This window comes from Eschrichtius robustus, chromosome 10, assembly GCF_028021215.1.
Source record: "Eschrichtius robustus isolate mEscRob2 chromosome 10, mEscRob2.pri, whole genome shotgun sequence".
NCBI lineage: Eukaryota > Metazoa > Chordata > Mammalia > Artiodactyla > Eschrichtiidae > Eschrichtius > Eschrichtius robustus.
Genome location: NC_090833.1, coordinates 1,577,598 through 1,713,090, shown reverse-complemented (window position 1 = coordinate 1,713,090; position 135,493 = coordinate 1,577,598). Strand labels below are relative to the sequence as shown.

Genomic DNA, 135,493 nt, shown 5'->3' with positions numbered 1-135,493 from the left:
CCGCCCGCGCGCTCCCTCGCTGGCCGCCGCCGCCGCCGCCCCGCCCCGGCTCCCGTCGGCCGGCCGGCCGCCACTCGCCGCGACCCGAGCCGTCGCTGCCCCCCACCGCCTAGCCGCCGGGGGCGCGCTGTCGCCGCCGCGCAGGAAGTGCGTCACAGGGTGCGCCCGGAGCACGCCGGGAAATGTGGTTTTCCGGCGGCCGCCTGGCGGCGGCCGCCGCGCCGGAAGTGCGTCACGGGATGCGCCCGGAGCGTGCCGGGAGGTGTAGTTCTCGGGCCGCTTCCTTCGTCCCGCACCTGCGCGCGCTTTGCGGTGCGGGCCGGCAGCCACGCGGGAGCCGGGAGCTTGCGAGTCCGTTTTGAGATGGGCTCTTAGTGTAAAATACACACCGGATCTTGAACAGTTGGGAGGAAAAGAGCATGAAAAATACCTCAACAATGTTTATCTATTGGCTACATGTGGAAATAATAGGATGTATAGGGTTAAATAAAGTATGTTGAAATCGATTTCACCTGTTTCTTTTCCCTTTTTAAAGTTCTGGCTACCAGAAGATTTTAGATTGTCTATGGCTGCTGTTGTGTTTCTTTTGGACTGCATTGCCCTAAAGCAGAATTTCTCTGAGTGTGGTCCCCAGACCAGCAGCACCTGGGAGCTTGTTAGAAATGCGGGGTCTCCCGTCCCACCCCTATTCCCGCTATCAGGGACTCCAGGGTGCGGCCCAGCGCTCAGGCTGCAGAACTGCAGAGGCACACTCAGATGGGCTCGTGAGCACCCACATGGGAGGGAGCTGACCTGTGGACTCAGTACACTCATTTCTGTGGGGTGACAAATATGAACGCTGCAGTTTGGGCCAGACCTAGACCAGGTGACTGACCTGCACATTCATTCAAGAACGTTGGCTGAGCAGAGATGGATACGGCACAGTTCCTGTTCTCGGAGGCTGGTGGTCCCAGCATCTCAGGCCTTCACCATTTTATACACACCTCATTTCCCCTATGACCATTGCGACCATGCCCAAATCCTTCTGTCCAGTTTAGCCTCCATGAGCCAGACCCTCTGCTGCTCCCCGAAAACATAGTCATGATTAAGGCTAGAGACCAGGATATAGCCTGGGAATGGGCGTTCTCACGCAGCAGATACAAGTGCTGGCTGTGGTGCCGACACGGTCTCAAAAGACAGGAGACCATGGGGGCAAGCAGGGCCTGGTGGGGTAGCACCAGGGGAGCTTATGGGACACAATGGCATGTGAGGGCTGAGGAGGAGGAGTGGAGAATAATAGGATGGGCAGCCCGTGGAGCACGCTGGAATGGAAGGGAATGGTGCTGAGGGGAGGAGACGGGAGGACGGGGCGGGGGGCAAGTGGAGCCGGGTCAGAAGAAGCTCTACGGAAGCATCTGGCCTTGGTCGTGAGGCTGTGGGGAGCTGCAGTGTGGATGGTGGTGACCGAGCGAGGTGGGGGTAGGAGGAGGACAGGAGGGGGTCTGGAGGCAGGAGGAAGTCAGAAAGCTCCCACATGCTTGCAGAGGAGTGATGCGGCGTGGGGGTGAGGGTCTGAACGGGGCAGGGAAGACAGTGGCAGGAGGACGCAAGGTGAGCCTTGACGGGGTGGGGGGCAGCTGTAAACAAGAACAGAGTGAAGAACGACAGGAATGCTTCCAGCTTGGGTGACAGGGTGCACGCCGTGCCACCTCCTGGAGGAGGGGGTGCTGCTGAGAAGGGGGTCGAGTGCAGCCCTGCACCTGCTGACCTGGGTGCGCAGGGGGACCTCCAGGTGGAGGTGGCCAGGGGCAGCTGAGTGTGCAGGGCTGGAGTCAAGGGCAGCTGTCAGCTCGAGGGCAGTGGCTGAGACTGTGGTCCCCTCCCCCGCCTCCACTTTACACAGAGTAGCCTGTGGAGAAAACTGAGGGATAAGGATACCTTAAAGCTCTGGTTGTGGCCCCATGGAGTCCAAAGGGGGGATTTCCAGGAGAAAATGAAAGCCTGTGGGAGAACTGGAGATGCCACCCATGGACTCCGAGAGACTGTCTTGGGGGCCAGGTATAGCTCTGACTGCTGGGGCGATGGGGGGGCTCCTCGACAGTGGGGTGTCCCAGCTCTTGTTGGCGTCAGTGGCCTCTTCTCTTCCAAGGTCATCTTTTTGCGTGTGTGGGATGAAGGCCCGGGGAGCCCACTTCCTTTCACTATGTCAGTAATAAACTGCCTGGATCCAAAAGCAGCTCATGGGGCCTTTATCAGCCGAATCGGCCAGGACTTGCGTGCCCAGCACCCTTCATCCATTGAGTCTCCACTGACTTACCAATTCCTGACCTTGCAGCCTGTGCAAACCCAGCCCTTTCCCTAGAACGCAGGACCTCCTCCCTCAGGAAGACCGCCCCGGTTGCACCTCCTCTGGGGCACCACTTAGCATGCTGTGAGTTGCCCACCCCTCTAATGGCTGACCCCGGTGCCAGAGCAGACCCCTGCAGGCTGGACGTCCTTAGTGATGTGTTGACAAAATATTTCTGAGGAGCCTGGATGTAAATAAGTGGTCTCCCATCAGCGGCACCTCCTCCTCCTCCGAGAGGCCAGTCAGTGATGATTCTCCCCTTGGGGGTGCACCGGCGGGCCTGGGGCAGGGCTCCCCTCCCAGGCTGCACTCCCCAGCCCCATCCACTGGGAGCAGTGCAGGGTGATGTCCTAGGACTCCCTGGACATCCTCGGTGGGTTCCTCCCCTCCTGAGCCTCCGTCTCCTCTAGTACGTAAGGATCAGGCTTCCATGTGGACCCGGAGAGGGCCCCCTTCAAGGAAGGACCAGCTGCCCAGCTTCGGGGAGTGGGCAGCAGATGCCGGGCCATCAGCCCCTCCTGCAGTCTCAGCCGCAGAGAGTGGCCTTGTGAGGTCACGGCCCTCCCGGGTGTCTGGGCTAAGTGGCGTGTAAAGACCCAGACACTTCCCGTGAGGGGGGGTGGGACCCGGCCCAGAGCTGGCCTAACCCTGCAGCCTCCCCGCCCCATCCAACAGGTGCTGGTCCCTAAAGCACATCGTGCACCTGAATGCAGCCTTGCTTCCCAAGACCCCACCTGGCGCACTCACCTGGCCGCCCAGCATGTGTTTATTTAGCGCCTGCTATGTGCTGGGTGCCGCTTTAGGGACTTGGGGTGCAGCAGGAATAAGGCAGAGAGAGAGAGAGCGCCCACACCTTCACCCCTTCTGGGATGTTCTCAAGATCACTGTCGCTCTCAGGAACAAGAAAGGCCGGGTGGTCTGAGCGTGTCCGGCCCAGGTCCAGCCGGGAGTCAGCAAGCGCCAAGGGTTTCCCTGCGTGGGGCAGAGCCAGCCCTGGCTGCCAGGCCCGGTTTGAGCTGGCAGGGCCCAGCCCGCTGTCCCAGCCCGGCCCTGGGTCCCGCCCCAGCACTGACAGTCCCCGGGAGTGGCCCGAGCTGCCCTGGCCGGTGGCAGCCAAGCAGATGACCGTCCCTCCCCGGTCTTCCTACCCCTGCCAACTCCTGCCTGGACTCGGCCGCTGGACCCCGAGCAGGCGTGCCTGGGCCACAAAGCCTGGGGAGGGTCTCCCAGCAAAGAGGGCTCCACGTCTGGCCAGGAGTGGCGGCCACCCTGGCTTTCTGCTCACCCCAGGGCCGCCCACCCCTGCGAGGCCCAAACCTGCTGCCTGGGCTGCCCGGCGGTACCGCGAGGCGGCCACTAGAGGGCGGGGTGAGCCGTGGTCCCGCGAGCAGGTGGCCAGCCGGTTCCTGGGGGGCCCCCTCAAGGCCCCTGCAGAGAGCCTGTGGCGGGGGAATGACTTCTGAGGACACAGCGGCTCGGTCACCATCCTCTCCCCCAGTCCCGGGAGGGTTATAGAACGGGGCCGTAAGGGAGGACTAAAAGCTCTCCAGGCAGCAAAAGGGAGGAAGCAGGGGTTGGGGGAGGAAACTGAGGGGCTCCAACAAGAAGAAACAGCCCCCACTGCCCCTGTGGGTGCACGGGGAACCCAGTTTGAAAAGCACAGCTCTGGCCCAGCCCCCTGCAGCGGGAGACCCCAGGCCCAGAGAGAGGAGGGGCCCTGCAGTGACCCGCGGCAAAGGCCACCTCCAGCACCTCCCAACCGGATGCAGATGGGTCAGAGGGCGGCCTTAACAAGTCGGGGGCAGGGGAGTCTCAAACAACAACAGGAATTCAGGAATTTACCGGCTCCCAGCTCCGGAAGCCACAAGTGCGAGCTCCAGGTGCCAGCAGGGCTGGTTCCCTCCAAGGCCGTTTGGGAGGGTGTTCCAGGCCTCTGTCCAGCTTCTGGCATCGCCAGAAAGCCTCGCGGTTCCTTGGCTGGGAGACACCTCCCTCCGGTTGCTGCCCCTGCCTGCACGGGGGCCCCTTGTTCCAAATCTCCCTCTTGTCTTTGTGTCTCTGTGTCTCTCCTCTTCTCAGAGGACACGAGTCCTAAACCCAGGACTGAGGATCCACCCTAAATCCAGGATGACCCTTGACTGACTACATCTGCAAAGACCTGATTTCCAGAGAAAGTCATTCTGAGCTTCCAGGTGGATGTGAGTTTTGGGGGGGACTCAACCCCCAACTGAGAAGTCGCGGGCATTTACTAGCGGGGGGCACGTCCCTAGCCTAGAGCTGCCCACCGACCTTCACCAGCTTTGGCTCCACCTGGAGGTCGGTTCTGCCTGGCGGCACCCGCCCTCGAGGAGTGGAGGCCTCAGCCTCCTGGGAAATGTGAGTGGTCCCAAGGTTAATTAATTAGTACATTAAAAATGCGCCTGTTAAGGGCCCCCGCAAACAGGAAAGTATTCATCACCCGTTTCCTCAGAGTGACAAGTGCATTTCCCTAAATTCCTTAGCTGCTGACTTAACCAAATGATCATCCCCCGGCTGCTATCATTTCCCATGAAGTCACAGCTCATGAATATTCTGGCGGAGCAATTTGCTTTTTGAAAGGACAGACTTATTATTTCATCTTTAAGTTCACTGTCATGAATAGTAATTTTCCGGCCCCTAAAATAATGAAATGGTGGTGACGGTGCTGGTTAGCCAGATACTTCCCGGGGGCAGGTCCCTGTCCCGTGGGGGATAGGGAGGGGGGCGTCAGGCCTTGCTGCCAGTGGCTCCAGATGTGCCGTCAGCCCAGGGGGCCGTCGCTGAATGATGTTAATGGGCTGCACCCTCCGCTCCTCTGCCTGGCACTTCAGAGTTTCTAAGCAGGCCCACCCTTCCGCTCCGTGTCTCTGCGGCCGCTCCGTGTGCTGGGCCGCAGGTGCGTCACCGTCTGTGAGCCAGGTAAGAGGGTGGGAAGCTTAGCTGTGGAGTCAGACACATGCCAGTTCAAATCCTGATGCTGTGCGGTCTTAGGCGAGTTACTTCACCTCTCTGGGCCTCAATTTCCTCATCTGTGAAATGGGAGTCTTGAGCTGGGATTTGGCCCCAGGCTAATGCCAGAGCCTGTGTTCTCCTGCCCCTCTCTACCTCCTCAGGTCTGGAGAGACGGTGACCAGGGAGGGCTGGCCTGAAGTCTGGATCTTCTGTCTGCACATAGCAGAGACAATGACACCCCAGAGATGAACGGGGGGCAGTGCCGCCCAGCAGCTTCCCCGGGAGCGCCCTCGCAGTGCGATTTCTGTCGCTTGATGCAATTATAGGCCATTCCAAGCGCCCAATAAACCGTAGCAATTCACCAAGCACACGTTTAAGTGGAAGATCAGATGTCCTGACTCCCTTCCCTAATTTTTCTGTAGAAGGAACGCCTCTTCAGAGATGGGGTGACAGCCGGCGGGTAGGGCTCTCTTCAGAGCCAGCGCCTCTCCATCGTCAGCCTCCCTGCCCCTGGCCTGTCATCAGACAGACCCCCAGAGGCCCCCACCACAGCCGCCCCTGCCGATTGAGGGGTGCCTCCTCCAGGCTGGCCACCAAGGAGGCACAGTCCTGCACCCCAGGCCCATCTCCTCACCACCCTGGGCTTTCTCACCCTCTGCCCCGCAGAGCCCCCTCCCCAGCTTCTCCGGCCCCCAAGACTCAACTCCAGCATCCTGGCTGACCCCCCACCAGGCTGGGGTTCGGGCCCTGTGGGTGTCCCCCCAGCTCATGTCCTCTGGGATCAGAGCTCAGGTCTCCTGTGTCCCCACATTTACTTCTGCCCCTGTCCCCTGAGGACAGGTCATCTTGCTTCCTGGACCCCAGCCCCTAAATCAGTGCTCCTGTGAGAGCAGGCGGTCACCAAGTTTCTGTTTGTTTTGAATGAAAGAAAGAAAGAAAGAAAGAAAGAAAGAAAGAATGAATGAATGAACTCATATCAGAGGATTCACCCTGACAGAGGTAAATACTGTGGTTTACAAAGTGTGGTCCGCTAATAGAACGCCTGCCTCATGGAGAATTGTGTCACAATCGCTGTTCAGAACAGTGATACAGACAACGGGTAAAGAAGTGGGATTTGACCTCCAGGGACCCATGGTGCCTTCTGCCGGCCGCCAAAGTGTTGCCACGCAGGCCCGGGGGTGGGGCTAACGCATAAGGTCCACACCCTGTGGGTTGGACGCTCCTAAGCGGCTCAGGCGGTGGTCCTCTCACCCTCCCTGTACGAAGCACAGCCCGCTGTGGGCAAGCACAAGCCGATGGGTAGACAGCTGTGCACACAGATGGCATCAATGACGCCCCCGTGAAAGCTATTGAATCAGGACTTTAACTGTCCCTGGGAATCTTGTCACAGAGGATCTGAGTGGCTGAGTCCGCCACACGCCCCGCCCCCGAGGCTCAGTTTCCGGAAGGCTGTGTGCTTTTTGCTGAAACGGCATTTGTGAGACTTGCAGCTGATTTTTCACACGGACACCATCGGCCCTGTAGGGGAGGGGCTGTCCTTCAGGGGGCAGAGCTGGCTCACACGTGTGGTCAATAGCTTACCCCTCGTCCCCTTGTGACAAGAGCAATGAGCTCCCAGGGGGCCTGGGGGCCACACCATCCCTGGCGAGAATGTTGGCGTAAGGAGGTCTCAGGCCAGGCGCACACAAGAAAAGAAACCAGACCTCCCCTCCTCCCTGTCCTGCCCTCGTCACGGGCGGACCCCCCTGGTTCCAGGAAGCCCCAGTGGCCGAGGGTGGAGTCAGGAGGGACAGAGAGGGGCAGGAGGCTTCCCAAGGTCACTGGGGTTGGCGCTGAGCCGGTGGAGCCCGGCTCACTGAGGGCTTTTACAACACCCCTTTCCCCACGAGGAGTTGGAGCCACCCTCCCGAGCGCAGCCTCAGGAAGAGACCCCTCCCCACCTCTTCCCAGGGGAGCCCTGTGGAGCCAGAGGTGCAAAGTCCTGGGGCGTCTCATCCAGCATCGGCCTATCTGCCTATTTCCACCAGAGCAAGGAGCAGGCAGGCTGCCTTCAGAAAGGGCCCAGCACCTCCTGCTCCTGGACGCAGTCCAGACGTTCCCTCCTGGCGGTCCAGGTGCGGTGTCTCTCTCCGAGGTGCTGAAACACTCCCGTGGCCCCGGCCGCCCTCCTGGCCGCCGTGGTCCCTCCGACCACAGGCTGCCTGTCTCACCATCACTCCTTGGACACACGCAGCCTCTTCATCCACACTCTTCACCATCTTTATCTTCTTTTCACTTATTTTTTAAATTGTGGTAAAATACACATAACATAAAATTTACCGTTGTAACCATTTTTAAGTGCACGGTTAAGTGGCATTAAGTTCATTCACCGTCCGCCTCCAGGACTTTCTCGTCTCCCCAGACTGACGCTCTGTCCTCATTAAACGCTCACCCTCCCTCCCCTCACCCGGCCCCTGGGCCCCATCATCTACTTTCTGTCTCTATGGGTTTGACTCCTTTAGGGCCCTCACATGAGTGGAATCACATAGTATTTGTCCTTCCGTGTTGGGCTCATTTCACTGAGCATAACGTCCTCAAGGTTCAGCCATGTTGTAGCCTGTGTCAGGGTTTCCTTCCTTTTCAAGGCTGAATAATTTCCTTTGTATGGATGGACCACATTTTGCTTATCTATTCCTCCTTCAGGGGACACTTGGGTTGTTTCCACTTTTGGCTATTGTGAATAACGCTGCTCTGGACATCAGTGTACAAATATCTCTCCAAGCCCTGCTTTCAAGTCTCTTGGGTACCTACCCAGAGGTGGGATTGCTGGGTCGTGTGGTAACTCTTTGTGCAGTTTTTTGAGGACCTTCCACACTGTTTGCCACAGCGGCTGCACCACTTTCCATTCCCAACAGCAGCGCACGAGGTTGCCAGCTTCTCCACATCTTCACCGGCCTTGCTGTTTTCTGCTTGTTTGACAGAAGCCATCCCAATGGGCACATCCTCATCTTCTCCCCCGCCCGGTGTTTTTTGTTTTGCTTCGTCTCGTGTTTTTGCAACAGGAACTGTTCAGAGGCAGGCAGGAAGATGGCTGAGAGCACCGTTTTGGAGCCAGACAGATCTGGATCCAAATCCTCACCTTGACGCTCGCCAGCTACGGGATCTGAGATGGCGGTCAGGGTGACACGAGAGACTGTCCGTAAGGAGCCCAGCAAAGTGCGAGTGTGAGAGCGTGGTGGCTTCTCTACTGTCGGCATCGCTGAAGGCAGGAGGGCGCGTCCCCGGAGGACGTTAGTGCTGGGCGGCTCACACAGGTGGCCGGGAGCCGGGAAGGCCTGGGGTGGCCAGGCCACCAGAGGCCAGCAGTGCTCAAGGCTCTGCCAGCCACCCGTGTCCTCTGAAGACAGACACGGGGGCCCGGGGGCTGGTCCCTCCACGTGAGCCGGGATCACGGGGGCGGCTGGCGGGAGGCCCGGGAGCCAGAGAGCACGTGGACGTGGCTACGTGGAGGGGGCCGTGGCCGCTGCCCCGGGAGTGCCTCGTTTCCCTCTCCCGGCGTCCACCCCACACTAGGCGATGATCTAACACTTCCCAGTCCAGAGATAATAGCCTCCGAAGACGCACAAAAGAGCTGATGTTTGGGCGCCCCTGATGCAGGAAGCATCCGGCACCGTTTCTGGGAACACGAGACATTTAAGCGACTTCCTTGCTGAATATTTCATGATTTATATTAATGGCTTTCTGGTGTTTTTCATTAACAAAACTGTCCACAGGTTGATGGGTTAAAATGTGGTTATTCCGGTCACTCTCTCTCTGGATGCCCTCCTGAGCGCCAGCCCACTCAGCCCTCCCTCTGCCTGACTCTTCTCCCTGAAGGCCCGAAAGCGCCACGTGTCCTAAACGAGGTTCCCCTCCACCGTGATGGACGCCACCCACTCGTTCACGGTCCTGCGCGCCACAGGGCCTCAGACACGCAGATGGAGGCGTGCGTGACAGCTCTGGGCCAGGGGGAGGATGGTGGGTGGGGAGGCTGCCCTGTCCCCCACCTGCGCAGTGTCCTGGGGTCTGGGGCTGGAGGGACCTGCACAGGCCCTGGTCCAGGCGTCCAGCCTTTGAGGCCACGACTCGCCCAAGGTCACATCTTACCCGAGAGCTGCCTGGCACTCCCCAGGAATACATTTTTTAAAATGAACTGAAGTCCATCCTTTATCAGGTTTCCTTAGTTTTTCCCTAAGTCCCTTTCCTGTCCCAGGACCCACATGGCAGTTGGTCCTCATGTCTCCTGGGGCTCCTCTGGGCTGTGACGGTTTCTCAGACTTCACTGGCTTTTTTTTTTTTCTTTTTTTTTCTTTTTTTTTTTTCTTTTTTTCTTTTTCACTGGCTTTTGATGACCTTGACTGCAGGAGGACTGGGCAGGGATCTCGTAGATTGTCTCTCTGTTAGGCTTTGTCTGATGTTTTGACTGAACTGGGGTGGTGGCTTTGGGGGAGCCCTCAGAGGTGAGGTGCCCTTCTCACGCCATGGGACCGGGGGTGCAGGCCATCACCATGACCTGTCACTGCCGATGGTGACCCTGGTCACTGGCTGAGGTGTAGTCAGGTTTCTCCCTGTACATCGCTCCTTCCCTCCCTCTGCATGTTTTATCCTCTGGAAGGAGACTGCGCACAGCCCCCTCCTGGGGGGGTATCCTGCCCCCCAGCGTGTCTGCGCGTATTATCTGGGGCTCTGCACGGAGGGCTGCCCCTGCTCTCCCCTTTCTGCGTCTATTCAGCCATTTCTCTATGGCCGTGTGCTCATGCGGACGCTTGTTCTGCACTTGGGAGTACACACTGCATTACTTTTTGCTTTACTGTTCCAGCTTTGGCCCCGGGTGGGGGGACGGTGTGGCTTTCAGGGCTCCTGTGTCCTTTAACATACTCCGCCAACGTGGGTCCTTTTCTCTCCCCCGGGAATTTTTTAAATATGTATTTAAAGACTTAAAAATTGTGGTAAAATACACATAACAAGATTTACCATTTTCACCATTTTGAAGGGTCCAGTTCTCTTGCATGAAGCACATTCTCACTGTCGTGCAGCCATCACCACATCCGTCTCCGGAACTTTCTCATCTTCCCAAACTGACACTGTGTCCCCACTAGCCACTCGCTCCCCATCCCCCCCTCCCCAGCCCCGCCCCGCCGTCTACTTTCTGTCTCTGTGGATGTGACTCCTCTAGGGCTCCCTGTGAGTGGATCCTGCAGGATTCATCCTGCTGTGTTGGGCTCGTTTCACTCAGCGCGACATCCTCCAGGTCCATCCATGCTCTATGGTGTCAGGATTCCCTCCCTTTTAATGCGGAATTGTTTGCCTGCACCCTCACTGACCACCACAGGATCCGTCACTTCCCAGGAAGGCAGCCTACCCTTGGGGGAGGGGGCAAGCCCGAGATGCAGGCGGAGGGGGCTGTCCCGGACCCTCTGCTCCCCCAGGAGAGCCTTGGCTGACCTGCTTCCACACGCAGCTGTCATCAGCTCAGCACAGGTGTCGCTGAGGGGGGCTGGGCCTGGGGATGGGGGCCACCGAGGAGACTCCTGCACCCTCATCCGGGGGGGTCGGGGCGGGTGGTGGCGGGCAAAGCCACCTGGCCAGGCCCCAGCTCTCAGGCTCCGGGGGGCCCACACCAGCCTTGGCCCCGTGCCCCCCAGGAGCAGCCCCCAGCCCCCATGGTGCCTTAGAGTGTCTGGAAAGTTTCCAAACTCCTATTGTAACATCGCACAAACCAGAGCTGTTGAGACACTTTGAGAGGCACTATGCAGATACCCCGCCGGCAGGCATGATCTGAACGAAACAAAATTAACTTCTTTCCGGGAATGAACGGCCTCTTCCAGAGGGGTCTCCCCACAGGGGCTCGCCTGCCCGAGAGGTGCCCTGGGTCGCCCCCCGCCTCCGCGGCTGAGACCTCAGAGACCCCAGCCTGGCTCTGCAGCGTCAACGCCACGCACCCCTTGGGAGAAGCTCAGGCTTGGAGGTCTGGCCCGAGGACACGCTGAGGGTGACCAAGAAGAGCCAGCATTCTGCCTCTGCCACCTCGGCTGACACACAGGCGGCCTCAGGCCAAGCTGGGCGTCCCCAGGGGCTCCCGGTCACCAGGTAAGGGACTTGGGCACAGTCCTGGTGCTGGTTCTCCCCTCTCCCCACCCCCCGGGGCCAATGCACACTCAGGGTGGCCCTCCAGGGGTCTGCCCTCCACAGACGGCTCACCTCCGGCAGAGGCGCCTGGACCGGAGGCGGCAGGGGCCAAGCCCCGCCCGGTGATGCTTCTCTCCGCCCAGACTTTTGTCTTCCCACCTTTTAACTAGAGATGAGCCTGGCCCCGCCTCCCCGGCAGGCTGTTGGTGGGGGCGGATCCCAGGAGAAGGATGCAGGTGCGCCTTGTAAAGGGCAGAACGTCTCACAACGTGAAATCAAAACTGAGCGAAGGCCCAGGCCGCCAGCCCTTGTCCCGCACCAGAGCCTTTGGGGTGAGCCGGCACTCAGGCTGGGTGGGGCTTGAAGTGAGGCCGTCCCCGCAGGCGGGGGGCCCTCTGTGACGTGGGGTGCGAGAGTGGAGCAAGTCTGTTCAAGACCAGGGCGCCCCCTGCCACGTCCGTCCGGGTGGGCAGTGAGCTGGAAACTGGGGGCGGGGCGGGCAGAGTGCCGTGACCTCGTGACCTCGGTCCCACACATGCAGCTGCGCCTGCAAATCCCTGCCACTCACGCGGCACCACTCCTGCCTCGGGGGCCAGGCCACTAAGAGGGGAAACTGAGGCACAGAGAGGGGTGGCTCCTTAAAATTAACTGGCTCCCCCCCTCCCACCCCTGCTCGCCCCCTCCCACCCCTGCTCGCCCCCTCCCACCCCTGCTCGCCCCCTATTCCTCCAGCAACACCAGCACTTTCAGGGAGGGGGCGGGTTTCTGAGAGGCCCCACCTCAGTCAGATGATTCTGCCATGAGGGGTGCCCCTGCCCCTCGGAACAGTCATGGACGAGCCCACAGCCGACCCCATTCTCCGCCCCCCGGCATCACTGGACTCTGGCCACGGCGGACCACACGCGCTGCCTTTAGAAGGGTCCCCGCCGCGGAGTCGCTGGGAACACGGCGTTCCCTTGGTGCCCGGCCAGGCAGCCCGCCTGCCCTCCCTCTCCCCACCCCCCGGCAGGGCACTTGCAGCAGCAGCTGCCGAGTCCTCGGGCACTGCCCACCTCCAGACACACGCTGACCGCAGCGCAGGCCCCGAGGACGCCCGGACGCCCGGCCGGCCTGTAAGCCAAGGAGGTGATGGAGGTGGGTCCCACCTGCCCTGGACAGTGGGGTGCCAGGAACCCACCGACCCCCCTGGGCTGGACTGGGCCGTGATTCCAGGTCACCCCTCCTTCCTCTGGGTCTGGCCAGCTCGGGTCTCAGAGCTGACCCCGGTTTGGTGCTGGCTCTGCCCCCTTCCGCACGTCTCGGGTTCTCGCGGGGACACTGGTCATTTTGAATGTCTAGTGCTGGGCAACCGCATGTAACGTCCCCAGGCCGTGCTTGGTAAGCGCTGCGGGGTTGTTCCTCCCGCACGGGGCCCCTCAGGCAGCTGCGGGCCCAGCACAACCCGCGTTCTGAGGTCCCTTCCATCTGCCCCTCCCAGGGCTCCTCTCCATCTTGCTCCCAACCACCCCAGTCCTTGCATCCCCCCTGCAGGCTTGTTCCTTTCCCGGCCCTGGCTCGTGCTGGGCACAGGGCCTTCTCCACAGCACCTCCTCCATGAAGCCTCCCCAGACTGCTCCTCCAGCATCACCTGGCCGAGGTGGGCCTGGCGTGTCCTTCCAGGGCTTAGGGGACAGGGCTCCCGCCCAGAGGCTCACCCTCCCTGCACTCACCAGGACCCGCAGCACCACTGCCAGGACAGAAGGTGGGTGTGGAGGTTGCAGTGTGGGCTTGTCTGAGGTCACCAGACCCTGGCTGGCAGAATGGGGACCTGACCCAAGCCTTACTCGGGCCCTGAATGTGGGGTCAGTCGGCCTGAGGATGTAGGGAGGATTCAGGGGCCGGAGACTGGAGAGCCCCCGGCTGCAGCCAGCCAGGGGGCCCGCAGGCGAGGGCCGCCAGGCCTCCTCATACTTGGGGCGGGCTGGCTGGACAGGAAGGGCCCGGGCGCTGGGGAGAACGGCTGCGGCTGCGCCGTGGCCCGTGAACAGCAGGCAGCATCACGGCCTCAGCACGAGTCCGCTTGCCGTTCCCGCCCGGGCCGTTGAGCAGCCGCCTCGCGACGTCCCCAGAGCCATTTGAACCCCCTTCCAGCCTGGGAGGCCCTTGGAGTCCCCTCAGGCCCCGGCCCAGCCACCACCCCTCCCAGACGCCACCCTGAGCTGGGACAGACCAAGATCTGCACCCCATCCAAGAGCAGACACCCCTCAGGACCCCTAGGAAGGGTCCCTACCATTGTGCTCTTGTCAAAGCCTGAGCAGCCAGAAGCACAGCTGACCATCCCCCGGGGAGCGAACAAGTCTGGGGGGGTGGACGGAGGACACGCGGGGTGGGGGCCAAGGGACCACCACCTCCTACGGCTTCCCGGCAAGGTGACCCTCCCGGCTCCGGCTGGGTCCACGGCAGAGGCTGGGAAAAAAACTTTCCAGCAAGAAATTGCCTGCACTGGTGACCCCAGCCAGTCCGCTCTCACCCATGTCCCTCACCACGGTGGGAGGAGAGGCAAGCTCAGCCCGGGCCACCCAAGAAGGGGGATCGGGCCGGAGCTGGCCCCTCTGCTCCCGAGAGGCCCCACCCTGGCTGTCCCCACCCCTGGGACCAGGGTCCCCCGCTGCAGCTGACCCTTGGCCTGTCTTCCACCTCACGCCCGGGTGGCCTCCGTGGTCTCTTGGGCCCCAAACACTTGCTGGGAGCTGCCCGGGGCCGACGCCTCTCCCGGAGCCCCCGAGACACCCCCCAGCTTCCTGCCAGCCCTCAGCATGGGCCGAAAGGGCCCTCCTGGCCCAGCTGACGCCTGCAAGTGACACCGGAATAGTAATTCCCGATTAAATAGGCACAAAACTGAGGACTGCGGAGCGATTACCCAAACTGACTGGATATTGAAGAACAAATATCCTGTTAGCGCCACTTCTGCCGGGTACACATGGCCATAAACGGGGACAGAGGGGTTCTGGGCCATGAATATGGAAACCTGCTTCCTTGGGGTTGCAGGCTCTTAAACGAGGCTGCGTCTCAGAGAGCCAGCAGAGGGGGGATGACTGCTCCATGCCTGATTTATCGGCAAGAACGCTTTGCAGTCCTTCAGATTAATAAAAATATTTAATGAAGAATCAAGATGGTTTATCTGTAATGCAAAGAGAATCACATTGCCTATATTTTTATTACTGAAACCTTGGAAGCAGGAAGAAATAATGATATAACCTACTGTATAAATGACAAAAATACCCATGCTGGTTACGTGCTTCGCTTCACAGTCTCCCTCTGCCCTATAAACATGATCTATTCGCTTGCCTCTTTCGGCTGATTCTAGAGTCTGCTCCGCATTGTAGAGTTTAATATCACCCTCCTCTCAACAGCACAGGGAAGTGATTAAATAAGAAATAAATTTGGCTGTCATTGCATTTAAAATCAAATCAAGGATCATTTGTTACCCCAAATGAACCAGTTCTCCTTCCCTGCCCATAAGTAGGCTGCTGTTTGCCGAACCATTTAGAAAAGTATATATAGTCAACTCGGCGCATAACGGCTTGTACTATAATATGATCTTTGTGGGGCTGCCTCGCTGAGCTGCTGGGAGAGCCCATAAACAGCACATGGCTTTTTTAATGTAAAGTTATAGGCATGGGACTTTGTAGGCTCACCTCAGATCCATCTGAGTCTCGTTGGGAGAAGCCCGTGGCAAGTCCTGGGGGCCCCCGGGACCCCCTCTCCACCCGTACCACCCGCCCTGGGAGGGAGGAGGGGCCGAAGCAGGTCCTGGGTGTGCACCGCCTCACCCGAACCCACCCTAGTGGGGAGGAGGGGCCTGGGTGCTGCTTCGGGAAGCAGGGCCTGGACGGGGGAGCTTGCCTCAGGGCTCCAGACGGGAAGTGCCAGAGATGTGAGGCGAAGGGCCGGCCCACACCCGAGAGACTTTCTCAGGCTGAGTTAGGTCTCTGGCTTGGGCGCCCACCCATGGCTGAGGAACAGAGGGGGCTACAGGACACAGATGGAGGGACTGAGGAGCTGGAACTTGGGCCTGCCCCATGGTGACCTGTCCACGGTGCTCAACGGGCCCTCCTGCGCAGGCAGGGCACCAGGAGGTGGCTTTTAGAAGGGCTTCCAACAAAAACAGTTTCACAGGGTCTAGTATTTAAAGGGGCCGAGTTTCAGGAAATGCACTAACCCCTAATGCTGGCCCCCCGCAACCCGACGATGCCAGATAAGAACCGTGTGAGGGTGATTGCGGCGCTCACCTCGGGTGGTGGGCATCCCTCCCACCTAGGCCCAGAGAACTTGTCCAAAGGCCAAGAAACCCGGCCAGGAGCAGGCCTGTCCCCCAGCCCGGACCACGAGCCCCGGGCTGCCCTCTTGGTTAAGCTGTGCCTCATCCTCAACTCAAGGCCGTCTCCTGCTCAGGCGTCAGGCTCTCAGATACCATCACTCGTGAGGCCACAAGACGCTCACCCACACCCCTTTTCCCGCCACCCCGGCCCCCTCCGAGGGAAAGCCGGGCACAGAGCCTGCGGAGGGAGCACCGGGTGTACCTCGAGGGGGGCGAGGCTAGGGAAAGTCCCATGCGGCCCCCACCTTGGCCCCCGGGGCTCCCCGAACTGTAGTTGGTGTAGCGTCCCTGCCCCGGCCGATGCCAGCAGCAGGTAAAGGTGGGAGAGGATCCCCAGGTGGAGGGGGGGTACTGAGGCCCAGAGACAGGCGGGAGTGCTGGCCCTGCCCCGTGACCTTGAGCCCAGCACAGCACCGGGAAGGCGGGGTGATGGGGGTGGGGGGAGGAGGCATTCCAAGTGCTCCCCCCTCCCTCCCGCACCAGGACGTTAGCTGTGCAGGTCCCGGGGCCTGGAGCCGGGCGGTGTCCCAGCGGCCAGGGCGCTGCGGCTCCCGGTCAACAGGTCGGCGACAGGGCCCTGGCAGGGGCCCGCCAGCCCGCCTCTGACCTCCGACCTGACTTCTGACCCCTCCCCAGACTGAGCCCTGCATCCCACTGGACCCTCGCCTGTGTCTATCGAGCTGCCGGACATGCAGTGACAGGAAGGTCTGGGCAGCCCACCCAACGCCGTCCTCTGCCTCCCGGGGCTCAGGGACCCGCAGGCCAGGCCAGGTGCCGGGCGGAGTCTGGTGCTGGGCCCGTCTGGAGAGTGTCCGCGGCTGTTTGCCAAGTACAGGAAGGTTAATGCCTCCACCTGGTTAACGGCTCGCTGTGCTATAATGTTCAGCATAAACTTAAAAATTAATTGCCTCACCTTCCGAGGCATCTTTAACTGCTCCTGAAAGGAAATATGGCTAATAACAATCACTTTAAAGTCAATTCTTGTTAGAAGATGATGTTGGACCAAATTTCTTTTGCTAACTCATTATTTCACACTATCCCCTCCCTCGCAAAAATCTCTGTATGTGCATTTTGGCCTAATTTTTTAAATGCTCAAAGGAAAACAGCCAAGCCCTGGGCCTGGGGCTGGATCTGCGGGTGTGGGACGGGCCGTGGGCTCAGAGCCCTGCCGGCCTCGGCCTGGGCGAGAGCGTCGGGGGCAGACTGACTAATGTCAGCCCCCAGCGGTCCTCCTCCTTTCCGGGGTCCCTTGGAATCCGTGAGGACGTTGAGGCATGACCCCTAGGTCACGGGACGAGCAGCCCCGTCCCCTGGCCTTGGTGCCCAGGCAGGGTCCACCTGTCCCCACCCCCCCAGGACCTGAGCGCCATGTCCAGCTCCTCTGGGCCGCACTGTCCTCACCAACACCTGCAAAAACTAACGGGCACATCCTCTGCTGGTTGGGAGCGGGGGGCTCTGCAATCGTCTTGTGCTGGACACACAGGAGGCGTGGGCCTCAGTGGACCCTGCAGGGTGGCTCCCCGGTGACCTGGCTCGCAAACCAGGGGCCCCAGGAGGCGGGCGCCCAGACACACTCAGGGAGGGACTGCAGGGGCAGGCGAGGTGGCCCTGGCCCCGCGTGCCCAGCCAGTGGCTGGAGGTGCTACAAGGTCCACTGTGTGGGGGCGGGGCACATCGCTGGCTCCTCCCACCGTTGGGCAGAACCCCCTCTGTCCCTCCCACCCAGGAGACGGGATAGGGTGGAGATCGTCACCCCATTTCTGATGGTGGAGAAACTGAGGCCCAAGTGGGGCCCCTGATGGAAGAGCCAAGACTAACAGACCCAAGACCCCCATCTGCACCCCACCTGCAGCACCTCCCCCAGCCCCAAAAGCCACCCTTCTGTCTTTTTTTTTTTTTTTTAGTTTTTTCAAATTATTTTTTGCAAAAAAAAAAAAAAAAAAAAAATTATTTTTTGCGCCACGCGGCATGTAGGATCTTAGCTCCCTGACCAGGGATCAAACCCGTGCCCCCTGCAGTGGAAGCGTGGAGTCCTAACCACTGGACCGCCAGGGAAGTCCCTGCCTTTCCGTCTTAATATGACCTGTTCCCACGCGTGTGCACAATCGGGGCACACCTGGAGCCACCCACACTCTCTCGTTGAACCCTGAGCCCCTGCAGTTCCCCACCCTCTGCCCCCAAATGTCATCTCGGAGCCAAGGCTGAGGGTCCCCCAGCCAGAGAGGTGGGCACCGGCCCCTCCTCTGGGCTCCTGGCTGCAGCTGGGGGTGGGGGTACCGGCTTCCCCAGGCTCCTGCCTAAAGCAGGTTGATTTTTATTGCCCAGAGAGCAACAAATCACTCTCTGACAATAATCGGGATGAACAGACACTTAATTACGAGGCCACGAGACAGCACGATTATTAATTTTAAATTGTGCAACTCACTTCTGAAGACTGAGCCTGAGAGCTGCCGCGGGGCTCCTGGGGGCCTGGGAGCAGCTCGGAGGCTGGGGGCTCCAGTGGGGCCCCAAAGCTCCTGCCAGCAGAGGGTCTGGGGAGACGGGGTCTGCAGGACCAGGTGTGGTCTGGGCACCAGGGGAGCCAGTGGGGCCCGGGCTCTGGGCCCCCAGAGTCTGCCCTGCCAGCAAGCGCCTGGGTCCAACTCGGGCATGGAGGCCGCACCTTTCCCAAAAGGATGGGGAAAGCCCCTTCAGTACAGGAGTGGTCGGCCTGGGCACCCGATGAGAAGGGTCCCGGGACTGCACCCCTTCCTCTGGCCAAAGTGGGGCCTGGTATCAGTGTCTGCACAGGGAAAGGGACACCCCAGAGAACCCCAGGTGCTTGTGACCCTGATCGCCCACCAGGGGCCAGTGGAGGGGACCCGAGAGCAGACCAGGGCTGCTGGAGGGACTGGGGCCCTGGCGCAGGGCTGACCTCAAGAGGCAGCCTGTCCTCAAGGCTCGGTGACACCTGCTCCTTGGCGCTCCCCAGATTTACCGTCTCCCCGTAGTTCTGGAATTCCTCCTATGCTGTCTCCCAGTGAGGGGGGTGGTCCCGGATTCCTCCTGGGCCTGTGGGGCCTTAGGGACTGAAGAGGCCCCTGGGGGGACACGGGGGGCTGGAGCTCCGTCGTGAGGCTGCAGGGCCCCGAGTGCAGTGGGGACAGCCCTCCCCAGCCAGCCCCCCAGGGAGCCCGGCGGGAGCCCGGTGCCAGGCCGGGCAGCTTGCGTGAGCCGACTGTGAGCCAAGCTGGCGGCTGGCGGCGCTTGGCAGGCGGCACGGGGGGGCGGGAAGGGCTGTTTGCAGACTGCGGACGACAGTTTCCCAGCTGAAAGCTCGCTGGTTAAACAGAAGAAGGGAGCAGTGCCCACGGCAGATCCCCAGCAGGCAGAGACCGAGGGCGGGGCCAGCCTGGGCTGCGGGGCCGGGCATCACCGTGGGCACCTGGGAGAGATCTGGGGGCCTTGGATCCCTGTGATGGCGTTCCCCCAGGTGGGCTCCCTGGCGGGGGTGGGCTGACCACCCCGTCCTGGGAAGGAATTAGAGCAGACCCTCTGGGTCCCAGGATCTGCCTTCACCACTCTCCACCACGGCCCCCATGGCACTGCACGGTGGGTGGGTGGGTGCCCGCTGCCCCCCCCCCGCGCTGGGGGGTGCCTGGGGGCCTCAGTCTCCCTGAGTGTTCCAGCCCGTGTGTGTGTGTGTGTGTGTGTGTGTGTGTGTGTGTGTGTGTCCAGGTGTGGAGTGGCTCTGCCGCCCGCAGACTGCCTGGGATCCCGTCCAAGCACTAGCCTCCTTGGCAGTGTTGGAGGGATGGGGGACCCCGGAGGGTGTGGGACTCCAATGTGGGGTGGGGGGTGGAGTGCGGAGCAGAGGAGGAGGGAGAGAAAGACAGAAGGGGAGGCTGGGAGGCCAGACCACAGGGAGTGAAGGGCTAGCAGCACAGAGACGGGCGTTCCTGCCCAGGAGGAGCCAGATAAAATGCAGAATACCCAGTTACATCTGAATTTCAAATAAACAATGATCTTTTAAAGTATAAAGTATAGGTACGTCCCAAAACTGCATAGGACATACTTATACTAAAACAATTATTTCTTGTGAGTGTGAAATTCAGTTTTAACAAGGTGTTATGTATTTTCATTTGATAAATCTGGCCACCCTAGCCAGGGGTGACAGGCGCTCGGGGCGCCCACCTTGCTGCAGGGCAGACCCCCAGCCCACATCTTGCCCCTGCTCAGGGGTCCTGCTTGGTAGACACCAAGGGCAGCTGCCTCCCTCCTGGCTCTCCGGCTTCTTCACCCCACGGTCCTTTCTTGGAGGGACCAAGGGCGAGAGGCAAGCACCGAGCCAATCAGCCCCTTTCACAGAGGAAACACTGGACCTGACTCTGTCCCCGGAAGCCCCGCTCCAGATGTCCGGCGGCCAGCAGTGGCGGCCCCGCTGCAGGCCTCAGGTAGGTCCCGCGTCCCCAGCCTCCCCTCCGGGCCACCCACAGAGGCCGCTCCTGTCCTCCTGAAGCAGGTGATAAATGTTCGCTTTTAGGGCCAACTGATAGATTATTATAGATTATTAATAGCGTGGCTGCCAGTTACAGGAAACGCAGCGCGGGGCGTTAACCTGGGGGAGGTCAGAGAGCTGGTTTCCTCCAGTGTGGAGACCAGAGGGCCCTCCCCTCTGTCTCAGGAGGGACGAAGTGACCAGATTTATTGCGGCCACAAGAGATCATCGGGCACTTAGCAGCTTCCAGCCCCTGGTTTGAGGGGCAGTGGGGGGCTCTGGGGGCTGAGGTGGGAGAGTACTCCCGGAATTGCCCCTTCCTCTCCCACGGAGGGGGCAGGATAGTGGGGAGGGGGAGGGAGAGCCGGGGGAGGTAGGTGCTGGGGGTGTCCTTCTCCCCCCAGTGGCCCGTGCTCAGCAAAGCTTCGCTCACCAGGCTCCGTATCCACCCAGCCAACCCCCCGCAGGTCCCCTCCCAGGGCCATCTCCTCCTGGCCACTGCGTGTCCCTCCCGCCCCTCCCCGCCCCGCCCCCTGCCCCCCGCCCCCGGGTCCCAGCCAGCCACGCAGAGGGGCCTGAACCCAGTCCCTTTCCCTCTCTGAGCCTCAGTCTCCTTTCCTGCAAAACGAACTAAGTGAGAGCTGCTTCTGGAGGATTCCATGGCATCCGCCAGGCCCGCCCAAGGCTGGCAACTGCCGCTCGTGGGGCTCAAGCATGGGAGCTGTGCTCAGCTCTGGAGTGAGGACAGGGGGACAGGGCTTCGGGAACTGAGGCCCATGCAGAGTGGGGGCCATGGGGTGCCCGGATGGGAAAGCCACCCCCGGTCCCTACACGCCCTCCTGAGATTCCCCGCAATTAACGCGGTAAGTGATTGGACGTGGTACGGCCGCCCCTCAATACTCTGAGAATAATCAATGGGTCTTTAATTTCCAAACAATAGCTGTCTTATTAAATCTAAATGTAATGTGCTTCTGGAATCCTTAATTTAAAGTGCTGCTGCCCCACTGTCTGCTCCGCTCTCTCAGTACAAACGCAGGGAGCACGCGACTCAGAGCAGCAACGTGAACCAAGGTGCTGCGATTGACAGCACAATTGCCACTCCTGGGGGCGGGCCCTCCTCCCGCCCAGGCTGGCCCGCGGGTGGCACGGCGCCCCCCGAGCCAGCTGAGGAGTCTGCCGGGAGAGACGGATGTCGCAGGCCCAGCATTCAAGGCCGCAGGAGCCTCCCGTCTCTCCAGGGCTGAGGTTCACTCGGCCACCGACCCAGAGCGGCTGGATCTGGGCCCCATCTTTGTTCAGGCCGTGCCTTTGCCCTCACCTCCTTCGGAGTAGCTCTGGGGCACTGCCAGCAGGAAGCCTTTCCCGACCCACGGCCACTGTCCAGGTCGCCCACGGACCCTCTGCCCCTCCCTCACAGGTGCCAGGGTGTCTCTGGGACTTGTTATGGGTGTCCGTGGGCGCTGGACTCAGAGCCCTGGGTCGGGTCTTGGCTTCTCCTCCAAACATCCATGTGGCTTAGACCCCTCCATAAAGGGGACAAGACACTCACGTCCCGGGTGGCTGAGGGGCTTGGGGGGATGGGAGCCGCTTCCTCTCGCAGTTTGGGGGCCTGAGGTTCACGGGTGGACGTGGGCTTGGGGGGTGGGCCCACTGAGGACTCTGCAGTCCCTCCTCCCCTTCCCCTGCTGCCTGGCTGCCCTGCCTGCCCCCTCACGTTTCTAGAAGTTGCCCTGGAAGCCCCCCAACTGCGTCCCAGTCACCCCTGGTCTGGAAGGGGGTCAGGTAGCCCCCTCCTGGGATCAGAGCGCCCTGGGCCAGCCCCGGACTGCAGCACACGTCCCCTTCCTGGCTCCTCCCGTGATAACAGTGTCCCCCTGCGTGGGCCAGTCACCTTCAGCCCTTTGTTTTGACCCTGAAGCTCTGGCAGAGCAGACTTCTCATCAGACACGAGCTCAATTAGTGCAGAAGCACATCCCACCTCCACTGGGCTGCCCGCCTGGGAAGCAAAGTAACCCACTGTCCCCCTGGTCACAGCGTCCCCTGGGGTCGACAGGACCCCCACCTGCACTCGTGAGGCGCCCCACCTGCGAGGTGGGCCCCTACTCCGGGGTGTGTTGGGTGGAGGGTGATACCTGGGCCAGCCTGACTCAGTTTCCCATCTCAGCTCCGTCACTCACTGGCCATGAGGATTTTTTTTTTAATTGTGATAAATAAAATACACAAAACATAAAATTTACCATTTTTAACCATAGTAAACTGAACAATTCAGTGGCATTAAGTACATTCCTTATGATGTTGTGCAATCAACACCACTATCTAGTTTCAGAACTTTTCCCCCCAGAATGAGACCCTGTACCCATCAAGCAGTCACTCGCATCCTTCCCTCCCTCCCTTGGCGCCTGGCAACCACTGATCGGCTTTGCCTAATCCTGGGCATTTCATACAAATGGAATCATACAATATTGTGCCCAGCTTCCTTGACTCAGCATCATGTGTTCAAGGTTCATCCACGGGGTAGCGTGAATCAGCCCTTTGTTCTTTTTTATGGTTGAATACTATTCCATCGTGTGGAGGGACCACATTTTGTTCATCCTTCATCTGTTGATGGACAGGTGGCTTGTTTCTACTTTTGGTTACTGTGAACATGCTGCAGTGAACAACGGTGTGCAATTTTGTTTAAACATCTGTCTTCAAGTCTTTGGGGTGTAAGCCTTGGAGCGGAATTCCTGGGTCACATGGCGATTCTATGTTCGGCGTTTTGAGGAACTGCCAGGCTGTTTTCCACTTTGGCTGCACCTCTTCCGCGTCACCAGCCGTGAGACTGGAGCCAGGCTCTGGCAGCCTTGGATTCTCCCATCTGTTAAAGGGAAGCCATCACCTCTCTCTCTCGGGCGTGTGAGGAAGAGTGAGGAGGGGGTGGTGTCCGCCGTGTGGAAGGCCCTCCGCACGTGGCCCTGACGCGGGGGCCACAGTCCCTGTGTGCCTGCAGAGCGCTAGCCTCTTGTTCTTGAACGTGCCGGGCTGGTGCCCCCAGTGGACCCTGCGTCCCCCTTGGCCAGCGAAACCGTGAACACTGGAGCTCCTGTCTGGGGGCAACTGCCAGGCACCAGCCATTGAGTTTGGTGCACCGAGTAGATGCTCTATACATACTGAGTGGAGGGGTGATTTCTAATTTCCACGACACCCCAGCAAGGTAGAAACTGTTCTCTCTATTTTACAAAACCTCACACAAGTGACTTAGAAAAGTCCCCCAGCCAGAGGATGGAGCTGGGACCCTGTCACAGGCCCATCTGGCTCCCGAGTGCAGGGCCGAAGTGTACCTGCCTTCAGGTTGTTCACTGCACGAGGACGTCCGGCCGGGGGGGGTGGACGGAGCAAATCTCCTGTCCCCATTCTGTCCCCTCCATCAGGCACCTTGAGATCAGCACAGAGGCACTGCAAGGTCTGGTGGAGGCCTGGGCAGGTCCTGGGGGCGCCCACACCTTGCCAGGCCTACCCGGGGAGCTCCGGGCCACCCCCGACACAGGCACAGCTCATGTCTGACACAGGAGTAAGTGGAGGCCAGACACAGGCCCGAGAGGGCCTGGACCCCAGAATAGCCCAGACCCTGCCTCTGCGGGGGGCTGGCTCTCCCTGGATTCTTGGTACAGAATCACCAGCTGAAACCCCTCAGGGCTCTGAGCGTGTGTGTGCTGGGAGCTGAATTTCTGCTTTGCCCTCACAGAACCCCCCGGGCCAGCATTCACTGCACATACACCGTGCACCAGGCACCGATGTGCACCCTGTGGGCATGGCCCTTTGAGGCCCCCAAACCCTGAGAGGCGGCATCAGCACGATCCCATTTTACGGAGGAGAAAACCGAGTGCTGACCAAGGCCAAGCAGGGAGTGAGCTCGGGACCCCTCCACCCCTCCCAACCCGGGGTGCTGGGCGGGGCTGGGGTGCCCCCGGGGAGGCCAGCCCTGCCCCCACCCCGCCCCCTCCCTCCTGGAGCCCCCCTGCCCCGTGGGCATTTCCTCGGAGAGTTCCCCGTGCTTTGCCGAGCTGGATGGCAGCCTCGTCCTCACGGTAATTGACTGCTCTCTAATCAAATTGATTTCCATTCCAGGGAGGCCTGCCGGGCCCCTCCATTCCAGGAACAGTATTTTGAGCACCGATGTATAATCAAACAGCAAAAAGCAGAGGGCACCGTGGGCCTCGATGCCAATCGTATAAAAGCTAAATGGCCCGAGCTTTTAGGCCTAATCACTTCTGTGCTCCCGCTTGGAGTGGGTCTGCAGCAACGCCCCGGCCTATCTGAATTTCAGCACGGTCGGGCGGGGTCCGGTCGGGTGGGGTCCGAGTGATCCACTGTGTCCGCCCCTCAGCCAGGCTGCCTTGCCGAGGCCAGTCCCCGCTCTGCTCTGCCCATTGCTCGTGACTCCCCTCCCCTCCGGAGGGGCTCTGCCACTCGGTCTTGGAGGAACCTCTGGGGCCCAGCACTGGGGAGGCCGCAGAGCCGGGCGCCGAGTCAGCTCCAGCTCAGACTGCCTCTGGGTCTGCAGGAGGGGCAGGTGGAGGTCCTGACGCGAGTGACTGCCCAGGGCCCGGGTGGAGGCAGAGCCCAGCGCCGAGCTCCACGGCCCTCTGTAGCTCCTGGGAGCCCCGCAGCCAGTCCCTGAGCCCAGAGGGGCCCTTACCAGCCCCGACCTCCCCATCCTGCTCCCTCACCCCGCCCCTCAGCGGGCTTCATTTCTCCCCAACTTGGGTGGGCCAGTCCAAGGCCCGGAGCCCCTCCCCGAGGGTTAGAGTCTGTTTTGGCCCAGGGCCACCCTTCCCACCCAGCTCCCCACCCCGTGTCCCTCGTCAGGGATGGGGTGCCTTGTGGCACAGGTGCCCTGAGGCAGCCCCTTCGCTCGCCCCCCCCTGCTAACAGACCTCGGGGTTGGACGCCTGGTGTGGCCGGCAGGGGCTCTGTGGGCTTCCACGGGGCAGGGCAGGGGTCAAGGGCATGGGCCTCCTTCCCACACAGCTGGCCAGCTGTGTGCTACGGCCACGCCCCTCTGCAGGCCTCAGGCTCCAGTCTGCTAGGTGTAACGGGGAGTGTGAGCGTAGGTGATCGTTTCCTTGTCAGGGACGGGGTGACTTGTGGATTTGGGGACCCCATGGAACTGATGGGGGCCCTGGGGGCTGAGTGGCAGCCCTCAGGGCCCCCACCAGAGGGAGTGCTCAGGGTCCAGAGTTCTGTAACAGATGCAGGGTTGCCCTCAAAGCATCCCTGCTGACCCTCAGCTGAGGCCCCAGGCTCCCTTCCGGGACTTCAGCTCCGATCCCAGAAACTGAAAGCAGAATATGGGTGCAGGCGTCTGTGCAGGGTCCCAGCTGAGACGGAGCTGCCCCACACCCTGGGGCAGAGGGGCGCCATGTCCCTCTGAGTCAAGGTCCAGACGCCCTCCCTGGCCCTCGACCCTGATCCTGTGGTCTCGTCGGGCCTGTCCTGCAGGAGGGGAGGGCTCATGCCTCCCGAGGTCCCTGCAAAGCCCCCACCGGTGGATCAGCCTGTGGTGACACTAAGATGGGTCTGGAGCAGCCCCTCCCCGGGACCAGCCGGCCCTCCACTCACCTCCGGCAGGCAGCTCCGGGTCTACGGAACCAGCTCTAGTGCAGCCACGTAAGTAAGGCGGTGGGGCCCCAGCCCTGCAGTAAATCCTGCTGCCGTAGTCAGCAGCCCGGTGGGAAGACCCTTCCCCAGAGGATGGGCCTTGGGGTGCCTGGTCCTCCCTCCCACCTGAAGGGCCCCCAGCTCAGCAGACTGGGATGGCCGGAATCTGAGTCTGGGAGGAAGCCGCCCGGCACGTTTCTGCCGTCCTGGGTCGGGGAGAACCCCAAGGCGAGTGGATATAAAAGTTCAGAGCCTCTGTTTGGCCATCACCCGCCCCCCGCCCCCAAGAGAACACAGCTGGCTGGGGGCGGGCCAGCAGGCCTTTACACGAGGGCTCCTCGGATGCACAAGGACAAGGTAACCCCCCCTTCAGAAAATGGGCAGAAGGGTGGGAGACACCTCACCAAAGTCGGGGGTCGGTCGGTGGCCAGCAGACGTGAACGGGGCCGACACCCGAGAGTTTCAGAGCGAGCAGAGTGTGGTTTGCAGCTTAACCGATCTGGCGAAAGTTGAAACCCCCCGTCGAGCCCCGGTGTTGGTGAGAGGGGTGCACCACCCCCCGCCCGCGCCGGGGGCTCCCGGGAGCCCAGCCTAGAGGAGCGGGCAAGGATGTGTGGCCTGCAGCAAAAGTCTGGGACCACTGCTGGGGACCCTGCCCCTCCCCTGCTCCCACCAGCCCCAGGTGGGCGGGCGTCCAGGGCAGGGGACTTCAGCTCTGGGCCCTCACCCCCCACAGGTGTCCCAAGTGGGCCGGGCCGCGAGCCGGCTCCTGTCCCCGTGGCGCTCCTCTTTCTCAAGAGCCCTTAGTCACCTCAGAGGGAGGGCCGAGGACCCCCCTTGTGGTGGGGCCGAGGCTCGGGCCGTGCACGCCGTGGTCTGACTGGAGAGGCGGATGGACAGGTGGCACCTGGTGGTGGGAGGAGCCGGACCACCCTCTGCTGGTCCCGGCTGAGCCCATCCAACCTGCCAGCCTGGGGACACTTCCTCCCCTCAGCCAGGGGGTGCTGCCCAGGGGCATGGTCAGTGAGGTCAGCCCAGGCAGGGGCCTGGTTCAAACACTGGCTTTTCCCCCTTCCAGCTATGTCCAGGTGACTTCATAAACTTCTCTGAGCCTCAGTTTCCCCATCTGAAAAATGGGGCTATAGTTGGATCACCTCACAGGACTGTGGTGGGACTCCAATGAGGCCCTGTACGGGCGGTGGGCGGGCAGAGGTCAGCCGGGGTCAAGCTCCCTCCACCCCTGTGAGGCCCGAGGCATGCTGGTCAGAGACAGCTCAGGAAGGAGACCCAGACCGCAGGTCCTTTGGAGGTCAAGTTCCCCACTCCTGCCTCAGGGGCTGTCCCCAGGGGGACTGCCTAGGAAATCCTGCCCGGGGGCCAGCTTTGAACACCTGCCATTAGGAGTGACTTCCCCTCCCCCCTTCCCGAGTGCAGCCCCCCGGCTGGGCGCCATGACCTCTGCCTCTGCCCCTGTCCCTGCTCCAGGGGAAGGGAGGCCAAGGGCCTGAGTGGAGTGAGGGCCAGAGAGGCGATGGCTTACCAGCAGCCGGGGCCTGTCTGGGGTACCGGTGCGGGGCGCCCTGGAACTTCCTGGGCCAGGAGAGCTGCCTGCTGGTGTGGCGCCCTAGCTGCCCTGCGCAAGGGGCCCTGTGCTACCAGGAACCAGCCCAACCGCGGGGAGGCCACGGGGCAAACCTGGCTGGCTCCTCCCCAGGGCCACTCTGTCCTTACCTGATGGAACCAGGACAGAGCCACACACCTGGGCCAGCCCCGCCCTCAGGCAGGAGGGGAAACTGAGGCCCGGAGCCCAGGGCAGGTGGGCTCTGCCCCGGCCTGGTCAAGTCCTCTCCCCTCCCTACCCCTGACCGCCCTCCCTGGAGAATCAGGCTGCCTTTCCTGGAAACTGGGGCCTCCGCGCCCCTCCCCGCGAGGCAATGCGCCATCCATCTCCCAGCCCCACTTGTCTGTCTGGAGCTGTTAGTAAATTACGGTCCCAGGAGGCTGGGACCAGCTTCCCCTCGGCTGCTTCTCTGCTCAGCGAGGCCCGCTTCCCGAGGGCGGGGTGGGCTTTGCGTCGCGACGGGACCCCCAGCACCACCCCAGGACAGACCCCTCAGGCCCCCTCCCAGCTCCAGGCCTGGCCACTGGCCACAGACACCCCAGGGAAGCCCAAGCAGCCGGGCCCGAGGGGGGAGATGGCCTCGTGGTCTGAACCCCGCACTCTGTCACAGCAGGAGTCCTGTTGACACAACGTCAGTCACCGAATCCACCTTCTGCTTCTCTCCCACCTCCCGTGTGCCCTGACCTGTGTGTGGGGGGCCCAGGTGGCCGAAAGTTCTCAGAGCTGGGCGCCCCGGGGCAGCACAGAGAGGCAGGCGCCATCCCTCCTGCCCTGCCCGCCCACCCTTCCTGACGCGGGGCCCTAACCTGCTCCCGCCTCCTTCCCTTGACAGGTGAAGACCCCCCAGTGGTGCCTTGACAAACGTCTGTGTCTACTTCCGAGTAGACCCTCTTGGCTGGCCTCCTGATGGGCTGGACATAGCCCAGAACCATAACTGACCTCCCAAGCCTCCCCGGCAACAGGCCAGGATGCCCTCCAAGCTGGGCTGCTGCCAGCATGGCATGGGGTGCCTCAGTCTCCCCATCTAGGGAGCGCCGGTGCCCATCCAGGGGGTCGTGAAGGACACACCACTCAGTTTGTCCATCAGGGTCAGGCGTGGGCATGTCGGTGGTCACCCCTGCGCTGGCCAGGCCCTCACCGGGCCTCTGGCTCAGACTCTCAGGGCGTGGACGGGGGCGCCCCTCCCCCGCGGGCTCAGGACCCCACCCCCACCGGGCTCTGACCCTTTGTTCCCGAGGACAAAGGGCTCCCGGCAGGGCAGAGCCTCCGGGTCCTGCTGACTCCGCACCCCTTCCCAGAGCAGGACAAAGGAGTGGGATGCAAAGGTTCTGATGCCTCAGCCAGTTTCTGTGGAGGCTACAAGGGCAGGGAGGCCGGCTGAAGGACGGAGGCTGGAGGGGACAGAGCCAGGCTGGCAGGTGCCCGAATCCCCTCCTCTCCTCCTAGGACACCGGGAGGCTCGAACGGGGAAAGGGGCTGGGCTGGGCTGGGCTGGGCGCCTGGAGCCAGAAGAACCCGGCAGGACTCCTGGGTTCAGAGTGGAGCCCTTCCTCACGATACCCACCTCCCCACCCCCACCCCAGGCCCTAGGTTTTCCCGCCGCCGGGGGCTCGGGGCCCGCCTGAGTGGGGGCATTTGGAGGCTTATGATGGCGTTTGGGGGCCTTCCAGGGGTGCAGCCTGTGGCCCCAAGGTTGGGTGTCTCCACCAGCCCAGGTGGGTGACCTGGAATCCACCGATCTAACAGCTCTGAGGTCCCGGGCAGGAAGGGGGAGGGGCTTGTACAGGCCGAGCTGGCGGGTGAGCTGGGCTCCGGGCATCAGGGCACAGCTCTGAAAACAGGACCTGAAGCGCTCACCCATCGGGGCTCGGCACTGGGGTCGGCGGGCGCGCCTGGCTCTCCCCAGGCTGGCCCCTGTGTGTGATGTGGCCCCTGAAGGAGGGGGCGGCTCAGGGCGACCCCAAACCAGCAGACCCACTGCCGCAGGGGCCCATCTGGAAACCACGCCCACCCATTTTAGACTCTGTCTGCTCCATGCTGGCCACGGCTCCAGGGGACCCCCTTCTGGGAAAGTCACACGAAGCAGACCTACAGACCCCTGCCCCTGGGGGAGGCAAGATAAACCAGTGAGCAAATAAATCCATCCCTAGCTTGGGCAGAGCCGCTGCTACAAAGCCTGAGAAAGCGGGAGAGGCCGGGGGTGCTTTTAGAAGCGGGTCAGAGGTGAGCCTTCTGGACAAGACCTCGCAGGACAGAGATGAGGAGCCCCCCACCCAGGTGTCCGAGCGTCGGAATCGCGCGTGAGGGCCCGAGACCTGACCCGTGTCTGTGGGACACACTGATGCAAGGCCTCGCCCACCGGGGCCCAGGGGAGCCCAGAAAGGTCCTGTGGGTACAGCAGAGGAGCGCAGGGGGGACGGAGCTGCCAGGCTTGAATCAGAGAACCCCAGCCCTGGGCTGGCCCGGAGGGACGGTTCCAGAGATGGTCAGGGGATGGGGTGGCCTGGCCTGGCCCCGGGGGCCCCCAGTCAAGCCAGGTGACCTGCTCCGCCCATGTGCAATTCCCCCTCCATCCACCTGGGGGCAGACCTAGCCCAGGAGCAGGGGAGGGAAGGGGAGGGAGGCAGCCGCACACCTGGAGTGGCAGGCAGGTGAGCCAGGTGAGGTGGAGGCCCCAGTTTGCAGACAAGAAAAAGAAAAGGAGAGCCTCGCCAGTTCACCCGGAGCTCAGGGCCCTCCCCCAGGCACTGGACCTGAAGGACACCCTACCCACCAGCCCCCTTCCCTTGTAAGATCCTGGGGGGAGGGGGAGGTAAGTGGGTCAGGTGTGGGCGAGCCTGGGGATGGCCTTGCCCCCGCCCAGGGCTCCTGGGTCCCGAGGGTAACCCTGCTCTCAACAGCCCACCCCCTCCCTGGCTTCTCAGCGTCGCCCCCCCCCCCCAACGCCACTGGGCTAGCAAGATGCCGGCAACCTGGGTTTGAACTGACTTTATTATTCGGTAAATGTGAATTTTACAAAGCGCTTTACAATGAACGATCACATCCTTTTGTTTGTTTGTAACGGATTTCACCTCCTGAAACGGCTCTGAGCACACTGCAAGCCCTCGGTTTCCTGGTCGCTGGCGGACGATGTGTCTTCTGAGTTACGATACGGTGTCAGCCGTGGCGAAAAAGCAACAGTCTAGACTCTGCCAACTAGCAGCACGGAAGAGAGGGAGGTGCAGGAGGAGCAAACAGAGGTTTCCTCCTTCTTCTCCAAAAAACAAAAAAAAAAAAAAAAAAGAAAAGAAAGAAAAAGAAAGAAAAAAAAAAAAAAAAGCCAGCCTCTTCTGCGGCTGAAATGGAACTCAGTGTTACTGTGAAACAGGCCTCCTTTATACAGCACAGGACAATTTACTGATTTATTTTTAACAGTCGTGAGTTACAGTACTACATAACCCCTCCATGGACTCTTCACAGCAACCGTCTCCTTTTTAAAAGTCTCTTTTTTCCCAAACATTCCGTCCAAAGGATGAATGGTCTATTTGCACCCAGTGCCATCCAAATGTTCAAGTCAAAAATATTTATACATTTTATATTTAGTTCTTTTATTTCTTTGTCTGCTAAAAATAGTATTGCAAGTTTTGGCTTCTTTTGACATAAAAATTACAATCATGTGCAAAACACTAACAATGAAGCATTGATCAGAATTCAAGCAGGTTGTCCAGTCTGAATGCTTTAGATGCTGCGTCATTTTCCTTTCCGTTTTTCTCAGATAAACAAAACAAACAAACAAACAAAACCCAGAAGCCCTTGCTATGTTAGAAACACCTTGTGCCGAGCCCCCCATGGTCTCCGGCCACCGGCGGGTGACACGCCCGGAGCTGGCTGGATGACATAATGACAAATTTATGCAGCAGCAACATTTGGAAACAGTAGTTAAAGCTCAAGACGGCTCTGAACTCTCAATTCTGTGTTTAGGATTTACTGCTGGCAGAGGCAAACAGAGGTTTTCTCTGAGTTTTCAGTTGGTTCATGGGCCACAGGCCTTTTTCTACTTGCAGCAAGATATTTCCATAAAGACAAACCCACTGGAGGGGCATCTAAGCCGTCAACGGCTAGGGTGGCACGCACGGGGCCAGTGCTGGAGGGTTCCGGCCGTCAAACGGGGACAGGTCAGGGCCGGGCACACAGCAGACCCCTCCCAGGCCGAGCCTCTCTCTGCCTTCCTCCTTCCTCTAAGGCCACCGAGGAATGCATTTTCACGGAGGAGGAACAGGCCCGGCTCCGGGGCAGCGGGCAGGGGCCAAGGGCTGCACCTCAGAGACCTCTCCCCTCGCCTCTCGTCCACATTCAGGGGCAAGGAAAGCCGATCGAATCAAGTGCAAGGTTAAGCAACCACAGAGGACTCTGGGCGAGACCAGACACAGTGCGGAAAGCAAGATGGGATTCAAGTACCGAGGCCGCCGGCCAGGCGGGCGGCCCCACCGAGCTCACAGTATGTCGCATCTCCCGGTCGGTCCCTTCTCCTGGACCTTTGCACTCGTCCCAGCTGCTTCCCTGGCACGTCCCGGCCGCTGGGGAGGGCAGGAGAGGGCGGGCGGCCGCTGGAGCCCAGGCCAGCCGCCCACCACAGCCGCTGGGACCGGCCCAGTCCTCCTCTCCTCCAAAGGCGCTGATAGGACTTAGCTCTATATAATAGACTCTATGTAGTTATATGCGTATTGCTAATAGTCAAGCTTAGGGATAAAGGTGCAGACATCTCATAAATACTGAGTGGCTTGTCTCTCGGTCTACAGGATCTGGGTGAGTCAGGATCACGCTCAAAGGACAGGAATTAGTCGTCTTGTAAACAGAGGAGGGGGAGGGTCCGGTTCTCTCAATTGGTTTTCCTTGGGAAAAATGATCAAAAGATGCTAAGGCACTCTGGAAGGCCCCTCCGAGCCCAGGCCCGCCGCCGCCCACCCCGAGGAACATTCAGGACGCAGAGGGAGCGCCCTGGCAGATACAATCATCAGCCACGCCCGTCTGCAACGCTCTCGACCCACGTCCACCGCGGGACACATTAGTGCAAAACGCTCGGCCTGGCCCGCCCGGGGCGCAGGGAGAGCTCAGAACCCATTCACATTTGATTATTATTAAAGTTTCACCTGTAGCTCTTGCCTTCCTTACCCAGAACAACAAAACAGACGGCGATTATAAACAATTAAAGGACAGAGATCACGGGACATTGTGCTGGCCTGAGCGGCGGTGAGGCCATCTCTGGGAGGCCCCCGCCTCCCCCGCTGGACCAGCGGCACCCCTCCTTGTCCTGGCCTCGGGTGAGGGCCGTGCCCACCTTGGAGTGGAGGAGAGGGGAAGAGCGAGCCCTTCTGTCAACAGCCAGGACGGGCAGCCAGCCCCCGAAGGTCCCCAGGATGGTGGAATGAAAGTGCAAACGTGGGGCAGGGACAGATGAAGGGACCTCGTCTGGAGAGGGGACGGTGGGGTCTGCCTCACCCACCACGCCCCGCCCCGCAGCCTCCTGACAGCTAAGGGGGTGTGGCCTCCTCCCAACTCCAGGAGGACTTGGTCCTGGCCCCTGGTGGGCTGTGGGCCTGGGGGGTGCCCTGCCAGCTCCAACCCCACCTGGGCCTGAGACAGAGGAGGCCCGCCTCTGGGCCAGGTGGTTGGTCCAAAGCCCCAGCAGGAAGGAGCTGCAGCCCCTCGGGGCCGGGACCACAGGGCTCGGCCCTCCCTGTGCCACGTGCCCACCCAGGGTCCCCCGACGCCGGCCTGGAGCCATCAGCGCTCTCTGGAGGGCAGGCACCTGTCTGGCCTGGCTGGAAGGCATCCCCGCCCCCCCCCCCCCGCCCAAGGTCTCCCCCAAGGGCCCTCCACAAGGGAGGGCCGCAGTCAGCAGGACTAGGAGCCCGGGTGGGAGAGTGCCTAAGCCCCCTGCCCTGCCCCCCCAGGCTGCCCCCCGCTGGGACCCACTAGGACAGCTCAACTTTGCGGGTCAGGGGGGTTGAGCCACACCTGCTTGACAGGGGGACGAGAGGGGGGGAAGCAGCAGGCCCGCTCAAGTCTGGGGGTGGGGTGTGCCTCTGGCCAGGCCTGGGGGCTGTCTGGGACTCGAGGGAAGGCAGCCCCTGGACGTCCGGACACGAGCACTTCGGACAGCCTGCGCCCCTCCCCGCAAACAGCAATTAAACTTCACAGTGAGCTTTCCAGCCTCAAACCAACACTTCCACGCCCCCGCCACGCATTCCAGAACCCGTGCACCTGCAAACCGCCCCAGCTCAGGCCTGTGCCCACCACCCACCCACAACGTCAGAGGCGCGCATACCCCAGGGCTCGGAGTGCATACGGGGGAGCCCAGCACCGAGGGGCCTGGCTCCAGCCCCAGCCCGGCCCCCGGCTCCCTTCCTCCGGAACACACCCTGGCTGCACTTCAACAGGAGGTGAGTGGGACCTGGCCGGGGGGCTGGGGGACATGGTATCCAGGTGGACCCACCCCCAAGCCGTAGTGGGTGGGGGCAGGGACCCCAATCCTAATTTTTTTGCTCTTTTGGGTCTGAAAGTTTCCAAACCATACATGAAATAGATCTGAATTAAGACGAAAACAAATAAACAAACAAACATAAAACCAACGTGGCTGCAGACTGCGTGGGCTGCCCCAGGGCAGGGGCCCCACCTCACAGGATGGTGGGCGGGTGGCCGGGCTGGAGCCAGCAGGTGCTGGGGCCGGCGGCCCAGGCCCTGGGCCCCAGGTGGACCGAGGGTCCGTGGAGCCTCAGGGGTCGGGGAGACCCCACGGGCGCGGGGCAGGAGAGCAGACGCAGCCAAGATCGCTTCCACCACCCACAGTGACCAGCACGGCCCGCCACTGTGCCGTCACCACCGCCCCCGCATACGCTCACACATGCTCCGCACACACACCCACACCCCACACGTACGGCGGACCCGGCGGGCCTGAGCCCCGAGTCTCAGGAAGAAGGGAGAACAAGGAGTTTGGCCCCTGGGGGCCCAGCCCTGGCCCGTGGTCCCGGAGGAGTGGGGGGGTCCCCATGGGAAAGGAACGAGGGTCCCGAGACACATGCTCCCGCCCCACAGGCCCCTGGCTTCACCCCAGGCAGAGGGAGCCGTGGGGGCAGGAGGCCGGGCACCAGGGTCTGGCGGCCTCTCGCCCCCTCCCCGCACAGGGGGAGGGAAAGCTACAACGTGGAGACTAACCTCTCGAATATCAAAAAGGAGCCCCGGGACCTTGCTCGCAACTAGGTCACCAGGGGCCTAATCGTTTACAGTATAACGAATGCATTTGTTTCCTTCATGAATTTTAAATACAAGCAGAATAAAAATCACATTTTTTTCAGGCAACAGTAGCAGTTCAGTAGGTAAGTGGCTTGATCACATTTGTCTGTATTAGTAACGCATGCAAGCAGCTTCAGTACCCGCCTCGGCGCCCGGTCCGGCCTTGGGCTCCTACAAGGTCCCCGCGTACGGGCCCTCCGGTCTCCTCCCTGCGGCCGGCGTCGCGGGCCGGCTGCTGCTGGCGCTGCCCTGCTCGAAGGGCTGCGGGGGGCTCTGGCCCTCGGCGGGCAGCGGCTCGGCCGCGGCCACCTCCTGGACGACCGGGCCGGCGCCGTCGGCCTCCGAGCCGGCCTCGAAGGTGGGGTTGGTGGAGGCGCCCAGGTCGACATTCACGGCGTCAGTTCTCAGGGCCACGATGCTGGCGGCATCGCCCCGCCGCTCGGCGTAGATGCGCTGCTCAAACACCTGCGCGGCGGCGGGCGGGAACTCGGGGTCCAGGGGCGCGCTGGCGGCCGAGGAGCCCATGACCGTGCGGTACATCTCCACGCCCTCGGGCAGCATGGACTTGATCTTGGGCAGCCAGCGCTTGCGGACGCGGCGGGCGTTGGTGCACATGTCCGCGGCGATCACGTTCATCTCGCTCTCCTTGAAGCTGGGGGCGAAGTTCTGACAGTACACTGCAAGGACAGAGCGCCGGGAGGTGGCGTGAGCGGCCACCCACCCGCAGGAGTCCCACGATGCCGGCCCTCCGCCTCCTGAGGGGCCGTGGGACTGAGATGCCCTGGACAAGCCAGGGGGCAGAGTGCTCTGGGCTGGAGAGGCCACCGCGGGGCCAGTGGGGCAGGCCAGGGACCTCCAGGGTCTCCTCCACCTTGCTCCCCTCTGGCACGGGAGACCACAGGGCCACCGAGGCCTCTCCTGGGTCAGCCTGAAGACCAGCGGTCACCCTTCTCACTGCTGGAGGCCCCGCCCTGCTCCTCTGGGACAGCCTGGGGGAACCTTCAGGGGAGGGGCAGTCAGAGCAAACAGGACCCCAGCCTGCGGCTCTAGCAGGAGCACAGAGGGCCCAGGGGGCTCTGGCTCCTCCTGACCACTGGCTGGCAGTGTGGCCTTGGGTGGGCCCCCATCTCTGGGCCTCGCTTCCCCACTCTGTCCCACCCACCTTGCATCCTTGGTCAGACAAGCCTGATAGAATCCCTGCCCTGGTGGAGTGGGAATCGGGGCAGGGCCTGGGCACCCACTCAGCTGTGAGGCTCGGGTCTCTCTGGGCCCGATCAAAGGGCTGGCAAGGAGTGAGGCGGGGGCCGGCTGACACCTGTCTTCAGCCCAGTCCCCGGCCCGGAGACCCCAGCCCAGCAGTGGCATCAGCAGCAGCAGTAATAACGGTACGCCCTCTCCCCGCTTCTCCTTCAGGAGACACAAGATCCAGCTCTCCGAACAGCACGGAACCCAGAGGCGGGTCCCGCAGCGTGAGCCCCCTCCACTGTGAGCCCTGCTCTGGGGCAGCGCCAGCTGCACCCCCTCTCGGCATCTTCCCAGAGCCCCTGCCGGCACCCCACCCATGCTTTGGGATGCGATTACTGGCTGCAAAGGCCCCTCTTTGCTCTGAAACAGAATTAGCCTCACAAGAGAGATTTTTTAAGCAAGAAAACTAAGACAGTGTTTCACGTGCCGACAGCTACAGGAGGACGTGCTCTTGGCTGCACTGGCTCGTGCCGGGCACCGGTGGCTTCCTCCTCGTCTGGGGGGTGCGGGGGGGACGGGGGCGGCGGTCTGCCACCGAGATGGACCACACTCCGCCCCCACGGGCCCAGCAGCGGGAGGCAGAAGCGGGCCAAGCAGATGGCAAAGGCTCAAAATAACCCCAAAATGTAAATAAGCGGTTTTGTTCCAAAAGGAAAATTAGATCTATTTCACATATTAAAATAGTTTCGCAGCTGAATTCATCACGCTTGGAAACCTACCAAGAATGTTAACACCTCGAGACCGGGCCCCCGCGAGCTGCTCTTTTCTCCCCCTCGACCCTGCGGCCCGGCTTGCTCCTGGGGAGAAGCCACCTTTCCCAGGCTGACATCCAAGGGCCTGGGGGCTCCTGGAGCTCCTTGAGACGCCTCCCCACCCCCGAGACCCCAGTCCTCCTCTTACGTTTCACAGCGTTCAGGACGCGGCTGTCCAGCGGCTTGCGGCTCGGGTCACTGGTGGACGAGCGGATGCCCGTGCCACAGCTGTTGGCCAGCGTGTTCCTGGCGGGGGGACAGGAAGGGGGACAGCATGAGGCCGCCGGCTGGAGGGGACGCACGGGAACGGGGTCCCCGCCTGCATGCCCCGCCGCCCCTTAGGGGAAGGAGCCCCCCCAACCCAGTGACGTGGAGCCGGTGTGGTTCTTCACTTTGTGGGGGGGTCCACAAGCCCTCCCTAGACCCAGGTCTGGCCGACGGCCTCAGGCTGACACCTGTGAGGTCGGGAAGGTGGGGGACCCTGGACGCACGGCCTTGTCTAGAAAAGATTCTAGAGACCACAGGGCCCGCGGGGGACCTACCTGTCGAAGAAGGTGGCGAGGAGGCGCCGCAGCAGAACCTTGTGCTTCACCCCTGCGCAGAGGTGGCAGTTCATCAGCTGCCCGCGCGTGATGTAGACGCCAGAGCCTGTGGCCGCCAGACACAAAAGGGAGGCCCTCAACCCCAGACCCAGGGCCACGGGCAGCCCAGGGGCTGCTGGGGCCAGGACGGGCGGACCACGGGTGAGGGGGTCGGTGGGGGAGGGTACGGGGCAGCCCCCCTCCAGGCCTGGGACCCCGAGGGGCTGGGGAACAATGCTCCAGGCCTTCCTCGCTGCACTGGGGCCCTGTCACCAGAAGCAGGCAGCCTTGGTCACACGCTTCAAAGGGCTGTCCCCAAACTGCCCTCCCAGCCTCGAGGGGATTTCCTGGAGCTGATGACCTGCGTTTGGGTTTGGGAAACACTCATCTTGCCTCTCAGTCCTCCCTGAACACCAAAGAGCCGCGGGCAGTGACGGGAGCTGGAGTCATGGAGGTCGGGCTGCAGCTCCCCCTGCCCAGCACGGACCTCTCCCGGTGCCGGGAGGGAAGAGTCAGCCCGGGGCAGAGACGGGACCAGTGAGCCCCGCAGTCTGGCCAGGCCAGGCCCCCACCAGGGCTCAGGCCAACCAAGGACAGGGACGACAGGAGCCTCCGTTTCCCCTGGACGCTGCCCGTGGAGAGAGGCGCTTCCGCAAGAGTCAGCCGGCGTGAAGAACACTGAAGGGCAAGGACATGCCGGCCCCGCTCGGGAGCCTGCAGGGCCTCATCTGGGCCTTTGCCTATGATCTGACTTTCTACAGGGCACGTACTGAATCTCCTCATCGGAAAACATGAACAAGGCAGTGTTCCCTTCTGGGCGGCGGCGGGGCAGGGCAGGGATGCGAGGACCCCCTGTGAAAGCTGCCACTCCGGCTTCGGGGGGCCTTCCCCGGCTTAACGTTTTGTCCCCCACGAGCCAGGTCTCCAGAGAAGCCCACAGGCCCCGGTTAAGAAGCACGGGGCTGATTCTGGATGGAGACCACCATCGGGCGTCTCCGGCCACGACACGCCAAGGGTCCCGCGGGGCCTCACCCCACCCAAGGTCTGCAGAGCCTCAAACCCAACAGCAGGGCAGGTCACCCTGTACCACACGGGCCGGACAGCCCACTCGCTGTGGGGAGATCTGTAAAGGAGGGCGCTTAGCAGGAGGCTTGGGGCCAGGTGGGGCCTGGCCAGGGAAGGCAGCCGGCCTGTACCCTTCCCAACCCCAGACTGATAGACAGGCCTCCCTGGGGACCACGCCCATCCCCAGGGCCCTGAGGAGCCTGATACCGGCGCTCCCCGAACAGAGGAGCTGGATGCTGCTTGGAACGGCGCCAGCCCGCAGGGGCGGGGGGCTCGGGGCATGGCCGGGGGGCGTCCCCACCCCACCCAGGCCCACCCAGACCAGCCAACACCGCCCAGCTGCCCTCCTGTCGGCTGAAAGGCGAGACCGCCTGCTGAGGCGTGGTTCCAGAAGTGGGGACGGCTCAGGCAGAAGGAACCCCATGATGTTGCCCGGGAGCGGCAGGCGGGGTGCTGGTCAGGAGTGATGGCCCAGCAGCTCACGGAGGAAGAGGGAAGGCCCCATCAATTCTCATCTTCCCGCCGGACAGCCTTAAAAATCTACAAGGAGGGACTTCCCTGGTGGTCCAGCGGTTAGGACTCTGCGTTCTCACTGCCCGAGGCCCCGGGTTCAATCCCTGGTCGGGGAACTAAGATCCCACAAGCCTCACAGCGCGGACAAAAAAAATCTACAAGGAGCTGTGAGGCTGAATGAATCCCAACACTGAGAAGATAAATATTTCCGACAGGCACGAGCCCTAAGGGGCTTTGGACCCCATTGTATTGTTTGTTTTTACAGAAGAAACAAGTCCATTGCTGCCTGGGAGCTGCCGTCTGGAAGCTCTGGTCATTACCCCTCGAACGAGGCAATTGTACACTTGGGGAGTTGGGGGGGGTGGTGCTAGTAAACTGTACGGGACTTGGTTTTATCCGCGACCTAAATTAAAACACAATCATGATTGCAGCCCCTGCCAATCAGAAGCACGACCAGCCCAGGGGATTCAATTAAAATGCTAAATTAATTCAATTGAATAACTCCTCTTAATGACACTTTCTTCTAAAAGGAAATTAGAGGAAATTTAAGATGTTCTTTTTTTTTTTTTTTTTTTTTTGACTGACTGGTGATGAGTCCGTTGTTCATAGCTCCGAAGAAAAAATACAGGCGGGGCAGCTGCATACAACAGACAGGGTCGGGGGAGGCCTCACCTGCCACCAGCTCCAGCTTCTCGCCGGGGTCCCCCTCGGAGTAGAGCTTGGGGTGGCAGCGGTACCCGATCTGGCTGATGAGGCTGGCGGGCAGGGCCACCAGGTCGCGGCGGATGAGGACGCAGGAACGGCTTTCCAGCGGCACGGGCTCCGGCTTCTCTTGCACTGTGGGCCCAGAGGCCACCCGGTCAGGGACACAGCAGATCTCCCCTCCTGCCCACCCAGGCCCGGGCCAGGCCTGCTGCATGCCCGCCCTCCCCGCCCACCGGGTGCTGCCCCTGCCGGGAGGACCCGAGTGAACCAGAGAGCAGAGAAGGCAGGCGAGGGGCTCCCAGCCGGTCTGGGAGCAAGTCGCTGGGGGCCCGGGAGGCTCCCGGGGGGGGGTGTCCAGCAGGCTGAGGCCTTCGGGGCGAGCAGGAATGAGGGCTCAGGGCTGGGGGTGGGGGCAGGGAGGGAGCGGCCCGCGAAGGGGACCGGGCAGAGGAAGGGCAGAGCGGGGGAGGGGAACAGACCTGTACTGTCAACCGCTCCCCAGCCTGTCTCCTTACAGCAGCCCCGGTCTACAGGTGTGGGGGACACAGCCCCCCCGCGCGTGGGCACCCCGCCCCCAGAGGCTGCACCATGCATTATTCCTGGCCAAGAGCAGCTCCATCAATATTCGCCAACAGTAAAGCCAGGCGGTGGCACAGCCGGGCAGTGCCAACGCTGTCTCCACGCCGGCTCCAGGCCTCCGGGCCGTCTGGGAATGTTCCTGACAAACCACTACTGGGGGTCATCAGGGACCCCCAGGCGCGCCAGCACCTGCAGCTATGATGGGGCGGCGGGGGTGGGGAGTGCGGGAGGCCCCCTCTGATGTCCCCGTGTCACACCCTGAGCGCAAGCACCACGCACAGGACACCAAGCAGAGGACCGTCTCGGCCCCATCCCCACCCCCCCAGCCTCCTAACCACCCACCTACCCATGGGCCCTCTGGAGGGGCTCAAGGCTGGGCTGGGGGTTCCCTCTTGGGCTCATGGTGGGAGGCTAGTCTATTGGGCACTTTCTGGGCACCCAGCACACCCAGGTGCCTCCCCAGGTGCTGGGAGGCCGAGGGCCTGTCCCCTGCTCGCAGGGAGCGCCCAGCCCAGAGGGTTCAGCAGGCAGCCAGGCTGGGTGAGGGCAGCGGCCACGTGGAGGCCCCCATGGTGGGCAGGACCCCACCTCACCAGGCTCAGCGCCCCAAGACCCTACAAGCAGGCCCCCACTTCCTGCCCCGCGCCTGCCCCCCCGCCCCCTCCTCATTTTCCTGCCCGGCGCCAGCAGCCCGGGCAGCACCACATGCCCGGCTCCCACTGCAGGGTCAGCTGGAGGCCCGTACCCGGCCGGGCTCTACCGCAGGCCGGCCTCCCCGTTCAGGCTCACACACGGCCATCCGTCCAGCACTCCTCACCCTGCGGCCCACACTCAAGCCGTCCCGGCCAGACACAGGGCAGGGGCACGGCCTCCCTCCTCTGTGTCCCCAGCACATGGCGATCCTGGGTCACTCCTGGGAAGGCCACCTGCTCCCGGCAGCTGTCGTTGTTGAGAAATCACAGCTGCTCCAGGGCGGGCCCACGCCACACACCTGGCTGAGCAGCAAGGCCTGTAAGTGAAGGCCCCAGGGCCCGTCCCCCCGTCACCCACCCATCACGCGGGCACCCAGAGGCAGGGTCTGCAGGTTGGAAAGGCTCCGGGCCGCTCTGATGGCCACCCGGGGTTGGGTTTTCCTTGCTGAGGACGACGGCTCTCATTAACAGCCTCAGTGACCACTGCTGGGGAGAGGTGTCTTGTAAAACCTCCCAGGGCTCAGACACCCAGAGGGCAAGGCTGGGCTGGAAGCTCTCCTCCAGCAGGCTCAGGGCAGGGGCTCAGTGGCAGAGCCTGTTGGGGAGGTCTCGAGGCCACTCCAAGATGGTCAGAGGCAGCCCCTTGGGCTGGCCGGTGTCCCATCCCCTCTGCACTGTGACACTTCCTTGGGGTCACAGGGAAATTCAGCAGAGGCACCTAAGTCTGGGGGAGGCCAGGCGGGGCTGGGAGAAGGACCTGGAAGCCCTTCAGGAGGGGGAGGTTGGCAAAGAAGGGTGCCCAAGCCCCAGACCTGGCACAGTGTGAGCATGAATTAGCCCCTAGTTATCTCTGCACCAAGCTCTTGTGGGGGAAAGGTCAGGGCTGCCCAGTCCCTGAAGGGCCAGCACCCCCCAAACCACAGGGTGAGTCCCGTGGGAGAAGGCAGGATGGTCAGTTCCAGCCCCGAGGATGGGTTGGGGACCCACCTGCTGCTCTAGCCCACCCCGCCAGGGTCTGGAATCATCCGCTCCGGAGTCAGCCCCAGTCCCCACCAGGGGACCCCCAGGCCACCCCTCCCCCTGTCCCCACAGGGCTCAGCTGTTCCCAGGGAGGCACCTGCCAGCACGCACAGGACGAGGGTGGCACGCGGTGCCTTCGGCCTGGCGGCGGCCAGTTCCAAGTCAAAGGAGGGAGTTTTCCTGAATCAGCCAAGCCCTGGGCGAGGCTGCAGCACAGCTCAGGGCAGAAGTCAGAAGGGTGGCCGCTCGGGGGGGTCGGGCAGCATCTCCCACCTGGCATGTTTGGGGAACGCTGGCAGGGGCTGGGGGCAGATCGGCAGAGAGCCGCCAGAATCTTCCAAACCCGGAATTACCCAGGGGCTCAGGGAGCACAGGAAAAACAACCCGGATGATATTTTAAAACATAATTACCCGGCCCGCCCCGCCCCCCTCCCCCCCCCAAGCCTGCTGTGATTACACTCGCAGACTCGGGAGCAGGGTGCCAACGCTGGCGCCGTGGCATTTACATAAAGAGCACTCACCAGCAGAAATAATCCCCATCTACAACTCCTCGGCCACAATGTTTCTCCAAACAGCAGAAGTTGTCTGCGCTCCGCACGCCCACCCGCCCACCCCCAGCCCCAGCACGGCTCCCCAAGAGCCAGAGGCTGTCAGATCCAGAAGAACCAAAAGAGCCACTTCTATTTCTGCTTTGCCATGTGCCGGATACTGCGCCGGCTAAAAATACCCTCAACAGAGTGGCGGCTCATCTGGAAAGGTGTTCCGAATTGCTTCATGTGCCCCCGTCCCTCCCCATCCCCAAATTACCCACCGGCTGGAGGCCGGAGCTTCCAGCGGCCTCCTTCTAGGGAGGGGTGTCGAGTTACAAGAGGTTCTGGAAACCCAGGAGACTCTGTGCACCAGGGCATAGTGACGGGACCCCTCCAGTCTCCTTGGCGGCCTCTGGCGGGGTCACTCCAGTGCCTGACGGCAAGGGTGATGGGAGACCCCTCGGTGGGCTGTGGGCAGGGGTGTAGCAGCCTGCAGAGATCCCTCGGATCACACCCAGGTCTCCCTGAGCACCGGGGGACCCGGCGGCCTCCTGCTGCCCCAGGACCGGGGCGGCCGCCTGTATCATCAACGGCCCCGGTTATAACCCTTTATAATGTTGGTTTCTAGGATTGTGGGCTCCAAATATTTAGGCCGCGTGAAATTTGAAGAGAAGCACGTGAAAGCAATTAGCTGTTTGTATCGGGGGGTGAGCAATCGCTCTGTGTGTAGGGAAGGTGAGTCACGGTCGTAAAGGTCCCGATGGAACGATCTGGAACAGCAGCTAATCTGGGCAAACGGGCAGCAGGGATAGAGGCATGCAGAAGCTTCCCTCAGACCACAAGAGCCGAAGAAAACACCAGTGTGTTCACAGGGTGCATGGTGGGCCCTGCAGGGTCTCTAACTGGAGAGGAAGAGGGGTCCAGGCTGTGCCTTCAGGGTCCTGCTGCCCCCACCATGACACCTGCCTGAACCCAAACAGGGGAGACATCACGCAAGGGAGGTGAGCCCGACACGGACGGACACAGCCTGCAGGACCCACTCATGTGAGGTCCCTAAAGGAGTCAAACCCATGGAGGCAGGAAGTGGACGGTGGGGCCTGGGGCTGGGGCGGGGGGAGGGGAGCAAGTGTCGAGTGGGGACAGTTTGGGAAGATGAGAAAGTTCTGGAGGTGATGGTGGTGATGGTGGCACAATGTGCATGTACCTGATTCTGTGCACTCAGAAGTGGTCTTAACAGTAAACCTTATATTAGCTACACTCTACCACAATAGAAAAAAATTTTTTTTAAAAGAATGAACGGGGGACTTCCCGGGTGGCACAGTGGTTAAGAATCCACCTGCCAATGCAGGGGGACACGGGTTCGAGCCCTGGTCCGGGAAGATCCCACACGCCGCGGAGCAACTAAGCCCGTGAGCCACAAGTGCTGAGCCCACGTGCCACAACTACTGAAGCCCGTGCGCCTAGAGCCCGTGCTCCGCAACAAGAGAAGCCACCGCAATGAGAAGCCCACGCACCGCAACAAAGAGTATCCCCCGCTTGCTGCAACTAGAGAAAGCCCGCACACAGCAACCAAGACCCAACGTAGTCAAAAAAAAAAAAAAAAAGAATGAATGGAAGGAGGGAAACCGGGAGGGTCACGTTGACCTCAGTCCTGAACTACCTTATCCTCCTGAGGGTCAAAGACTGGGAATCTGAAGAAATCGCTGGACCCTCTCCTTGGGCAACACATACCAAGACGCCCGACCACAGGATGCTGTCATGTCCAGGAAGCCCCAAAGGGCCCCTGTTCCCGTCCCCAAATCCATAGTGTGTCCTAGGGAATCACCATCAGAGACAGCATAAGCAACCCCCGCCCCCGGGAGCCCCGGCAACGTGGGTGACCACCGGCAGGTGCCCGAGCCGCCCTGGTCCAGCCGCAGTGTAGCTTTGCTGAGGTTGGGTGGGGCGGACAGGGGACAAAAAAGGTGATCCCCACTCCACAAAAGTGTATGCCGTTTGTTCAGATGGCAGCATAAGAAACCGAACCCCTAGTTCTTAATTATATAGAAAAATACAACTGAAAACCAAATGGAAAAAAAAATGCTGCACCACACCACCCAACACTGGCTCCCCACAAAGCATAGTGACCAGGCCTGCCAGACACACAGTGCACGGTCCAGAGACAGACCCACACAAGTACGCTTGGCCGATCTGTGATAAAGATGCACACATACCCAAAGAAGGAAGTGACAGTCTCCCAACAAACGGTGCCAAGTCACAGGTCACACACAGGCACAAACCCATGAGCCGAACCTCACACCTTACGCGGAGATGAACACAAGTGGGTCGCAGACCTAAACGTAAAACACAAAACTGCAAAACTTTCACCAGAAAATCTGTGATCTTGGGTTCAGCTAAAAGCCTAGACGTGACTCCAAAAGCGCAATCCCTAAAAGAAATTAAATGAGAAACTAAACTTCATCAAAATGAAAAACTCTTGTCTATGAAAGACGAGAAGACAAGCCAGCTACCACCGACCAAGGAAAGATCTGCAAACCACGTGCCTCCAGGGAGGCCTCTCAACACTCAACAGAAGGAAAACGAAAAACCCAATTTAAAAAATGGGCAAGCAGAAACTAACACACCATTGTAAAGCAATTATACTCCAATAAAGATGCTAAAAAAAAAAAAAATGGGCAAAAGATCTGAACAGACACTTCGCCAGAGAACACATAGATGGCAAAAAAGCAGATGAAAAGATGTTCAACATCCTGAGCCCTTAGAAAAATGGAAATTAAAGCCGTGCTGAGACACCACTGCTCGCGGTTAGGACGGCTCAGCGGGACCTGAGCACAGCACAGGCCGGCAAGGACACGGAGCCACTGGAATGCTCGTCCCGGCGGTGAGGACACTGGAAACCATGCGGCAGTTTGTTATAAAGTTAACCGTATGCACAGCTGAGCCGGCAATTCCACTTTTAGGTATCTACCCAGGAGAAGAAAGAAATGAGGGCTGGACGCAACGAACCCTGTACAGAAATGTCCACACCCGCTCTGCTCACAAGATGCCCCAAACTGGAAACACCCAATGTCTTGCGTCAGGGGAAGGGACAGCCAGGAAGCCGTCCACACGACAGTCACCACAGGGCCGCAAGAAGGAACAAATTACTGACGCACAACTTGGATGGATCCCAGGTTCACTGCGCCCAGCAGAGGGGCCAGTGTCCAGGGTTATCTCCTGGGCAGGTCCATGTGTCGGACACACTCCAAAGACAGAACCACGGGACAGAGAACAGTGGCTGCCAGGGGATGGGGTTGGGGGGTGACTGTCGGAGCAGCACGGTGGAGTCTTGGGGCCCTGGGGGTTGGTTGACGGAGCTGTTCTGGGTGGTGGACACTCAGGCCAGACCACTCCGTGCCCAGGCGGCCGCCCAGCCCTCCCCAGCCCCCTTCCGCTCAGCTCCGGGTGGCCTCCACTCATGACAAACGCACCACGGGTGGGCGATCTAGCCCATCTCTGCAGCTGCCAGCTCAGTGCCAACCAGACTGGCAGTTCTGAAAGGGCCACACCCGTGAAGGGCATCTGCATTGGGCACACCTGTATCAGCATCCCAGGAGCAGGGCAGGTGGCGGCTCCTGCAGGTGCACTTGGGCCCAGGCGGCTGGGGGGGTCACCACGGGCATCATTCTGTCTTTTACGTGACAGCAACGTAACTGTGATACACCACCGGCTGTAAGATGCATCCCATTTCTTGGATCTAAAACGGGGGCACGAAATGCATCCAAGAGCCAATGCGATTTGGCATGTGGGGTAAAAAATCGCAGAAGTCTGGCAGGGAAAGCCAATAAGAAAGAAAAATAAAGGTGGAAACAGAAACATGAGGCCAAGAATCGGGAGGATCCGTGTGTAAACCCCAGCTGCCAGGACACAAAGGGACACGGCGGGTCTCCAGGCCCCGTGGCTCAGGAAGTTACAGGCATAGCTGCTGGGGAAGACGCAGGGCCGAGAGACCAGACCCTGGACGGTGCTCCAGCAGGGCTTTGCGGCCAGTGGAAGCCTGCACCGCGGCCACCAGACCTGGTGACCGGCCCCCCGGGCCATAGCTCGGTACACTTGAAACCCCCTCTGGGCAGCTCCCCCTCCCACTCAGCCCGTCCCGACGAAACCTGGTGCTGCCCCTCCCCAGGCCCAGGGCTCTGGGTATTTTTGTCTCCTGCACCCAAATCTGGCCCTAGGAGACCCCACTGGTCCCCTGCCTGGTCCCCCGCCTGGTCCCCTCACACCCACCACAGTGATGCGCCGGCAGCTCTTCTATCGCCAATCTGACCCTGTCCCGTTTCTGTTCTCCATCCTCCTGCCCAGTGCCGACCTTGAGAAGCTGGCAGTCTCCCTGCCCACCCGTGGATGCCAGGCCAACTGTGGATGCTTCTGGGAACCAGAGTGGGAGGCGGAGGGGCCACGCGGGAGAGCGGCTTTTCACTGTATGATCGTTCTACATTCTTTAAGATAACGAGCACACGTTAGCTACACAAAAATAAATGCACTGAACTTGTAAAATACCCCGGAGACGCCCACTGTGAGTAGGAGGCAGTAGCCAATAGTGGACTGAGCCCCTCAGCAAGAACAACTCTAAAAGCTGCATTCAAAAAAAGTTGCCCAGTAGAGACTATCGTACTAAGTGAAGTAAATCAGACAGAGAAAGTGGTATCATGAGATACCACTTATATGTGGGAACTTAAAAACTGATACAAATGAACTTATTTACAAAACAGAAACAGACTCAACAGACATAGAAAACAAACTAACGGGGACTTCCCTGGTGGCACAGTGGTTAAGAAACCACCTGCCAATGCAGGGGACACGGGTTCGAGCCCTGGTCCGGGAAGATCCGACATGCCGCAGAGCAACTAAGCCTGTGCGCCACAACTACTGAGCCTGTAAGCCACAACTACTGAGCCTGCGCTCTAGAGCCTGTGTGCCACAACTACTGAAGCCCGCGTGCCACAACTACTGAAGCCCACGTGCCACAACTACTGAGCCCACGAGCCACAACTACTAAGCCTGCGCTCTAGAGCCCGTGAGCCACAACTACTGAAGCCCATGCGCCTAGAGCCCATGCTCTGCAACAAGGGAAGCCACCACAATGAGAAGCCAGCGTGCCACAACGAAGAGTACCCCCGGCTCGCCGCAACTAGAGAAAGCCCGCGCGCAGCAACGAAGACCCAACGCAGCCAAAAATAAAATAAATAAATTCAAAAAAGAATGTGGCGTCCCACGTATGGGCTGGACAAACACTGAGATTTGGGGCCTGCCGAGCAGGCAGTGCTCTGGGGAACACCCAGGCTTTCAGCCGAGACCCAGGAACAGCCAGGGCCCAGGAGCAGGGCAACCAGGAGCGCCCAGCCTGACTTACTCCAGGAGGTCACATCACTGCTTGATAAATCCGACGGCCGCTCAGGCAGACCTCTAACAGGTCCCGGACCCTCTTTGGAGCAGCTCTGCTTAGAGCTTCCAAAATGTCTTCACACAATGTGAAGCATTCAATAAAAAATTACCAGCAATACAAGAAAGCAGAGCCAAATGATTAAAAAAAAACCCCACAATTTACAAAGAGACATTAGATCAGACCCATGGGCCATCTGTAACAGGTTAAACAGGCAGACACTGCTTTTCAAATAACGACTCTTAATTTGTGCAAGAAATGTACAAGATGGAGAATTTCACCAGAAAACTAGAATCAATAAAAACAATCAAAGCCTAGAAATATGATTGGTTGAAAAGGAAATTAAACAGAGCAGATGAGAAGATTGGTGAACTGGAAAATAATTCAATCCAAAACTTCCAGGTTAAAGCAGCAGAAGAAAAAAGAAATAGGAAAGTCATAAAACAGAATAAAAGTCACCTGGAATTCCCAGGACGCGGTGAATGCACACCACGCATGTCACGGGAGCCCGGGAAGGAGGGCGGGTGCATGTGGGAAGCTATAATGACCCAGAACTCCAAACTGATTAAAGACATGAAGCCACATGAAGAAAGTGATCCCAGATAAGAGGGCGAGGGTAGGGAATTCCCTGGTGGTCCAATGGTTAGGACTTAGCGCTTTCAGTGCCGAGGGCGCGGGTTCAATCCCTGGTTGGGGAACTAAGATCCTGTAAGCTTTGCGGTGCAGTGCCCCCCAAAAAACAGGGTGAGGGTAAAGCAGGAATATGTGGAAAAAATAAATGTGCAGGTAAGTATAAACACAACTATTTTAAATGACAACAACAAAAGGGCTGGTGCAGCTCAAAACATGCAAACAACCCCAACCAGCACGATAGGGGGCACAAAGAGGCTAAAGTGATGGAGGCCTTTGTGAGGCTCCTTGAAGGAAGGTTGTGAGTCAGGATGAATGTTGAAACCTCCAACCCTTAAGAGACCAGTAGACAAACTTACAACAGGCATGGAAAGGCAAATAGAGCAAAATGCTTGATTAACCTGAAAGAAGGGGAAAAAAATGGAGAAACAACAGAAGATCAGAGGCGACAAAGGGAAAATAGTTAAGATGGTAGATGAAACCCAAAGATACCAGTAATTACATGAAATGTAAGTGGACTAAACACTCCAGTGAAAAACTGTTAAGTCTGGATTAAAAAAACAAAACCCAAGAGACAATCTTAAACAAAAGGACAATCTCAAACAAAAGAAAGTCTGAAAGCGAAAGATGGCGGAAAAGGTGCACCAGGTGAACATCAAAGAGAAGGATACCAGGGCAGCTCTGCTGATTTAAGACCATGCAGACTTCAAAGCAAGAAGCTTTCCTGGTGCTACAGGATATTTCACGATGATAAGAGGACCAGTTCACCAGGAAGATGAAACAAGCCTGCAACTGATAGGCACCCAAATCAAAACTTCATTAATAACCAGCAGAACTAAAAGGAGAAATGGCAAATCTATACGCCTACTTGGAGATTTGAACACCCCCCATCTCTTGAGCCAACATAGGAAGATAAAAACAAATCTGAAAGAGTATGCAAGATTTGATTTAATTATTGGTGCAACATAGTTTTTGTCTAGTGCATATGGAACATTTGCTGGGGCACAGAGTCTCAACAGATGTCAGAGCAATGAAGTGGTCTGAATATATTCTGTGACCACAGGAAATTTAATTCAGAAATTACAACAAATAGATGACCGGAAAATCCAAAACATGTTTGAAAATGTAAGCAACACACCACTACATAACCCAAGGGTCAAGAACAGAAAAATCACGAAAGCACTGGGAAATATTTTTAATTGAATGATAATGGAAATACGACGTATCAAAATGCGTTGGGTAGAATTAAGCCGTGCTGACCAGGAAATGGACAGCCCTAAAGTGCATATATTTTAAAAGGCTGAGAAATCAATCGATCAAAAAACTAGGAAAAGAATAGCTGATTAACTCAGAGGAAGTAGAAATAAATTGAAATTAAAAAAATATATATATATATAAGTACAGTTGACCCTTAGACAATGAGAGGGTTGGTGCGCCAAACCCCTGAGCAGTCGGAAAGCTGCATATAACTTCTGTCTCCCCCTCAAAACTTAACTACTAATCGCTTACTGTTGACCAGAAGCCTTACATATGCAGTCAGTTCACACACATTTTGTATGTTACATGTATTTGTACTGTATTCTTAGTCAGCTAGAGAAAAGATGTTGTTAAGAAAATCATAAGGAAGAGAAAATATATTTACAGTACTAGACTGTATTCACCGAATATCGTAAGCTTACATCATCTGTTTACAAGACGAATCATCTGTCTCTTAGTACCTGCATCGATATTGTCTTATATGATACAGAACACTGTAGGTATTATATGTGTTACCAGCACTAGACATCAAAAAGGAAAAGAAAATGTGAAAAAGAACTGTATATTTATTTACAGCTACTGTATTTATTACAAAAAATCCGTGTATAAGTGGACCCATGCAGTCCCAAGGTCAACTGTATGCATAAGAGGGAAAAATCCAAAAGTCGGTTCTTTGAAAAGACTAGTATGTTGGAAACTCTCTAGCAAGACTGAATGAAGAATAATGAGGCAGGGGCAAAAAGACACAAATTAACAATATTAATTGTTAATATTGTATTAACATGACACAGCAGATTCTACAGAACAGGGGTTGGCAAACTTTTACCGTTAAGGGCCAGAGGTTCAATCTTTTAGGCTGGGTTCTGTTGAATATCCTTCGTTTTTGCTTTTTTTTCCTTTTAAACATCTCTTTAAAAATATAAACAGCATCCTTAGTTTGTGGGCTCTACCAAAACAGGCCATGGGGCAGATGTGCCCCATGTCACAGTTTGCCACTTTCTTCGATAAATGTTAGGAAGATTTTAAGAGGATATAAGTAGTAGATTCACGCCAATAAATCTAAAAATTAGATGAAACCTATAAACTTGAAGAGAAACACAACTTGCCAACACTGACACAAGAAGAAAAAGAAATTTGAACTTGGACCTAATAAAGACATGAATCTAATAAATACCGTCCTGCAAAAAACTCCAGGCCTAAGTGGTTTCATCTGGGCATTACTTCAAATATTTAACAAATGGACTAATGTTATACAAACTCTTCCAGGTCATTTTTAAAAGAGGGGAGGGGTGATAATTCTCGAATCATTTTATGAGGCCAGATAACCTTGCTAGCAAAAAAGGGAGAGATTACCTGAAAGGAAAATTAGAGGGCACTCTCTCTCGTCCACATAGTGGCAAAAATCCTAGAGAAAATATGAGGCAATATGAAAAGCACGGGCTTGTCCCACGCAGCCGGTGGTCCAGGCGCTGGGTCCAAACTCCCGCTCCTCTGATGTGGGTTTGGGGTACCTACACTGGCGCCCACACTGTGTGCCTTGTGTGGGTGGGGGGTATGCATTTAACAGGTTTCCCAATGTTTAGGCTGGAGCTCTGTGGGGGGCAGGGGGGCACCCCCAGCAGAGGCAGGGGCTCCACGCTCAGGGTCTGGCCAGATGGGAGTGGCTCCCTCGATTTAGCAACTGCTGGACACCTGGCAACCCACCTGAGGCCTCCTTCTAGGAGATGAACACTGACTGGGGGTGGTCACAGCTCCAGAGAGCCCCCCCCAAAAAGGGCAAAAAAATTAGGCAGTTGAATCCAGAGGTATGTAAAAAGGATACTACATCACAACTAGGTTGAGCTTATTCCAGAAACACAAGGTTTTTTAATATTCGAAAAAGCAATTTATAACGTCCACAGCAGGAAAGCAAAACTATATGACCATATCAATATTTAAAGAAAAGGCTGGGGCTTCCCTGGTGGCGCAGTGGTTGAGAATCCGCCTGCCAATGCAGGGGACAGGGTCAAGCCCTAGTCCGGGAAGATCCCACATGCCACGGAGCGACTAAGCCCATGCCCCACAACTACTGAAGCCCATGAGCCACAACTACTGAAGCCCGTGCGCCTAGAGCCCGTGCTCCGCAACAAGAGAAGCCACTGCAACGAGAAGCCCTCGCACCGCAACGAAGAGTAGCCCATACTCACTGCAACTAGAGAAAGTCCGCGTACAGCAACGAAGACCCAATGCAGCCAAAAATAAACAAACAAACAAATAAATAAAAGGTCTCATTTAAAAAAAAACAAAGAATCCGCCACCTGCCAATGCAGGGGACACGGGTTTGAGCCCTGGTCCAGGAATATCCCACATGCATGAAGCAACTAAGCCCACGAGCCACAACTACTGAAGCCCGCGCACCTAGAGCCCATGTTCCGCAACAAGAGAAGCCACCACAATGAGAAGACCACACACTGCAACGAAGAGTAGCCCCCGCTCGCCTCAACTAGGGAAAGCCGGCGTGCAGCAATGAAGACCCAACGCGGCAAAAAATAAATATAAATAAATTAAAAAAGGAAAAGAAAAAGCAAAGAGACTTATGGGACTTCCCCGGTGGCACGGTGGTTAAGAATCTGCCTGGCAATGCAGGGGACACGGGTTCGAGTCCTGGTCCAGGAGGATCCCACATGCCGCGAAGCAACTAAGTCCGTGCACCACAACTACTGAACCTGTGCTCTAGAGCCCGCTAGCCACAACTACTGAGCCTGCGTGCCACACTACTGAAGCCTGTGTGCCTAGAGCCCGTGCTCTGCAACAAGAAAAGCAACTGCGATGAGAAGCCCGCGCACCACAACAAAGAGTAGCCCCCACTCGCCACAACTAAAGAAACCCGCACGCAGCAATGAAGACCCAACGCAGCCAAAAATAAATAAATAAATTAATTAATTTTTAAAAAAAAGTAAATCTTTTTTTTTTTTAATTATTATTTATTTATTATTTTTATTTTTGGCTGTGTCGGGTCTTCGTGTCTGTGCGAGGGCTTTCTCTAGTTGCGGCAAGCGGGGGCCACTCTTCATCGCGGTGCGCGGGCCTCTCACTGTCGCGGCCTCTCTTGTTGCGGAGCAGAGGCTCCAGACGCACAGGCTCAGTAGTTGTGGCTCACGGGCCCAGTTGCTCCGCGGCATGTGGGATCTTCCCAGACCAGGGCTCGAACCCGTGTCCCCTGCATTGGCAGGCAGATTCTCAACCACTGCGCCACCAGGGAAGCCCAAAAAAGTAAATCTTGAGCCCCATATCACACCACATTAAAAAAAAAAATCAATTCCAGATATACTACAGAGAGAAAAGCCTTAATAAGAAAGCAGGAGAGTCTGAATCTTGACTGTTAGAGAGGAAAACAGACGTAAGGAAGAGAGGAGGCTGGGAGAAGCCTAGGACATGGAGTTAAATTTGGAGATATCAGTACAAACTCGTGATTTTTAAATATATAAATTCCTAGCTCTGACTACTAAAAGGGTATAAAAACAGCACCCTAGTAGCAATAAGCAAACGTAGCACCCAGATCTTGGTTCCTAAATACCATTCCCCACTCAGAGGGAAAAAAGCTGACTCCAGGGCTGGGGAACAGAAAGCATAAGATGAGCCTGGGATATTTTGCTGAAAAAGACAACATGAAAATGCTTAAAGAAAAAAAAGCAACTTTATACTAACACCAAATAAACAACAACAACAAGTGAAGGAATAAAATAAATAAGTAGGGGGTCTGGAGAAGCTCTTCCCTACAAAAGACCACCAACTAATAAATGTAGGAGTTATGGAGTTTTGATCACCACTTTGCAACCATCAGAGTAGTGATCAATCCAGGCAAGAATCATCAATAAACACTAAAAGGGTTGGGTGAAAGGTTAATGACACACCTTCTCTTCTCACAGTGACTCTACCTGGCAGAGATCACCTTGACCAAATGACCTAAGGGGCCATCACCAACACTGAGCCAGACCAGGGTTGTGGCTGGAGAAGGACACAGCATTGTTCCTGTGGAATTCCAGCAGAAACGCACACCAGGCACCCAATCGTGAGACGAAACCCAGCAAACCCAAACAGAGGGACCTTCTGCAAAACAGCCAGCCCATGGTCTTTCAAAAGGAAAGCCTCATGAAGGATAAAGGCTGAGAATCTATTCCAGAATAAAAGGACAAAAGAGAATAACCAGAAATGCAATGTGTGATTCTTTTTTTAAAAAATTTATTTATTTATTTATTTATGGCTGTGTTGGGTCTTCGTTTCTGTGCTAGGGCTTTCTCCAGTTGCGGCAAGTGGGGGCCACTCTTCATCGCGGCGCGCGGGCCTCTCACTATCGCGGCCTCTCTTGTTGCGGAGCACAGGCTCCAGACGCGCAGGCTCAGTAATTGTGGCTCACGGGCCGAGCTGCTCCGCGGCATGTGGGATCTTCCCAGACCAGGGCTCGAACCCGCGTCCCCTGCATTGGCAGGCAGATTCTCAACCGCTGCGCCACCAGGGAAGCCCTCAATGTGTGATTCTGAACTGAATACTGGATCAGAAAAACCCAACATGACCACAAAGGACAATACTGAGACAACTGGAGAAATTTAAGCATGGAAATTTAAGCATCGTTGATTATATAGTAGTGCTGGGTCAAAACTGAATTTCCTGGGGACTTCCCTGGTGGTCCAGTGGGTAAGACTCCGCGCTCCCAATGCAGGGGGCCCGGGTGCGATCCCTGGTCAGGGAGCTAGATCCTGCACGCATGCCGCAACGAAGATCCCACATGCCGCAGCTAAAGACCCAGCACAGCCAAAAATAAATACATAAAAAAAACAAAACAAAACAAAAGACCCCTGAATTTCCTGAGTTTTGAACACTGTACTGTGTTTATGCAAGAGAACGTCCCGTTTGTAAGCAATGCTCAGTATTCTGGGGTAAAAGAGCATAACATCTGCAACTTGCCTTCAAATGGTTCAGAGAAAGAAAAAAAAAACAACAACCTATACATAAAAAGAGAAAAAGAATGACAAAGCAAAATGTGGCAAATTCCTACCAGCTAGTGAGTCTGAGGGAAAGGTATACAGGAGTTCTTTGTGCTTATCTTGAAACATTTCTGCAAACTTAAAATGATTTCAAATCAAAAAGACAACTTTAAGGTACATAGAAGAACATTACACTGATCTGGAGGTAAAGGAAGATTTCTTTAAACAAGATGTAAGAATAGCTATTGATAAAGAGAAAAAAGTTAATAAACTTACTACATCAAAATTATATTAAGAAGATGACAAGTTGCAGAGTGGGAAAAGATATTTACGACACTTGTCTGACAGAAGAGGTCTATTCAGAGTACTTAGAAGCTCACGAAAAGTTGTGAGAAAAGGACAGACAACTCACTCTACAAAAGTGTGGGAAAGAAGATTTAAATGGGCACTTCACAAAGGAAGACAGACAAGCTGCCAAGAGTATGGAAAAGCGCTCAAAATCATTACTCATTATGGAAATTCCACTTAACTCCACTATGAGAGACTCAGGACAAGACAGCTAGTGCTCAACATCCACGATGCCCAGCACCTGTTACAAAATTAATAGACACGTGAAGAACCACGAAAAGGTGATCCTAAGGAGGAGAAAAATCAGTAGGTAGCAACAGACCAAGAAATAACAAAGTGGGCAGCATTAGCAGGCAAAGGCTTTAAAACCAGCTATAAAATACAATCAGAACTTTTTAAAAAATGTAAAAGCAGGAACTCAATGAGGGCAGAAATGGAACATACAAATAAGAACAAAACGGAACTGCAGAAAAGATCAGCGACCATGAAGAAACAGCAATGGAAACGACTCCATCTAAAGCCTAAACAGAAAAAAAGGCTAAAAACTAATAAATAAACAGAGCCTTGGGACCTCAGGGACAAAAACATGTTTAATTGGAGTTGTGGGGGGAGGGGCACAAGATATTTGAAGGAATAATGGTGTAAGAGCACACGTCCAAAAAGCTCAACAAAATGTAAGCAGAAATAAAAGCAGCCTGAAAAGAAAAGACACAACTCATACAGAGAAACTCAGAGAAGAATGATTATGATTTCCTGAGGAAACAAAATGCATTTCAGAAGACAAGAGAACGTCTACTGAAAGCCGAAAGTAACAGTTAGCCTAGAATTCTACATCCAGCAAAAATACCCTTCAAGAATGAAGGTGACAACTGTACAATGAAAACTGACTAATTTTATTATATATAAATTATACTTCAGGGCTTCCCTGGTTGCGCAGTGGTTGAGACTCTGCCTGCCGACGCAGGGGACACGGGTTCGAGCCCTGGTCTGGGAAGATCCCACATGCCGCGGAGCAGCTGGGCCCGTGAGCCACAACTACTGAGCCTGCGCGTCTGGAGCCTGTGCTCCGCAACAAGAGAGGCCGCGATAATGAGAGGTCTGCGCACCGCGATGAAGAGTGGCCCCCGCTTGCCGCAACTAGAGGAAGCCCTCGCACAGAAACGAAGACCCAACACAGCCATAAATAAATAAATAAATAAATCATTTTTTAAAAAATTAAAAAAAAAATTATACATCAATAAGGCAGATTTTTTTTAAAAGGTGATATAAAGACCTCTTTGTAATTTTTCAGAATTCACTACTAGTCCATCACTAGGTTGAAGGAAATTCTCCAAGCAGAAGGAAAATAACACCAGATGGAAACTCTAATCTATACGAAGTATGACGAACTGGACAAGATAAATATGTGGGTAAACATAATAGGTTTTTTTCATATTTTAAACTTCTTAAAAAAAATTAGACATCCACATGGAAAAAAAATCAGAACCTCGATCCACGTCTCACACCTTATACAAAAATTAACTCAAAATGGACCACAGACTAAATGTAAAACCCAAAGCCATAAAACATCTAGGAGAAAACATAGGGGAAAAAATTCTTATAATCTTGTTAGGTAAAGAATCAAATACAACACCAAAAGCATCATCTGTAAGAGAAATTACTGACCATTTAAACTTCATCAGGGGACTTCCCTGGCGGTCCAGTGGTTAAGAATCCGCCTTCCAGAGGCTTCCCCGGTGGCGCAGTGGTTGAGAGTCTGCCGGCCAATTCAGGGTACACGGGTTCGTGCCCTGATCTGGGAAGATCCCACATGCCGCGGAGCAACTAGGCCTGTGAGCCACAGCTGCTGAGCCTGCGTGTCTGGAGCCTGTGCTCTGCAACAAGAGAGGCCATGATAGTGAGAGGCCCACGCACCGCGATGAAGAGTGGCCCCCACTTGCCCCAACTAGAGAAAGCCCTTGCACAGAAACGAAGACCCAACACAGCCAAAAATAAATAAATAAATAAGTAAGTAAATAAATAAATAAATAAATAAAAAGTGAAATTCTTTAAAAAAAAAAAAAAAAAGAATCCGCCTTCCAATGCAGGGGACGTGGGTTCAATCCCTGGTCAGGGAACTAAGATCCCACATGCCGTGGGGCAACAAAGCCCACGAACCACAACTACTGAGCCCGCACGCCGCAACTAGAGAGAAGCCCGCTTGCTGCAAAGAAGAGCCCGTTGGCCACAACTAAGACCCGACGCAGCCAAAAATAAAATTTAAAAATTTAAAAAATAAACTTCATCAAAATTTTAAAATGTCTATGAAAGACACTAGTAAGAGAAAGAAAAGACAAACTGCAGTCTCGTAGAAAATGTTTACGACTCACATATCCAACACAGGACTTTCACACCTAGAATGTATAAGAAATACACAATATCAACAATACTCAATATTCAAACCACCCAATAAAAAGAGGGCAAAAGACTCGAAGAAGCACTTGACCAGAGCAGATATACACATGGCAAATAAATACACAAAGGGTGTTCCACATCATTAGACATTAGAGAAATACAAATTAACACTGCAGTGTGACACCACTATAGACCATGAGAATGGCTTTTAAAAAAGAGACAAAACCAAGTGCTGACAAGATCATGGAATGACAGGAACCCTCCTGCTTTGCTGGTGGTGATGTAAAGTGACAGAACTATTTTAGACAAGAGTTTGGGCAATTTCTTATAAAGTTAAATATGCACTTACCGTATGACCCACTACCTCATTCCTAGGCCAATTTACCAAATAGAACTGACAATTCAAGGGTGCACAAAAACCTAGATGCCATGTTTGTAGCAGCTCAATCCATTACCACTAAAAACTAGAAATAAACCAAAGGTGCTTTGACTGGCAACTAGATAAACCCATTGTGGGAATACTATTCAGCAGTCCAAAAAGAACCACAAACTCACACAACACGAATGAACCTCAAATGCATTGACTCAAAAGGCCACATACTGTGTGATTCCACTGATGAGACAGAAAACAGACCAGTGGTTGCAGGAGTTGGGGGAGAGGAAGAAAAGACTACAAAGGGGATGCAGGGGGATGATAAAGTGTGGGAGGTGACTGCTCTGTATCTTGATTATGGAGGTGATCACGTGACTATATACATTTGTTTAAACTCAGAGAACAATTTGCCCCAAACAGTAAATTCTACTCTATTTAAATTTTAAAAGTGACTAAAAGTGGAAAAAAGACAACTGTCTGTTTCAAGTAAAAACAATAACATCATCATAAGGCTCATAGCCTATGAAGAAGTAAAATACATGACAACAATTTCACTAAGGACCGGAGAGGGGAAATGAAAACACACTGTTTTGAAAGTCTGAGTTCCACAGGAGGGGGTGATATACCTGAGAAGGTTGATGGGATAAGTCAAAGATTCATGAGTCAGCTCCCAACGACCGAAGCATGGCGGGGGTGTGGGGGGGATGTCTAACCACTAGGTCAACAGCAGAGCTAAAGAGAAACTCTGGAAAAATTCAATCAGAAAGTGGTGGAAAAGAGGAAAAAAAGAAAACATGACTAATAAAAAACTAATAGTGAGATGACAGACCTGAACCTAACCCCCTTGAAAATTACACTAAACGTAAATGGTTGAAAGATTCCCAATAAAAGATGGTCAGACTGGATAAAAAAGCAGATCTCAATCATGTGCTACCTATAAGAATTGAGCTTTACGACACAGGTAGGTTAACAGTAAAAGGATGAAAACAGCCAACACCAGGTAAATAGTAAACATAAGAGAGCTGGCACGGCTATATTAATACCTGCATAGATCAGAAATGGATAAATTCCTTGAAAGACACAAATTACCATGGCTCGAGCAAGATGTGAGAGAAATCTGAACAGTTCTACATCTAAACTAACAGAATGTATAATTGAAAACCTTCCCATAAGGAACAAAAACAACAACAAAACTGCAGGCCCAAGTGGCTTCACTGGTGAATGAATTCTATCAAATGCTTAAGAAAGAAATAACATCAAACTTATACAAACTCTTTCAGAAAGTAAGGAAAAGAGACATAAGGTTAGCATATCCTCCTACAAAACCAGACAAAGATACTACAGGCAAACTACGGATAATTAACCTTCATAAACGTAGATGCAAAATTCCCTAAGAAAACATTAGCAAATTGAATCCAGCAATATATAAAACAATAAAACATAATGACCAAGTGGGAGTTATCCCAGGAGTTCAAGGGTGGCTCAACATTTAAAGATTAACTGATGCAATACACCACATCAGTAAAATTAAGGAGAAAACCCACATAATAATTTCAGTAGATGAACAAAAAAGCAGTCCCACGTGTACGTGGATGTTCACAGCAGCACGACGATAACGGCCACACACGACTGCCACTGGTGGCATGTCCACGGCATGGGAGAATACCATCAACCACGAGGACCAAGGACCCACGCTCAGAACCACAGGGATGAATCGATCTCAAGATACAGTAAATGAAAAAAGTCAAAAATAAAAGACTCCGTTCTGTGTGATCCCACTTAAGGAAAAATGATAGTGATGGAAAGCAACGGGGGCTGCGGTGGTGGGATGGGGTGGGGAGGACGCGGGGAAACATCTGAGGGAAGTAAATTGTTGTGTATCTTGACCGTGGTACTTGACTGATTACAATGGCCAAACTCATCACCTGTACACTTGAAACTGGCCCTTTTTATTGTGTGTAAACGCTTTAATAAATAAAAAAGAGGGGGAGAAAAAGGCAGGCCTGCCCACCCAGCACAGGCACGTCTCAAACTCATTCTGCTGACGAGACAGCCGGACCAGAGTGCAGACAGCCTGACTCTGTTTACGTGGCGGACAAAAGTATCCAGAGGACAGAAAGCAGATCCCAGGCTGCCCACGGCTGGGGGTGGGGGAGGGGATGCCAGCAAAGGGGCGCAAGGGCCCCCAGGGTGACGGACACGTTCTCCATCTGACTGTGCTAATGGCACCACACCCAGATCTCAAATGGGTAATTTCATACCCGTGTCACCGAGGTATGTAAGTTACACCTCAATAAAACTGGTTTAAGAAGAAATCTCAGGGTGCTTGGGGGTGTGAGGGTTAAACGTGACATTGCATGGAAGCTGAGGCCAGGGAGCCAGGGGGGCCACTCCTGGAGGCCCTCAGGGATGAGCCCCAGATGGCGCCTGGGGTGCCCGGCCAGCCCTCAGGGCAGCCTCCAGGGTATACAGTGGGACAGACACGCTGGCGCTGGCACCTCCTTCGCCTGGCCTGAGCTGCCAGGATGCTGCCTTAAAAGAGCGGGAACCCCCCGAGCCTGGGCAGGCCGCCCCCACCTGGGCGCCACTGTAGCCAGGCCAGGGGTTGTGCTGGGCTCTAACGGTGCGGACGCTCCTGGGCCAGGGCAGGAGGCAGTGTGGGTGGCGGGGAGTGGGGCTTGCAGAACCCATGCTGACTGCTCCCTCTCTGTGGGACCCCCAAGCGACAGCTCGTGAGCTCTGAGCTGTGGGTGGGAGCAGCCGCCATCCAGGCTTCCCAGAGGCTCTGCTGGAGGGACGCCCTGCCGTGCGGAGGGGGAACGCTGCAGGCTAAGATGGGCCAGCAGCCGCGCTGACCTCACAGGCCATGCTGGGAAGGCCTGGCCCGGGGCAGGGCTCTATCCTCCCGCGTGCAGGAGCCATTCTGCGGACCCTGCTCAGAGCGGCGGAACCCGGGAACAGACGTGCTGCCGCGTGCCAGGACCCCCTCCCGTGCACCACCAGGGTCCGTCCCGCGTCCAGGCGTGGGGACAGCGGGCAGACCCGGAGGGGAAGGGAGAGCAGGGCCACACAGGGCCACCAGCTCACCGGCCACACCGGCAGGGCACCCCGCGGCGGTCCCCTCCCGGGAAAGCGTGAAGGTGGAAGCTCGGGGCTGGTGCATGAACACCTAGGCGGGCCTGTGGCTCAGAAGCCCATAGGGAACACATCCGCCTGCAGGATTCAACATCTGCCCAGTGAGGGGGCGGGCCCGGAGGCCAGAAGGTGGTCAGAACCGCAGAGAACAGGGGAGGGGGCCCAGGTTGGCGTGGGAACCTCCCCCTCCATGCCCTCTGTCGGCTCATTCCCGCACCCCTCAGCCTCACTCCCGGGCCGAGGGGCAGCCTGCCCTGACGGTGGCCCCCCGCCACGATGAAACACCGCGTCAGGGTCCAGTCTGTGTCTCTGTGTCCACAGCAGGTAAGGGCAGGGACTATGCCCTTCCTGGCCACCACCGCTCGCAGCCTGTGGGTACAGATGTGCCCAAAGAGCGTGAACAAGTAGAGACCATGGAAGCGGACCCCTCACGGCGGAGTGCCCTCTGTGCCCTGCCCACCCCCGGAACCAACACCAACCCCCCCAAGACCCGCGCTGCCTTGACGGGGTGGCCCCTCGCTCCTGCTCCACTCCTGGCTAGAGGCTGATGTGCAGAAAGATGCCCACCGGCTCTGGGCCCTGCAGAGCTGCAGCAGGAGCTGCCCTGGGCCCCGGGTTGGGGGGCTGAGCCCACTGCGATGTGGGGTGAGTCTGATCGGCCCCATCATGGTTAGGGCCTTCCCAGTGGCACCTCTCCTAACCTAACCAATTAGAAACCACCCAATATCCTCCAACAGGGAAGTGGATAAATCAACCACGGCATCTCCACTAACGGACGATGACACAGGACTTGGACAGAATGGAGGAACACACAGGACGGAAACGGGAAACCACGCGGGGGCTGCTGGGGGGAGGGATCAAGAGTCCATCCACTCATCTGTAATATTCAATTCCTCAATTTCCACAACAAGAAGCCCATCACGTGGGAGCTGCTAACAGGTCTTCACGGGGATGAGGGTGGGGACGGGGTCTCCAGTGCAGGGCTCTGCGTCCTTTGCTTTCCTGCACACAGCGTGCTGGAGAGAAGACCCCTGAAGGTCACTCAGGCCACCCTCTCCCTTGGCAGGTGGGGAAAACGAAAGGAGAAGGGACTCCTGAGAACCCTCATGCGCCAGTTCACCTTAGAACATTCCAGATTCCACCAGCTCGATAGCCCTGCCCAATCCTTGTCCAGGCCCCGGCACGGGGCACCTGGCTATTCGGCTGCCCATGGGGGGTGTGAGGATGTCCCCTGGCCAGACCAGGCCAACGCAGAGGGAGCCTGGGGTATGGGAAACCAGCGCCCAAGGAGCAGCCAGCCTTTGGGGACGGGCCCCTCTCTGCCTGCCCGGCCCCCACGGACCCTCCCCCCAACCCTCTTCCCAGCGCGCCCGGTGCCCAGTGATGCCAGCAACGTCACTGCCGATAACCTAGATTTTAACCAAGAAATCACACACCCCCTCCCTGTCCCACTTACGGGCCTAGGGAGGAGAAAACCCAGACCGGAGCCTCCCGAGTCCTGTTGGAGACAGGCTCCCAGGCCACCGCCCCCAGTCTCGCAGCTTCCCTCCACCCCGTCCCACCTCCAGAGCTGCCAGGGTTGTGGGGTGCGGGGCTCACAGGCCTTGGCCGAGCCGTGCCCGGCCCCAGTAGGACGCAGCAGCTGGTCTCAGTGCGGGAGGGGCTGGTGAGAAGACCCAGTCCCAGTCAAGGCAGTGGGGCAGCTCCGTCTCCCAAGCCGCACCCCGGGCTGTCCACGGCCACCTCCCTTGGCTCCTTGGAAAATCCAAGGGCGCAGGTGGGCCACAACTGTTTGGGTGAGGAGAGGGTCCAGGCTCATGCAGCCAGAGGGGCAGGTGTCCTCAGACGGGCTACCGCCCTGTACCCACACCCAGCAATCCCAGCACCTTTGCTGTCTCTCACCGTCTCGGACACACCAAGGCCCGAGGCCACGCTGGCGGGAAGGGGGCCATACAGGGAGGACCCTGGGGCGACACCTGAACTAGGGTCCTCTCCTGGTTCGGCACTGCACCGCCAGGGACCACTGGTGGGCAGCCCCACCCCTGGGCCCTCAGCAGATTCTGTCCTGACCCCTCCGCTGAGCCCCGTCCAGCTGCTGGCACTGGGGGGGGGGGGGGCGGTCCTCAGGGGCTGCGGGGTTGGCCCTGAGCCCGTGTAGCCTGTTTTCCTGGGGAAGGGGCTTGGGAGCCACCCCAGCTCCCTCTGGCCCAGTCTGGGTGCCAGCGGATCTTTCCACCCCCTGGGGGCTGTCAGGGAGATGGCGGGGTCGGGCAGAGGAAACTGCACACGGGTGGTTCCCGGGGTCCCGGCCAGGCCTGACCCACACCAGAGCTTGCGGTTTCTCGGTGTCAGGAACACCAAGCCCCACCCCCTACCACTAAGCGGAAAATACCCAGTCCAGACGGAGGTGGTCTGTGTGCTAGTATCCTGCACGATTCATACAAACATGACAACACGCATTCAGATAAAGTCATGAGTTCTGGGAAAACCAAGGCCCAGAGCCCCTGGGGGGAGCTGCCCAGGGCAGTGCCTCCGCCGCAGCTCTGAGAGGGACGCTGAGAAGGGCCCACGCTGGCCAGACCAGAGACCGAAACCCAGCCGTCCAGTGCCACACGGGGACCGGCTGTCCCAACGGCCCGAGCTGGCCAGTGCACCAGGCATCCTCTGCTCCCGCCCCCCAGGACTGATGGACCAGTGCCCGCCTGGAGGGGGAGGAGCGGAAGGGGGAGGGAGAGGAGGGGCAGCGTCGGCCCCATCAGGGCGCAAGGACGTGGTGGGTCTCAGGGGCGGAAAGAGTCCCCAAACTGCCCTCTGGGGCCCCAGCTCTGGGATGCCACTTCCCACTGGCAGCATGCATCCGGGCCAGTTACTGGACACGGGCCCCGCATGCAAATCAGGACAGGCAGCGGGCCCAGGCACACAGCCAGTTTTCGGGGAACACAGAAGGCAAGGGGACACCTGACCTGGGGCCTCAACTACGCGACCCTTCACGCAGCAAATCCTGAACCATCTCTGGCGACTGTGATGCAGTTTACAGGCAACACCAGGCGTCGCAAATCAGTGCGTGTTGGGTTTATGGATCCCAAATGTGGGAGTCCCCCCCCAGAATAAGTTGAGGGGCAACACGTTCAGCTCAAGAGGCACTCTCTGGCCTGCCGCTTGGTGCTGGCCCCAGGGAGACGGCCGCGACTGGGAGGGGCCCAAGGGACTCTCTGGCCTCCCTGAGTCAGAGGGAAGGCAAAAGCACATGGGTGGGGAAAGGGCTGAGGTCAAAGGTAGCGAAGATGGGCCTGCTGGGGCAGGCACCTCAGCGACAGGGACACTGAGGCCTCAAGCAGGTGAGTGACCAGTCTGGGTCACACACTGCCCTGTGAGCCCTCAGGCAGGTCCCTGGTCCACTGAGGCCCTCAGTCTCTTCATCGGTCCGGTGAAAGCCAGGGCTCCGTCCCACACGCTACGCTGTGGCTGAACTTTCCCGTGGCCTCTCATCTCACCCAGGATCGAGTTTAAAGTCGTTAGCTAAGGCCCTGCAAGACGGACCTGGGTCCTGCTCCTGCCTCAGGTGTCAGCTCCTGCCAGCTCGCCCGGTCTGGGCTGGGGACTGTCCCTGTACACCTGCAGCACAGTGGCCACCCCGAGCTGTGCCCCTGGGGTGCCCTGGCCCCCGGACGTGCCTGTCTTCCTGCCAGGCTGTGAGTGCCACGGAGTAAGGCCAGGTTAGCCTCGGTGCCCACACAGGAGGTGCCCGGAGGTCCGCCCGTGCCCGCAGGCAGGCGGCCGCAGTGGTGGCGTGGGGACAGGCCCCCAGCACGCGTTACCTGCATAGCTGCCCGTGGCCTTGATGTACATCTGGCCGTACTGCTCCTCCACCATGGTGTCGTAGGCCTCGTCGTCCTCTTCGTCCTCCTCGTTGTGGTAGGAGGTGGGGCTGTCGGTGGTGGGCAGGCTGCTGGCCCCCGGGCTGGTCCGCTCCCCCTGGGAGTACTGCGCCTGCTGGATGCTGGGGATGAGGGTGGCCAGGCTGGGCACCCCGTAGTAGGAGACCCGGGGCAGCTTGAGAGGGGCCGTGCCTGCTGCCACCGCGGGGCCCGTCGCCACTGTCGCGCCGTCCCGGGGCCCCGTCTCCAGCGGGCGCTTGGGGGCCAGGCCTGGGCCTGCGGCCAGCGGCAGCTCCATGGTTTCGTGCTTGACGCGGGTTAGCAGCGGGATGGGCACGGAGGGGGACACGACGTAGGGCGGCGCGGCGGCGACCGGCTGCAGCTGGTTGCAGGGGCTCTGGGGCTCGGAGCTCGCGTCCTCGATCATAGCGGTCTGCGAGTCGCAGTGGGGTGAGCTCACCTTGAACATGAGGTCCGTGCCGCGCTCCACGATGTGCTGGATCTGCAGGAAGCCGGCTGTGTACATGACCACGAGCTGCTCGCTGGCCGCCATGGTCAGCCTGCCCGTGTAGCAGAAGGACAGGATCTGCTGGAAGCAGGCGGGCGGCACCGTGCCCGGCAGCTCGAAGGCGCTCTTGCTGTTGCCGCTGAACAGGTCGCGGAAGTAGAGGCTGCTGGCAGCCAGGACGGCCCGATGGGCCTTGAAGGCCTGGCCCTTGACCACAATGGACACATCGCAGTAGAGGCCCAGCAGACGCTGCTCGTTGAGGCAGCCGAGCACGGTGTTCCCGAAGTTGGGGATCTCGATGTGCAGCATCTGCGACATGGCGGGCGGGGGCGGCGGGCGGGCCTCAGACTCTCAGTGCGGGAGCGGCCGAGCGGGGCACATCTGCGGGAGAGAGGGCGCGGGGCGCCGCGGTCAGGGTCAGGCTCCTGGACGTCCGGCGGCCCACCAGCAGGGCCAAGCCCCGCACCACCCCGCTCTGCCCCAGTGCCCGGGCCCCCCTCCAGGGCACCCCCAGACCCTCCAGCCGCAACGAGACAGACCAGGTCTCGCCGCAGACCCGGCCGACGGTGGGACCCTGGCAGGGCCGTCAGTGCCGCCCAGGATGCTAGAATCCCCAGCTGGCCCCCACGCCACCCTGGGACGCTCCCAGAGGCCACCCAGCAGAGCGCGTAAGCCCTCGGGTCCGGGAGACACCCTGTCCTGGCAGAAGACGAGAACAGGCCTGCAGGCGGCGGACAGACGGGAGGACGGGAGGACGGGAGGACGGGACGGGCGGTCCACCCACAGCACTGGAGGGGCGAAGGCGGCAGGCCCGCGTCCGCACAACTCTTCTCCCAGGAAAAAGTTAGCAGCAAAGGAGCCCCTTGCCGCCTGTCCCCTGGGAGGGGCCCGAACCCAGAGCGAGGGGCAGGGCACCGCGGTGTGTGTGGCGGGGGTCTCGTGGGGGGCGGTTTCTCGGAGGCTTTGGTTTCGGTTTGCTTTTCCCCTTTTCCCTAGAGCAGCCGTGCGGAGGGCCCGCCAGGGGGGGCATTCTGCCCCGCCGGCTGAGAAGCCGCCCCTTCGGCCCTCGGGAGAGGCGGGCAGGAGCGGTTGCCCAGGGAAGTGAGCGGAAGCTGGGAGGACTCAGCCTCTCCACCACCTCTGCTTGCCCTCCAGGCAAAGGAGACCTCGGGCCAGAGGGGCTCCGAGCCGCGCCCGGCTCCCCCAGCCCGAGCTGCCTCGGGGACCCGGCTGCCAGCCCAGGAGTTGGGAGCCTGTCGCAGCCCCACCTGCGCGCCCTCCCGGCCCCCCAGCTCCCGACGCCAGCCGATCCCTGCTGGCTCGCTCCCAGCCCAGGTGACTAAAGGGGTCGTGGGGAGACAGGGGAGAGCCGAGCAAGGGATTGGCTGTTGTCGGATGCCGCCAGCCCGCAGGGTCTGGGGATGGGGCTCCCGGGCTGTGGATCTGGTGTCCGACTCAGAGAAGCGGGGCCGGGACGGACGGGCCGGAGAAGGCGCCGGCCCAACTCTGCGCAGTCGGCGCCCGTACAAAGGGCCGCTCGGTCCCGCGGGAGGAAAGTGCGGGCGGCCACAGAGGCGCCGGGCGGCCGGCGGAAGGAGGGCGGAGCGCCGGCCCGGCCGCCGACAGGAGTTGAGCAGGTGGGCGGCCGCTCGGGGGGAGGGCCCGCAGTGCCCCCGCTGCGGAGAAGTTGCCGGCCTGGCGGGTGGCACCGGCGGCAGGGGAGACCTACCTTTGGCCGCTGCCGCCGTGGCCCCGGCACTGCCCGCTCAGCCTGGCAGGGGCAGGCTCGCCCGCACGCCGGCCGCCCGCAGCCGCCAGCTGCTCCGGGAATGCAGCAAACGGAGCGGGAGCCCTTGGGGTGGGGAGGGCGAGAGGAGCTGCGGGGGGAGGGGGACGAGGAGGAGGAGGGGGAGGAGGAGGATGGGGGGAGGAGGGGGACAGAGAGTCTCGGCTGGGCTGGGCCTCGGCTCAGCTGCACCCAGCCCGGCTCTCCGGGGCAGCGCACAGCATCTAAATGAAGAGGCCGGATGCAGACGGACATTCAGGCAGCTCTCGGGAATGAATAGCCGCCTTTGATTTGGGAGCCGAAGTAAATGCCAGCTCCCAGCCCCGGCTTTAAAAACAGTGGAGTGTTGGTGCCAGAGGAATGCAGGGCTCCGGGTGTTGGTACAAGACAGACTTTTGATGACTCACTGCAATGCAAACAAAGATGGCAGAAATACTGTACTGTACGTGGAGAGACGCTTCGTGGTGCCACGGCAACTGAGACAGCCTGGAAATTTATAGTGCAGTTTTGCATATGAATTACCCAGTAAACTGCCACCCTGCCATCCAGTACAGCCCGAGTGTCAAAGCGTTTAAACTATGCCAAACAGTCTGCAGGGCTGGCAGAGCAGCCTAACTCCTGCAGGGCAGGCGGCGGGGTGTCGGGTGGGGGCCGGCGAGGGGGGCAGGGAGGCCAGGGGGTCGGGGCAGACAGGGCAGAAGCTGGGTGAGCAGGGGAGGAAAAGAAGGGAGATGAGAAAATGAGGCAGAAAGAGGTGAGAGCAAGGGGCCAGGGAGGAAGAGACCCAGCCCCCCTTCCCCCAGCGCCCTGCAGGCCCCAGTGCCCGCCTTCCCCCGTTCTTGGGGTCCCACAGCAGCAGGCCCAGCTAGTCTGGCCCCAAAACCCCAGGTATTCACCCTGTCCCCCAACTCCCCAGCCGGGGCAGCTCTCTTAAAGGAGTACAACTTTGTGATTACAACCAGGGGCCAAGCCCGTGGTGGCCATCAGCCAGGAGCCCCCAAAGGACCTGCCCTAGTCCCTGATGGACCTGCCCCGGAGAGGTGGCAGCAAAGGCACTGCCCCCAGGTTACCCGCGTAGCCGGGCCAGCGGTGCGGGGCCCACAGTGTCCGCCGTCTACTGAGCCTCTCCTGGGCAGGGGCGGCCGTGCTGTGTGCACTGCCTGGTTTGCTGCAGAGGATGGCACCTTGTTCCAGGCTCAAGCCCCCACCTGCTGGACCGCGTGGGCCCTGGGGCAAACCACTGGCCTGCCCAGCCTCAGTTTCCCTGCTTGCCACCAACTGTGGCAGCCTGCAAGAAGGGGCAGGGTTGAGGAGAGTGGAGAGGGGCAGGGCTGAGAGTGGAGAGGGGCAGGGCTGAGAGTGGAGAGGGGCAGGGCTGAGAGTGGAGAGGGGCAGGGCTGAGAGTGGAGAGGGGCAGGGCTGAGAGTGGAGAGGGGCAGGGCTGAGAGTGGAGAGGGGCAGGGCTGAGAGTGGAGAGGGGCAGGGTTGAGAGTGGAGAGGGGCAGGGCTGAGAGTGGAGAGGGGCAGGGCTGAGAGTGGAGAGGGGCAGGGCTGAGAGTGGAGAGGGGCAGGTTGAGAGTGGAGAGGGGCAGGGTTGAGAGTGGAGAGGGGCAGGGTTGAGAGTGGAGAGGGGCAGGGTTGAGAGTGGAGAGGGGCAGGTTGAGAGTGGAGAGGGGCAGGGTTGAGAGTGGAGAGGGGCAGGTTGAGAGTGGAGAGGGGCAGGGTTGAGAGTGGAGAGGGGCAGGGTTGAGTGGAGAGGGGCAGGGCTGAAAGTGGAGAGGGGCAGGGCTGAGAGTGGAGAGGGGCAGGGCTGAGAGTGGAGATGGCCAGGGGAGGTCTGTCTCCTGCAGCGCCCAGCATTGCCACCATCAGGTGATGTTGGGGCAAGGCGCGGGGGGGGGGGGGGGCGGGGACAGGCAGCACCCCTCCCACCGTCCCTTCCGAGGCATCCGGAGAGAAAGAAAGAGCCATCTGGCGCCTCCCCATTCACACACCGTGGGCTCAGCTTCCGAGACCAGATAAAAAGCTGCTGAATGGAGAGAGGGAAGAAGTCCAGGTGTAGGGAAGCCGCCCAGCGAGCAGCGGCCAGCAGAGGCGGCTTGGTGCCTCCTGCATGGGGCTGCTGACAACTCGAGGGGTGATGGCAGTACAGGCCCGCACGTGCAGCGTTAACAGAAATGGTCCCCGCGCGGTGCTCTGGGGACCCGGGGGCTGTGTGGGGAGAGAGAGCGGGGCTTGGCTGGGCCTCCTCCTGCTCGAGGCCTACGTGGGGCGACCACCATCTCAGCACCAGCCAGGTTTCACGTCCTGGCTTGGCCTCGGCCACCAGGTGACGGACCGAGGGCCCTTACGCACCGCACTCTCGGGTCCACATGGACGCCCGGATCTGCACACCTCCCCTCACCCCAACTGGGTAGCCTTGCCAGGCCCCCCAGACTGGGCTGTGCCATCCTGGTGGTCCCCCTTTCCTGGGGCCCCGGAGAAGCCCACTAGCCCCAAGATGAGCGACTGGGGCCTTGGGGGGATGGGGGGGGTGCAGGCACAGCCTCGTGTCCCTGCCCAGCCACAAAGGGGGGCACACTGCATACACATGGAGCCAACGTGGAGAAACAGAGGGACACTCAGAGGCCCAAGGACAGTGGGGCCCGTGATGGGTAGGGAAGGGCAGGGGCCAACCCTGGCCTGGGTGCAGGACACCCAGCCTTCCACTGCCCTACACGAGCTCTCCCTTCCGCTGTGCTACACCCAGGCCCTCCCTGGGTGGAGAAGAGCTGCCACCGTCAGGCCCCTGCTTCATTGCCAGCTCTGCAGGGAAGTCCCCCAGGTGCCACACGGGAGCTTGCCGAGGCTGGGAAAGTCTGTCCGATGCCTGATGGGCGTTTCACCCAATGCTGGGCACAGCCAGGGAGGGCCGCAAGAGAGGAGCTGTGCGGCCCAGGGACACACAGCACAGTGGGGAGGGTCCCTTCACCCACCACCGGGAGCCTCCCAGAGAGTGAAGTGGGGCCTCCTGAGCCAGATGGGGGCTCTCGGGCCGTGAGAGGGGAGGGGGTGACCAAGCCTGGCTGGGGTGGGCGGAAGTGGCAAAGGTGCAGAGTGCACTGGCCCCCAGAGGGTCCCAACTGCCCAGGGCTGGGCAGGGAGCAGCCAGGTTCTGAACTGAGAGCAGGGCACAGCGAGGTCTGCGGAGCCGACCCTTCCAAGAGCGGCTCCTGGGTTCCGCTGGGTACCACCCCCCACGCCAGGCCCGGCGCCAGCCACCTCAAATGCAGGTCCTATGGCCTCCAGCAGGGGACTCCACGTCTGGGATGCCCGCCTGGGAGGGGGGGTCACGTTCACCCTCCGATGGTGACCACAGGGTCGAGGCAGACGATGTTATTAGGAAAGCGCTCGGCTAGAGACTGGCACACGGCTAGAGACCGGCGCCCGCCTAGGCCCCGTCTGTGCTTCACGGGCCTGCCCCCCGGGGCTGCGGCCAGACCGTTCACCCAGAGAGGGGACCATCCTCCCCCTGGAAGGTGACGGGGCCGTCTGGCCCCGGGGATGGGGACAACCAGCCCTGTTGTTGCCGTGTCCTCAAGCCACCTGTGTGGGTGAGGCCGCCACCCCACAGCCAGCCCAGGACAGCCCGGCACGAGCTGGTTTCAGGTTGCTTTCTTAGAAGCCTCGGCCGGAGCGAGAACAAAGCTGAACTTCAGGAGAAAAGAATAAAATAAAGGCTTGGCTTACACACCCAGGGCTGTGAAAGCAGGACGTGCCGAGGGCCGATCCGTGGGCAGTGGCCGGAGAGGAGAGGGGCCAGGGGCCTGAGCTGGCCTCCCCTGCCCAGCCCTACACGACCTCCTTCCGCTTCTGTGCCTCTGTTTGCCCACCCCCTGCTACCCAAGCAGCACCACCTCTTCTGTTTCCCGCCACAGCAAGACTCCTGTGCCGTCCACTCACAGAAAGTCCTGAAGAGCCGGGAGGAACATCCGAGACCCTATCTTTGTTCACCCTGGCCATCCTCAAAGCCACTGCACCACGGAACCCTCCCCCTCATAACGCCCTTCAGAATGGAACCTGCTTTGGGACATAACAAAGCCAAAGTCCAGCCCCTGCATCTGTGCCAGCCTCAGGGGAGGCCCGTTCCACACAGACTCTAAGACCTCCCCAGGAACAAGTGGGGGGGGGGGGGCTCTTCTCTGTGGACCCTCCCTTGGGGACAGATGGGATTATGGGGTTGTCCACCAGAATGCCTCCCAGCCCCCGGCGGGCCGCGCACCCACAGGTGGCCGAGAGAAGGATGTGGGGCTATGAGCCCCAAGAGCGGCAGACATGCGTGCACACAGGGGACCAGGGGGCATCAGAGCCCGGCCTCCCCCCGCCACCCCAGATCCTAAAGGGCCTGCTACGGCAGGGGCACGGTGCCGCGCAGGAATGCAGCGTCTAATTTCTGCAGGAGCGCCACCAGCGAGGGAAAGGGAGGCGAGACAAATTAAATTAAATTAAATTATTCTGCAGGATTTAATTTTACCAATCTAATAAGCGGCCTGGACCTCGGCAAACGCACAGCCATTAAACACAGCCACCGCAGGGGAAGAAGAGGGCAGGTGTGCCAGGGAACATTCTGGCAGCAGAAAAAGGAGCCCCCCTCACCCCCAGCACCTAGCCCCCAGCCGGGGGCCCATCCCCGTGGCAGCCCCGCTGCCCGGCCGCCAAGCCCTGCCATCTCAGGACCTCGGGAGAAGCCGGCCGGGCAGCAAGGCCACCTCCTAAAAGGCAGGGCACTCCGGAGTTGGGGCCAGGCCCCAGCGGCCACATCCCCCAGGGCCGTGTCCTGCAGGGAGGTGGGCAGGTTACTGAGTCAGCATGAACACACATGGGCGCGTCGGGGCGGCAGGAATACTGCCCAGGCTGCCCCGCGGAGGCTGTCAGGAGAGCGTGGGCGGGGCGGGGTGTCACTCCGGACAGCAGCCATCAGAGCCACGGCCTTGCTTTCCGATCGCGGTGCAGGCTCGTTACCAGGCTCTCTGGCACCCCCACCTGCAGCCCCCCGTGGATGCTCTGGCTCGGCTGTGAGCTCTGCTCCCCCGAGGGGCAAGGGGGAAGCGGCCTGGGGGCTGACCCTTCGGAGGTCCGGGCGGCTGTTTGAAGCAAGGCTGCCCGGCTCGGGCGTGCCAGGCCCCCTGAAAGCCGGGCGAGGCACCGGCCTGCTTGAGCCTCAGGTTTGCATGAAACTTTTAATACACCACAAAGCAGGGCTGGGCTGTCAGGGGGCCAGGCTGCTAATGGAAGGCCCCGGGCAGGGAACCAGGGCTCCAGGGTCGGGTCTCAGCTGCTCGGAGCCCCTCCCCACGGTCCCGACTTGTGTGCTCGCCTCCCAGCCCCACCCCCTCCAGGTGGGTACAGACGAGGAGGCTGAGGTACCCAGAGGATGAGCTTCCCGGCCAGTCACCACCCTGCCCAGCTGCCTGCTTTCAACACCCATGATCCCGGGCAACCGAGGTCATCAAGAGGGTGGGGACTGACCCTGCTGGACAGAGGGACGCTGAAGCCTGGACTTGCCCCGGGCCTCCAGGCCTCTGCTGCAGAGATGAGAACTCCACCTCGACCTCTGCGCCTGGCTGTCCTGGAGCCCCCTGTGCCCAGGGCAGGGGGCGCACAGGCCTTCGAAACCTCAGGGCCACTCGGGCCCCGGGCTGCGGCCACACCTCCAGTACACCCCGCCCCTCCCAGCTCGCTGAGCCCCAGCCTGACAGGCAGAGGCAACAGGCCTCCTGTGTTCAGCCAGGCACCTGGGCAGCCTCTACCCAAGACCACAGCCTGGACCGGCATCAGGCATAAAAGCCGGTTTTAACTGCACTAACAAATGTTTGCCTAGAAGCTTTTTTTTTTCAACCAGAGAAGGGCAGCCTGCCAGAATCTGCAAATTCAAAAATGTGCTTATCAGTCCGTCCCCTGCCGCCCCAAGGAGAGAGCCACAGATGCAGGGCTGGTCCTCAGAGAGACGGAGCACACACCTAAGTTCCCTGCCGGCCCTCCAGACAGCACCCCCAGCCCCCCGAGGGCCCAGGGCACTGGGTGCGGCACCCACAGCCAAGCCCTATCAGCCCCACTGGCTGCAGGACCACAGGGGCTGGGCGGGGGCTGGGTGGACGCCCTCCCAGATGGGACAGCGGGCCCTGCGTCACACAGCACGTGGCCCATGTGGTGGGCTATGAAGAGGGTCCAGCCTAGGGGTTTGGGTGGCCCAGCTCATCCCATGTGCGGGGAGGACAATGCAGCTGGGGCTCCTTCCGACATGCCACCGCCTACCAGGCATGACTGCCTGCCACCAACACACCAGCCTCTGACCCTCCGCTCAGATATTTCGTGCGGAGAGGGGGTCGGGAGCCAAACAAACAGGGTGTGAACCTAAAGAAACAGCAGCGGCCGGCCCAGAGGGAGGGCAGTGGCCCCCATGAGCCCACCCGCCCACCCTGCACCCACCAAAGTCCATGGACTAGCCATCAAATGGTTCCAGAAGGCTTGAGAAGAATTAAGCAGTGTTTTGAACAGAGCTGACAATCTCTCTCACCCGTATTTGTAACTTAAATACCGTAAGCTTGAAGAGTGTGCCCCTCGGGAATCGTTTAGTAACTTAAAAAGCCAGATACGCGCCGGCAGACAGCACCCTACTCCTCCCTCGTAGGCTGAAGCTGGGTCTCCCCCCCACCCCGCACCCAGGCTGGGGGCACTCGGGGGCCGGCACTGAGAGCAGGGGCTGCCCGGGCTGGGCAGCTGGGCCCCTGGGGCCAGACTCGCCCCCCTCGGCCTTACAGCACCTTGCTGTCCCCTCCGAGGGCTGACGGCGGTACCGGGCGGCAGGTGGAGGGGGCGCGTGCCAGGCCCGGCCGGTCACCCAACTCATTAACGACAGCGCCTCTGCACGCACTCCCATCTTTAATATTCATAGCTCTCCTCATCTGCATATCATGCCATAAATAGTCGAGGTAAGACACAAAGCTCCCCTGCATTTCTAATTATGCTTAAAACTCTAATGTAAATCAGACCGACACAGAAATACTAAATCAGCTGCTGGGGTGAGGGGGGGGCAAACAGGCTGAGACGGGGTCACGGCGCACCAGCTCCCACCTCCACGCTCCCGCCAAGGTGGCTGCTGGCGGGCGCTGGCCCAGGGCCCCACCCCCCCGGGCCTGGCACTGGGCAGCGGTGCCCCAGGCCACTCCCTAGCCAGCCTCACCCCTCGCGGCCCTAAAGAAAGAGACAAGCGTGGGGCAGGGGATACGCCCACCGCACCTCAGGGACCCCGCCGCTCCTCCCCTGGGGCCGGCCAGCCTGTCCCACCTTCTCCCGAGGGGCTCCCACCACCACGCCTCCTTACCCTCCCCACTGGGGGACACCCAGCCACCCACCCCACCTAGGGGCCCAGTTCCTGGGCTTCCCTGCATCCACATTTAATCAGCTCTCCAGAGGGATCTGAGTCCACAGCAGAGGAGAATCAGAGCAGATGTGCCCCCCAGCCCCAGGTAGTGCCCCACTCTGGGGATGGAATTTGGCAGGCAGGAGGCACAGCCAGAGCACCAAGCCACTGAAGGGTGTGGGGACAGGACTGGACGTGACAGTGGGCCCCCTGACCCCCGAGGGGGCTCCAGCCCTGCACGCGCAGGAGAGGCCCACGTGGGCCTCAGCTCTGCCCTCGGGGCCCAGTCCCCCTGTCTGCGGGGAGACACAGCGTAGGGGCTACAGAACTGAAGGCTCCGGGCAACTCAGAGCCCAACACAGCACCAGTCCCCACGGGTGGGCGCCAGAGGGGCATCCGGGGCCCTGGTGGGCGGCACTGACACCAGGTCTCAGGGTCCCTGGGGGCTGAGGTGCAGCTGGGGCACTGAGGGCACCTGGGGGCACAGCTGCTGCCCAGGAGGTGCAGAGCCAACAACAGGTGACCCGGCTGCATCAGAGCACACGTCTGTCTCCCTTCCTTCAAACAGACCCCAGCACCCCCGGCCCCCACGTTCCCGGGCAGCCCCGAGCACCAGCGCTCAGCACACACCCTGCCCAGCCCTGGCCCCGGCCCCCCCAAACGCAGCCTGGAGTCGGGGCCCCTGGGCTGGTGCACCTCTGCCTGTCCTGGGGTGCAGCGGCGGGGCCCCCAGAGGGACCCGCAGGAGACACAGGCCCGAGTGACACGGGGGTTACCCCACTCTGCCTTTACAGAGAGACGCAGAGATGCCTGCTGCCCGCATCTGCCTGGCATCACGCCCAGACCTATTTTTAAGCCCATTTACTAGAAATCCCACAAATTAAGGGAAATACGGATAATGCAGTAAGAATCCTGGGGGCCAAATAAAAGCTACACATAATTGTTCTCGTGCTCCAGCGTGAGAATCTCAACCACAAAACCAGATCTCCCCGAAGCACCCCTGCGACGCGGACGCGTCCTGGGTGAGGAGGGAAGTCCAGCACGCAGGCTGAGGCCGACAGCAGGGCCATAAAAGGCAGTTACCGATATGAAAAATAAAGACCATAAATACAAACACCCGACTTTACAGCCGGGGAATGCCGATCACCGGCAGCTACTGACAGCACGTTGGGTGGCGTGCTCTTTCCTAGAGGTGGGTCCAGGCTGGGGGCAGGACCCCCCTCTCCCCCTCCCGTGGAGGCAGCTCCTCTGCGGGGCAGGCTGGCCCGCACCTGGCCACGGCCACAGCTCTGTCGTTTCCCTGCCTCCCCCCGAGTTTCATGTGGTTCCCAAGACAAGCCAGGAGGTGGGGGCCATGGAGACCCAGATCTCCAGAAACCGAGGCCCAGGGAGGGGACCAGCCAACTGGGTTTGCCCGGGAACGGGGGGGGGCTCCGTGGGCACCCCGGGAAGGGCCAGGCCCCCCAGGACAAGCTGGTTGGCTGAGGTGAGAGGTTGAAAGGCCTCACGTGTGGTCCACCAGGGTCAGGCCCAGGCCTCCTGGCCTCCAAGGTCGAGGGCCGTCCTGTAGGCTCACAGGCTCGCCAAGGCCTCAAAGATGTGATCAGGACAGAGGACAAACAGCCAGATCGCTCCTGGGTAAAAAGCATCAAAGACGCGTCTGGGTGGGCACCAAGCCCCTGCAGACCCTCAGGAGCCCCGGGCGTGTCCTCCCCAGCCCTCCCCTGCTCGTTCCGCCTGCCAGGTATCCAGGTATCCGCTATCCAGCCGCCTTCACCAGAACCTCCCCCTCTGCATCCTGAAGCCCGCCAGCCCCAGACACACCGGGCGCCCTGAGAGACTGTGGGTGTCGGGGAGTGTGCACAGGTGGAAGGGGAGCCCGGGATGGGGAGGTGCGTGTGTGCATCTGTGTGTGTGTGAGAGAAAAAGAGAGAGAGAGAGAGAGAGAGAGAGAGAGATGTCAGTGATCCCTTGGCCAGAGGTCACACGGTTCATCCTGAGCTGTCACTGGGTTGGGACAAGGCCCACCGGTCCCACCACATTCTAGGATGGAACAGACCCTCCCCTGGGGGGCTCGGGAAGAGGAAGCAATGCCAGGTGGGTCAGCTCCGCCCCAGGCCTGCTCCCCTGACCGCCCTGGAGGTGCAGGAAGCCGCAGCCACACACTCATATCCCGCCAGACGCTGGGTGGTCTCCTGCTGCCTGGTGGGGTGGGAGGTGCTCCCGATACGCCAGGCACACTGAAGTGGGTCACAGGTCCCCCCAGCCACTGGGACCACAGTGAGGGCCCTGCGACCGACACCGCTGAGTACTGGGAACGCGCCTCACTCAGATGCTTCCCCCGCTCTACAGAGCACGAGGCTGGTCCTCATGGGGACCCGGCCGTGGAGGCGCCACCTGGGAGCCCAGCCTGCAGGAGAGGCTGGGGGCAGAGAGACGGGCAGAGCCCCTGCAGCACCCGCTCCAGCAAGACCACCCCGGCCCCTGGCCCCGACGCCACCAGGTCGGGAAAGGCCGGATGGAGAGGCTCTACCTGCCCCATGACGGGCAGGCAGCCGGGTGGGGGGCAAGCTCACGGGACAGGCGAACATCAGTTCCAGGTGGGTGGGCGACGGGTCACAGATTATTAAAAACTTGGAAATTAAGCAAACTGTCCACTGCTCGACCCCTCACCATCACAGGGGCTGCCCAGGGGATGATCCGAGGACAAGGACCACCCTCCTGCTCGTGCTCTGCCCAGGCTCCGTCCGGTGACGTGCACACTCATTCAGTTTTTTGTCCAGGAAAGATGCAAAGATATCTCTCCAGGTAGAGAGAGATATCAAAGTATGTTGAAACCGTGTTTCAACATATGGTGCTGGGACAACTGGATAGTCACATGTTAAAGAATGAAGTTGGACCCTTACCTCACACCATACACAGAACCCGTAGATATCTCTACGGATTCTGCCCTGCAGGACATTAGCCAGTTTAGGGTCGGGCCTGGCAGGTTCAGGACATCCCTCCCCCTCCCCAGGGGGCCCGCCCTGCCAGCTCCTTCACATCGACGTAGACACAGCCCTGACATGCACTCTCTCTATATCTGTACGAGGGTCCTGTTTACAACCTTTAAACAACTACACCTGACAGGTAGGCAGGTGGACTCGCCTGCAGGAGCAGTCCGAGCTGGCTGGTGGCAAAGTCTGTCACTCCACCTGTATCCTAACGTGTGGTTCAGGCCACGCCCCTCTTCTGCGGTGAGGACCAGGGATGAGCAGTTACTGGGACCTCTAGGCTGGTCTCAGCCACGCTGTCCAGAGCACCCCAAGGGGGCGGCAGCGAGGGGGGGCTGACTCTGACCATGGGGAGACTCTGTAGGGAGGATGACGGGGTCCTGTCTGTCCCCACCGGTCATCTATTTGTCTATTTGTCCATCAAGGAAATAGCTCATGTCCCCTGCAAAGGAAAACATCTCTCGGAGACATGGAGAAAAGACATTTTCCATGTTTATTTCTGACCCATGGCTGAAGCGGAGGGTTCCCTGTGTCTAGACTCGAAGGAAGCCCTACCTTCACACTGAGGGTGGAATTTTTTCCTCCCTCTGGAGGGTATCCATGAATTACAGACTCTTAAGAGCTGTGTCCTCGCGGGCTAATAGACGAGCAGTTTTATAAGCTAATATTTTCTGAATTCCCAGAACATAAACGTAACTTCTAATATTTTAAATGGGCTAGCATGTAAAGGGGAGGGGACACTTTTCAGAGAAACCACTAGACCAAAAAGCACTTCCATGTAATACCCCAAATTCCTGCAATCAAGGGGAATCCTGGGCAAATCAGACTGCTTTGATAATGGGTTAAAAAGACAACACGATGTCTTTTCCCTGATTTGTAAATCCAGCGCATACTTTATTTTCAAGATCTAGATGTGTTTTCTCATGAGGAAAGGAGTTAATCTGAATTTCCTAAACTCCATATACTGTTTCAACCAGAGAAGCTGGCATCTCTTTTACATGATGCTCAAGATCATGGAAACTATAAAATTATACAGTCAACTATATTGAAGAATTCTGACAAGCTGGTATCAAAATTAATTGTGACTACGTAATACTGGAATACTGCAGTGTTGCTTGAAAACCTCTGTCAGATAAACAACACAAAACAACAACAATACAAACAAAACAAGACAAAAAAAACCTCTGTCAGACGATTCTAACATCTGTCATCTAAAAACGCACAGCACATAAATAACACATAAAAACACTCAGCACCTAAAAAATACTCAACCAGCTAGGAATGGGGGGAACTTCCTCAATCTGATAAAGGACATGTGTGGAAAACCCACAAGTAACATCATAGCCCATGGTGAAAGACTGGATGCTGTCCCACTAACCTCAAGGACAAGGCAAGGAGGTCAACATTGTACAAGTTCTACATTTGAGTGAGGGAAATTAGGCAAGACAATAAAATAAAAGACATATAGTTGGAAAAGAAAAAGAAAAACTATCTCTATTCACAGATGACATGCTCTTGTACAAAGAAAGTTCTAGGGAATCAACCAAAAGACTATTAAAACTAAGAAACAAGTTCAGCAAGGTTGCAGGATGTAAGATCAATAGACAAAAATCAAATGTATTTCTATACACTTACGATGAACAATCTGAAAATGAAATTCAGTAAGAAATCCCATTTATAATGGCAACAAAAAGCACACAATACCTAAGAAAAAATTTAACAAAAGTAGTGTAAAACTTATACTTTGAAAACTATAAAACTTTGTTGAAAGAAACTAAAGATCTAAATAAATAGAAAGGTATCCATGTTCATGGATTAGATCTAATATTGCTAAGATGGGACTACTCCCCAAATTGATCTACAGAGCAAATGCAAACCTAATCAAAATCCCAGCTGACATCTTTGTAGAAATTGACAAGCCAGTTCTAAAATTCATATGGAAATGCAAGGGACCCAGAATAGCCAAAACAATACTGAAAAGGAAGAACAAAGAACACTAGTACCTCCCAATTTCAAAACTTACTACAAAGCTACAGTAATCAAGAGAGTGTGGTATTGGTATGAGGATAGACATATAGATCCATGAAACAGAATTGAGAGTCTAGAAATAAATCCATGTGTCTATGGCAAACAAGGGTGCCAAGACCATCCAGTGGGGGAAAAACTGTGTTTCAACATATGGTGCTGGGACAACTGGATATTCACATGTTAAAGAATGAAGTTGGACCCTTACCTCACACCATACACAGAACTTAAAGTGAATCAAAGACCTTAATGTTAAGAGCTAAAACTGTAAAACACTAAATCTTTGTGACCTTAGACTAGGCAGTAGATTCTTAAACACCAAAAGCACAAGAAAAAAAAAAAAAGATAAATTAGAATTCACAAAAATTAAACATTTTTGTGGTTCAAAGAATACCACAAAGAAAGTGAAAAAACAAAAAATGGGAAGGAATATCTGTAACTCATATCTCTGACCAGAGACTTGTATGTAGAATATATAAAAAAACTCTGACAACTCAACAGTAAGACAAATAACCCAATTTTAAAATGGGTAAGAGACATTTCTCCAAAGAAAATACATAAACGTCCAATATGCATATGAAAAGATACTGAACATTGTTAGCCATTAGGGGAATGCAAATTAAAACCACAATGAAATAGCATTTCACACTCACTAGAATGGCTATAATAAAAAACACATTAAAAATGCAGGTGAAGATCTGGTGGGATTGTAAAATGGTGTAGCCGTTTTTGGAAAACAGTCTGCCAACTCTGCAAACGGTTAAACACAGAGTTACTACATGACCCAGCAATTCCACTCCTAGGTATCTACCCAGGAGAAGTGAATACATATACTCACACAAAAACTTGTGTCTGAATGCTCATAGCACCATTACTCGTAACAGCCAAAAAGTGGAAACAACCCAAATGTCCATCAATGGAAGAATGGATAAACAAAATGTGGTCTATCCATACAATGAAATATTGTTTAGCCCTGAAAAAGAATGAAGTACTGTCATGCTACAACATGGGTGAACCTCAAAAATATGATGCTAAGTGAAAAACACCAGACACAAAAGGCTACATGTTGTATGATTCGATTTATATGAAATGTCCAGAACAGTTTATAGAAACATAAAGTAGACCAGTGATTGCCTAAAACTAGGAGTAGTGAAGTTAGGGAGGGATGGAGGAAATGAGAGTGACTGATGAAAGACAGGGGGTTTCTTTCACAGTGATGAAAACGTTCTAAAACTGATTGTGGTAATGGTTACACAACTCTGAATAGACTAAAAACTACTGACTTGTACACTGTATGGGTAAATTATATGGTATGGAATTATATCTCAATAGAGCTGTTACTTTTAAAAAACACACTCGTGCTTTGTGACCATCTAGAGGGGTGGGATGGGAGGGTGGGAAGGAGACGCCAAGAGAGAGGAGATATAGGGATATATGTATAGCTGATTCACTTTGTTATAAAGCAGAAACTAACACACCATTGTAAAGCAATTATACTCCAATAAAGATGTTTAAAAATAATAATAATAAAATAAAAAACACAGACACAGGGCTTCCCTGGTGGCACAGTGGTTAAGAATCTGCTTGCCAATGCAGGGGACACAGGTTCGAGCCCTGGTCCGGGAAGATCCCACATGCCGCAGAGGAACTAAACCCATGCGCCACAACTACTGAGCCTGTGCTCTACAGCCCATGAGCCACAACTACTGAAGCCTGCACGTCTAGAGCCCATGCTCTGCAGCAAGAGAAGCCACAGCAATGAGAAGCCTGCGCACCACAACGAAGAGTAGCCCCTGCTCACCACAACTAGAGAAAGCCCGCGTGCTGCAATGAAGACCCAATGCAGCCAAAAATAAATAAAATAAATAAATTTTTTTTAAAAAGGAGGACTTGTACCCTTCTTAAAAAAAAAAAAAAAAAAAAACACAGATATATCAAAATAAAAATTTTTTAAATGTTCAAGTGACCCACAGGAAGGCACGGGAAAAAAAAACAGAGAAACAATCAAGAAGAAAAAACAGAATCAAAAAATAAAATGGCAGATTTAAGCCCTGACATATCAATAATTCCATTAAATGTAAATGGCCTAAATGGACCAATTAAAAGACAGAGATTGGCAGAATAGATTTTTTTTTTAAAGACTCAATTATATGCTGTCAACAAGAAACTCACTTCGAATATAATGATAAAGGCAAGTTAAAAAAAATATATATATATACATATATATATGGCTGAATCACTTTGCTGTACACCTGAAACTAACTATACACTTTGCTGTACACCTGAAACTAAGTTGATTTAAATCAACTATATTTAATAAAACTTTGAAAAATTAAAAAAAAAAGGATAGAAAAAGATAAATCATGCAAACTTAAAAGAAAACAAGGGTTTCTATATTAATATCAAATAAAGCAGATTTCATAGCAAAGAAAATTATCAAAGACAGGGACATTTCACAATGGTCAAGGGGTCAATCACCAAGAAGACACAGCAATCTTGTGTATGTACCAGACAACAGAACAGCAAAATATATGAAGCACAAACCAGTAGAAAGAGAAAAGAGAGTTGGGGACTTCAAAACCCTCTCTTGAACAACTGAAAGAACTAGAAAGTTGATCAACAAAGATACAGAGAACTAAACATCAACTAACAGGATCTAATCGACATTTACAGAACCATCCACCACAAAATAGCAGAATACACACTCTTTTCAAGTGCCTATGAAACTTACACCAAGATCCTGGGCCAGGAAACAAACTTCAAGAAATTTAAAAGAACTGAAATCATACAGAATGTGTTCTCCAACCACAGTGGGATCAAACTGGAAATCAATAACAGAAAAGTAACAGGGAAATCTCCAAACACTTGGAAACAAGCAACATTCCTCTAACTCATCCATGTGTCAGAGAGGATGTCTCAAGGAAATCAGATTAAAAGAAAATGAAAATACAATATATCAAAACTTGTGGGACACCACTTAAGAGCTGTGAGGAGAATTTACAGCACTAAGTACATGTACTAGAAAGAAGGAAAAGTTTCAGATCAATAACCTAAGGTCTCATCTCAAGAACCCAGAAAAAGAACAAAATAAACCCAAAACGAGCTGAAGGAAGAAAAATAATAAGAGCAGAAATCAGTAAGACTGAAAACAAAAAATCAACAGAGGGGAAAATCAATGAAATGAAGAGCTGGTTCTCTGAGATCAATCAAATTGACAAGCCTCTAGCAAGACTGAAAAAGAAAAAAGAGAGAAAAGACAAATTAATTACCAATATCAGAAAGGTATTGGGGGTATCACTACAGACCCTGCAGATGTCAAAAGAATAATAAGGCAATAACAGGGACAACTTTAACACATAAACTTATAATCTAAATTAAATGAACCAATTCCTAAGGGGGGGGGGGACTACCACAATGAACAGAGCATTCAAATAGTCTTATAACTATTTTAAAAATTGGATTTTTAATTTCAAAATTCTCAAAAAAGAAATCTCTAAGCACAGATGGTTTCCCTGGAGAACGCTACCAAACATTTAAAGGAGAATTAGCACCACATATATACAATCTTTTCCAGAAAATAGATGAGAAAGGAATACTTTCCAATTCATTTTATGATTTATCCCAATATCAAAACCAAAGATGATACAAAGAAAGAAAACTACCAGGGTCCTTCATGATATAGATGCAAAAATCCTCAGCAAAATATTAACAAACAGATTTTAACAACATTTAACAGGAATTATATACCATGACCAAGTGGGATTTATTCCAGGGATGCAAGCTGGTACAATATCTGAAAATCAGTGAAACCACATGAAAATATCATTCAACGCATAAGAAGGATTTGACAATATTCAACATCCATCCATGATAAAAACTGTCAGAGAATTTCCTCAACTTGATATAGAGCATCTACAAAAATCTTACAGTTAATGCTTTCTCCTCAAGATGGGGAACACAGCAAGGATGTCTGCTCACCACTCGTACTCAACACAGTGTAATGAGGCAAGAAAATGCACACAGATTGGAAGAAGAAATAGAGCTGTCCCCGTTTGCAGATGACAGGGTTGTCTTCGTAGACAACGTCACAGGATATAAGATAAACTGTATTTCTATGAACTAGCAATTACTAAAATTAAGAATACGATACCATCTACAATCACTCAAAAAATATATACCTACATGTAAATCTAACAAAACACGTACAGGACTTACATGCTGAAAACTACAAATTACTATTGAAAGAAATCTAGGTCTAACTAAATGGAGAGACATACCATGTTCATGGATTGAAAGACTCAACAAAGTAAAGATGTCAATTCTCCCCAAATTGATATATAGGTTTAACACAATTCCTTTCAAAAATTCCAGCAAGATTTTGTTGTAACCACAGACAAGACTATTCTAAAATTTATATAGAAGGGCAACAAAACTAGAATAATTAAGACCATTTTGGAAAAGAATTACATGGGAAGAATCAGTCTACCTGATTTCAAGACTTACTATAGGGGCTTCCCTGGTGGCGCAGTGGTTGAGAATCTGCCTGCTAATGCAGGGGAGACGGGTTCGAGCCCTGGTCTGGGAAGATCCCACATGCCGCGGAGCAGCTGGGCCCGTGAGCCACAGCTACTGAGCCTGCGCGTCTGGAGCCTGTGCTCCGCAACGAGAGAGGCCACGATAGTGAGAGGCCCGCGCACCGCGATGAAGAGTGGCCCCCGCTTGCCACAACTGGAGAAAGCCCTCGCCCAGAAACAAAGACCCAACACAGCCAAAAATAAATATAAAAATAAATAAATAAATAAGACCCGGTGCAACCAAATAAATAAATAAATATTAAAAAAAAAAAGACTTACTATATAGTTACAGTAATCAAGACTGTAGGGGGGGGACTTCCCTGGTGGGGCAGTGGTTAAGAATCTGCCTGCCAAAGCAGGGGACACGGGTTCAAGCCCTGGTCCGGGAAGATCCCACATGCCGTGGAGCAGCTAAGCCCATGTGCCACAACTACTGAGCCTATGCTCTAGAGCCTGCGAGCCACAACGACTGAGCCCGCGAGCCACAACTACTGAAGCCCGTGCACCTACAGCCCGGGCTCCGCAACAAGAGAAGCCATCGCAATGAGAAGCCCATGCACTGCAACAAAGAGTAGCCCCCACTTGCCGCAACTAGAGAAAGCCTGTGCACAGCAACGAAGACCCAACACAGCCATAAATAAATAAATAAATAAGAAATGGTAATTAAAAGAAAAAAGACTGTATAGGGATAGACAGACAGGCTAATGAACAGAATAGATAACCCTAAAACAGACCCACAAATATGCCTAACTGATGTTTTACAAAGATGCAGAGCCATCAGTGGAGGATTGCCTTTTCAGCAAGTGGTGGTGGAGCAACGGCACATCCAGAGGCAAAAAAAGTGACCCTCAAGCTAAACCTCATGCTGATACAAAAATTAACCCAGAATGGATCAGAACCTAAATGTATAAGTTAAAACTAGGGGCTTCCCTGGTGGCGCAGTGGTTGAGAATCTGCCTGCCAATGCAGGGGACACGGGTTCGAGACCTGGTCTGGGAAGATCCCACATGCCACGGAGCAACTGGGCCCGTGAGCCACAACTACTGAGCCTGCGCATCTGGAGCTTGTGCTCCGCAACAAGAGAGGCCGCAATAGTGAGAGCCCCGCGCACCGCGATGAAGAGTGGCCCCCGCTTGCCACAACTAGAGAAAGCCCTCGCACAGAAACGAAGACCCAACACAGCCATAAATAAATAAATAAATAAATTTAAAAAGAGTTTAAAAAAAAAAAAGTTAAAACTAGAAGAAAGCATAGGAGAATATTTTGGGGATCTAGGACTATGCAAAGAATTCTTCCATAAGGAAAAACTGATAAACTTGACTACTTTATCCAAATTTAAAACCTCTGCTTGGAACCCCCCCAATGCAATAATGTTTTAAAAAAAAAGAATCTGGAACAAGACAAGGATGCCCACTCTCACCAATTCTATTCAACATAGTATTGGAAGTCCTAGCCACAGCAATCAGACAAGAAAAAGAAATGAAAGGCATCCAAATTGGAAGGAAAGAGGTAAAACTGTATGCAGATTACATGATACTATATACAGATAACCCTAAAGACTCCACACAAAAACTACTAGAACTGATAAACAAATTCAGCAAGGTAGCAGGATACAAGATTAACATACAAAAATCTGTTGCATTTCTTTACAGTAACAATGAAGTATCAGAAAGGGAAAGTAAAAAAACAATCCCTTTGAAAATCACATCAAAAAAATAATATACTTAAGAATAAACCTGAAAGGCTTATATGCTGAGAACTATAAAACACTGACAAAGGAAACTGAAGATGATTCAAAGAAATGGAAAGATATCCCATGCTCTTGGATTGGAAGAATTAATATTGTTAAAATGGCCTTACTACCCAAAGCAATATACAGATTCAATGCAATCCCTAACTAATTACCCATAACATGACATTTTTCACAGAACTAGAACAAATAATCCTAAAGTTGATATGGAACCATAAAAGACTCAGAATTGCCAAAGCAATCCTTAGGAAAAAGAACAAAGCTGGAGGTATAACCCTCCCAGACTGCAGACAATACTACAAAGCTACAGTAAGGTGCTGGCACAAAAAACAGACATATGGATCAATGGAACAGAATAGAGAGCCCAAAAATAAACCCATACACCTACAGTCAATTAATCTTCAACAAAAGAGGCAAGAATATACATTAGAGAAAAGACAGTCTCTTCAGCAAGTGGCATTGGAAAAGCTGGACAGCTGCATGTAAATCAATGAAGTTAGAACACTCCCTCACACCATACAAACACGTACAAAACTCAAAATGGCTTAAAGACTTAAATATAAGACATGATACCATAAAACTCCTAAAAGAGAACATAGGCAAAACATTCTCCGGCATATATCATAGCAATATTTTCTTAGGTCAGTCTCCCAAAAAAAGGAAAAATAAGTAAATGGGACCTAATCAAATTTGTAAGCTTTTGCACAGCAAAGGAAACCATTAAAAAAAATGAAAAGACGACCTACAGAATGGGAGAAAATATGTGCAAACAATGCGACCTATAGGGGATTAATTTCCAAAATACACAATCAGCTCATATAACTCAATAACAAAAAAACAAACAAAAAACAATCAAAAAGTAGGCAGAAGACTTACATAGACATTTCTCCAAAGAAGATATACAGATGGTCAACAGGCACATGAAAAGAGGCTCAACATCACTAATTATGAGAATAATGCAAATCAAAACTACCATGAGGTATCACCTCACACTGGTCAGAATGGCCATCATTAAAAAGTCTACAAATAATAAATGTTGGAGAGGGTGTGGAGAGAAGGGAACCCTCCTACACTGTTGGTGGGAATATAAATTGGTGCAACCACTGTGGAAAACAGTAGGGAAGTTTCTTAAAAAACTAAAAATAGAGTTGCCATATGATCCAGCAATCCCACCACTCCTGGGCATATATCCAGACAAAACTATAATTCAAAAAGATACATGCATATCAATGTTCACAGGGTCACTATTCACAACAGCCAAGACATGGAAGAAACCTAAATGTCCATCGACAGATGAATGGATAAAGAAGATGTGGTACATACATACAAGGGAATATTACTCAGCCATAAAAAAAAGAATGAAATAATTCTTCATTTGCAGCAACATGGATGGACCTAGAAATTATCACACTAAGTGAAGTAAGTCAGACAAAGACAAATACCATATGATATCACTTATATGTGGGATCTAAAATGTGATACAAATAAACTTATTTACAAAACAGAAACAGACTCACAGACATAGAAAACAAATTTATGGTTACCAAAGGAGAAAGTGGGTAGAGAGGGATAAATTAGGAGTTCGGGATTAGCAGATACAAACTACTATATATAAAATAGATAAACAACAAGATTCTACTATATAGCACAGGGAACTATATTCAGTATCTTGTAATAAACCATAATGGAAAAGAATATGAAAAAGACTATTATTATAGTATCTTGTAATAAGCCATAATGGAAAATTATATATATATATATATATATATATATATATCACTTTGCTGTACACCAGAAACTAACACAACATCATAAATCAACTATACTTCAATTAAAGAAAAATCACAGAATATTGATAACATGAAAAAAATTTGCAGTATGTTAAGTGAAGACACCAAACTGTAAAACCGAATGTATGCTCAGAACCCAGTTTTTAAAATAAATGATATACATACACATGTTGAAAAAAAAAGAGAAAATTGGCTAAAGTCATGGAAACTGCTCATGAAAGAGGACACACAGATGACAAATTAGCCAATGAAAGATGTCCACCACCTTTAGCCATCTAGGAAATGCAAATTACTACAAACAGATGCACTACAGACTTATCAGAATGGCTGAAACGAAAAACAGCAACACACCACATGCTGGCAAGTGTAGGGGAGGAGGACCGCTTACAGAAACAGACCTGGGCAGTTAATGACTGTCAGAGGGTAAAAGGGGAGGGAGGGAGGAGGTGGGGGGCTACGAAAGGGCAGCCTCAGGGGGTTCCTGCAAAGGGTCCACTGCGTCTCTCAGTGTTATCGTTCTTAATACCAGCTGTAATAAGATATAACTCATACACTATAAAATTCACCCATTTCAAGGGTACTTCACTCCTTTCTATGGTCAAACAATACTCCATCATAGGGATGGACCACTTCTGTTTATCCATCCATTCTGTACTATTCACAGCAGCACGTGAATCTATAATTATCTCAAAATACAAAGTTAAAAAAAAAAAGCAACTGTGTGGTGTAACCTAAACCTAAAATTCCCAAAATCCTCATTCACTTTAACACCCTATACTACTATTAAATTTAATTAACTACTACTGTTTAGATAGATGGATAATTTGTAAGTATAGGATCCAAACACTGGTCAGTAAGCCAAGCTTTAACACACACACTCTGTTTCTTACGCATGTTAACCAGATTCCACGTCCACGTTCCCGGCCACTTTAACAAGGTGTGAGAGGCACGTGTGTGTGTGTTGGGGGGGTGCTGACAGGTGTGCTCTGGGTTTGCCTGATGTGCTAAGACGTTTACGTAAGACAAGCAGGTCCCTATCATGTCCCTCCTATCACCTGCAGCCCTCTTGATCAGGGAGAAGTTAGTTACGGGAGTTAAAAGGCGCAACTAATAAAATGGGGCTACTAGCAGCACGGCTCACATCCAAGCACACGGAAGGGTGTGTTTCCTTATCACGGGGAAAAGAGGCATTCTGCCCTAAAGTGAAATGTCTGGTTGCCCCAGCACGTGAAAGGGGGTGGAGAAGATAAAAACTAGGATGGACACAGGGAGCACTGTGGGAGGTTCACAGAGAGGAATCTTTATTTCCTTGGCTTTATAATACCTGGACATGACGAGTCTGAAAAGAAGCCATGAAATGTTAAAATCTGGGCAAAATTTGCTTGGTTTTGATGGGCTTATTCATAAGACAATTTTTTTTAAGGTGCTTATGGATCCTTTACTGCCAAGCATTATATTCTGTAAAACAAGAACCTGGTGTTGTGTGAAAATGGTGACCGCTGCTGGCGTGTAGAATCTGCGTCACCGCAGGACGAGGAGACCCGGGTGCTTCACCGCCACCCTGACCGCTCATCCGACTGCCCCAGAGTAACTTTCAGTACTTTGCACTAGTCACATCCTTGATATTTTTTAAAAAACTAACGTTCTTCTCTCCCCAAGCAGTTAAGGTTCCTTAGAAAGGTGTTACTGATTTCTAAGGTTATTTTTCTTAATGTGTTGTCCCTTTGATTAACAGACAGCCAGGCTGAAACCATTCAGTGTTCTACTTGATCGAATACCCACATCTCTTCTGATAACGATACCGATTTCATCTTCCCCAAGTCAGACCCTGAAGTAAATGAAGTCAGACTTTACATCTGACTGTTCTCTGTAGTTTCCCAGACTCAATCATAAACTACTGTTTTCAGCTGATGAATTGGGGAATGCTGGATTTGATGTCCTGTAATTCTCAACTCCACAGGAAGAACTGCCCAGGAAGAGGTGTCAAATCCAGAGCCAGCCTTCCCGGGCTCAGCTTGGCCCATCCAGTGCCGCCCGTGGGAACAGAATCCTCACGTGTTCCCTTTCAGGAGCTCCACGCTGGTCTCCATCCTCACCATCCATTTATGCTCTTACTCTGGGAAACAGCAAGCAAACCCTCATGCTACGGTTCCGCTCGATGCTCCTGCAGGACGTCCCCTCCTCCAGGCTGGCATTGCTGGCTGCCCTGTGAAAGGAGCCGATCCCATCTGGTCACTCACAGGCGGCTTCTGCCCCCTGGAAGCTGCAGGCCAGAAGGGGGCTGTCCACAAAGAGGGACATACTTGCCCACCTGCGCATCTCCCAAGGAGGCGCCCTGCATGGGCTCGCCCTGAGACGGCTCTTACCCGACCATGGAAGGGGGCCAGGTCTCCAGATGTCTTTAGGTCCACGAAGTGATGGGCTGCTGACCAAGGTCCAGGCTGACCACAGTGAGAAAGATCTAACTGTGGGGCTGGTCTTGGGATACTGGGGAAGAAAACCCTCCTCTTCCATCCCAATGCAGCTCGAGCCCTCCAGGCGGTAGATTCACTTCTGCAAACTACACAAAACGTTCTGTACACTGTGTGCCTTTCTCCCCAAGGCCTCAGAATTCAGAAACAAATACTTTTCCAGAGTCCCTTTACCTTTCATGGCAATGTAGCTATCTGCAGCAGTTCCATGGGAATCTGGTCTCTTTTATTCCCTGATGGAGCTGGAGCAGCCGATCCTGCAGCCGAGCCTGAACCCGGGGCCACCGCTGGCAACACGCGTGGGCTCCCAGGCTCTGGGGGGAGATCAGTAAGAGCAAAAACCCACCTCTGCAGTTAGTGAGCTTCTTGAAAACGGACCTGAGCCTCCTTGCGAAATGCAGAGAAACTGACCAGCTTTAGCAGCTGCCCCCCGCGCCGGACAGCTCTGGTGTTGCCCTCCACAGGGTGCCCTCTTACCACGGCGTGTGATGGATCAGAACACAAAACCCGCTTCTAAACACTATACTTGGAAATTATGATCACAGAGGGATGCTGAATGATTATCAAAAACTTGGAAATATGGTAAAGAGTGACTGTGCCCTTTCCATGTCACAGGAGGGACCGGCCAACGAGGCCACCAGGACTGTTTCATTCTCCAGGGGACTGTGGGTACCTCTGCTTGGTTTACTATCTGATATTGATTAAGTCCCAGAGCCTGTGACCTGTTAACTCTTAAACAAGGCTGTGCCCAGAAGAGATGCAAATGATGATTTCTGCCCAGGAGCAAAGAACCCTGCCCAAAGGGGGCTGGTGCTCTTGCCTGGCGGACACTCAGCAATTGCGTAACTAACTGAACAGTCTGAGTGCAACGTTCTTTCTTCAGTGACTATAAATACACTCAGTTCCTCAAATGCTCTTTGATCGAGCTTTCCTGCTCAGACCATGAAATATTACTCAGCCTTAAAAAAGAAGGGAATCCTGACATGGGGTACGACATGGATGACCCTGGAGAACATCATGTCCAGTGAAATAAGCCGGTCACCAGAAGACAAATCCTGTAGGATTCCACCCATGGGAGGACCTAGAGAAGTCAGCTTCATGGAGACAGTGGGGGCCAGGGGCTGGAGTAGAGGAGGGGGAGTGCGAGTTTTGTGGGGACAGAGTTTCAGTTTGAGAAGATGGGAAAATTCTGGAGATGGACGTGGTGATGGTTGCACAACGATGTGAATGTACTTAATGCCACACTGAACTATACACTTAAAAATGGTTCAGATGGTAAATTTTATGTCATGTATACTTTACCACAATTAAAAAAAACTTTAAGTTATACTTCATCAGAACTACATGTGAAAAGCGTAAGAATCAAACTTCAAGAATAAAAGAAAAATGTGACCTTTGGTAGAAGGGTCCCCAAGAGGACACAAACAGCCCTAATCATAAAGGAAATTGTTGATAAACTGTATTTCATTCAAATCAAGAATTCAAAGAGTCCACCATTAACAGTGAAAAGACCACAGGGATGTGGTGCCTATAAAACAAAGGCGGTGTGGTCAAAATATTTAAAGAATTCTACAAGTCAGTCAAGGAAAGGGAGGCTCAGAAAGGGGGGAAGGAGGCAAAGACTTGAAAGGGGGGAGGGGGCTCACAAAAAGAATGCCAAAGAAGACAGGCAGGGCACCAGTCACCGGGGGCGCACACAGACTCTAGGCAGGTCACGCACCTGTCCTGAGCAGGGTCTGCGGGGGGCGGGGGTCAGCTGCATGCACCTGCGCCCCAGAGCCTCCTCGTTCCCCCAGGTGTTCACCCAGCATCTGCACCTGTAACCTTCCTAGCAGAGGGTGTTCATAATAGCCCCAAAGCGGAAAGGACCCACAGCCCACAACAGATTAGATACTGAAATCGTGGAAGAGTCCCCGGCAACACCTCCCACCAGGACCCCTCCAGATTTGTTCCACGGGACGCATCTGAAAGTCTCAGTTCTGAGCAGAAGCCGGGCCCACTCGTCTCCGGGAGGTTCAAGAACAGTAAACTCTTCCAGCCACTAGAGGTTCAGGATTCGGGGCGTGGGGGACTGGGAGCCGAGCCTTCACCTTCACCCTCGTCACACAGGTGTGTTGGCTGCATAAAAATTCATCAAACTGGGGCTTCCCTGGTGGCACAGTGGTTAAGAGCCCGCCTGCCAAAGCAGGGGACACGGGTTCGAGCCCTGGTCCGGGAAGGTCCCAAATGCTGCGGAGCAACTAAGCCCGTGTGCCACAACTACTGAGCCTGCGCTCTAAAGCCCGCGAGCCACAACGACTGAGCCCGCGTGCTACAACTACTGAAGCCCATGCGCCTAGAGCCCGTGCTCCGCAACAAGAGAAGCCACTGCAATGAGAAGCCCGCGCACCGCAACGAAGAGTAGCCCCCGCTCGCCGCAACTGGAGAAAGCCCGCGTGCAGCAACGAAGACCCAACGCAGCCAAAAATAAATTAAGAAAAAAAATACATCAAACTGTGCGCTTGAGATCTTTGCCCTTTTCTGTAGGCTACACGGCCAAGTGTGCTTAATTAAGATACCCACTTACATGGTAATAAAAGGTAGGCAGAAGCAGTTTGAGAACTGAACAATGAATTTAAATATTCGTTTGTACTTCGTTACACAAAGGTGTGCTTTTTAAAGGAGAAAATCAGATAAATACGATCACTCTATTAATAGTTTTTCGATCATAAAATTTTCAGTGCTGCATATAAAAAAATCCATGCACAGGTTTTTAAAAATATAGTGTCGGGGGCAGAGGGGGCAACGCCTACCCACAGACACTGTGTCCACAGGCCCAAGGTCCAGGCATGTGCCCCACCCTGCGGCGGGGCAGCCCGGGTCTCCCCAGGACCCTCACTCCCCTAAGCCCCGAATCCAGAAAACCTCAGGTCCTTTGACCTCAGAATCCAGTTTCCTTGAGAAGAGCAGACATGTGTGTGGGGTGGGGCAGGGGAGGGGAGGCTCCCTAAATAATCCCACGGCTGGTTTCAATGGCCTAAATTCCCAAGTCCTGTGTCCTCTTTTAATTCAAGTTCAGAATAAATACCATTACCCCATTTTACAGATGGGGAAACTGAGGCTCTGGGTGGGGAAGGAACTCGCTCACTGGCCTGAGAACTGGAGCCTGGATCTTGAGAGTGGACATGAGACCTCTTCATCCACAGACAAGACTCAGGACAAAATGCTCCTGGGCCAAAAGCAGACACCAGAGAGAGGAGGACGAAGGCCCTGGGCGTTGGCCACAAGGGCTGAGCAAAGCCCAGAGGAAAGAGCCACCAAGGTGGGTGGGGTAGGTGGGGTCACAAGTCCTCAGGGCCACAGCACAGTCCCCTGCCTGGTTTCCTCTGCCTCATCCGGGGAGGAGGGCCCCGGGGCCCCTGCGAGCTTCAGGGGAGCTGCAGGGGAGGCTGGGGGTGAGCGCTCGTGAGGACCACCTGCCCGGGAGGCCTGGAGAGCCGGGTGCCACCCTCGCCAGCAGCCGGCACTGTCACCGCACGCGGCAGCCGCTGTTGCACCTCTGCGATTCCCTAACGGTTCCCCTGGGAGCACCGAAGGTAAATATGTTAATTTGACTTCAATCATGGCTTTTTAAAACAAAGTGCACACTATATTAATTTAGGGCACAGAACCTGAACACTACTCACGCGTGTGTCTGAGCCTCCCATCCTGGGCAAGGGGGACCCCGAACGTGAGGGGGCCAAGGGGGCAGGGTGCCAAGAGGGAGGCCCACCCGCCGGATCCCCAAACGCGAGCCGCGGCGGGAGCCTGAGCCTCGGAGGCTGAGCCCGGTGGCATCAGCCAGGGGTGCCGCCCCTCAGCTTCCAGGCAGAGGACGCTCCCTACCAGCAAGAGGCCCGACGGCCGGGGCCGGGCAGGTGGAGACCCCGGGCTGCCCAGGACCCCTGGGAGGGCCCAGCTCCCTGATTCCTCAGCCCGTGACCACGTCAAGGCACAGCCTGGCAGCAGGACCCGGCCCGTGGCCTGCGGGACCCCCAGGCCCGCCCACCTCACCTCCATCTCCAGCCCTGTGGGCTCTACAGCGGCCCACGGGTCAGCCCACCGAGTGGGGTCTTAGACAGTGTCGTTAAGGTCACGGTCGGTGCAGAAGTGGCCCGGCCCAGACTGCACGGAATCAGCTGACAAAGGACACTGGTGCCCTTGCTCGTCGTATTTTTCGGGGGGTGGCGCAGGTGGGGGCTCTCCTCTCCAGGCACCCGGGAGGGGGTGCCCTCCAATACCCCAAAGCAGAAAGCGCTCGGGGAGAGGACGCCAGCCAGACGCCTGAGCGGGGAGGCCTGTGGGTGGCACAGACCCTCCAGCACCCCCGGGACCCGCCAAGCACCCTCCACATCTGGGGTGTCACACGTTCCCAGACGGTGCACTTTGGGGCGAGGGGGCTGGAAGGCAGTGAGAGAAACAGACCAGCTCCCAGCACTAGTGTTAAGATGACTTTGAGGCTAAGTAACCACACCTGTGCTGTTCATCACCATGACGACAGCACTTCCGGGTCCCGCCCGGCACCGGAGGTCCCACTGGTCCCTCTCCGTCACAAGCAGCTGTGACCGTGGTCCCAGGAAGGCCCCGTCTCCATGTGAGCCTGGACAGGAGCCAGTGCACTGCTCCTCCAGCTGCCTGGGGGCAGCGGGGCCGGCCTGGGCGCCAGCAGCCCCTCCAGGAGGCACGGGGATGAAGGGAGGTGCTGGAAGAGGCTGACCTAGGAACACTGCAGCCCGGGGTCAAGGGTCTCCAATAGTTTTGGGGAAAAGAAACAGTCTGTTCACACGTGTTCGTATGTTCTGGAACCAACGAGGGACACGGGAAAGAGTTCCCTAGAAGAGAGACCAAATGAAACTCAGAACTGGGATGGCCACCTCGGGACCCACCAGGCTCCCAGGCCGCTGGAAACCCAGAGGGAAGGGCGGCCGGGTGGACACAGGCCGGCCAGCTCCCAAGGGACTACCTTGGCCCACCTTGTTAACCAACGCCCTGCAAGCATCACTGCCCTGGCCACCCAGGCCAGCCGAGGCCAGGGCAACAGGCCAGCACCAGCCCCTCCTCCTGCCCAGGCCGGGCAAGTGCTCCCCCGGCTACAAGCCGTCCGGGAAGGCGGTGCCGGGCACCCGCGTCCACTGCGGCTATAACAAATTCCCTCGCGAGGTTTCTTGGAAATCAGTGGCTGCAATGTAATCACAGCTGCCGGGGCTCGGAACGAGCCCGCTCGGGGGCTCTGTGCAGTTATAGTTATTACGAAAGCGCAGTTAAGAAACACTGAGGAAGAACTGAAACCTTCAGGAATACCCGAGAGCCAGGGGAGGGGCGGCCCCTCACCCCCACCCCACCCAGGACGAGGACACGCTGCCCCTTCCTGCTGGTCCCTCGTGCGGCCATCCTCACCCAGGGGCAGTCTGTCCTGACCCAGCTCCGTCCACCCGGATGCACCTGGCCCAGGTAGCCGCTGCTGCCCGGGGGCTCCGGCTGTCTTTGCCCCACCACAGCCCACCAGGGCAGCACCCTGGAACCCCAAGAAACCCATGAGCGGGCACAGCTATCACCACCCCCGGCTGTGCTCTGTGACTCACCCCTCGGGCCCTTCTTTCCTCCCATGAAATGAGCGGGCACAAGACACTCCAAAGACACTCGGCCCGGGCGTGGCCTGACAGCAGCTCTGGGCCAGCTCACCACCAAGGCAAGACCATGACCGCCTGGTATTCCCTGCAGAGGGCGGGGCCGTGGAGGGGTTTCTCCCAAAGGGCCGTGGGGGTCTGATAAAAGGGAGCAGCCAGAGGGGCCATCCCAAGCCTCCACCTTGTGGCCTTGTGCCGTGGCTAGACCTGCCTTCTCCCTGGTGCCCGTGGGGTGCCCTCACCCAAAAAGCATGGGGCAGGGCCCTCGGAGTCACGCCGAGCGACGCATAAAGGAGCCAAGGTGAGGCCTCGTGGGTGCTGCAGAGCAAGGCCCTCCGTGCGTGGAGGCCCCACCTGCCCCCCAGGCAGTGCCTCCCCTTCTGGCACAAAACCCCACTCCTGGAGCCCCCGGTGGGAGGAAGGCCGGGCCCTGCCCACACCCCTAGAGACAGGCCGGCGGGTGGAGGGGTCCCGGCCCGCTACATCCAACACCCGTCAGCGGCCAGCCGGCCACCGCAGAGCCCTGGTCCCACCATCCTCGTGCAGGTGAGGCTGGCTGCAGCCAGGGCGGTCCCACTGGCCACTCCCAACCTCCAGGTGTTTCCTTCTGTTCTCCCCGAAAGGAAAAACAGACATGTTTGCCAGAAGCAGCCGATTTTATCTTGGTAACTTTACCCTCACATACGGACCACTTCTGACCAGGGTTTCATGCTGACTGCCTCAACCCTGTCAAACCTCGGAGCGAGAGGGCTGATCCTGTGTGTTTTGAGGCTGCGAAACTCCTACTACTCCTAACTCCTACTCCATTAGACGTGCACGCTGACATGAAAGTCATCAGACCGAACCCCCTTCCACGCCCTCTTTCCAACGGAGAATTCCGTGCGGGCAAACAGCCTTTCTGGCACTGGGCTGGAAACCTCACAACCCTCTGAGCTGCAGAAATGGGGCCATCCCACCAGACAGGAGGCCTGGGCACTCCAGCCATCCCCAAGAGAGCGGAGCCAGAGGCCAAACAGAGGAGCTGGACAGGAGGTCAGAGGGCGGGGGGCCCAACCTGAGATCAGGAGACACGGGGACAGTACGGCAGTTCCTTCCAAGATTGGGGAGGGGGAGCAGCCATGGAGAAAAGGGAACAGAGGCAGGTAGACACTTCGGCCTTCACCCCTCTGCTGGGGTGAATAGGGTTCCCCAAATTCATGTCCGCCTGGAACCTCAGAATGTGACCATAAGTAAACCAAGGTCTCTGCAGGAGCAATTAGTTAAGATGAGGTCTTAGAGGATTTAGGGTGGGCCCTGAAACCAACGACTGGTGTCCTAAGAAGAGGGAAATCTGGACACAGGAGAAGCCGTGTGGCCAGGGGCTGGGAGAGGCGGGAGGGAGCTCGGCCCTGCGATGCCTTGATGGGGGGCTTCTGGCCTCGGAACGGGGGAGCGTACACCTCTGCTGGTTCAGACGGCCCAGTAGGCAGGGCTGTGTCTCAGCAGTCCTAGGAAACTCACAACCCCCGCCCTGCTGACGCTGACCTTGACCCGGGATCTGAGGGAACGGGGACCTGCTGGTTTCGGACAGATCTGCTCAGACTCAGACAACATCTGCCAAGTACCAGGATGGCCCCGGTGCAGCCCCAGGTCGGGAGATGGAGGAGACACGGGAAATGGTGCTAGGGAAGCCGCTTCTCCCCGACCCCGCTTCTCCCCAGGGCTCCTCGTGGGCAGGAGGGGGCCAGGCTTGGGTACACCTCCTACTTCATCCTCGCAGAGCCCCACAGCCCAGAGGAAGAGTGGGCCAGAGGCCAGGGGCTGTGACAGCAGCAGCCCAGAGCCCAGCTCAGAGCTTCTCCACGGGGGACACTGGAGGGACGTGGCCACTGACAGCCAGGACGGCACCCGCCTTTCTGGGAGCAGCCAGTGCTGATGAGACCCGACACCCCTCACCACTCAAGAGCCTCCCGTTCCAGGGCCAAAGACCCAACGCCTCCCCGCACACAGGGTCCTGTGCGGCCCACTACTCACCCCTGCCCCACACCCCGTATCCTGCCCTGCTCCCACGCACACCCCTGGCCATGACCCCCATGCTGGGGTTGCTTTAGAAACACACACACCAAATTCCCCCAAGTGACTGGACAAAATCTACCACGGGCCACCTCCAGCCGGCAGGACAGTGGCACGGCCGCAGCACCGCTGTCCGAGACGTGCCCAGACCGGGGGCATTCTGCAAAACAGGGCTGGGCTCTGGGGGCAAGGTCACAAGAGCCAAGGAAAAGACCTCAGATCTTGCAGGCTGAAAAAGCCTAACAGACACAACAAGACTTGGACAGACACGAGCACATCCGTGTTCACACAGCGCCATTCACAACAGCCAACCGCGGAAATAGCCACGTGTCCTCGGACGGAGGAAGGATAAACCCAACGGGGTCCGTCCACACAGCGGACTAAACTCAGCCTTAAAAAGGAAGGAAATCCTGACACAGGCCACAGCAGGGACAAGCCTCACAGACATCATGCTGACCAAAAGCCAGACGCAGAGGACAAATTCTGTGTGATGCCACCCATGTGAGGCCCTAGAGGAGTCAAACCCACAGAGACACAAAGTGGACGGCGGGGCCCGGGGCTGGCGGGGGGGAGGGGAGTGAGTGTTTAATGGGGACAGAGTGTCAGTTCGGGAAGATGAAAGAGTCCTGGAGACGGATGTGGTGACGGCTACACAACAATGTGAATGGACTCAATACCCCTGAACTGTGTGCTTGAAAGTGGTTAAGATGGTAGGTTTTACGTGTAAGTAACTAGAATTTTTTTTAATTAAAATTTTAAAAGCAGACCTGACAGGTGCCTGGGACAGGAACTCCACGGTGACCCTCTGGCTGTAAAGGGCCCAGGCGTGGGCGCCATTGGGGCCGTTCAGTGACCGCTGGAGCTGCGGTGAGGCGGGCAGCGGGCAGCCCTTGTTTCAGTGGGTCACCCAGCAATAAGGGGCCACTACTCTCAAACGGTCTGGAAGAAGTTCTGTGTTCGGTACGCGCAGTTTCTCTGTAAGTTTAACACTGTGCATCTTTTAACCCTTTCCTCAGGCATCAGAACTAGCGGCCCCAGCTGCCAGCGCTGGGCACAGGGTAGGGGCTCCTCCACCACACTCAAGACCTGTGACAGTGACAGCGGGGCCAGGAGGCTGGAGGAAGCCAAGTCACCGTGCCCCCACCCCGGAGAAGGGGTGCCTGGTCCTGGGGAACGCCCGCCCCCTGGGGTCCACCCCAAGTCCTGGCCAGACGTCCTGAAAACCCCCAGAAACGAGTCTCTGAACGTGGCGGGGACCCTCCTTCTGAGCTTGAGCAGCAAATCACGTCGCCTGTCCTCCCAGGAGAGAAGCCCCATGCCAGGCAGCTGGTGGGGTGGGGTGGGGGAGGGACAGAGGAGCTCCCCAAGCAGAGCTGGGGGCCAACTCCCAAGGAGGCCTGGTGGGGGGACTTCCCACTTCTCCTGGGTTACTGGGAACGTGAAGAAAGGCCCAGCGCAAAACTGCACGAGAGCCTCCCAGGCCCTCAGGCCCTCGCCCGGCCGGACGGTCACCTGCACTGGGACCAAGCTGGGGCCGCTGGGCTGGCAGAGCCGGGCGGGAAGAGGAGTGAGGGGGACCCGAGGACCCTGCTCCTCCTCCAGGAGAGACCCTGAGGCCCATGCCATGAGCCCCCTGCCAACGTGCCCCCTCTCAGGCCCGCCACAGCTGCCTGAGGTCACGGTCCAGGAATGGCAGGGCCCCCGAGGTGTAGAGGCACACGGCCTGGGTGCCCCGCCTCACCGCCTGGACGCCGTGGCCCCTCCAGACCCATCCAGGGCACCCACCTCCTCCCGAGGCATCTCTGCTCTTACTTTCTCTTTGCCTCCATTTCTTGGCCATTTCCTCTCACTTCATGACGTTATTTTTCTTCTGCGGGACGGAAGAGACACAGGGAGGAAGGACCTGGAGGGCCGCGGTGGCCCGCGTCTGCGCTGCAGTTTGGGGTCCAGCCCCAAGGACTCCACTGAGACCCACCTCCCTCTCCTTTCCAGGCTGCTTCCCGGGACAAGGATGGGCCGCTAAACTGGGTTATGACAATTAACACAAATTCTGCCTCCTGTCCCCAAACTTATGTAACCGCAGACACTCTTGTCTCAGGAAAATCCTCCTCCGTCAGTGGCCCCATTTCCCGCCCTCGACCCCGGCTTAGCTCCTGAGCCAAAGGTCCTTCCAGACTTCCCAGCCTGTGCTGGCCCTTCATGCCCGCGGTTCAGATGCTCGTCGGGGCCGGGGCTACTGCCCATGCGTCCGGCTGCCCACCCTCCTGGGCAAGCACAGGGCGGAGCCAGACGGCCAGCAAGGCCGCCCCTACTTCTGAGACTGCCCCTCCCCTCCCCTCCCCTCCAGGCACTAAAGGGTTTCTGCGCCCACCTGGCCACACCGGGTTGACTAGGGTCCCCCCAAAATTCATGTCCATCTGGAACCTCAGAATGTGACCTTATTTGCAAACAGGGTCTTTGCAGATGTAATTAGTTAAGATCTTGAGATGGGAGTGACGCGTCTACAGGCCAAAGAACGTCAAGGATTGCCAGCACCGCCAGATGCCGGAAGAGGCCAGGATTCTCCCCTACGGCCTCCAGACGGAACCAGCCCTGCCCACACGTTGATTCTGGACCTCTGGCCTCTAGACTGTGAGAGAGTAAATTTCTGTTGCTTTAAGCCCCCAGGTTTACGGTCATTTGTTACCCAACCCCAGGAAACTGATCTCACCCCCACCCCCGTTACACCCCAGGGTGACCGCAAGGCTCACGCCCCTTCCAGCCTGTCCTCTCCACCGGCAAACACAAACATCGCTGCCCTCCTGGAGCTGAGGGACCCCACGGGGAACCCGCAGAGCAGCGTTCACAAAATAGGGGGGATGCACCACCCGTGCTAAGGGAGGGAGCCACCTTCAGACTCGAGGAGGGGGCAGGTGTGAGTGGGCAGTCAGGGCCACACGCCAATCCCACCACCGCTTTCCCACGCGTCTGCCAGGGCCCGACATAGCGGCAACACTCAACAAACAGCACAGGGCCCGGTGGCGAGCCTGGGGGACGTGAGTCTCCAGCCCCTACCCTGCCCCGAAGCCTCCACTGGGTCCATCCTGCCCTACCGCTCCCCGTGTCCCCCCCCCACCTCCTCCCAGAGCAGACAAGGGGCGAGGGCTGGTGTGGAGAAAGGGGACAGACCCGGCCCAGTGTCCTGAGACACAGCCAGGAACCGACGACGGCTGATGGGCCAGCGATGCAGGGATGTCACCCCGGAGGGACCCGCCCGTGCCCCACACCCCACACACCACACACATCCCCATCCCGGCAGAAGGTTTCCCGGAGAAGCCAGCAGGCAATTTGCATAATATTCTTTGCAAGTTAATATCAGCCTCTGATAATGATCTCGGCATAGCTGGAGCGCTGAGGCGGCTGTTACAACACTAAGTAATCATATTTTAAATTATGTTTCCCTTTATAGAAAGGTGTTGCAAAAACACACAGACATGAAATCTGTTGCAGCCCCCTGCCAACCACCCGACCAGATTCCCAGCGCCACGGCTGTCACTGCAGCACGGGGGCTGGCGAGACCCGGGCTGCCCGGGCCAGCCCCGTGCCCCACACTGCCCGGGCCTCACCCGGGCCAGGGGTGCGTCCCAGCAGGGGCACTGCCCAGATCTGAACCACCACGGGCTCTGGCCACGGTCAAGGGTGAGTCCGTGCAGAGAATTTAACGGAGCACCTAGGGCACACTCTCGTCGGGGGTCCCAACTCCCCTGGGGGTAGGCCAGGGGGGCGCTCCCCATCCCCACAGCCCCCAGCCCCTGCCTTGTGCTGGAGACTCCAGTGCCCACGCCACCAGACTTCCAGGCGCGTGTCGTGTGGTGGACGCGGGATCCTGAGAACTCAAAACCAAAACCATCAGCGCTTCCAGAACTTCCCCATTGCAGCCCCTCACCCAGCACCTGGACTCGGGGACCCAGCCCAGGAAGGCAAGCTCATCCCTGACCCCTGCACACCCACAGCCCGACTGCGGCCACGGCACACCCTCCCGCCACGGGTGAGCCGGTCCTGGCGTGGACACAGGTCTGAGCACACGGCCACACTCGGTCCCCCTGGGGGAGCAGCAGGGGCAGGGCCTGCGTGGACGGGGCAGCTGGTCACCCACAGGGATGCAGAGAGGACCGAGGCCAGGACCTGGAGGAGGCAGGGGGCCCACGGCCGCCCCCAAGGGGAGCCCCTTCTCTCCTTTTCTCTTCATGCAGGAGCCGGGGCCACCACTCAATCTCTATTTTCTTAAAAGCTTTCTTTTCTTTTTTATTAAAAAAAAAAAAAATCCAATTATAGCACAAATCTCTCAGCAGGGGTCAGTGTGGAATAAGAATAGCCAAAGTTAATGGACATGACACAGGCAAGATTAATGCCTAAAGGGTTTCAAAAGTTGTATGATGCAGATTTCATTAACATTTTAATTGTAATGTATCTTTTTAATCTTCTCTCACCCTAATGGCTTTATATGGCCCCCAAAAAAAAAAAAAAAACTGCTGACAACAACAAAAAGTATCAATATACAAAATTTAACAAAGGCGCTTAGCAGTGCAAAGGAAACTAAACTAAAGGAGCAAAAACTATGTTAACACTGTGATTTTTAACAGCACAGAAGTCAGAATGTAGCAGAGGCGGCTGCTTCTCCTTTCTTGGCGCAGAGACTGGGACGGGCGAGTTAGGAAGACAGGCAGATGCCCAGGGCTAGGGTGGGGAGCCCCCCCACCACCACCCGCGGGACCCAGGACAACCCAGGACAAGCCGGGGGCACAGGGAGCAGACTTCCTGCAAAGACCACCAGCAGCGCGGGCAGGCCCTGCCCCTTCCCCACTAGCTGGACTCCAGGCAGTGTCCAGGAGGCGGAGGGAGGGAGGCCCTCTTCCGGAAAATGCCAGCCATCTGTGGGGATGGGGAGGGGACATCTAGGGGTGTCACCATAATGAAGGGGGCATTCTGTGGGGCAAGGGCTGTGGGTGAAGACGAGCAGGCATCCCGCCCCCAGCCCACAGTGAGGGGCCCTCGGTGGCTCTGGCCGACAGGGCAAGCCACATTGTTACGGCCTCCAACTTTCAAAAATGGTGTCTCAAGAAATACACTTGGCCCAGACTACCAAGTGCCCAGGAGATTTTTATTTTCAATCAACAAACACTCCTGGAGCACCAAACCTGTGCCTGCTGCTATATCTGATGCTTCGCCCCAAATCCAGCTCCCCTCAGCACGCCCCTCACCCAGGGCCAGCCCGCCCTCGAGGACCTGGGGGCTGGGCCTGATGCTGGGCCTGGGGGCCAGCCAGCCCTGGGCCTGGGACACAGCCTCAGGGCCGGCCGGGCTCACTGCTCACCCCAGTGACTATATATGGGCACTTTCAGGCCCCTGCGGTCCCCGCCCCCGGCCCTGCTGCTTCCCAGGCACACGGGCAGACACGGGGCGGGGCCCAGGAGCTCCCGGCCCATCCATGGCCATGTGCCCTCTTGGATGCCAGGGCCCAGGGCCAAGGGGGTGGGGTAAGATTCCTTCAGAGAGACCCAGAGCCAGCCTCTCCTTTCCCTGGGACCAGAGACCAACACCTCAGAGAAAAGTATGCCTCCATCCGCCCTGGAGACGGAGAAGCAGCCTCCCCTTAAAGGGGCATGAACCCCTCACTGGCTCTGGTCCACTTCCAGGGAGGGGGCATCTCCACAGGGCCCCCAGGCCGGGCCTGCTCACCTCCGGTGTCTCAGCAGTAACACACAGGCCAGGGTGGGGCTCAGAGGGGGTAAGTTACCCACCCAAGGTCACAAAGCCTTGAGCTGGATGTGACCTGAGAGAGACCTCAGAGGTCCTGCTCCTAAGTGCCTCCTTGCCTGGACGCAGGTCCAGCCAGCGGAAGCTGGGGGCGGGGCAGGCCCCAGGGAGCCCAGCGTCGCATCAGATCCCAGCTCCGTTCCTCCTGCTCAGACCCGCTCCCAGGCCCGGGCAGGGGTGAGTGTCCCCCACTGTCCGTGTCCTCATGGGGGCTGCCCCACTCTGAGGATGCCAACCACAAAGGCGGCCACCAGGGAGCCCGGCTCCCAAGTTCACGTCCCAAACACCTCTGTGCCTGCCCCACCTGCTGAGACCCTCACCCACAGGGCGCCTTCTTCCAAAACCTGAACTTTAAATGACAAAGGCCAGAGGCCGGGGCAGAGGAAGGCCAGCTCCCAGTGAGCAAGCAGCTGCAGGTGACACAATGAGGGAGCCCGGGCCAGCCGGGAAGCATACTTTGCAAATGATCTCATCGAGAGCCAGGCCTGGTGAGAGCAAGGATTTGCTAAAAGAGAAACAGAGGTCGCCAGGATCCCTGGCTGCTCAGGAGGCAGGGTGGGCGGCAGTGGCGCCTCGGGCCTCGCTAAGGGGACTGCTTCCCCCGGCCAGTGGCCTGGGTCCCTGGAGCCCAGGATGGGGGGGGGGGGCGGGATGTAGCCTCCCAGGCACAACCTCGGTGGCTCGGGACACAAGGAAAGAGAGAGGGAACGTGGGTGTGGAGGGCAGGGGAGGACACACAGGCTTCGCCCAGGGCCACGGTGTGAGGGGGTCACTCTTATCTCTGAATTGGGGTGAGGACACCAGTGAAGATACTGTCTCTGATCCTAAATCCCGGCCCCACCTGGAAGTACCCGAGGGCCAGACTGGCACCTCGGGGGGGACCAAGGGGGCGCCTGGGAAAGCGTGCTGGACGCAAATGAGGCATTCGCAGAGGCCTGGGCAGGGTCCAGAACGTGGACGGGCTGGGCGGTGCTCTCTGCAGACCCTGCAGGCAGGCAGGCAGTGAGAGGCCCTGAAGCCCCTCACCAGCCCCCAGTCGGACCCCAGACCCAACCAGACTTTACAAGCTCCCGAAGTGGGGCTGCCCACAGCCAGGAACAGCTCTGGGTCCAGCCAGGGACCGGCGGCCCCTGTCCCTGTGTAGGGAGACACCCCTCCAACTGTACCAAAGACATTGCTCCCCTTCAAAAGACCGGGCCTGAAGGCCAGGTTCCTTGGGCCGGGACACCGCTCGGGGACACCGGCCACGGGAAGGAGCCAGGCCCAGGCCAGCTAACACGATCGATCCTCAGCTGGAAGGCAGCTTGTCTCGTCCCAAGAACCCAGCCCGGGTCAAGCTCCCCAAGTGCGCCTGTTACACGGGGGTCTGCAGGCTCTTGGGAGAAACACGCTGGAGAATCAGGAGCGAAGGGCCGTGATCTGGGCTGCAGTTCCCGCTCAAACGGCTCAGCAGACGTTCCCCACCCTGCCCCCAGCCAGGGCATCTCATCTCACCCCCCACACCCCAGCAGGACAACAGAACCCAGGGAGGGACCAGGCCGGAGCAGAGCCAGGCGAGACGGGACAGGGTAACCTGGAAGGGGGCAGACTGAGCATGGGCTGCAGGGACAGGACTTGCTTCCCCGGGGGGGAGTGCCGTGGATGGCAGCGGGAGGCCCGGGGTCTGGAGGGAGTCCGTGTCCGGTGCAGCCCACACCTGGCTCTGCATTCCTGGGAGCACAGACCTCAGAGGAAGGGGCGTGGGGTGGAGCCCTGGGAACATCCTTGAAAGGGTCAAAGCCACATTTCTTACTTTCTGTCCCAGGAGGGGTCCCAGGCCCACCCCAGCCCAGGCTGCAAGTCAAGCACTGAGCCCTAGAGGCAGAGGTGCCCGAGGAACCTAGGCTGTAAATGCCAGCTCAGCACTTGCCATCACCACCGTCTCTCTTATATGAATAATGCATCTCACGTTTTAGTTGGAAAACAGAGAGAGGCTTTAAGGGTTCTGTTAGAAGTCACCCACGAGCCCACCTCCCAAAGACAGCCTCTCTGAGTGTCCCAGCACATCCAGGACAAAGAACCCAGAGCACTCCGGGCAGCCAGGGTGGCCTGGTGTCCCCGTGTCAGAAAATGCACAAGCTTTTTCTCCTGGTCCAAGATTCTGCAGGAGGCTCGGAACGGCTGCAGAGCAGAGGCCGGACGGAGTCAGCTCGGAGTCAGCGCGGTATAAGACACCACGTCCGGCGCCCACCCCGCCTGGGTGTGACCACCGAGAACCGGTCTCTGCCACTGAGAGGGGACGAGTGATATCCTGTTCTACTGCTGTGCCCCTTCCAGCCAGCTCACCGAAACAGCAGGGGGCCAACCACCCTGGGTCTCGCCCCCGCCCATCTCCTTCACTCAGGCTCCAGCCAAGGTACCAACAAACAGTGGCTTGTCCCACGGGAGAATGCCAACGGCCTCCTGGGAGGGGCGGACACCACAGAGGGCCACAGGGAGAAGGGGAAGGGGGTTTGTTGGAAGGTGGACGGCAGTGCCCGCTGCTTGATCCTTCACCTAACTCCTTGTTTTCTCATCTCTAAAATGGAGCCAACACTCGAAGATACCTCTCCTGGGGTCTGTGGGGGGCTTAGACGACACCCCGCACGGAGTGCTGAGAAGCACCTGTGCCGAGACCAGGAGAACCTCGTCCTTTGTCATCAGGGCAAACTGGGGGGAGCGAGGGAAGAGGAGTCTGGCGCTCAAGAGGGAAGCGGAGGGGAAGGTGGGGGGATGGGAAGGGGAGACCTGGAGAGAGACCCGGACCAGACCAGACGGGTACAGGGCTGTGCGTGCAGCGTGCTCAGAAGACCAGCTCTACCTGATGGCCAGCCCACGCAGGGCGCTCTCCCCCCGCCCAGCCCCCCACCACACAGGACAGGCTCAGCTAGAACACACAGCCAGGGGACACATGGCTGGGTGCCCAACAGGTCCCTCCCTCGGACGGCCCGGGAGGGAGGGGCGTGTCCCCGGGGCCGTGTCCCCAGGCCGAGCCCGCGCGGGTCCCCCACCCAGAGGGCTGGGCTCCGTCCGTCCGGTCGGGGGAGACCGAGTGTCCCGAGCGCCCCGAGAAACCCGGCAGGAGAGGAGACGCCCGGAGCCCGGGTCCACGCCCGGAGCCCGGGTCCCCGCTCGGCGGGGCGGGGCGCGGCCCGGCCCGGGCGAGCGCCTCCCCAGGCCCGGGCGCCGCCGGCCAGCTCCCCGGGCGGCGCGCGGCGCGAACTTGGGCACTGCGGCAGGCGAGGGCGGGCGCGCCGCGGAGTTCGCGGGAAGTGCGGCGGTGGGACCCGCGGGCGGCGCGAAGTTGGGGTACCTGCGGGCGCCGGCCCGGTCCGGCCTGCAGCAGGAAGTGCTCCGGCGGCCCGGCGCTCCGGCTCACATGGACTTTCTCCGGCCGCGCCCAGCACCGGGCCGCACCGCGGCGGGCGGGGCGCGCGGGGGAGGCGCCGCGGGCCGTTTAAAGGGACAGCGCGCCGGCCGCGCGCGCGCACTCGCCGCCCTGGGGCGCGCCGCCCCGCCGCCAGGTGGGCGCCCTGGGAGGGGCGGGGGCGGCGGGATCCCCGGCCCGGGGGTCCGGGGCGGGGGCGGCCGCTCCACGACCCCTCCGTGCGCCCCCTCCGCCAACTCCTGGCGTGCGACTCTGCGCCGGGCACTGAGCCGGGGCCGGACGCGGGAAGGGCAGGGGCGCCGACCCACACCCTCTCGAGGTGTGGAGCCCCCGGTCCTGGGGCGGCCCCTCCCCGCGGCGGCCGCGCTTGCACGGGGCAGCCTCCGGGATGCTGGGCCAAGTGGGGCCGCCGGCGGGAGCGGGTGCGCGGCCTCGGCTGCACCGACGCTCCGGAGGCCGGAAAGCGGGGACGTGGGAGCGCCCTTGGGCGAACCGCGCGTCGCGGCGCCGCCTGCGCGGATCCCGGTAACTGCGAGCTGCGTAGACGCGGCGGGGCCTGGCTTCAGGCCCGGAGTGATCTGGGCGCACTGGCCGTTAGTGACCGCCACCCCCCGCCCCACCCCCCGCCCCCCCCCCCCGTGGCTCCCGGTTTGCTCGAGGTCACCCTCCTGTGGACAGAGGTGAGGTTTTAAAACAAGTGCGCAGAAATAAAATCAGCCACAGACCGGAAAGGACTCACAGAAGTCCCCCTCAGTCGCCCCACCCTAACCTGAGGCCCGGGGTCAGGACAGGCTGCAATGGTCCTCCAAGACTAGAGACCTCCTGGCTCCCTCACCCCTACAGGGTCCTGGCAGGAAAATGGGGATGGCACCAGGACAGTGGCCCTGAACATAGCGTCACCAGGAGGACGGGGTTGATGTGAAGAGCAAGATGCCCACCCCCACTTCCACCCCCGCTGGGCACATTTTGGGCCCCTTGGGGGTCAGAGGCTGGGGCTAAAGCCCTGCAGGACAGTTGGCCATGGTCACTCCTAGGGCAGTGGTCAGAAGCCTGGTCTAAGTACTTCTGTCCCCAGTCTCATGGTAGGTCCTTGACCTTGGTCGTGGACTGACCCCTGACCCCCAACTTGAGGGTCTGCACAGAAAGCGTCCCCCCACCAGCTCACTCCTGCCTTGCCCTCTGGGCGATGGGTATGAACCCTCGAAGACTCTCTGGGCACACCCCCAGAACCCCACTTGGATCTAAGCTTGTCCCAGGTCCCACCCCCCCCAGCCCAGCACATGCCCCAGCCTGCAGGGCAGTCTGACTGTCCTGAGGGGCCTCTACCGGTTGCCGGCACAGTCACGTGGATTGGCGTGAGGTCCCAGCCCAAGAGGTGCACGGAGAGAGTGACAGGTAACTGCCACCCGCTCAGCTTGGGGACCAGCTGAGGCCCTGGGCCGGGAGGGAGGCCATGCCTTGGCCTAGGGCAGCTCAGCAGCCCCAGGGTTGCAGCTAGCTACTAAGTGTTATTTAGGATCTCGGGGCCCTGGGAAACCGGGGTTCTGCAAACAACACCTGTGAGCAGAACGTCTAGCTGCTTCCAGGCAAGGGGTCAGGACTCAAGAAGCGCTCCACTAGGCGCCAAGGTCCTCCCCTGCCCAGGGCTGGGGTCACCGTGTGGATGGGGTCTAGAGGTGAAGAGGGGCCGGGGTGCTGGCTGTTGTACACGCTGCCGGTGGGAACCTACTCGCCCGGTGAGCTGGTCGCAAATTCGCACATTCGGGTTGTTTTCCTCACTTGTGTTTTCTAACTATTAAAGAGATTCTTTCTTCTTTCATGAGGGACGTTTGGAAAGCGTTGATAAGTTTTTAGAAGACAACAGATAACCAGAAACCCGTCCCCAAGGATAAGGGGCTTCGGTGCAGTTTCAGTGTGCATGTGTGTGCATGTAAACCACACTTGCACATTTTCAACGCTACCGCTGAATACCTACTAAAATCCAGGCGTGTGCTACATGTTCTGCGTGTTATCTAACTTAATTTTCACAACAGTTCTATAAAGTTGGTTCTCTATTCCTGTTTTACTTATGAGAAAAATGCAGCTTAGGAAGAAAATGCAGCTGGGTTGGGGGTCCCTCCCTCCGGGTCCCCCAGCAGGCAGGGTGGGGCGTGGTCCTGCGAAGCCCCATGCCTCCATCTGTTGATCCTTAGGACTCTTAGACGTTATAAACGATCAGCCTGGGCTGGCTGATATACAGGCCTGGCGGCGGCCCCAGTCCCCTCTTGAGGGATCTGATTAGCACCGCAACCCCCCTGAGATGCCAGCGAGGGTTTTCTCAGCTCAGGGAGGACTGGCCTGGCCTCTGGTCCTGAGCTTTCATGGCCTGTAGCTTGATTTTCCCCCTTTTATCCAGAGAGCGTCAAGCTGGGGAAAGAGGGTAGTCGCAAGAGGTAAATCTGCAAACAAACTGATGAGCAGGGTCTCAGGGGCGGGGGCTCTGGGTGCACTTGGGAGCAAGGTCTGGTCACCTGTCTGTCCTTCCCTGGACAGCGGAAGCGTTTGGTAGCCGGCCAGGTGCTGCTTCGGCAGTCCTGCAGGTGGCTGAGTGCTCAGGGGAGGCCTGTTGGAACAGCGGCTGGATGGAGCCGGGCTTCATGGAGGAGGGACCTGAAGGGACGCCTTCCTCCTCCAGGCTCCCCGTGTCCACACCAGTCAGCTGAGACCACTGCACCATGCACCCAGACTCTGCTCACTCTACTCTTGTCCTGGGCTCCATGTAGCACGGGGCTCCCACCCCGGGGGCTGTGGTCTTCAGGGATGCCGGGATCCCTGAAATCGAATGCAAACGGGCGGGTCTGCCCCAGTTGGCCTCACCAGTTCTGGGAAGAGGCTTGCTTCCTCCACCCAAGGCTCATCTCGAAGACGCATTAAGACCCATCAAACACGCCAAGCCCAAGTCTCACTTAGCTAGGCGCTTTCCTGACCTGTCCACTTGGGTGGCTGATAGATGTCTCAGTGTGACACGGCTAAACAGACCCTGACTGTGCCCCAAAACTGCTCCCCCCCACACGCCCTCCGCCTCAGCAAATGACAGCTCTTCCTTCTGGGAGCTCCATCCTTCAGCAGCTCAGGCCAACCTTGGATTCTCCTTCTCACTTTTCTCACACCCCAGTCCTGACAGCTCTGCCTCAAGGCTGTGTCAGGAATCCGACCCCTTCTTACCGCCCCCGCTGCTACCTTCCTGCTCCAGCCCCCCCGTTCTCAGGTCACTGCAACAGCCCCATAACTGGCCTCCCCGTCTGCCCTCTCTTGCCCCTGCCTGGGTCCGTCACCACATGGCAGCACAGAGATGCTTCTAAACGTGTCAGATCACGACCTTCCCCCGCTCAGGTCCCTCGGTGGCCCCATCTCACTTCTCACTCAGAACGCAAGCCCGAGCCCTTAGAGTGGCCGGGACCTGGCTCCTCATCCTACACTCACCCCCGCTTGGTCGCTCTCCAGCTCTAGCCCCACTGGCTTCTGCATGGGTCCTCCACATGCTGGCATCCTTTTGCCCCCAGGGCCTTTGCACCTGCTGTTCCCACTGCCTATACCTTCTTCCCCCAATGTCTTTGAGGCTTACCCTATCACTTCTTCTGGGTCTCTGCCCAGATGTCCCTGGACCGTGGGCCTTCCTGACCCTCCCATATGAAAGAGCCAGTCGGGCCATTGCCAGTCGGCTCTCCCTGACCCAACCCTGGTACTAATCCACTCTGACGTTCACAGCCCCCGTCTCCCCCTCGGGCACAGGCTCCCCGTCTCGTCCACTGCCCTGGCCCTGGGGGGTACCACGCACAGACAAGAGGCCCACAGACATCTGCAGAGTGTGAGAGCCTGAGGGGTGCTGTGTGCTCACTGACGAGGGGTTGGGACCCCCCCACCCACCTGCCTGAGTTCTTGGTGCCACTTTCCCGTCCTCAGAGTGTCCACGGTGCCCGGTCAGCAGGAAGGGAAGGAGCAGGTGGGGAGCCCCAGGATCAGACCCTTGGCCAGGGCTGCGGGGCTGGGAACAGACTCCAGCATCAAAACGGGCAGAGTGAGAAAGCAGCGCTTCCCCACGAGGGTCCTGTCGGCTGCCCTGCGTGAGAGCCAGCAGCCGAGACAGCCCCTTGGCCCAGGCAGCCCAGAGAGCAAAGGGAGGCTTGTCTGCCTCCTGGCTTGACCTTTGCCAGTAGGACACGGAAAAGCCTGGGGTGGCGTGGCCAGCGTTTACGCTCTCAGCGGAAGCCTCCAGGTCTGGGGCAGAGGGGATACCTGACTTCAGGTCCAGTCCCTCCTGGGAAGCTGCCCCCAGGTGGGGGCTTCCCGGGCCTTCGTTGGGAGGGGCTCGTGGAGGGTTTTCCTGCAAGCATCGGAGCATCTGTGTTCCCAGCAGAGGCACAGTCAGCGAAGACCCCCACCCCAGACCAGGCGACTGTCAGGAAAGCGGTGAGGCTCCCTTTCCGGCTCCGAGAGGGGCCCCGGCCACCCCATTAGCGGCCGCACGCCAGCAGCCCACAAAGCACCTCTTTGTTAGGACACTGCTTCGTGCCAACCAGGCCATCCACTCGCGGTTGGGCTTTGAGCAGGGCCCCCGCCCTCCCCTAGACCCGCAGAACTCAGGCCCTCCAGTTTCGCTGGGTTTCTGCCCACCCCGTCCCTGGCTCAGGGTTCCTCGAGGCCACCCCCTCTTTTAATGCCAATCCTTCGGCCTACCTGAGGAGCCCCCCCAGGAAGTCTGCCAGGACCCCAAGGTGGCGACCACCCAGGCTTGGAGGGCAGCGTGGGGCCGTTCACCATCACAGCCTCTCAGGGCGATGACAGCCCAGGACAGCGGGCACAGACCTCCCCGGCCACCCAGGGCCCAGGCTACCCACCAGCCAAAGCCCAGCACAGGCTGGTCAGGCTGGGCACCTCTCCGAGGAAGGCCCCAGCTGCCCTCCCGAGGAAACTGTCTCTGCTTTTGTTCCTGGCGGAGCCTGGAGGTCCCGTTTGCCCGCAGGGGCACGTTGTGTGCAGATTCCAGTACGAGGGGCGGGACGTTGGGGAGGTGTTGGCTGGGGCTTGTGAGTCTGAAGGGCCCACCCCCCTGCCCCGCAGATCCTCTGACAAAGCGGCTGGCAGCCTGGCCTCCTGGAGATAAGCACCCCTGGCTGCCCGGAGACCCCCCTGGTCCCTTGGCCACCCCCTCCACTGCCACTGCTATTTTTCTGGCAGTTATTCTGGAGAACCAGTGAGACCCCTGGGGAAGGGCCACCCCTCCACCCCCCAGGTGTCCCTCCACTCCCCTCTGGGGTCGTGCTGGGCCGTGGGCACCCGTGGGCACTGTTGGCACTTTTCAGTGTCATTGCTGAGCTTACTCGGAAGCCCGGTGTGGCCTGCAGTGCCCAGCGGCACCTGGCTCTGCCTGCCAGGTGCCCGTCATCCCCTGCAAAGCCTGCATTGGGGGCCATCCGCCTGCACCAGAACTGGGACCAAGCTTGTCCCGCAGTGAATCTGGGAACAGACTCCCAGGGCTCCAGCCCCACAGCCAGCCCATGTTCCCCTGTGGGTGGCAACTGGACCCCACGAGGGGGGGCGGTTCTTAAACTTCTGTGCATCCGATGGAAAAGTCCCGTTGTACTGCAGACATGGGAGCTGGAGACTAGGGTGATGCCCAAGGACAAAGTGCAGGGGGGAGGGGGGGTAGATGTAGTGGAGAGAAAGGCTGGCGGGACCCCACTTTGTGTCTCTTCTGTGATCTGTGACGTCCCACCAGGCCACTCCGCAGCCTTGGTCCTCTCCCCACCCACCCACACTGTCTTCGCAGGACCCAGGCTGCCTGTGCTGGCTGCTCCCCCTGTGCCTGCGGCCGCAGGGCCTTTGCACCTGCAACTCCCCTGCCTGGGACACCTCCTCTCCGGCGTTGGCAAGTGAACTCCGGCTGGTTCATCCTTCAGGCCCGGGTAATTCACCTGGGCCCTCGGGGAAGCCATCCCGACCCCCCAGCTGGCTCTCACAGTTCTGGGCCCCCTCCTTGCGGCCCTAGGTATGGCTGAACTGCTACGCTTGTGAGCACATGGTTTAATCAGGAAGAAGAGACAGGACTTGCTCAGAGGGAGGCTCCGGCAGCCTGGGTGGGCTGCAGGCGAGGCTCTCCCTGAGGCTGCAGGGGGGCGAGCAGGCAGCACACCTGTCTCCAGACATCAGGTCCTCCTGGAAGTCCTGCTCTGTGTCAGCCCTGGGACCCTGGAGAACGTGATGGGCCAGGGCTGCTCCCCTGGGGCTGCTGTCCTAGTCAAGGAGACAGACAGCTAGAAAACCCCAAAATATCACGGACTGAAAAGTGCCGTGCACCCAGTGAGATACTACTTCATCCATTAGGATGGCTAGAAAAAAAAACAAAAAACAAAAAACCCAGAAGATAACCAGTGCTGGGGAGGATATGTCGGGAGACGAGGGTGCAACGTGGGTAGAGATTTAAGCGGTGCCGCTGCCGTGGAGAACCATGGGCCGTTCTTCAAAAAATTAAACATGGAGCTACCGTATGATCTGGCAATCCCCCTCCTGGGTGTGCACCCCGAAGAACTGAAAGCAGGGTCTACGAGAGATGTGTGCACCTGTTCACAACAGCCAAAATGTGAAAACAGCCTGGGTGTCCACAAAGGGATGAACAAAATGTAGTATATATGATACTTTTGATGGAACATTGCTCAGCCTTAAAAAGGGGAGGAAGTTCTGACACAGGCTGCGGCATGGATGAACCTTGAGGACACTGTGCTGAGTGAAACGAGCCCAACACAGCAGGCCAGATCCTGTAGGATCCACTCACAGGAAGCCCTAGAGGAGTCACATCCACAGAGACAGAAAGTAGATGGCGGGGCGGGGCTGGGGGGGGATGGGGAGTGAGTGTCTAGTGGGCACAGAGTGTCAGTTTGGGAAGCCGAGAAAGTACTGGAGACGGATGTGGGGATGGTTACCCGACGATGTGAATGTGCTTGATGCCCCTGAATTGTATTCTTAAGAGTGGTCAAGACGGTGGATTTTATGTTGTGCGTATTTTCCACAAGAAAAAAACAAAGGGCCGTGCGGGGCACTGAGAGGAGGAGGCTGCTGGCTGAGCAGACCTGAGGGGGAGGTGGGGGGCAGGTGGGCGGGGCCGAGGGAGCAGGGATCCAGGTATCACCAGGAGCAGGCTCCGAGGGGGCGGGGCCCGGCGGCGAGGGGCGGGGCCCGGCGGCGAGGGGCGGGGCCGGGACTCCGCCTTGTTCTGTCCCGCCTGCAGGGGAAGAGGTCTCCGGGCTGCTGGGCAAAGGAGAATGTTCTGCTGGACCCGCTGGGGCCTCTCCCGGGGTCCAGGGAGGGCTGAGGGGCATCGACTGGATCTGGAGGGGGAGCGATTGGGGTGCAGCGCTCAGACAGTTGCCGGGAAGGGGGCCCATGATGGCCATTTCCTCAGATGGGGAGGGGGGAGAACAGTTTGGGGGATCAAGCCCCCCGTGGAAATGACAAGTGGCAGTTGCTGCTCCTGTGTCAAGGCCCTGGGGAGTCAGGCCAGGCTCAGCTGGGGGGCAAAGACTCGGGGACGGAAGCCCCACTGTCACCGGTGGTCACATGGTCTGCCCTGACCTCTCGGCATCTGGCCACACGGCCGACCCTCCCTCCTCCTCCTCCTCCAAACACCTTCTAGTGGCTTCCTGAGCCACGCTGCTGTCCTGGGTCCCCTACTCGGTGTGCTTCCCCTCTGCCCTCCGCCCCGGGCCCCGATACACGAATCACAGAGTGCAGGGCCCCAGGTGACAGGTGTGCGCGTTAGGGTCTGAGGTGAGCTTGTCCACGCTGGGGTCTGTGGGGAGCGTCCTGGGGCTGGCCTGGCCTGCCCTCCCTGCTGCAGGACCCGGGCCCTTGCCTGGGACTCACGGGCCCTGCCAGCTGTGCCCCCAGGGTAGGCGGGGGATGGATGGGAGGCTGGGCCGGGGAGATGCTCTGGCAGCTCAGACCCCAGGCAGAGACACAGAGTCTGGGGTCTGCACATGAGACAGCAGCTCACGCCCCGGGGGCTTCCACCTGAGGCTGGCCCAGAGCACTGGCCCCACGGATTTGGATCCCGGTCTGGTCCTGTGAGGAAAACCAAGTGCTGGGGGTCTGAGGCACATGGGACTAAAAATCATTCCTTCTCCGGGGTGGTGGGGTCTGCACAGGGACTGAGGGAAGGCCCACAGGGCGCGGCCGTCAGCAGAGCCTTCCCTGCAGGGCAGGGGCTGGACTCACCCCCAGGTGCCCAGGGGTCAGCTCTCACCCGGCCCGCTCCCCAAGGTGGTACTCTAGGGGCTGAATGCTGCCCCAGGCCCTGTGAATCGAGGCCTCCGCGGGGGGAGGCGGTGACATGTCCAGTTGACCCCGCTGGCCTCTGACCCCACTGGACCATCATTCCCGTGCCCCTGGCTACAAGTGGGCCTGGCACCTCCTGGGCCTCTCCAAGGGCAGCCTCACCTGCTCCGTAGCGGATCGTGAGGTTTGGGTAACAAATAAAGTCCACGTGGCCATCCCTGGCCCTGGGAATCTTCCCCCAAAGTGGCGGCTTCACTGAACTCCTAACACCTCACCACGGGCTGGGGTCATCCCTCGCCCAGGGGTGGGGGGGGTGGTCCCCACGGAGCCCTGCACTTCTGGGAATCGAGTGCCCAGCAGCAGTGCCCCCGTGATGGCCGAGTCACCCTCTGGGCCCCCTCCAGCTCTGTCTGCTCCTGGGCCCACCATAGGCATGGCCTGACCCTGGGAGAGGGGCGTGGAGGGGCGGTGCTGCCCAAGCTGGCTCTGGGCCTCTGGGGATGGTGTGGGGCCTGGCCAAGGCCCGGTGGGCAGTGGGGAGCCCGAGGGACACCCCAGCGCGGCTCCACTCCGCCTGCCCCACCTGCCGTCTGGCTCAGGGACGAGCTGAGGCCTCCCGCCTGTTTCCCAGGTCCCGCGGAGGGGCCGGGACCCACTCTCTGCTCAGGGGGGCGGCACAGAGAAGGGACGCACAGGGCCCTCTGCTCTCCAAGCCCAACCCAAGTGAGACCCTCCCACGCAGACCCTCAGGGAATCAGGGCAGAGAGGGGAGCCATGGCCCAAGGCCCACAGCAGGTCACTGACAAGCGTGGTCCTGAGCCGGCTGGAGGATGGATGGAGGTGAGGTCCCTGCACTTTGAGGTACTGACTGTCTCTACCCGCGGCGCTTGGGATGGCAGGGATGACCGAATCCAGCCCTGCCCTTCGGTCTCACGGCCCCGGTCCCTGCTGGCCATTGCCATCACCGTGTCATCTTTCTTTTGCCCTGGGAAGTTCCGGGCAAGGACCTGGCAGCTCAGATCCAGGCTGCCGGAGTGCGGCGTCCAGCCTGGGGGAGGGGGGGTAGGTCTTTTGGTCACCAGATATGGCCTTAGCTCAGGCCTGGGCTTTGTGCTAACAGCCAAGTCCCCATCTGTCCCTGGTCCCATCGCCGCTGGAGCCCGAGCCTCACCAGGGAGCTCCCGCTTCATGGCCGTGGATCTGCCAGGGTCCAGGGAACGAAGCCCTATGGGCACTTCTGTGCAGGAAGAGCCGATCCAGGGAACTAGGTGCCTACAGAACCACAGGAAGGGGGGGGCTTCCCTGGTGGCACAGTGGTTAAGAATCCGCCTGCCAATGCAGGGGACACGGGTTCGAGCCCTGGTGCAGGAAGATCCCACATGCCGCGGAGCAACTGAGCCCGCGTGTCACAACTACTGAAGCCCGTGTGCCTAGAGCCCTAGAGAAAGCCCGCTTGCGGCAACGAAGACCCAACGCAGCCAAAAATAAATAAATAAATAAATTTATTAAAAAAACAAAACAAAACACAGGAAGGGCCAGGAGGGAGGAGCTGGGCTGAGTATCGGCCACAAAGCGGCCACAAAGCGAGGAGGCTGAGGGTGCAGAGCGTGGCCGCCTCGCCCTGTGTCCGTGGGGACCTGCCCTGCTCCTCTCGCCCCTGCCCCCACCTGAGCGAGCCACTGGCTTCTCCTGGGGTGGGGGTCGCCTGGCCCCAGGCAGGCTGCAGGGGTGCCGACACCTGGAGATGGTGCCTCTCTCCTTGACAGCCTACCAAGCTCCCTCCTCTTTAGTCTCTACAGCGGGAGGGACCCCTGCCACGGGCATTTTACTCACAGCTGAAGGACTGAGCAGGCGCTGGGTTGAGTACCGTTTATCACATAAGCCACTGCCCTTCCAAACCCCAGGCAGAGCGTGTTCGTTTCCTTCTGTTAATTCCCTTTTCGGACTGGGCAGGAATGCCCACCCCTTTCAGGTCCCACTTGTGGCTCCAGCATGGGTCTGCGATGGAGGCACAGATTGGCTTCGGAGAACCGGGGATTCCTAAACACCCCTGGCAGGGACCCGGTATGCTGGGTTTTCCTGGCAGTGACTCGGTGTCAGCACACAGACCCCACTCCAGCCTGGAGGCTGAGTCAGGGCCCAGCGGGGGGACAAAGCCAGCAGGTGTGAAGTCAAGGCTGCAGCTCAGGGCTGGGTCCCTGCTGGGGAGGGGGATCCAGAGGCCCACCTCCTGCTCTCTTGCTCTCTTACAGATCAACCCCCGGCAGCCGGGCCTAGCAGTTCCACTGAGGGTGGGGTCCTTATTTAGGGGCATGAAGTTGCCGAAGGCTACTCTGGAGATTAAGGCTTGCTCACCTGGCCCCAGACTCCTCCTCAAAAGCCCTTCTCTGGGGTCAGCCTCTGCTTCCACTGGACCGTCTTCTCCAGCTGGGAGCCTTGTCCAAGAGCGCACCCATAGCTGGGGTGCAGGAGTCCGGGACTGCTCGGGTGAGGCACCGCCTCCCAGACCCCGCGTGGCCTTGGGCTGGAGCTGCAGCTGGGGGTGGGGCACCTGTCTGCGCAGGTGCTTCTGGCCCCTTCCCCATCCCCTCCTGGCCTCAACCTGGCCTGCAGGGCAGGTGCACCGGCCAGAGTGAGGGGCCTGCGATGCCCCGGGCCAGCTGAGGCTCCTTGGCAGGCGAGTTTGGATCCCTTGCACAGAAGGAAACTGGGTAAGTATTTTGGTTTCTTGTTAGAGGCTGCAAACCCGTGGCTCTCTCTGCACGTGAATTAGGGCAGCACCGTTTTGGTTTCTGGACGCCTCCCCTCGGTTTAAATTGGACGCTCCAATCTTCTTCCTCTTTTGTCCTAAATTTCCCTCTAACATTTAGTGCAGCTGTTAAGCAGCTGCTGCTGCCTGCTCCCGAGAAGGCTGAGGGCCAGGCGGCTGCAGTGACTCACCTCCTCCCAGGAGGGACAGCAGGGTCTGGCGCGGAGTCATGCCAGGGTGGGCACGGCAGCTTGGGGGGGCAGTCAGTGCCTCCACGGGCTGCAGGTGAGAGCTGGGCACATGCTCCCAGGGGAGGAGAAGGACAGGATGCAGACAGGACTTGGGAAAGGCTTCAGCAGCTGCAGCTAGAGACACCCAGGTGAGACAAGCAGAAGGACTTCCGGGGGCCAGGTCCTAAACAGTGGGGCCGCCTTTCCAGGAATAACTCAGCAAAATGCAAGCACCCGTGCCCGTGGGCATTTCTGGAGGGAGACATCCCGCCCCTGAGACCCAGCTTATGGAGGCCTTGAGTGACCCTGGACACCGTCGTTGAGAAAGTAGAGGGCCCACTGCGTGCAATCCCTGCGGAGGCAGGGGCACCTATGGTCTGAGTGTGTGTGTGTCCCCCAGGTTCATATGTTAAATCCTAGACCCCAGGTGAAGGTATTAGGAGGTGGGCCCTTGGGGAGATGACTAGGTCATGAGGGTTCCACCCTCAAGAATGGGATTAGCGACCTTATAAAAGAGGCCTCACAGCCTCTCGCCCCTTCCACCACGTGAGGGCTCAGAGAAGACGGTGTCTGTGATCTGGGACGCTGCCCTCACCAGACATCGACTCTGCCCGGCCCAGGACCTTGGACTTCCAGCCCCACAGTTGCGAGAACGGATGTTTACTGTTTACGAGCCACCGGGTCTGCGATAGTCCGTCCCGCAAGGGCCGAGACAGGACAGCCCCATTCACTCACTCGCTCCTGCGTTCCACCACTGTGTGCAGAGTGCCCGGTCTCCTCGGGAAGGTCCTTCTACAGGCTGTCCCCTCGGGACGTGTCTCTGAGGTCAAGACCAGGGCCATCCAATCTGCACCACCCCCCAGCAGGGCCTGCAGTCCCCACCCCTGGCTTCCGGCGCCTTCCTGGAGAAGGGAGCCAGGAGAGCTCGGCCACAGGGCGGTCTGGGCTGCAGGGGACATCAGAGCCCGCTGCGCCCTCTTCTGCAGCCCCCGCCCCGGGAGGAAGTGCTGGCCTTGGGCTCTACTCCCCAGAGCCCTCTCCCCGCCCCTCTGGGAAGAGCCGTGTCCAGCAGCCCCGTCCACTCCGGGCTGTGAGTCCAGGCTCCCCCTTATCTCACAGGAGGAGCTGGTGGTGGAGAGAAGCAACCCCTCCCTCCCCAGGGGCAGGGCACAGGGCCCTTGCCCACGTGAACGGGCTCCGACAACAGTGCCCAGCTGACCCCAAGCGGGAAAGGCGAACGGAGCCAGGACCCTAGGCTCCCAGCTGAGTAGAGCCCACTGTCTTCCGGGCAGGAGCACGCAGATAATGGCCACCGGGGGCCTCCCATTCCCGGGGGCCCGAGCCCCCCAGTGCCCTCCAAGAGCACCTAGAGGGAGCCCTGGGCGCAGAGGGTGGCAGGGCCGGGACCCGTCCACCTGCCCTGATCAGAGCCTGGGTAAACAGGGTAGGACTCGAAACTGAGGACACACACAGGCATGCACACGTGTACATACGCACACACAGGCACGCACCGGCCAGCCGCATGGCAAGAGGAGGGGTGGTGGGTCAAAAAGGGCTGCAGCCGCTCTGAAGTGCACCTCGATGACCCGTCTGCCCGGGCCACGGGTGGGTATCGAGCGCGGGCTGAGTCAGCCCAGGGTGCGGATTAGGATAATGGTGTTCACTGGGGCACTTTTGTGCACTGAGGGAGCTGGGGAAACAGGGCCATCGCAGTACAGTTTGAAAAACACACAAATAATTCGTGTTACCATTATGTCACCGTGCTGTGGTAAATGACGAATTCCCACTTAAAAGCCAGATTTCTATCATCGAAGGGCTGCCCACACCCACAGGTGGCAGAGGCCCCCTTGGTTCTGCAAAGCAAACTCTACAGGTGGGCATCCGGGCAGCAGCCCAGGCCTGGAGGAGCCAGAGCTGAGCGGTGGGGCCAGAGGGACCCCGGGCTCATGGGACAGAAGGGACAGGGGTGCCCCGGGCCGGAGCGAGGCCCAGCGCCGCCAGCCAAGGTGGCAGCACGGTGGGGGGAGGGGAGAGGGCGCTGGCACCCACTGGAAGGAACTGGAAACCCGTTCTCTGGTCAGGTGAATCCCTTCACAAGGGCAGCCGGTGGTCAGAGTGGGCAGCAACTTTCCTACCAGCGGGGCCCAGGTTGTATGTGGGAGCTCCCTGCACACCTGGCCGTGCCCGGCCCTGGGCCAGACCGTCTGCCTCCCCATCTCGGCCTTGGACAGCCGGTGCCTGGCTCCTGACCCCGGTGAGGGCAGGAAGGTGACCACTCACTGCCTGGGGAGGTGGCCTCCACTGCAGGATGGCCGGTTCCTTCCGCACCCACCAGGTGTGCACCCACCCAGCCCTGCCCCAGCCCCCTGGGCCCCTCAGCTCGGGGATACGCCTCCTCCCAGGGCCACCTAGCCTGGACTGATTGATTCCGTACGGACATCCATGCGGCGTTTCAGCCAGGACTGGTCGTTGGTATTCTAAGGAAGCAGAGTGTAGCGCTGAACTGGCCCCCTCGGGTAATGAACAAGGGTCACACGCAGCTGATGGGAACGTGGCCTGGACCTTTCAGACGCTTGCTTTGGACTCCGGGGCTTTTGTCTGAAGACACTCTCTGACCAGCCAACCACGGGCGGCTGGGGTGAACTGCGGTGTCCAGAGGGACAAGCTGGCGGGGGGCGGGGCGGGGGGGGGGGCTGCCCCAGGCCCCACCCACTCTGACCACACGGTCCTCCAGCCCACACATCCCCCCCTTCCCAGGATGCTCGCCCCACTTCCATGGCCCTCCCTGTAGTGGGGATACTGAGGAAGGTCCCCCATCTCCTGTCACACCTGCTTACGGGACCCACGGAGCTGGCACCTGCCTGCCTTGGGCTCAGGGCCTGCCCCAGCATCCACCTGGGCCGCCTGTCATTCCGGGCCCTTGGGGGTCCTGGCTTATGCCCTGCCCCCTCTGGCCCAGGCTGCTGCCATCAGCTGGCCAGTCCGCACGGGTGGCAGTACCCGCCCTTTTCAGCCTGTGCCTGCCCCGGAGCTCCGGGTCACCTGGGTCAGGATGGCAGGTGACCACTGTTGGACCAGCCAGAGGTGGGGAACTCTGCCTGACCTGGGCTCCTGGGAGCCTGCACACGGCCAGGTTGGCATACCCGCCGTCTCTTATGAGGACGAGCTGACTTCCTGGCTGTGGTGGCCGTGCCCGAGCACCCTCCCGTGGGCCTCTTCTCCATCGGACCGTGGATGTGCCTGTACGGGGGCGCCTGGCACACCGCCCGCCCGCCCGCGCAGGCCCTCCCAGCATCAGTCTGCCACCTCCCCCCCCCCGCCCGGGCACAGTGCGGGCCACACAGCGAGAGCCACAGCAACCCTGCCTGAGGCCCCGTGTGACACAGCTGCCAGCCTGCCTGGGCACGTTGCCTGGCGGCGGCTGGGGGAGGGGCGGGCCCACGAGCACTGAATCAGCTGCTCCCGCGTGGCCCTGTCCCCTCCAGGGCAAGGATGCTGGTGAGGCGGGGGGGGGGGGTGGGGGGGGTGGGGGGGGGTGGGGTGCCGCCCTCCGTCTTTGGGGAGCTGTCAGGCTGCCGGGGATTTTCTGGAAAGCGGCCCCTGCAGGAGCCAGGCCTCCCGGGGGATGAGAGGAAGGGCCTTCCCGGAAGAGGGCCTTTTCCAAACAACACCAAAAAGGGAGAAGGGAGAGGACCGGCCTGTGCGCAGGGAAGGAAGCGCTGAGTCAGCACCAAGCCCTGCCATCCTCCCTCGTCCAATCAGGCGCTAGAGCGGACAGGGACCTCTCAAGGTCAGGGACATCAATATCCGCAGGCGAGTCCCAGTGGACGGCCCTTCCTCCGCAGCGGCCCTGGGGGTCAAGCTCTGGTCCAGAGGTGGGCTGCGCCTGCCCTGGCCACCCTCGGTGCAGGGTGCTGCGTCCCTCCCGCTGGGCCGTCCTCCAAGGCAGTCGGGGAGGTGGGGCCACCCGGGGGTCCGACTACCATCCCCTCCCGGGGCTGCCAGCAGCAGCCGCAGGGACAGAGAGGGCATCTTCGAGGGTACCTCGTCCACCCCTGCCCGGGGCCTGGACAGCACCTGGACTTTCTCAGATAACCATGTGGTTTCTAGAAATTCCCCTTCTTGCCATTGCCTCCCTCCCACTGTTGGCTCACCTCCCACCGGCAGCCCCTCCCACCCTCCGGGCTGGGGTCCCTCAGCAGAGGGAGGGCCGGCCCCATGGGCGGGCCACCAAGAGGCCCCCAACACCCAGTGCGAAGGAGGCCACCACGAGGCCCTGTTCTTTGTTCAAGGGAAGCCCCTCTCCCCTCCTCCCCGCCCCCACCCCACCGCTGGCGGCTTCTGCCCCGGCCTTGACCTCCTGTCTTGAACACCTGCTGCTCTCCAGATGCTCTCCTGCTCTCCTGCCTGGGGATGGCCGCCCCCAGATCTGACCGTCCTCCCCGCAGGCCGCCAGGCTCCCAGTGCCCCCTCCGACTCTCCCAGGCCTCGCCCCACCCCCAGCTCTCCCTGGGGCACTGCTCCTCCCCTCCCCTGGCCAGCTCCCTTCTCTGTGGTCACACTGCCTGCCCGCCCTCTCCCACCCTCCCCGACTCCCAAAATCAAGGCCCGGTGTCACCACCACGGTCCAGGTGCCGTCTCCCCACCAGCAGCGGCGCTGCTGCCGGGGTCCCCGGGCTGCAGTGCCCCGAGGTCCCAGGAGACCCCTCTCTGGACGGTGCCCGAACTGGTAACTAGGGCACAGTCTGGGCAGAATGAGGCTTTGCCGGCAAACCCCGCACGGCCCCTGCCTTCCTGCGGCGGCCGGCTCAGCGTGTGCTCTTTGAAAATGGTGACTGTCCCCCCAGGGGGACATCGGGTTCGTTCAGCCCAGAGGACGGGCTGGTGGCTCCCGCAGCAGACAGCGTCCCCACCACACACAAGTCCTGCTGGACAGCGCTGGTCTGGAGACCCACTGGAGAAAACCCTCCAACTTGCCCAAAACAAGGCGAGGCCAGGCCAGGAGGCCTGTGGACGCCGCAGAAGGTGGGCAAACCCGAGGCTCCAGCGTGGTGAGAGGACAAATCTGGGACAGTGCTGCCCGCTGCCACCCGCTCCCAGTGAAGCCAGCGCACCCGAGAGTGGCCTCCCGGCCGGAAGCACCATCCCCACCCAAGCCTCGGCCAGGCTTCGTGCAACAAACCGCACCTCCCAAGGGTCCTCTGCTGCTGCTCGGGGGCCAAGGCTTTTGTGAGGATTTTACCAACCTTTCCACCACAAACTAAACCCCAAAAGGACTCGGATTGTTTTTTTCTGAAACGTCAAGTTCCACAAAATTCCAGAGATGGAAGCTAGGCCGCTCTGCCACGGACCCCCTGGAAGCTCCTCTTCCAGGGCCACATTTTCTGGCCACACTGGCTGCGTGGAAGGGCGTCACCCTCATCATCACGTGGGAAGAAGTCTTTGCAAGGGAGAAACGTGAGCGTCCCCTGCACAGAAGCCAGGGAAGCCTTTACACAACAGAGATACTAACTAATAACCTGTCACTCGTTTTTCCAATTGCTTTTTGGTTAAACAAGAATTCCTAACTTTGGTTTCCTTCCAGTTTTTCTCCTGTGGGTAAGTGTCTTCCCATCCTACTGCCATTCTGGCACGTGAGGGCATCACCTGTCTTATAAGGACGATACACACTCGCCTATTGGTTGAATTCAGGCCTCCTGGACCTCATCAGGCGCCCCGCTTAGCCAGTGCTGACAAATTCTCGCTGCCACCCAGCCAAATCCCCAGGACAGGCTCCAGCGGTGGGGCCCCTGGACTCATGGCAGGGTGGCCCTACAGCCCACCACACTCCTTCTCCAGCATGGCAGATGGCTGCTTTTCAAGGTTCGGATTTGACTCGTGAAAAACGGCATCTGTGGTATTTTAGGCTGATTATATCCTTTAAAAAAGGTATAAACTTTTTGAGCTTTAAACAGTCATGCTGTCAACGTGTTAAAAAAATAAGTTTAATGCAGGTGGCTCATTTCATAAAGAATTTCACAGGCACTCAAGACACCAAGCAGCGTTTTGTCCGCACCACCGTGACCCCCCTGCTGTCCCAGCCCCGTGGACACATGCCCACCTCAGAGTAACGTGAGTCAACTAACACAAAACAAAGCTTTTAAGAAACAGCATGATTTGGTGCAAAACGTGCTCTGCAGCGCCGAGGAGGGGGGTCCACGTGGGTCGGCTCCGCGCCTGCCGTCCGGGTGACGGGGACAGACTCACTCCCACTTCCCTCGGAGGAGCCGTCCACTGACCTCGAGTGGACAGTCGTCCGACAAAAACTGGCTACAAATTAAAGACCACAGTTTACAGCCAAGTGTTTTTTGCCTTCTTTACCTGATTTGGCTTTTTTTTCCAGTGGCACACAACTGCCCCCACAGCTCCCCCTGGCCACTGGGGGACCCAGCCAGGCAGGGTTGAAGGGGCTACCGCCCGTGCCCGCGGGTGTGGGGTGAAGTAGCATCGGCCTGCCTGTCACCCTCAGTATGGGGCCCTATGTCCCGCCTCTGGCTGTTGTCCCAGCTGACAGAGTGCCCCTCGCCTGCCCACAAGGCCTGCGGCTACCCTGTCCCCAACTGATGGAGGCCAGGGTGAGGGGTCTGGGCAAAATGCTGGCCCTCTGGTATGTTCTCTCTGCAACCGAAAGCCCCCCTGGACCACTGGTTCTTTCCAGGCCCACATTCATTTTTGCTTTGTACTCCCAGCTGCTCTAACAACCAACGAGGCAGGGACAAAGGGGCCGCCGAGCCCCTCACTCGGAGATCCAGCCCTGGTGCAACCCTGATTCCAAGAGGTATGTCTTCCAACAGACACGTCTCGAACCTGGACGTTCCCTGAGGGGAAGAGAATGAAAGCCCCGCAAGGCCAGAAAGAAACTGAGTTACCTCCCCAGAAATCCACACTTGAAGAGATGACAACATCCAGCTGACATTCTCAACAGACCTGCCCGGGAGGAAGAGAGTTGTGCCCTGGACCCGGCACTCCCCTGGGCTGGCCCCTGATCTAGGAACTGCCAAGCAAACCGAGGTGCCACTTAAGCCCGGCCTGGGACTCAGGACCCCCACGCCTCGCAGGGTAACAAATGGAGGAGAGTCCGTGGGCTGAGCGAGGACTTGGTGGCCCAGGGCGGAGTGAAGAGCTTGGTGGCAGTGTGGTGCATCAGCTGGTGGAGCCTGACGCTTCCCTAAGGCTGGGGCAGGGGCCGGGGGCGCACAGGAGGGGGCTGTGCAGCCAGGATCTCCCCTCCAGATCTGCACCTGGGTAGCACACCCCTCCCGGGGACCTCCCACACCACTGGTGACACCACTGCCCTGGAGAGGGGACAGGGACACAGGCTCTCCAAGTACAGACTGGACCCATACCCCCCCCCGGCCCCGCCCCGGGAATAGCTTGGAAAGTGCAGGCTGGAACCACAAGCAGGTGGCGCAGGGGACGTGGCACCAAAACCACACACAGAAAGGGTCCGAGCAAAGGCCAGCAGGAGGGAGGGCGCCAGTGTCCCCTTCACAGAAGTCTCAGCCCTTTCCTGAGCCAGAGACGCAGGGGTCGGGGGTGGGTTATGCCTCTGACACGGCGCCGAAAGGGCCCTGACCTACCGCGTCGAGAAAAGCGCCCGCCGCAGGTGCATCTACGGCCGGGTCGCCAGAAACCGTCCCCGGAAGAGCCCGCGGCGCCCTCACATGTCCACGAAGACCATGAAGCACCAGCCCAGGCCCCCGACCAGCAGCATGGTCACGTGGACGCCGTAGACCAGCAGCTCGTTGAGGAGGCGGAAGTCCGCGCGCCGGCGGCCCAGTAGCAGCAGCAGCGCCGACAGCTGGAGCTGGAAGCGCAGCAGCACGCGCACGCCCAGGTACTGCAGGCAGAAGAGGGCGGCCAGCGCACCCCACAGCGCGGCCGTGAAGAGGCTGCAGCTGAAGTAGAGCAGGAAGCGGATGAAGCCGTACAGCCAGCGTGCCCGGATGTACACGTCGAAGTTGTTGTACTTGGTGCGGGCCGGGCGGGAGGCGCGCGCCGGGCCGCAGGCGGCGTGCAGGCAGGTGGTGTGCGGGCCCTGGAAGGAGCGCACCCGCCGGGGGATGGGCATGACCGGCATCGGGCCCGGGCGTTAGTCAGCATAGGCGTCGCGGGTGCCTGGGCCTGGGAGGCCGAGGCTGAGTCCCGGGGGAGGCGTGGGCCTGCAGGGAGAGCGACACGGAGAGGAGCCAGGTCAGCCGGGACACCAGCCAGCCCGGGGCCGCTGGGAGACCGAGCCTGGGACTTGGGATCCGCTCACATCCTCCGGGGTTACTCTTCCCATAAACGCTACTGAGGACACTCCAAAGGGACCCCCAATCACTGGGAACCAAAATTCCACCAGGAACACCAGGAAGAAGGGTTAGGACAGTGGCCGCTGGCCCCCTGGCAGTCAATGCCAAAACCCATGAGGAAGGGCCAACAGAAACCCTGGCTAACCTCCCCCTCCCCCAGGCTCGGCGAGTCCCCTTCACTGGACTCACCGTCCGGCTTTTATCTGGGATGCCCATGCCTGCCTGCACTTCTGTGGCTGCTTTATCCAGGGTGAATAAGTCCCCGAGTGGCAACCACAACAGGACAGGACGAGGGAGAGGGTGTCCACAGGGCAGACGGGGGCCGTTCTCTTCAGCAACTTGACAGGCCAAGTGCTGGGGACCAGGCAGCCGGCACCGGCTCTGGGCTCCCCTGCGGGGCCTGAACCCTCGTGCTGTCGTTCACCAGGAGTGACCTTGGCCAGGTCACCTCACCCCGAGACCGTCCCTGCTCTGCACAACGGGGATGTCGAGCGCTGGGCTCGCAGGGGTGCTGTGGTTAGCAGGCGTTACCGGGCAAGTGCTGCCCGTGCCTGGCAGAGAGGATGACGGCCCAGGGCCAGTGGTGTTATCGCAGGGCACAGGCCCTGTGCCTTGGGCCACCACAGGAGAGGAGGAACAGCAAATGGCTCTCTAGTTTTGCCTGGCAGTTGTCATTTATAGGTTGCCTGAATCGTGGCTGGAAACACAGAACTGGAAGTTCAGGACGTGTAAAATCGGAGCAGCAAAGTTGGTTACAGGCTCTGGGGAAGCACTGCCGAGGGCATCTGCGTCCCATCACATGGCTTGTAGCCTGAGGGCCTGCAGGGGGATTTCTGCTAGCTCCCTCTCTGGCCGCCCACTTGCTGCTCTGGCCTGAGGCGGAGGAGGGGGAGGCCGGGCGCGTCCACCCTCCTCTGCCCACAGGCCCAGCCCTTCCCGCAGGCTTCGGTCAGAAGGCGGTCTGACCGCAGCTAATGGCACTCAGACGTCGGTGCTCCCTTCACGCGGCGGAGTCGCGGCCCCGGGCGGGCCGCTCGCCATCCTCCCATCGCCACCTGGCCGCGGGCAACGCATCTGCGCCACGGGCTTCCAGGTCGGGGCCGGGGCGTCCGCGCGGCACCCACGCGCTCGCTTCTGGGGGGTGCCGGGCCCCAGATCCCGGAGGCAGGACTGACCCGTGGCGCCCCCGGGAGCCGCCCCCGCCCCGCCCGGGCACCCCCGCCCGCTCACCGGGTGCCCTCTCCGCGCCGGCGTCCCGAGCCGCGCGGCCCCCTGTCCCTCGGGGCTCCGGGAGCAGGGCGGCCGCATGGTGCCGACGGCGCGGCCCGGACCCTCACGCGTCCCCGCCCGGGGCCGCCCCGAAGGGCCAGGGGCTCCTGCGCCCGGTGGCCGGCGGCGTTTGGCCTAGCGTGGGAGCCGTAGCGCCGTCCCTCTGCGGCCACCGTAGGACTTTCCTCACGCCCCTCCGCCCGAGCCGACACGGAGAGCGCCTCCCTTCCCCCAGCTCCGTTCCGACCCCGAGCGCCCGGAACTCGGCGCTTCCCCTGGGCGTACGTGCGTGCGCGGCGCGGCGCGCGGCCCCTGACTTTGCCACCCGACAACACCGCCCCGCCTACGCCGCCGGCGTCTCGGCCCGTCCTGCGCAGGCGCAGATAGCGAACCTGAGCCGCGGAGTCCCCGGGCAGCTCCTCTGCTCATGCGCTGCTGCGCCCGAGGCGGTTGGCAGTGCGCAGGCGCGGGTCCTAAGGGCGCAGCTGTTCTCCCGGCCCCGGTAGAGCGCTTGCCAATGGCCCCGAGATCGGTCCCTGTCCTGCGTGTCTGCCGCCCGGCGAGTCTGAAGCGGGCTGCGTGACACCACCCACGGACGCACGTCCCCAAATGTAGGGAAGACTGGCCGGCTGACCAGCCACGGACACCAAGGTCCCCAAATGTAGGGAGTCAGGGCGGGCTGGCTGACACCCACGGAGCCCTGGGGTTGCCCTTTGCCAGGAGAGTGAGGATTTCGGTGTAGACGTGTTTAAACATTTTAATCCGATCGAGGTCAGGGTAGGGGAAACTCTTCACCCTCCTTGGATTTAGTCGGCAAGTTCCATTTGCCTGAATTCTATCAGTTGTGGAGAAGCTGCTAGTTGCACACGCGTGGGAGCGGCTGGTTCTGTCTCCCAGTGCCTGCGGGTCCTGGTCTGGGTCGCTGTTTTGGACACTGGATGCTCTGATAGAGGCCAGCTCCTCGGGCATCCTTTACAGAAGACGGCTGACCCGCCAGGGCGGCGAGCCACCTGCAGGAGCCCCTACCTGCAAGCACGTCACCTCCCCTTGCAGGTCCTGACCCCGACCCGCCCACGCCCCCTCCCTGTCGTGTGGGAAGGGGTCCGATGCTTGCGGGCGCGTGTGGTCCTACCCCTTCAGCTGCAGCTTTGCTGGTGAGGAGAGTCTGGCAGGGTCATGCTGGAGAGGGGAGGAAGGGGCCCAGAGAGTTTTGAGAAGTTTCTAGATCAGGCAAAGTGGCAGCAGGAGAGGATGGGAAAGAAGAGGGATATTTTAAGAAGTGATTCTTAAAGTGCATCTTCTCTGCTGCTGGGTTTCCACAGTGGCCCCCCCTGCTTTGCACCCTACCCCAGGGTGCTGTTTTTTTCCCCAGACCGTGGTCCAGCCCTGTCCCCTCGAGATGCCCTATACAGGCCCCCTCCCCGGCTCTGTGAGGAGGCCCCATTGCTCCTGTCCGTGACTTGTCCCTTCACACTTGCCTTTTCTGTCCCTCTACCCGTCCTCCACCCAACGAGCTCCTACTCACCCTTTAAGACCCCGATCAATATCCCCACCTCTGGGAAGCCACCTCCAACTATGTGCCACCCCTTCCCTGGCCCCCCCTTGGCAGGGGGGATTCTCAATCCTGCCTTTCTTACACCTCGAAAGCTACCTTTATGGACCAGCCTCTCCCACTAGCTCAGTTTTCTTACCATGGCCCACACAGTCAGATGTATCTTTTCATTGTGATCTAGTCCACACACGCACATGTTTAAACAACTCCAGAAGCTTCACAAACAGTACTTCTCCTGACCATGCACTCTGCTGTGTTCTGTTGCTTCATTCAGTAGAAGTGCTAGGTGCCACCTCACCGGCAGCCCGACCACCGCCGGGTCAGGAGCCCCGAGGACGAGGACAAGGCTTTGTCCTCACAGCCAGCTCAGTGGCAGGGCCGGGGGAGCCCCGCCAAAGTGTGCCGTTTGTTCGCAGGGTCGGCCTGGTGTTGGGGTCCAGTGGGGGTTTCCTTCGTGCCCTCCATCCTCCCAGGCATTCCTCCCTCCCCTCCTGTCCCCGGCCTTCCCGTGGGTGTCCAGGCTGTGGGCAGTGGCCTGGCGCCACCTGCTGGGACGGTGCGTGTGGTGTCGCAGAGCCGGCCGCTGTGATACCTCGTGAAGGGCCTGAGAAGCGCCTGAGCGTCAGCGGCTTCGAGGCCCGGCCATAAACCAGGGCACCCTGGGCCAAATCCCACCCGCTCCCTGGTTGTCTGTGGCTGCTTTGGAGTTACCGTGGAGCTGAGTAGCCTCCTACAGCAGGCCTGATGGCCCACAAACCCTCTACTCTCTGCCTTTGCAGAAACCTAGTTTAAACCTGGTTTAATATATATATATATATTTTTTTGGCTTCACCGCATGGCATTTGGGATCTTAGTTCCACGACCAGGGATCAAACCCACGCCCCCTGCGTTAGAAGCTCGGAGTCTTAACCACTGGACCGCCAGGGAATTCCCTCACCCCGGTTTAAACAAGCATTTATCACAGGGCGCACAGGGAATGCTAAAGGTGCAGACTGTCAGGTTTGGGACGGCTTTAGCCAGCCACACCCTCCACTGTCCCTGCGCTTGCTAGGGAGTGAGGATCCAGTCACTTCAGGGGCCAGACAAGGAGTGGCTCTTGCTGCCCGGACAGTAGAGGCTGAGTGACCCCAGACATCAGGCCGCCCTGCAGGTTTGGGTGTGGGGAGGGGCTGACCTCTCTGCGGTCATTTTTTTTTTTTTAAACATTTATTTATTTGGTTGCGCTGGGTGTTAGTTGTGGCAGGTGGGCTCCTTAGTTGAGGCTTGCTGACTCCTTAGTTGTGGCATGTGAACTCTTAGTTGCGGCATGCATGTGGGATCTAGTTCCCTGACCAGCGATGGAACTTGGGCCCCCTGCATTGGGAGCGCGGAGTCTTAACCACTGTGCCACAGGGAAGTCCCCGCAGTCATGTTTTAACTGTCCGGTCCTGGGGCAGGGCCAGTGTGACTTCCAGCCCCGTGACAGTGGGTTTAATCCTCGCAAATGTCCCGACAACGGAGTCAGGCACATTAGCGTTCAGTGACCGCATAGTCCTTGTAAACGGCCCTGCAGTCACCTCGCCATCAAGAGATGGACTACCACGTCATCCAGCAACCCCATTCCTGGGCATATACCCAGACAAAACTCTGATTCAAAAAGATACACACACCCCTATGTTCATAGTAGCACTATTCACAATGGCCAAGACATGGAAACAACCTAAATGTCCGTCGACAGATGAATGGATAAAGAAGATGTGGTACATATATAGAATGGAATACTACTCAGCCATAAAAAGAATGAAATAATGCCATTCGCAGCAACATGGATGCAGTTGGAGATTATCATACTAAGTGAAGTAAGTCAGAAAAAGACAAACACCATATGATATCACCTGTATGTGGAATCTGAAATACGACACAAATGAACCTGTCTATGAAACAGAAACAGACTCAGGGACGTAGAGAACAGACTGGTGGTTGCCAAGGGGGAGGGGGCTTGCGGAAGGATGGAGTGGGAGTTTGGGGTTAGCAGATACAAACTATTAAATATAGGATGGGTAAACAACAAGGCCCTACCGTATAGCACTGAGAACTGTGTTCACTATCATATGATAAACTGTAATGAAAAAATATTTTAAAAAGGATGTAAAAAAAAAAAATGTAAAATGTGTGAAAATGATTATGTGCTCAAGGGAGTGAAATTGAAAACCACCAAAAAAAAAAAAAAAAGGGACGGACTCAAATTCCTTCCCCTTGGCTCTGGGCTGCCTTAGTGACCAGATCCTGAGGCCCAAGTGACACCTGTGATTCTGGGGCTGTGCAGCTTCATCCTCAGCCTCCGGGAAGCACCAGCTGCTGCGCTGTGAGATGCAGGCCCACGTGGGGGTATGTGGGCAGCCCGTCGTGGGCAGCCCTTCGTGGGCAGCCCAGCTGAGCCCAGCCTTCGGGTGTCCCTGGGCAGGTGTCAGACCTGTGAGTGAATGGCCCTCCAGGTGATTTTGGCTCCAGCCCTTTGGGTCACCCACCGACTTTTGAGTCTTCCCAGCTGAGCCCCCAGATGGCACAGCGCAGGGAAGCCCTGTCTGGGCCCTGTCCAAATCCCCGCCTCATGGGCCCTGTCCAAATCCCCGCCTCATGGACCCTGAGGTTACTGCTTTACGGTACCAGGTCTGGGGTGGTCTTGTCACATGCCCAAATGGTCTGAGCGAACATATTTCACATCCTTATAACCACCTTCAAGGGAAATAGTCTTGCCTCCACTTTACAGACGAGGAAAGAGATTTTTGCTCAAGCCAGGCCTGACTCCCAAACTCCTCACCACTCATGGATGGCTAATATGTGGCATGCATACTGGGCCATCTCCTCCAGACTCGCTGCAGACATCACCAGTTGATCTGGCACTCTGGCAAAATCCCTAGTCATCTCACCAATGGCTATTTCCTTGCTGGTCCTCGGTTACAGAATCCCAGCCTGTCTTTGGGGGGCATTGTGCCTGGCTAACAGATCACAGCATCTCCCACCCCTGATATGATTCCTCCTTTAGCCCTGTGAATCCAGAGAGGATACCCTCTCCTCAAGGTGGATTCTGGGCCAGTGTGTCACAAGGGCCAGTCGGACCCCCAGAGGTCACCACAGAAGCAGTGGACAGCATTTACGGAAGGCAGTGCAGTAGAGTGGCCAGAGCGTGTGCTCCAGACCCAGCCTGCCTGGTTGGGCTCTGGCTCCACCACTTGCTAGCTGTGGGCACCCCACTCTCAGCATGGTGGTGCCTGGCAGGGAGGCCTCCTGCTGCCCGCCCCCCACCCCATCCCACCCCTCTGGAGCTGAAGCTCCAGCTGTAGCCCTGGTGCCTGGCACACAGCCGGCCCAGTACTACTTGAGTTGGTTGGTTGGTTGGTTGATTAAGTGCCTGCCCTGTGCCAGGCATTTAGAACTGGGGGCCCAGGCTTTGGAGGGAAACAAGCCACAGCCTGGCATCACCCAGTGACATCCACGGGCATTAGCTCGCCCGGCTCCAGTCCGGGACCCTGGGCGCACAGTGCAGAGGTAAAGGGCGTTGGAGGGAAAGCAGGTTGAGCTGGTTGCTGGGGCAGCACATAGATCCCCGGCTACAGGCCTGGGGGGTGACACCGGGGGCTGGCCCAGGCAGCTGGACTTGGCCTGATTTCAGAGGTGGGTCCACCCTCCCTCCCCACTCCCCCCGGGCTCTGCAGTGGGTGGGCTAAGCTACGTAACCTCCCTAAGTGTCCAGCCTCCATCCGTGAGCTGGATGTCGCATCCCCAGTGGCTGTTGGTGAGGGTTTCAGAGTGTGGAGCCCTCAGCCGGGGCCGGGGCAGGATGCGTGCTCATTAAATGCTGCCAGCGAGCGAGCTCCCGGACTGGGACCCAGCCTCTCACCGTGGGAAGGAGGAGACCACACAGCCCGTCTCCTTGGTGGCCCTGGCCTCCTCCCGGGTGGCAGGCCCACCGTCTCACGGATGTGCCCTCCTAAAACCCAGACCCAGGCCGCGAAGCGGGCAGGGGCGGCTCGTGTTCAAGGTCAGCGCTCACACCGGCTCGGCCCCTTCCCAGGACCCACCGCCCCGCTCCCCGGCCCGGGTTGTATTTTCTCCTGTGCTAATTTCACAAAAGACACAACTCACATCCTGTTGATTGAACAGTTTTGTGCTGACAGGAGTGAAGATTTGTGGCGGAGTTATCATTACCCCCGAGCGTGTGCGATTTGTCTGGCTCGGAGGAGACTGGCGGGGCGGATATATTTTATGGCACGCTCGGAAGAAAAACATAGGCATTTATATGTCACTTGTTGCAATATAAATGTTAACCTGTACTTCTTTCAAAACTTTTAATGAATTGTATCCGTTCCCGAAGATTTATAAGGTGAACGCAATGGCTCAAAATGTTACTTTTAACATATTTGTCAGTTTGGCAACAGCACCAAAAAGATCTGGAAGATATTGCATTCAGAAATAAATCATAAATAGATACATCTTAAAAGAGGTTGATTTTGGTCGTTAATGGTTGATGGGCCCCCCAGTACAGGATTTAAAGGTAAATTATGCAAAATCAAAAACAAACCTTATAATACTTAATCAAACATGCATAAAACTGTCAGGCCCAAATAAATTCTCTCAATTAACTTGCTTCAGATTGTGATTACATTCGCTAATTTAATCAGCCCCAGAATAATCTGGAGGCCAGGAAATGATGGATGGCTGTGTGTGCACGCCCCCGGGAGCAGGGGCAGAGCTGGGCCGTAGCAGGACGGGGAGGTCAGGGCCCACCTGTTTCTACAGGGCGGCCCCTTCCCTCTCCTGCTGGTGGAGGTCTAGCCCATCACCGGGCACTTGGCTTGGATCCCCGTCAGCTGCTGCCCTGGGAATGCAGCAGCCTTCACACGTGTCACCTGGATGGCCGGGCCTGGAAGTCACCATCTGGAACCAGTCCCACTCTGGTTTTGCTTGGCTCCGGAAGCCCTGGCATTCACATCGGTGTGGATGCCAGCTCCCTCCTGGTCTTTTCCAGAACAACGGAACCGAAGTGGACTGGGAACGGTTCCCTCGGCATCTGTCCGTTCCTCCCTCTGATTCCTGATTAAATGAGGGTTTTGACTTAAACTGTGTTTTGTCCATACTGCGGGGCAGGAGTGGGCGGGATGTGACAGGCAGTCAGGCCAGGGTGAACCTGCACCTGGGCCTGCATGGGGAAGAGGCGGTCTCCACTCAAGGCCTGGCCCGAGGTGGGCACGGAGCCGAGCTCGCCGAGTGCACCCTGTGGTGGGGACCCAGGCAATCCCGTTGCCCCATCACTTTGCTTCCCTTCTGACCAAGGCTGTGTGCCCGTTTCCCTTGGTACCTGCCAAAGACCTCCCTGTCCAACAGGACCACCCAGACCAGAGCAAATCACCAGGGAGAACTGCACGAGGCTTTGTGCTTTAACAAGGGAACCGAAGCTTTGTGGAGCGCGTTTCGTTTTGTAAAGTCTGGCGAGTCTATTTCAACCAGAACCAAATCTGCTTCTCGTGTAATTCTAGCAGGTGAGAAAAGGAAGACACACACAGAGAGGGAGAGACAGAGGGAGGGAGAGGGGAGGCTCGTGTACACCTGGTCGAGCTGATCAGGGACGGCTGGGTCTCTGTGCTTCAGCCTGAGCCCCTGACTGCTGCCCGGATCTCGGGACCCCACCTCGGGACCCCCATCTCACCCAGGGCCCCTCTTTACCCCTCTCCCTACGTTTTGGTGGATGTGGCCTCTGCTAAGCCATCAGCACACACCCTGCCTCCGCTGCTTCCCCAGCCGCCCTCTGGGGCCCCTTGGGGACAAGCCCGGCTCTGCCCTGGGACGCGGGGGGACAAGCTGTGTTCCTCGGTGCCTGCAGTCCTCCGGCGAAGGGCTCTAGTATTGCACTTAATTGTCAAAGCGGGACTCTGTTGGGTACCTGGGTTTGCATTCTGCTCTCTCCCACGTGGCCTTT

General features: G+C 58.0%; 2 protein-coding genes across 4 annotated transcripts; both read right to left on the bottom strand.

Moving 5' to 3' along the window:
* Positions 1 to 33,440: 33,440 nt before the first annotated feature.
* On the bottom strand, positions 33,441 to 107,115 carry NACC2 (NACC family member 2). Of its 2 annotated transcripts, none has more exons than XM_068553554.1 (6): positions 107,020 to 107,115; positions 64,837 to 65,785; positions 39,642 to 39,806; positions 37,353 to 37,458; positions 36,959 to 37,056; positions 33,441 to 35,490 (listed from the first exon to the last, which is right to left on the bottom strand). In XM_068553554.1, the coding sequence occupies exons 2-6, from the start codon at positions 65,720 to 65,722 to the stop codon at positions 34,985 to 34,987; spliced, it is 1,761 nt and encodes a 586-aa protein (XP_068409655.1). In that variant the 5' UTR covers positions 65,723 to 65,785; positions 107,020 to 107,115; the 3' UTR covers positions 33,441 to 34,984. The 2 variants fall into 2 exon arrangements, with proteins under 2 accessions (XP_068409655.1, XP_068409656.1); XM_068553555.1 differs by lacking the exon at positions 107,020 to 107,115 and adding an exon at positions 67,134 to 67,461.
* A 17,230-nt stretch (positions 107,116 to 124,345) lies between these two features.
* On the bottom strand, positions 124,346 to 128,323 carry TMEM250 (transmembrane protein 250). Of its 2 annotated transcripts, none has more exons than XM_068553497.1 (2): positions 127,947 to 128,323; positions 124,346 to 126,584 (listed from the first exon to the last, which is right to left on the bottom strand). In XM_068553497.1, exon 2 carries the CDS (start codon positions 126,500 to 126,502, stop codon positions 126,083 to 126,085), a length of 420 nt encoding a protein of 139 aa, XP_068409598.1. In that variant the 5' UTR covers positions 126,503 to 126,584; positions 127,947 to 128,323; the 3' UTR covers positions 124,346 to 126,082. The 2 variants fall into 2 exon arrangements, with proteins under 2 accessions (XP_068409598.1, XP_068409599.1); XM_068553498.1 differs by lacking the exon at positions 127,947 to 128,323 and adding an exon at positions 126,906 to 127,930.
* Between the last annotated feature and the right edge of the window lie 7,170 nt (positions 128,324 to 135,493).

Coding starts and splice junctions, on each gene's coding strand:
- NACC2 (XM_068553554.1), bottom strand. CDS start 65,722: ATGTCGCAGATGCTGCACATCGAGATCCCCAACTTCGGGAACACCGTG. Junction 39,807..64,836: donor GGCCACGGGCAGCTATGCAG/GTAACGCGTGCT, acceptor CTGGGCCCACAG/TGCAAGAGAAGCCGGAGCCC. Junction 35,491..36,958: donor CGTCCTGAACGCTGTGAAAC/GTAAGAGGAGGA, acceptor CTGTCCTTGCAG/TGTACTGTCAGAACTTCGCC.
- TMEM250 (XM_068553497.1), bottom strand. CDS start 126,502: ATGCCGGTCATGCCCATCCCCCGGCGGGTGCGCTCCTTCCAGGGCCCG.